General features: G+C 46.3%; 1 protein-coding gene and 1 long non-coding RNA gene across 2 annotated transcripts; one reads left to right on the top strand and one right to left on the bottom strand.

Moving 5' to 3' along the window:
* Positions 1 to 8,356: 8,356 nt before the first annotated feature.
* ATP1B3 (ATPase Na+/K+ transporting subunit beta 3) lies at positions 8,357 to 40,687 on the bottom strand. Its single transcript, XM_083178362.1, has 7 exons — positions 40,451 to 40,687; positions 22,324 to 22,452; positions 17,522 to 17,626; positions 14,815 to 15,005; positions 12,862 to 12,912; positions 9,939 to 10,022; positions 8,357 to 9,292 (listed from the first exon to the last, which is right to left on the bottom strand). Exons 1-7 carry the CDS (start codon positions 40,557 to 40,559, stop codon positions 9,122 to 9,124), a joined length of 840 nt encoding a protein of 279 aa, XP_083034488.1. The 5' UTR covers positions 40,560 to 40,687; the 3' UTR covers positions 8,357 to 9,121.
* A 190-nt stretch (positions 40,688 to 40,877) lies between these two features.
* Positions 40,878 to 87,547, top strand: LOC146064629 (uncharacterized). The gene is made up of 4 exons (XR_014471833.1): positions 40,878 to 41,100; positions 67,694 to 67,790; positions 77,975 to 78,062; positions 87,215 to 87,547. It is a non-coding gene; the product is annotated as an uncharacterized LOC146064629 (long non-coding RNA).
* The last annotated feature ends 35,494 nt before the right edge of the window (positions 87,548 to 123,041 follow it).

The following is a 123,041-nucleotide window of genomic DNA, read 5'->3' as shown; positions in this document are numbered from 1 at the left end:
TCTTAGGGTGCATACACACTGTACAATTTTTTTGACCAATTTGGTTGAAAGACATTTCCATTGAACCCAGTGTCCTGGACTAGAGATGTTGACGAAAGATATTGACGACAGACAAAAGAAGAAAGATCTAGCTACAGTTTATAGGCTCTTTTTTGAAAGATATTCAAATTGAGCTGCATGCACAGTTGACGAACAATCTTGATGAACAACTGGCGGGTATGCGCATCATCATTCATCGTTTGTTTGTTGACAATATCTTTTGTCAACATCTTTCGTCCAGGACACTGGGTTCAATGGAAATGTCTTTCAACCAAATTGGTCAAAAAAATTGTACAGTGTGTATGCACCTTTACATAACCAGACCCAAGGTACTGGAAGCAGCTTCTGATCTTTCACCGTCTCTCTTGTTAACAGCATAGATGTTGGACTGGCTTGACTCTTTTCCCACACGCTATAATCATTCAATAACAGACTCGGGGGCCTCTGTGCTAAGCCTTAGGGCAGTGGTAGCCAACTCCAGTCCTTGAGAGCTACCACCAGTTCACATTTTCCAGACAACCTAGCTGCTGCACAGGTAAACTCATTAAGGTGCGTACACACGGGGGAGATATATTGCTCAGTTTCTCATCAGAGATGGTCGCTGATGAAAGGGAACCTCTGCCGGCGGTGCCGCAGAGGTAATCAGCTGGTTGCAGGAGCAAGCTCCTGCAACCAGCGATTAGAGTGGGACTGAAAACGGGAGCGCACACCCGGCGATTTATCACCAGGGCACACTCCCATCACTGGCAACATGGTCACCAGCGACCATATTCCCAGGGATTTCAGCCTTTATCGCCCCCGTGTGTACATACCCGGTTTCCCCGATAATAAGACCTACCCCGATAATAAACCCTACCCTTATTTCTGGACAACTGGACAAAATAAGCCCTACCTCGAAAATAAGCCCTAGCTAAATCGCCATTTTGCCCAGTCCTTGTGCTAAACTTCCAGCCCCCAGCCCCCCCCCGGGAGCAGAGTGACTGAGTGGTGGAAAGGCTGAGTGGCTGAAAAACACAGAAGGAAAGGAAAGCGGCAGTTGTGCTTAAAGTATAATGTGATTGAGGGGCATGATGTGGATAAAAGCAGGGACTGAGGGGCTAAAACAAGCCCTACCCCGAAAATAAGCCCTATGGTGTTTTTTGGACTGAACAAAAAAAATAAGACAGTGTCTTATTATAGGGGAAACACGGTAGCTTTACTCGCTAACACATTTTAAAAGATCCACAGTTGGAGCTAATTATTTCACTTGTGATTCTGTGAGGAGATTTGGAAAACATTAACTGTTGGTAGCTCTCGAGGACTGTAGTTGGCTACCCCAGCCTTAGAGCAATAGAACATGGATGAGACAAACATAACCAATCAAGCAGCTCCTGTCATTTTTTTTCCCCCAAACAGTCTGTGGCATGGCAGGTAGGAGCTGATTGGCTAATACTTAATCTCCATTTATTTTTCTGTCTCCAACACTTATTGAATAGACCCCTCAAAACTTACCTATTTAAAAAGTGCTCTCGCACTGCTGAGCGCTTCTGGAAGAAATCACGCTCCCTTGCGGGTTATCTCCACTTTTAAAATTAATTCTTTCCTCCTTCAGCTCTGCCCTTGCTATGGCCAAGGAATCCTACTTTAAGTCCCTCATCCTTTCGCAATCATCCAATCCCCGCAGGCTCTTCGCCACCTTCAACTCCTTGCTCTCCCCCCCTCCTCCAGCTCTTCCGTCCTCCATCGTAGCCGCTGATTTTGCTACCTACTTTTCAACCAAAATCTCCTCTCTAAGGACTGCCATCACTGCTGCCATGACCTCACCCTCTCCCTCCTACATCTCCACTCCCCTCCTTCCAACCCCTGTCCTCATTTTACCCCACCACTGCTGCTGAAGTCCACTCTATCCTTCAATCCGCTTCTCCCTCCACCTGCCCGCTCGATCCTATCCCCTCCAATATTATCCGTCGTCTCAGTCCGTCAGTCTGCTCTCACCTGGCTCACCTCTTTAATCTTTCCCTATCCTCTGGGATCTTCCCTTCCTCCTTCAAACACGCTCTTGTCTCCCCAATTCTCAAAAAAACAAATCTGGACCCCAACTCTCCATCCAACTACAGGCCCATCTCCCTCCTCCCTTTTGCCTCCAAGCTCCTAGAACGTCTGACCTATAATCGTCTCCTAAGCCACCTTACTGCTAACTTCATTCTAGACCCCCTCCAATCCGGGTTCCGCCCTTTACATTCCACTGAAACTGCCCTGACCAAAGTCACTAACGATCTACTATCGGCTAAATCCAAAGGCCTCTTCTCTATCCTCATCCAGCTTGATCTGTCGGCTGCCTTTGACACTGTTGACCACCCTCTCCTGCTCAACACCCTCCGCTCCTTTGGCATCACTGGCACGGTCTTCTCCTGGTTAACCTCCTACCTCTCCGATCGCTCCTTCTCCGTCTCCACTCCGAGCTCCTCCTCTCCTACTACCCCGCAGCCAGTCGGTGTTCCCCAAGGGTCAGTCCTTGGCCCTCTCCTCTTCTCCCTCTACACCACCTCTCTGGGCACCCTCATCAGCTCCTATGGTTTTCATTACCACCTTTATGCTGATGATACCCTAATCTATCTCTCCTCCCCCGACTTATCCCCATCACTCCTGTCCAAGGTCTCCGAATGCCTCACGGCCATCTCAGCCTGGATGACCCAACGCTTCCTGAAACTAAACATGGCTAAAACTGAACTTCTAATCTTCCATCCCCCGAACATCCCCTCTTCTCCCACTATCTCCATCAGCATTGGTGAAACCGAGATCACCTCCACCGACCAAACGCGCTGCCTCTGTGTCATCATTGACTCCTCCCTCTCTTTCACCCCCCACATTCGTGCTCTCTCACAGTCTTGCCGCTTTCACCTACGCAACATCTCACACATCAGACCATTCCTCTCCACTGACGCGACCAAAATTCTCATTCACTCTCTTGTCATCTCCCGCCTTGACTACTGCAACATCCTTCTTTCTGGGCTACCTCTCACCCGCCTCGCACCTCTCCAATCCATTCTTAACGCTGCTGCTAGGCTCATCTTCCTCTCCCGCCGCTCTACCTCCGCCTCCCCCCTCTGTCTATCTCTTCACTGGCTCCCCATTCCTTTCCGAGTTCTTTTTAAACTCCTCACCACCACCTACAAGGCTCTCTCCTCCTCCACAGCTCCCTACCTCTCTTCACTGATCTCTATCCACACTCCCTCCCGTCCTCTTCGCTCCATCGCTGACCGCCGACTGACCTCTCACCAAATCACCTCCTCCCACTCCCGTGTCCAAGACTTCTCTCGCGCTGCCCCCCTGCACTGGAACAACCTCCCGCCACCCATCAGGCTATCTGATTCCCTTACCTCCTTCAAGCGCTCCCTCAAAACCCACTTTTTTCGACTAGCCTATCCCTCCTAACCTCTTTTGATCCTCCTATCCTGCCTCCATTCCTACTTATCCTATTGTATTTCGTTCGTCCACCCACCTATTTTTAGTATGTTAACTCTTATGAGTAGGGTCCTCCTTCCGCACATACTCACCCTACCTCATTGCCTCACCTGTGCTCCTGTCCTGTTCTTCCCTTCCTCTACTTCATCTTCAGTCTCCTCGACAATTTCCACACCTACTTCTGAACTGATGCTGATTTTAGTTCTACCAGCTATACCCCTATTTATACTGTATTTTTCAACACACCCTGTACGTTACCTTGTAATTTGTTTTTTTTTGTTTGCTATGTGTGGCGCCTTATAAATAAACGTACTACTACTACTACTGGATATTCACAATATATGTTGACTGTCACTTTATTTAACCCCTGGGAGTTTTTTTCTGTATATAAATTTATTTTATGTTTATTAAATATTATTTAAATACCTGTTCTATGTATTATTAAGCAGCATCTGGATTGTTTTACATTTTATTTAGCTTTTGTAGAGGTTGGCACCTCGAGGCTGATGATATACATCATATCATACACATCATATCCAGAAAATATCTGGAGCACCGCCCCATCTAGCACCTGCGATATTACTGAGGGTTTTCCCTCAAAATTTACGTGTTTACACACACATTTCCCCAATATCCATTCTTAAGTTGTTTTGTATACTGTGCTGTAGACGCAAACGTAAAGCACTTGGTATAGCACTCCTATTTGGAAACAAATGGTATATGAATATTACTATGGAATAAGTGAATGAAACATGGGGTCAGGAAACAGTGGTGATTTTCATCAAAATGTAAGCACTTGGAGGGAGAGGGCCTCATAGAAACATAGAATTTGATGGCAGATAAGAACCACTTGGCCCATCTAGTCTGCCTCTAGCTCCACGCTACCGTTACTGAAACAGAAGTTTGCAGAGTTTACCTCAAATCCTTTGACACATCTAGCCATTTGTCAGAAATTGGCCAATGGTGCGTTGTGTGGGCCTCGTTGATACATGGACGCATGGTTGTACAAGAAGCGTAGAAGTCCTCTTCTGTTTTCGAGGTCCCTATAAAGTGTAATACGGATACCTATCCTAGCCAGAGTGGTTATCTGCCAACAGACATAACTACTGTGGTATTGCACAGAACAAATGATCTATGATAATGATACTTTATATATGGCCATATCCTCATTGGGTCATAAGCAAACCTTGCATTTAGCTTTGGCAAAACATGGACACAGGGTTATTCTGATTCACTCGGAAAGACACAATCACTCTAATGGACAAAACCATATGTACTGCAGTTGGGGCTGATGTAACATGTGCAGAGTGAGTTAGATTTGGGGGGGGGGGGGGGGGGGGGGGGGAGAGATGTATTTACCCTGCACAGAAACAATAGAACACCAAAATCTAACGCTCTCTGCACATGTTACCTTTGTGAGTGAACCAGAATAACCCCCTTAGTCCCTGTTTACCATGTCCGGTGACAATCCCATACCAGCTCTGCCAGCACTTTGAGAAAGTTTGCCTAGTTCTCAATTTTTCTCCCAAAGCCCTGCTATATAAATCATTTAAAAATAATACATATTGCAGCAGTAACAGGTTTGTCTGATCAGAGGAATTCCCGGACTGCTTTCATACAGCCGCATCTCTATTTATATAAGAAAACTGCCCACACAATAGCACAGAGCTAGAGATGAACTAGGAGCCACGTTCATGCCAGAAGGGTGCTTTGTAAGTGACATTTTGGGGGGCTGTAGGGTTAAATTTAGAATACTGCATAAAAAAATAAATAAAAAAAAGGAACAGGAAAGAAAGTAGAGTCCAGAGCACAAAAGGAGAATTTCCTTCATCTGTAACCACTGACCTTGGTGGCAGATTACTATTGTCTGTAACAAATCCATTTCCCTGCAGTAGGAAACAAAGCCCTGGTCTGCAGGCCGCACAGCTATACAATCAGATCCAGGGTTATTTAGGGTTTGTGTCTTTAATAACCAGACACCCTCACCAATCATTGGAACCTAGTTCAAAACGCATGGCTCTACAGGACTTTCTTTCCAGGGCAGCATTTATCCACTACCACAGAGCTAGCATGCAGTCAGGAGATGGTGTCCTGAATGGGCACAGGTCGTCAGGAGATGGTGCCCTGAATGGGCACAGGTCTTCACTTTCTCAACAGCCTACCTACAGATGAAGAGGGAGCACTTATGTCTGGCTGTAGCATGTCTCCAATAGTGACCCTCAAAGTGGCTCTGGCTGGGAAATATATTATGGCCAAGCAATCCGGTGTGAGCATGCATTTCTGCTGATGAATACCTGCAGTGCCAGAGATTCGTTTTGCTGCCCCTGTGGTCTTTAAATTAAATGTGGGGAGGTAATTGGATTCTGCCAACCATGAATGTGTCAATGGCTGATGTGTTGCCAATTTCAAATCTCATATTGCCACCTAAGCTCTTGCAGGTCACAGTGAGGGGTGGCCCATCATTTAATATAGTCATTATACAGACTAGAGCAAACGCATAGTGGACAGAGTAGCATTCTGCGGCTTCCTTATTGTATGGCAGGGATGGGAAACCTTCGGCCCTCCAGCTGTTTAACTACACATGCCAGCATTCCCTGCAACTGTTGTAACATTGCCACATAGCAAACCTGTAACAAGGCACGCTGGGATGTGTAGTTCCACAACAGCTGGAGGGCCGAAGGTTCCCCATCCCTGTTGTATGGTAATAAAGCAGGGGGAGTTTATTACAAGTAGATGTATTAGTGATCCGAGTCCTAGGACACAGAATTGTATCACTTGCTCACAATCAGGTGGCTTACAGCAAACATGGAGACGTGCAAGCCGCCCATCGCAAAGGCCAGGAAATCTCTGTGCACCAACAGAGAGATCTGGTCTCTTCCCTCCCCCTAAACAGTGACACCTCAATTTTCACAGACAGTTGCTGCACCAAAACAGCATTGGACTGTCAATCACTGACAATCTGGTGTCATCCCTGCATCCTGTGTCACAGGCCCCATTCATACACGCAAAATGTATGAGATCCAATTATTAGATGCATCAAGTGTTGCCTATGAAGCAGGGATGGAGAACATTGGCACTCCAGCTGTTGAACTACACACCCCAGTATGCCCTGCTACAGTTTTGCTATTTGGCCATGCTAAAACTGTTGTATGGCATGCTGGGAAGCGTAGTTCAACAGCTGGAGGGCCAAGGGTCCCCATCCCTGCTCTAGAGCAGTAGAGCAGTCTGCTTATAGACTTTCAGTGGAGATGCACTTTAATATGAGATACTTTATACAAACTGTCAGCATTCTCATCAAATGACCGGCAAGATCCTTTTACATAAACCAACAGCTTCTGTTTATAAAGGATTCACCCTTTGCCATTTTTTCATATTTTATTTTCTTACATCATGGGATCAAAATAGAATTTGCATTGAGCAGCTCGAAAATGTCAAATTAAAATTAAAAGTACAAAACAAAATATAAATGGACAATACTGTATTGGGTTAGTACATGCCAAACCCTGTCTTCAAGGTAACCAACAGTCCGGGTTCCATGGATATCTCCGCTTGTGCACAGATGGTATAATAAAAGTGACTAAGCTATTATTTAAGTATCCTGTGCCTAAATACGGAAATCCTTACAACCTGGAACTGTTGGGTTACCCGATGACAGCATTTAGGAACCATTATGTTAAGTATTCACCTATTTTGCCAAGATACACCAAAATGCATTGTCTTAAGAGTCACAAAATGAATGGCATTCACTTGTTTGCTTTTAAAGTGTTACAACTGATAAAAAAAAAAAAATACATCTATATGTGAAATGTCCCACAAGTTTGTTAGTGCATTTCCCAATGAGCACTTCATCATACACTACTGAGAAGTCGCTTAAATTCTTATATTCCTTATATTTTGTTGCGGCCTGTTCCCATGTTAAAATATCTTAATTGACTAGAAAATGTGGCACTACATAGCGCAGTGCAGTAAACTATTTACAGATGTGTCTACATACATCTATCCACTGCGCTACAAGTCGTATAAGCGCACTGTGACTCTGTAGCGTTGTGCGTCTTGTGTGCAACTTTTTCCATTCTAATGAGTCTTATTTGCCCATATAGGAGCAAGCAGCTTCTGCTGCTTAAATATATATGCATGCCTATATTCTTTGTTTGCCTGCTGCTGTATCTGCATATGAAACGTTAAACAGGAATACACTGGAATTACTTAGTGTACTGGAATAGACTGTAAGGTAGCATTCCATAAGCAGATTCAGCCGTGGTCACACACAGAATGTAGGCATGCTGCATATCACTTTAATCAAGAAGCTGCTTTTGTGTCCTATATGCACTATTTTGTGCGAAAGAGTCACGCCACTAGAAGGGCTGTTTAACACGCATGGAAGCTACATGTTTGTGGACACATGTAGATACAGAATGTTGCATTTATAATCACATGGGCTTGAGGACAATATACTATGAAATAAATATGATCTAGACTATAAAATAGATATAAATATGGTGAGTTTGTAAAGGAAAGAGGTGTGTTCTAGCCCTGACATGGGGAGTGAGTAACTAAGGAACCCCTATAGGGCTTATGGTACTTGTGGAAGGTTGTAGGACCAACATTTACTTTGTGCCCAACAAGCCTTGAACCTAAGTATAGAAATAATCTAGTGGTCAACCAGTTACTATGCCAAGAATAGAAATTGTACCAATTGTGGGATTTAATAAAATGCCTGGATAAACAAAATGGGGGTAATAGACTATTTGTATTTCAAATCTAAACTATTCTTATAGCTTCTCTGTTACTCCAAGTATGGCTGAAAAACGTCTACATAAACCTTTACATAAAGGACGCCATTTAGCGAGTAAGAAATCTTCTACAATTCACATTTCCACTTTTAAAATCCACTTTATTTCGCTGTTTTTCATACAGGACTTAAGGCATCTGCACAAGACACACAATTCTTGCAGAGGTTATAAAATCTTTCCTTGATTTTTTTTTTGTATTTTTTCCTTTTTTTTTTTGTATTTATTTTGTTTGTACATGTTGGTCAGGTACCATTCACTTGTTTGTCATTTTTGTTCCCTAAAACTGTGTAGGCGTTTGAGATATGACAGTTAAACCAGTGTTAAATCAATTAAATATTTACATAGCACAACACATTAAGCTTGTAACACTCACAGAGGGGGCTTTGGGGAAGGAATAAAATCACATCAAAAATAGGACGAACACCACCAGTATTATGTTCGGAATCAGCTATTTACAGGTCCCCTAATATGAAATGATAATTTATTTGATTTTTTTTTTAAATTGTTTGTAAACTGGCCCCCCCATAGGGGCAGAGAGATGCGTGTAAGGGAGAATTTAACCTCTTCCAAATCGGAGAAGTCAGGAGAACCCAATCTAGCACTCTAAACACAGAAGAGGTTAAAGCATCAGATTTGGAAGCACATAGTAATGCTACCCTGAATCATGTGCCACTTATATCATCTTCCCAGATGGTTTCAGATTCTACAAAAAACTATGGCTGATTTAAAAACAAAAAACAAATAAAGAAGAAAAATATCAAAATAATAATTAAAAAAAAATATTAAAAACATAAAAAAAAAATCAAAAACAACTTATTCAACTGGACACTGTTCAGCTGCCTATTTTAATCCTTAATTTGGATTCTAAAATTCACTCGACCAAGGAACTTGTCTCGATCATCTTCGTTCTTCAAGTTGGGAGATCCGTGGATCTTGCACTCGACCAGTACTTCTGATATGCCGGTGGAATTGCCGGGTATAATTTTCACAGCAACCAAGGGCTGAACATAATTCAACTGTGGAGAGAAGGTAGTGTTAAGGGTTTTTCATTCCCACAAAGTACAACATTTCAGTACCAGTGGCACTTATTGTGCATCTAGATTTACCCACAGTGGCAGTAACCACTTGGACTGTTTTTACATCTCCGTGTTTAGTGCTGTACTTAAATAGGCCATGTCAAGCCTTGGAGAGTGATAAAGCAAAGAGACACTACCTACAAATGCCATGTTAGAGGCTGTGGGCCAGATGCACTAAGCTTCAAAAGTGATAAAATGGAGTGATAAACAGCCAACCAATCCTGATAAACCTGCCATCTCTGTGTTTGAAAAATGTCACGCAGGAACTGATTGGTTGCTTGTTTATCACTCTCCATTTTATCACTTTTGAAGATTAGTGCATCTGGCCCTGTATCTGAAAAAGGGCAATTGGCTGTTTTTTTCTCGCTCCCAGTACATCCGCCCCACAGTGTGACCGCACCTGGAATTTAACTACTCAAGGATGTTTGAATGAAAGCACTGTAATAGCAACAGTTAAGGTTCAATACATACACACACACACAACCTAAAGTCAGAAACTCTTACTTAAGGTCCATGTTAAATAAATGGGAACTCTGTAGTCAGGTCTTTTTTTTTTTTATCACTTTAGAATACGCTTGTTACTTACATGGGTCTTCTTTCCGTAGTACGGAAAATACATCAAGTCAATCTTTCCAAACTCCGGATAATACTGCAGGGTCACGTTGTCAGTCTGCAGAAATTAAGCCACATGTTTAACCTTTATTTAACTTTAAAAACGATGTATACTGCATAACAAGTACAGGTTGAGTATCCCTTATCCAATATGCTCGGGACCAGAAGCATTTTGGATAACTGATTATTCCGTACTTTGGAATATTTTTATATTTGAATGAGGTATCTTGTATATATGCGGTATAATCACATGAAATACACACAACTATATTTTATTTGTGCATAAAACAAGGTTTGTGTACGCTCAGACATGGAATTGTAATGCCAGTTACATATCCTGCCTCCAGTAGGTTTTATGCAAAAAAAAAAAAAGAAGAAAATACATTTTGGAGACTATGGTTTTCGGAATAATTTAGATAACGGATATTTAAAGGGAAACTCAGGATATTTAAAGAAGGGAAACTCAACCTGTAGTAATTTCTGCATCTCGCATATCAAATTACCCCATTTGGCATACTTAATAGTGGCAGCATAAATTGATATCAGAAAAAAATAATTCCAAAACCATCGTATGAAGGAGGCAAGAGGGCTAAAATATTGATTTTATTTATTTACCGTTTCTTATATAGCGCACACATATTCCGCAGCGCTTTACAGAAAATATTTTAACATTCACATCAGTCCCTGCCCCAGTGGAGCTTACAATCTATATTCCCTACCACATGTATACGCAGACATTCTAGGGTTAATTTGTTGGGAGCCAATTAACCTACCAGTATATTTTTGGATTGTGGGAGGAAACCGGAGTACCCGGAGGAAACCCACGCAAGCACAAGGAGAATATACAAACTCCGCACAGTTAGGGCCATGGTGGGAATTGAACCCATGACCTCAGCGCTGTGATGCAGTAATGCTAACCATTACACCATCCGTGCTGCCCATATTTTCATATAGTTCTCTTTATTTGAATGGATACGAATCATAAGATTGGCCATTGAACTGTAGGTTTGTTCTTACGGCAATGATGCTATTATCAGAGGGGATGGGAATTAGAAGGCCAGTTACCATGGATATGAAAGACGGAATAGTATTTACTAGGTTCTAAAATAGGAGATGCAAAATGTAAAGGAGTACAAGCTGGTTTTGACTATCAACAAATATAAAATGCGGCTTTAAAAAATCTTGCTTCTAAATTACTTAGATCTTGAAAATTGCCATAACTTGAATGCTAAGGCATTTGGTCCTCAGCACCGCATTTCTATAGATGTTCGGGAACGCATCTCCACAAAAGTACTGTAGTATTTTATGAACATTTGTTCCATAACTTTGAAGAGGACAGCTTGTGTATTCAGCTGCCTCAAGAAAAACAAAACACGAGAGTCAACTAGTAAGGGTGTGACTGCGACAGGGGGGGGGGGGAAGGTGCTGGCTTACAGCCTGTTACACAGAAACAGGACCCGCTGAGTTCTGTACACCCCAGCCGTGTTCTGCGGCATTGTGAGAATTCTCCACATACTCACATGAAGAAACCTTACAACAACCTCATCTGGTCACCCACCATGACAATTTCATAACAATCACTGATGGATATTTAGGCTGCCCCACTTTTTAAGTAAGCAGATAACTTTAAAAAAAAAAAATTGATAGAAGGCTATCATAAAAACATTTACAACAAGCATTGCATGAAATATCTACAGAGCATTGCCTCAACTACTGACTATTGCAATCTCCCATACGGTATTTGCATTGTGGGTCTAACTGTAAACAAAATAGGCAATAAAATGTCAGCAAAGGCAATTCACAGGAAACCAGAGCTAGATTTATAAAAATGTATATTGGTCTTTGAAAAGCGCCCCTGCCAACAAGAACAATTGCAGAAGCCTCTGCAGGGAGCAATGAAATAATGTGGTAAAAGTGGCTTTTAAAGATAAAAACATATTGTTTACAAGAGAATCACAGCTATATTTAATACTGTATTCAAGCACTGCCCACAGATGGTTTTGTCCCACCCACAGGAGGCCACTTTCCAGGTCCCAAGCACGTTGCCACCATCTGAGAGGACATAACCATGGATGGTCCTCCTGAGAGGACCACCTCCTAGGAACAGCATGACATGTTCCTAGGAGGTGGTTTTATACGATGTAGTCAATATGCCAACAGTTGGGATACCGGCGGTCAGGATGCAGACGCCAAGATCTTGACTGACATTACCACCTGCTGTAATCCCGGAGCCAGGGTCTATTCTTAATCATGGGGGTCCTCAACCCCCATAGAGGGGGAACAAAGACTTGTGGTGAGCGAACGAGCCACCATGCCCGCAAGTGGCCTTGTTACGCTCCCCCGCTGTCAACATTCCAGGGGCCGGGATCTCACGGTCAGGTTCCTGACAGCTGGGATCCTGACTGTAAGGAAATTATACTGAACCCATTATACCTGCATTGAAAGTCAGTGTGCAAACCAGTGGCGTTTTTTACCTATGGGCTGCAGCCCCCCAGGTAAAAATCCGCCACTGTCTCTAACTAAAGTGAAGCCAGATGCAATGTCAGACTGCTCTGGCTTCAATGTGACTGGCAGTGACTTCCTATTGGAAGTCTGACCTGCCAGTCACTAAAGGCAGTCCTATTGGGAGGTGTTCCCTCCCTCCGGTATGCCTCTGTGTGGCAGCCCCCAAAACGGGTTCTGTACATGCGGACCATACTGCGCATGTGCAGGACCCGGGAACCTGATCAAGCCTCCGGGGACTGACGGCCGAGGAATGCAGCGGAGGGGGGCCCGCATTGCGGCACCCCCTCCTCAAAACGGTAAGAGCCACCACTGGTGCAAACACAAGGGCCTACTAAAAGTAATAAGAAATACCTGAATACCACTGCCATTATTCCGTTATACTGGAAGCTTACCTTAGAAGTGCAGTTTATTTTAGGATTTCCTTGCGGCTTTAATCCAATAATCTAGGAGAAAAAAAAATAAAAGACAATGCAATAATGTAGAGGTATAAAACCATTAAACAAATGACACAAATATTTAATCTCCTGGGTCACAATATCATTACTAACTCTGCTATTCTGAAAGGTACATAATAAAAGCAACATAGGATTCGGGTTAATACGTCAGTAGTCTTATTTAGGAAACTGTATTTGCGAAACGTCCTAGATTTTGGAAAGCTACTAAAATGAACAACGTCTAAATGACATCATGTTGGTTACACGCAACATAATGTGAGCGGCAGAACTTCCTTAGAAATACTCGGTTCAAAATTGCGGTATTTAACTAAACCCCTGATATTCCAGACAGGGAGGCAGTCCCCTGGGGGTTGATGCATCAAGCAGTTAATAGAGTGGAGCAGTGGAGAATTTGCCCATGGCAACCAAATTAGCTTTGAGCTGGTATGTATCAAGTATATGCTATGGTTCTCCATCAGATCTCAGCAAGCACTGTCATTGCTGATAAGCTGTAGATTGTTAGCATGTAGGGCAGTGGTGGCAGAGTGCCACCACTGCCCTACATGCTAACAGAGTACCACCACTGCCCTACTTGCTAACAGAGTGAAGATAATAGAAGTAAAAAAAAAAAAAAACTGAGCATGCAGCAAAATGAGCAGGAGAGATGTGTGTAGACCTAGAGATAAATAATCAACTATGTGCCATCATCAGCCAACTTAGAGGAATCAAAAAATTATGTACATTTGATACCATTAGTGAAGGCACCAATGGCCAATACTTCTACCGGTAATTGAACGCAACAGCTATATAGTAGTTGGATTTCACCCGCACGACCACGGTTATTTGTCAATGAATTTGAAATTTTACGTACACGGTCCAACACTAAGGGGTGGTCGATGTACTAAGCTTTGGAGAGAGATCAGAAGGACAGATAATCTACCAATTAACCAACCAGCTCCTGTCCTTTTTCAAAACACAGGTTGTAACATGGCAGTTAGGAGCTACTTTATATAAGTTCACTTGATTTATAGAAGTTCACTTGATCTATCTCCAAGGCTTATCACATGGCCCTCCTACCTCTAAGCCTGTCTGCTGTTACCCAGTTTGTTTTATCACTGTTTACTATTGTAAAGCGCAATGGAATCTGCTGCACTATATAAGAAACTGTAAATAAATAATAAATATACCCCCAAGTGCTTATTACAGTGCTAAATAATTGATCCAAATTTTAAATCTTATTAAAAAAAACAAAAAACACAAGAATACTATTTCCTTTGTCTACTGGCCGAAACTGCATTATCACATACAGTATTACACGGATTTCCCTTTCCTGCAATCTCAAGCTTACAAAACACTCCGGTAACTTCCTTGTATAGGTAATCTGCAATTCTCTACTTTGCAGTAAGTTTCTCTTGTGGAGAGTGCATCGGTTTACTACTTCACAGTTTACAATCCGTTCCCACTGTGCCAATCATTTATATTGTGATAACACAAGAAAAATTCATATTAATGGTCTCAATAGTGTCACAATATTATTCTATCTAGTTAGGTAAAACATACCATCCACAGTGTAAAGAGGATGAATTTAAAGATCAATAGGTCGGATGGGTCAAAAAGGTCAACGAGAGGAAGATTTTTTTGTTATTTTCCCCCTAATCCTAACTGTAAATTATGAGAAGAACTTTGAGTTAAACCAAGTCCATGCCAACCTATTGATCCTCCATCGGGTTACAGCTATAAGAACTTCTTGTGGTGGACAACTCTACACAAATGAGCAACTACCCCAACAACTCCACCTAATGTCTCATGACTGCACAACCTCATGGTAGTCCATGTTTTCTTTATTACGAGAATGAATATAGGGGACAAAGCACTTGAGGCTGGAGCGCATGTTACTTCATAGATACATACTCTGTTCATCTTGACGATCACACATGGGTTCCCCTCGTCGAACCCAAAGTACTCATTTCCTTCAAGCCCGGAGCAAGGTCCCAGTGTGGACCTGTTGAACTGGCAAGACTTCCTCTCTTCTACACTGTCCTGGTCGTAGTAGTGTCCTGGCGTGCACTGAAGGTTTGTGGCCTGTATGGAGTCATTGTATGCTGGAGGAAAAACAAGAACAACATTTTTGTGGCGTTCCAATGTTTGTGCCCCTGTGTTGGCCCACACACAGCATGCAAGCTTTAAAAAAGTACAATAAAGTCTATCTGTACAAGCATAAACATAACGGAACAGGGTTTAATCTGCCACCACAAGATTAAATACCAGATTCTAAAGATGAAGAAACATCTTGAGATCAGTGTGAGAGTTACAATGTTAGAAACAGCAATCTTTGCAGATATTTTTCCACCTCACTTCTGCAGGACAGAAGGTCACTTTGGTCCTGCTGGGACGTGAACAAGTGACCTCCTGATCACAGCAGGTCTAATACAGGGCTATGTAACTATTTCACTGCTGGCCAGAGGGGCTGCACAGTGCTCAGAAACATCGACCTACATAACTTGTCCTTACTATCAACTAGCTGAACAGGAGTCGCATACATTTTATCCCGAGTCACATGGGCTTAATTCAGGTACTTTGCAACTTGCCTCAGTGCCCAGCTGTAATAAAGCCTTTGAGCACATGTAGAATAAATGTACCTACTTCCGTAAATAGGAATATTACAGATCCTAGGATTACTATGCCCATATAAGAAACATGAAAAGGTCAGACTAATGGGAGAAAAAAAAACTCTAGTGGTTGCGTTTAGCAACCAAATTTAAGCCACCATTTTATAAAATGTATTAAGCTGGCCATACATCAGCGACGGATTGGGGCAATTTGACTATTTTGTGATGCTTGCCCTAAACCAGGCATGTCCAAACTATGGACTTGCAATTGCATGATATATGGTGGTGATCGATAATTTGTGAGATTGAAGGTGGAGCAGAAGGTTGGTAAGTTGGCCATACATCAGCAATCCATGATTTAAAGATTTTGCACTTTCTTCCAAGACTGCACAATTTTCCAATCTGCACTCATATGGTCAATACACACAAGGATGATTTGGGCTCCAATCCCTGATTTCGACGCATTGTGTGACTGATTCTATGTAAAAAGAGTAGAATCCTACTGGTTTTAAGAACGATTCCGATCCGATGTGCGCCCCTGGCGGTCGTCTGTCAAATTGGAGATTTTATCTACTGCAGTAAAGGATTTGTCATCTACATTGGATTGGGTACCGATCGTGTACTCCAATCCATTGTGCGATTTCAAATTAAATTGTTTCACAATCAGGGTCGTCCTGGTGTGTACTCTACAATACACTACAGATATTTACCAGTGATTGGTAGGTTTTTTTTCAATCTTCACAGTGGATCATCAAATCTGAACAAAACACCCATACACCACTTTTTGCAATCTCTATAGCAGTGATTATAAGCAGTGGAAGAATTGTAGGATTGTTGCACAAATGATGCAAATGCAAGTCCAATCCATTGCAGATTGTCCAACATGTTGATCAATCTGCAATGGAAATTGCACTTATTGGTCGCAATCAATTGGGGAAGCCCATTAATCAGCAATGGTTTATGTCCATCATCACAAAAATTGTCAAATTATCCCAATCCATCACCGATGTATGGACAGTTTAACACACATAGGCAATTAATTATAAAAGGCATTAAAATATTTCATAGTAACAGTTGGTGAGGTTGAAAAGAAATTACTCCATCAAGTTTAACCTACAACTTCTCTCCTTGCGGTATAATAACCTGGATAAGATAACCGCTTATCCATTTTAAGTTCCCGATTACTCAAAATGGTTGCCCAATCTGAGTCCACTATAGTACATTAATGAATGATTATACCCCTGGATACTATTTTCTATTAAAATATGACTAACCCATATTTAAATGTATCAATTGAACCTGCCATCACAACCTTCTCTGGCAGAGTATTCCATATCTTAACTGCCCTTACTGTAAACAATCCCTTGTTTTCGAAACTTCCTCTCCTCCTTAGAAGAGGACTGCATATCCTGTGTACAGCCCTCATGGTCAACACATCACCTGATAGTTTGCTGTATTGACCCTTTATGTATTTGTAAATGTACAAATGCAAACATACCTCATCTGGCTAGCCTTTCCTCACAATCCAATGACTTAACCCTTAATCAATTTTGTTGCCCTTCTCCGAACCTTTTCAAGTTCCAATATGTCCTTTTTTATGGAATGTGTCCAGAACTGTACATTGTATTCTAGATGAGGCCGTAGCAATGATTTATACCAGGCCTGGCCAACCTGTGGCTCTCCAGATGTTGTGAAACTACAAATCCCATCATGCCTCGCCACAGTTTTGCTATAAGGTAGTGTTAAAACTGTGGCAAGTCATGCTGGGATTTGTAGTTTCACAACATCTGGAGAGCCACAGGTTAGCCAGGCCTGATTTATACAGTGGCATGATTACACCGCCTCCCCTAGCCTCTATCCCTCTTTTAACATTTATGTAACAAAGGAATAGTCACCCTCCCCACACAAACAATGCTTGGCAATAGCGTCCATTTTAGAGATACGGTCATATACAATTGTAATTATGTCCTATGCAAAGATTTAGGTCATTGCGCAGAATATTTACTTACGCCCTAGAAAGGACTGGAGTACTTTAGTGTAGGGCTCAAATGAAGTTTTATCGCTTTTGCTGAACTCCATCTCCAGCCCAGGTGACTTGGGAGAAATCATGAGGCCTGTTTAGAAGAAGAGAAGAAAGGGGAGGAGGGAAAGGTCATTAGGTCTACAAACTAATCAGTGGCATTGCTTGATTAGAGTAATTACAAGATCATTCATTAAAACCCATAACCTGTTTTCAAATCAGTGCAGTATTTTGGAAATCATAAAAAAAAAATCAAGTAAAGCAAACCAAATCCAAAAGCGACCATAATAACCAGGCACCTCTGATCAGCAAATAAAAATAAAACAGAAAATAAACCAACATGGACATGACAGGACGAGATAGGCAAGAAGACACAGGGAGACTTGTATTTCACAACAACTTCCATGTCAGACCTGGAGAAGGGTGGAGTCAAGCATTTATAAATGGGGTGTTTAATGTAAGCCGTTCCCAAGAGAGAAGGGGGGGGGCAAGGCTTACAGAGCTGCGTGTGTCAGGACGGAGGATTGACGAAGTTCTGTGGAATTTTAGTGTGAAAAGCTTTTGTGTTGTCATGGGGGAAGGTGCAGGCTGATTGGGTCTGACGCAGGGTGCACACGGAGCTGGTTGTCATGGGTTATAAAATGAACGAGGAGTGAATAAGGTAACTGGGAATGTTTAAACCCAATCACACGGCTCGGACTTCTGAGATTATAAAACACATATCAGCTCATCTGTTGTTCGAGGCAAAATCCCTGATATCATTCACGTAGGTGGAAGGTTAATGCAATTACTACAATATAAAAGGGTTAATGTATCTGGCATTGCGTGAATAGTAATGTTAAATGCAGAAAGTGTAACACATGCAGATTTATCTGCAGATCTGTCTGGTTGGAACAAAAACATGGTTATCGATGAGAGCAAACGACAGTTGACCATTTTTTTGGAAATGCTGAAAAATCCATAACCATGTTTTTGTTCCAACCAGCCAGATCTGAAGATAAATCTTACTAGTGTATGGGCACCTTAAGTCAAGCAGTTCTTAAAAGACCTTTGTTTTTTTTAGCTACCACAATCTAACATATATGCTAATTTTTGTAATGTCAGATGCACGCAAGAGAAACGGCCAGGGCAAAGGTCACTAGAGTAATGTCTCGCTTCTGCAAGAGCACCAGCTAGGGGCCACTTCAGCAACGTTTAATTGCAAGGCCGGAATGTATATACACTTAAAGCAGAAAAAAAGGCGACACATATAGTTTCCGAATTAAACCTAAATGACGAGGGCCTTCTTTTTTTCTTTAAATTGCTCAAAGTGATTGAGAATTCTAAAAAATGTATCCACATTGGTACATAACACTCCAAGCAGAGAGCTTTGGGAAGCCCCTCTCAGCCCTGACTGGATTGTGACAGCCTCCTACTCTGTCTTCCCCAGATAGGCAGAGACCAGGAACCTGTGGAAGCCCTGTTCTCAGCAAGGTACTGAAAGGGAGATACGCTTTGTAGCGGGAATAGCGAAGACTGATGACTAAATAACATGCATACGATAAAGTAAAAAAATAAAAATAAATAATAAAATCTGGGATTGCCTCCTTTGATTAGACCAAATTGTGGGAAGAATTTAATACACGAGAGGGGACATTCATCAATGCAGTCACAATTATACATCCAACTTCAGTATCTGTTGATGTGCAGCAAGCTTTTTCGGAACTGCCACAAAACTTTTCCACATCCAGTCAGTGATAACACAAAACTGATGTCCTGCGGCAATTTAATGCTTAGGTTAGTGTGAGCCAATAGAAGAGAATATGTCTAAACATGTGACCCTATGACTGCTGGCTAACTATACATCCCAGCACCCAGTTTTAGCATGCCCAAATAGCAAAATTGTGGCATAGCATGCTGGCATTGGTAGTTCTACTACAACTAGATCGCTGCATGTGGAATATCTCTGGTCTAACACACTATAGTCAAATTTACAACATTAACATTTCTGAAACTGTACTGAGTGTGTATTTGTGCTCCAACCTGCATTGATATATGTCCCACGATCAAATCAAACTTCAGATAAGATGATTATTACTATTGTACTGTCACCACACCAACACCACTATTGCACATACTAAAGTCTCTGTATCTACCACAAGGTTATTAATTTACTGAGCGACTCAAATCCATGGACTCTGCGAGTGAGTGCACAACACTGTAGAGAGAAAACAATTTACGCAACAAGATAAGTACGTTATAAGAAGTCCCTTATTAAGTCTGCAAATAGACAAAAGCTCTTTACTAAGCCCAATGAGATCGCTACAAAACAGATTCCTCTGATCATTCCGGAATAAACAGAAAAAAGGAGTTAATTGTCCAAAGGATGTACCTCCTTAATACCAGTATTTATATCGCACAGAACGGTGGGCAGTGCTGGATCTGATTGTTTCATTAGACTACACAGGGGGTTTCTGTACAGAAATGGGTCAGTGTTGTACACTTACAACAAGAGGGCTAGGGCCGGTTTAAGGAGAACCAGCGAAATATGTATCACAGCCTAACCTCAATCCAAAATCATCCTCACGGGTTTTCGGGGGCCTTCAGTGTTCAACTGGTGACTGAGGGGGTAACATATCAAGTATCCTAGAGAGAAGTGGACAACTTGGCCATAACAGCCAATCAACTTACTATTTTATAGAATGTACTTAGAAAATGCTAGCCAGATGTTGATTGGTTGATATGGGCAAACTCACCATTTGTCCACTCTTTTGGACGCTTGATATACCCAGAATCTCTAGTATTATCTAGAATACATCTAGATCAGGCATGGCCAAACTGTGGCCATCCAGTTGTTGTGAAACTACACATCCCAGCATGCCTTGCCATAGTTTTTGCATTCCTTAATAGCAAAACTGTGGCAAGGCATGATGGGACTTGTAGTTTTACAGCTGGAGGGCCATGCAGGATCTAGATAATGGGAAACTACCAGGTAAGTACCACTGACATCCATGACTGGCTACAGCAGGTGCATACAGGAGCTGGGCAAGCTCAAATATCTTTTAATTGGGTTCAAGTGGTTGTAGCCTTGCTCAGTGCACTTAATTAGTAATGCCAGCTTCGCAGAAGAATGAATAGAAGCCCCCTCTATGCAAATGAGCATACTAGGGTGGAACCGGAAAGTATTCTCACAGCACTTTACTTTTTGAACATTATATTACATGTTTTCCAAAATGGAAAAATGAATTTCCCCCCTCAAAATTACAACGTCATAAAGGTTTTTCGGTGATTTTGCTAATTTATTAAAAATAAAGTATTCACAGCCTTTGCTCAATACTTTGTTGATGCACCTTTGGCAGCAATTACAGCCTCAAGTCTTTTTAAATATGATGGCACAAGTTTGGCACACCTATCTTTGGGCAGTTTCACCCATTCCTCTTTGCAGCTCTCAAGCTCCATCAGGTTGGATGGGAAGAGTTGGTGCACAGCCATTTTCGGATCACTCCAGAGATTCTCAGATCGCCCAGACTCCAATCCGATTCAAGTCTGGGCCATGCAAAGACATTCACAGAGTTGTCCTGAAGCCACTCCTTTGATATTTTGGCAGTGTGCTTGGGGTCGTTGTTCTGCTGAAAGATGAACCATCACCCCAGTCTGAGGTCAAGAGCAGGTTTTCATCCAGGGCGTCTCTACATTGCTGCATTCATCTTTTCCTCCATCCTGACTAGTCTCCCAGTTCCTGCTGCTGAAAAACATCCCCACAGCATGATGTGGCCACCACCATGCTCCACTGTAGGGTTGGTATTGGCCTGGTGATGAGCGGTGCCTGGTTTCTTCCAAACATGACGCCTGACATTCACGTCAAAGAGCTTGATCTTTGTCTCACCAGCCCAGCGAATTTTGTTTCTCATGGTCCGAGTTCTTCAGGTGCATTTTGGCGGGCTGCCATGTGCTTTTTACTAAGGAGTGGCTTCCACTCTACCATACAGACCTGATTGGTGGATTGCCGCAGAGATACTTGTCCTGCTAGAAGGTTCTCCTCCCTCCACAGAGGAATGCTGTAACTCTGACAGAGTGACCATCGGATTCTTGGTCACCTCCCTGACTAGGGTTCTTCTCCCACCATTGCTCAGTTTAGACGGCTGGCCAGCTCTAGGAAAAGTCCTGGTGGTTCTGAACTTCTTCCATTTACAGATGGAGGCCACTGTGCTCATTGAGTCATTCAAAGCAGCAGATATTTTTCTGTACCCTTCCCCAGATTTGTGTCTCGAGACAATCCTGTCCTGGAGGTCTACAGACAATTCCTTTGACTTCATGCTTGGTTTGTGCTCGGACATGCATTGTTAAGGGAGGGACCTTATATAGACAGGTGTGTGCTTTTCCAAATCATGTCCAATCAACTGAATTTACCACAGATGGACTCCAATTAAGCTGTAGGAACATCTCAGGGATGATCAATGGAAACAGTTTGCAGCGGAGCTCAATTTTGAGCTTCATGGCAAAGGCTGTGAACTTCTGTACATGTGATTTCTTAGTTTTTTATTTTTAATAAATGTGCAAAAATCTCCCCTGTATGTACAGACCACTTGGTAACATGAATGCACAATGCAACTTGCAGTTAGGACTTCAGGATTCCCGGTCTGAAAACAAAAGTTCTGTAAATAGGTTAGGATTTTTTTTTCAATACATATATTTTTGTATCTTTTGGAAATATTCATATTTCTAGGTCTTCAAACTTTGAGATTTCATATTCTGTAAATAAAATCAGATATAAAAATGGTCTAAATAACATAAGATGAGTGAAATCAGTACCTGGAGAGGAAACTCTATCCCGATACTTAGGTACGGAGTCATCCAGTGTTTGAAGCATTACCCACATAGTCAGGGTAAAGAGTCCCGCCAGAAAGCCATAAAATACTAGGTAAAATAGCAGAATCAGAGCTGTGGAAGGAAGGAAACAGATTATTAGTTTATTACTAGAACCAAAACATATATTGCAGGTGAAGTCTAGTCTGGCTAGTAATAGACGGTTTATACATAATAAAACTGCTGAACATATGAGGTCGTATGGTAATGTTTAGTCGCCCTGTATCATCCTACTATAAATTCTCCTCACAAACACCATAATGGATTACATATCCCACAAAGGAGCTGTAATATTCTGTCTAAAACATTGTTTATTTGGTACAAATTGATAAAGCACTGCATGTCAGTTATTCTTGCTGTGATATTACTGGCCAAGCAACAAAAGTACACATTTACCATCTGCACAGAGCTTTTCACAATCATAATTTTTGTCTACATATTTATTTTATTTACTAACAGTTTCTTATATAGCGCACACATATTCCGCAGCGGTTTACAGAGAATATTTGAACACTAGGTGATTCATCGCGCCCTACGGGCGCTCTTCACACCGTCGTAAGGGGCTGCGCCCCCTTAATTTGTGAACGTTTGTATATGAAAAATATGGTTAGAATTGTATGAAAGATGCCCTGTATTGCAACTTAGGTGTCCGCGAATCGCGGGAGGGGGGGGGTCGTGGAGGGTGCCGCGAATTGCAGGAGGGGGGGTCGCGGGGGGTGCCGCGAATTGCAGGAGGGGGGGTTGTGGGGGGGTGGATGCTGCGAATCGCGGGAGGGGAGGGATTGCAGAGAATCGCGGGAGGGGGGTCGCGGGGTGGGTTGCCGCAAATCGCGGGAGGGGGGTTACGGGGGCGGGGGTTGCGGCGAATCATGGTAGGGGGGGGTCGCGGGGGGTGTGCCGTGAATCACGGGAGGGGGGGTCACGGGGTGGGGTGCCGAGAATCGCGGGGGGGGTGTGTGTGTGCCGTGAATCGCAGGAGTGGGGGTTGCGGGGGGGGGTGTGACGCGAATCGCCACAAGAAAAAAATCAACACAGAAAGGTCAACACATGTAAATGTTGACATAAGTGTGGCACTTCATTGGTGTCCATGTCGACACATGAGAATGAATATGAAAATATTCAAAAAATGACAAAAAAACTTCAAAAACTCATGTCAACCTTTTTCATTGTCGACCATAGCCATGTCAGTGTTTTCCATGTGCAATTTAATTCTGGAGCTGCCGCGAATCGCGGGGGGGTGCTGCGAATTGCGGGAGGGGGGGTCGCGGGGGTGGGTGCCGCGAATCGCGGGAGGGGGGGTTACGGCGAATCATGGGAGGGGGGGTCGCGGGGGTGTGCCGTGAATCACGGGAGGGGGGGGGTCACGGGGTGGGGTGCCGAGAATCGCGGGGGGGGTGTGTGTGTGCCGTGAATCGCAGGAGTGGGGGTTGCGGGGGGGGGTGTGACGCGAATCGCCACAAGAAAAAAATCAACACAGAAAGGTCAACACATGTAAATGTTGACATAAGTGTGGCACTTCATTGGTGTCCATGTCGACACATGAGAATGAATATGAAAATATTCAAAAAATGACAAAAAAACTTCAAAAACTCATGTCAACCTTTTTCATTGTCGACCATAGCCATGTCAGTGTTTTCCATGTGCAATTTAATTCTGGAGCTGCCGCGAATCGCGGGGGGGTGCTGCGAATTGCGGGAGGGGGGGTCGCGGGGGTGGGTGCCGCGAATCGCGGGAGGGGGGGTTACGGCGAATCATGGGAGGGGGGGTCGCGGGGGTGTGCCGTGAATCACGGGAGGGGGGGGGTCACGGGGTGGGGTGCCGAGAATCGCGGGGGAGGTGTGTGTGCCGTGAATCGCGGGAGTGGGGGTTGTGGGGGGTGGGGGGGGTGTGACGCAAATCGCCACAAGAAAAAAAATCAACACAGAAAGGTCAACACATGTAAATGTTGACATAAGTGTGGCACTTCATTGGTGTCCATGTCGACACATGAGAATGAATATGAAAATATTCAAAAAATGACAAAAAAACTTCAAAAACTCATGTCAACCTTTTTCATTGTCGACCATAGCCATGTCAGTGTTTTGCATGTGCCATTTAATCCTGGGGCTGCGGCGAATCGCGGGAGGGGGGTCGCAGGGGGGGTGCCGCCAATCGTGCAAGGGGGGGTCGCGGGGGGGTTCTTTTTGCCGCGAATCGCGGGAGGGAGGTCGCGGGGGGGGGGTTTCCGCGAATCGGGGGGGGGGGGGGGGGTGTCACGGGGGAGGGTTTGCTGCGATTCGCGGGAGGGGGGGGTCGCGGGGTGGTGGTTATGCCGCAAATTGCGGGAGGGGTCGTGGGGGGGTTCTTTTTGCAGCGAATCGCGGGAGGGGGGGTCGCGGGGTTGTTTTTGCTGCGAATCGCGGTAGGGGGGGTCGCGGGGGAGCGGGTGTTTTTGCCGCGAATCGCGGGAGGGGCGCGCGGGGGGGGAGGTTTTGCCGCAAATCGCGGGAGGGGGGCGCTCACCTGGTGGCTGTGGAGTAGCAGTGCTGGGCAACATGGGAAGGCAGTGGGTGTCTGGCACTGTCTGTGGGCTCACTGGGCTGGTTCTCTGTCACATACCTCCCAACATGACCCTCTCCAGGAGGGACACAATGCTCTGTTTCTAGACTTCCCCTTAATGTATGATTGCCATCACCTGTTTTAAACAGGTTAACTTCTCAGAAAGGTGTTCAGCACAGATGAAGGCAATCACACATTAAGAGGAAAGTCCAGGAACAAAGCGTTATAGACACAGACACCCACTTTGAGTGACAGATGTAGCCAAATATATAGGAGATTCAAAAAATGAAAAAAAAAAACTTCAAAAACTCATGTCAACCTTTTTCATTGTCGACCATAGCCATGTCAGTGTTTTCCATGTGCAATTTAATTCTGGAGCTGCCGCGAATCGCGGGGGGGTGCCGCGAATTGCGGGAGGGGGGGGTCGCGGGGGTGGGTGCCGCGAATCGCGGGAGGGGGGGTTACGGGGCGGGGGTTGCGGCGAATCATGGGAGGGGGGGTCGCGGGGGTGTGCCGTGAATCACGGGAGGGGGGGTCACGGGGTGGGGTGCCGAGAATCGCAGGGGAGGTGTGTGTGTGTGTGCCGTGAATCGCGGGAGTGGGGGTTGTGGGGGGGGGGGTGTGTGACGCAAATCGCCACAAGAAAAAAATCAACACAGAAAGGTCAACACATGTAAATGTTGACATAAGTGTGGCACTTCATTGGTGTCCATGTCGACACATGAGAATGAATATGAAAATATTCAAAAAATTAAAAAAAAAACTTCAAAAACTCATGTCAACCTTTTTCATTGTCGTCCATAGCCATGTCAGTGTTTTCCATGTGCAATTTAATTCTGGAGCTGCCGCGAATCGCGGGAGGGCGGGGTTCACAGGGGTTCTGGTGGGGGGTTGCCGCGAATTGCGGGAGGTGGGGGGTCACGGGGGGTGCCGCGAATCGCGGGAGGGGGGGTTGCGGGGGGGTGTGACGCGAATCGCCACAAGAAAAAATCAACACAGAAAGAGAAAGGTCAACACATGTAAATGTTGACATAAGTGTGCCACTTCATTGGTGTCCATGTCGACACATGACAATGAATATGAAAAAATTAAAAAAATTAAAAATAAATCTTCAAAAACTCATGTCAACCTTTTTCATTGTCGACCATAGCCATGTCAGTGTTTTGCATGTGCCATTTAATCCTGGGGCTGCTGCGAATTGCGGGGGGGTGCCGCGAATCGCGGGAGGGGGGTTGCAGGGGGGGTGCCGCCAATCGTGCAAGGGGGGGGGGGTCGCGGGGGGGTTCTTTTTGCCGCGAATCGCGGGAGGGAGGTCGCGGGGGGGGGTGTTTTTTCCGCGAATCAGGGGGGGGTCACGGGGGAGGGTTTGCCGCGATTCGCGGGAGGGGTCGTGGGGGGTTCTTTTTGCAGCGAATCGCGGGAGGGGGGGTCGCAGGGGTGTTTTTGCTGCGAATCGCGGTAGGGGGGGTCGCGGGGGAGCAGGTGTTTTTGCCGCGAATCGCGGGAGGGGGGGGGCGCGCGGGGGGGAGGTTTTGCCGCAAAACGCGGGAGGGGGGCGCTCACCTGGTGGCTGTGGAGTAGCAGTGCTGGGCAACATGGGAAGGCAGTGGGTGTCTGGCACTGTCTGTGGGCTCACTGGGCTGGTTCTCTGTCACATACCTCCCAACATGACCCTCTCCAGGAGGGACACAATGCTCTGTTTCTAGACTTCCCCTTAATGTATGATTGCCATCACCTGTTTTAAACCGGTTAATTTCTCAGAAAGGTGTTCAGCACAGATGAAGGCAATCACACATTAAGAGGAAAGTCCAGGAACAGAGCGTTATAGACACAGACACCCACTTTGAGTGACAGATGTAGCCAAATATATAGGAGATACACATCATTCATCCCCGTTGTAATCGAATAGAAAGTGATAGAAGCACCACCACCCCAACCAACATCGGTTACCTTTAAAAAGGACAGAAGCTGCAGCACGCAGGCCAGATTTAGTAAAGTAAAAATCTTCTTATTCCAGGTATAATGTTTAGGTCAGTAATACAAAACCTTGGCAATAAGGCAACAATGTTAGTGTTCCTTCTAGGAATCGGGGCGGGCAGGACGCCGCTGCACGGTGGCAGGGATGCTTGGAACTGGCCGCCGACGTCACTGTTGTGGGCGGTCCCAGGCCACCGCCGTCACAAAAAGGGGCAGGTCCTGCCCACTGAAGGCTCTGCACTGCCGGGGAAGCGCTGGGCATCGCCATCTATGACGCTGCTGGGCTTCCCTGGTCACTCCAGCGGGGTCGCACACCGGCTCTTTTAGCAGGGTGCTGCTAGAGGGGCAGGGCGCATTTTGCCCTTTAAAAAAAGTCAGGCAGGGTGCAGCTAAAACAGCCTAGTGGGAACACTAAATGTATTAACCACTTTGATTGGATGAAAGTCCTGGTCGTGCCATAACTGCAGTGCGCTCTGCACTTAGCATTGGAGATGCCCCTTAAACCAGCTAATTCTCTGCATTATCTGGGCTGCTCGCGCAAAAAACTGAATTCAATGGCCATTTTAGACTAGAGCAAATTCTCTCAAACCATCGAATCAGTCGCTGACAGCGGTACTCTGTTACCCAAGATAATCTTTTTTCAGAATTTTTTATTTTTTTGTCGATCCAATAAAGCTCAAGTTCACCCGATAACACACAGGTTCAGAGAACTCTGTTTTAGACAGTCACAGCTTAACCCTGATAAGCCACAGCATCAGTGATCAGAGGTAATAGGATACACCTGTTATAGTCTAAAAAAGCCTCCTTCAGAAAATGAGCCGCATCCAGACACCTGGACAGTCTTTTATTTTCTATTCTAGTTCTCATAAAAATCAGGCACATATGCTTGGCACACACGGGGCTGACACCGGCGGGCCGACAGAGCAGCAGATTCAGGTTAATTATACACACCTACAGTTCGGCCACCCATTTTCTCAGTCTGGCATCAGATAGGTGGGCATTTAAACTTCCCATGGGAAAAGGGTATGAACAGTCGGCATACCACCTGCACACACAATATATCTGCCATCTGCTGTGCTGCAGCCAACGCAATAAGTCTATGGATGACGGGGTTCACAGACATTTGGTGCATACACCTGCTAGGGGTATGACAGTCAATGGGTCAACCACTGTTGGTCAACAGGCCAAAGGTCGACATAAGTAAAAAGTTTGACATGAGTTTTTCCAGGTTTTTTGGCGTTCATGTCGACATGGGCACTGTATTAGTGTGCGGCTGCACTCGGCATGCTTTGGGCACGGTGCCTCACTGCGCTCAGTACACTAGTATATTTTACCTCTGTGCCCACTGGGATGGGTAAATATAACCAAGATGGTTACAAAAATAAAAAACTCATGTCAACCTTTTTCCATGTCGACCTTTTGACCCAATGACACGAACAACATTGAGATGCATACCGGTAGCAGCTGCAAACTACAGATACAATGCTGCATGGTGTTATTACTGGGCCAGTCACTTCATGTATGAAATGGGTATACTGGTTGCCTAAAGCATAGGTTACTTAGCTAGGATTGAATAGCAAAGTTAGCTACATATAATAATACAGGCTAAGTATATCCAAATTATCCCGAAAACCATGGTCTCCAAAATGTCCTTGCTAAAAACCTACTGGGGACGCGATATGCAACTGGCACTACTGGGGACGCGATATGCAACTGGCACTACTGGGGACGCGATATGCAACTGGCACTACTGGGGACGCGATATGCAACTGGCACTACTGGGGACGCGATATGCAACTGGCACTACTGGGGACGCGATATGCAACTGGCACTACTGGGGACGCGATATGCAACTGGCACTACTGGGGACGCGATATGCAACTGGCACTACTGGGGGCGCGATATGCAACTGGCACTACTGGGGGCGCGATATGCAACTGGCACTACTGGGGGCGCGATATGCAACTGGCACTACTGGGGGCGCGATATGCAACTGGCACTACTGGGGACGCGATATGCAACTGGCACTACTGGGGACGCGATATGCAACTGGCACTACTGGGGACGCGATATGCAACTGGCACTACTGGGGACGCGATATGCAACTGGCACTACTGGGGACGCGATATGCAACTGGCACTACTGGGGACGTGATATGCAACTGGCACTACTGGGGACGTGATATGTAACTGGCACTACTGGGGACGTGATATGTAACTGGCACTACTGGGGACATGATATGTAACTGGCACTACTGAGGACATGATATGTAACTGGCACTACTGGGGACATGATATGTAACTGGCACTACTGGGGACATGATATGTAACTGGCACTACTGGGGACATGATATGCAACTGGCAATAAATATGTGCAAGAAAAGGATTGCTTGGCATTCACATTCAGTGTCAGAGATAGTACACAAACTTTATTTCATGTTTTAAAACATTGTTTCACGCAGAAATAGAATATAGTTGAAACCTCTGATCGGAATGTTTCAGAGGCTGATCAGGACAGGGAGAAGAACAACGCTGAATGAGGTCATATGTGGTCACGCCGAGCATAAACCAGGCACCTTTCTGGAAGGAGTTGTATTTCTTCTGCTACACAGATATCTCCATGTACAGCAACGCAATACGTGGCACAGGAGAGGCTGTAATAGCTGGCACGCATTAAGGATCCCTAACTACCCGTATCTTACCAGTCCTGAATGACCAATAAGGATATTGTAAAGTGGGAACAATACCCCCTTTCACACAGAAAATTAAATTCCCGGGTGAAGCAGTTCCACCCGGCAATGCATGAAATACATTGGTCCTTTAGCTGTGTGAAAGCGTCATTCCGGATCTTGGGTCTCTGACCCTGCAAATGACCGCGGTTGGAGACCCGGATTTTAAGATTCGGGTTGACCCTTTCACACAGGCAAAAAACCCGTGTAAGAGAGCAAATTGCCGTGTCTAAAATTTTAGACCCGGAGATTCGCTCTCCTGTTTTAAGAGGGGTCTGACAGCCGCGGCCGAATAACCTGGCGCTTCAAATGCCGGGTTATTCGACTGCCTGTGTGAAAGTGGTATTAGCTGCTCAATGAACAGCAGAACCTCTTATAAATAAAGTAGAGATCCAACATATGGATAAACTGGGCCTGATGCAATAATCAGACCCTGTGCGAATTCACAGCCGTCAGATCAGGGTTGAATCGGGCCCACTGTTGCAAATGCACTGGCTGTAGAATCAGCCAGTGTTGGGTGTTCGCAGTGTAGCACATGATCTCTTGGCCAAATGACACAGCGCCGTTACAGAATATCCATCACTTGTGCTTGGGAGAGCTTTGCTGGGCATTGTGTAGGGTTTGCCATCTCACTCACTATTTTAGGAATTCTCATCAATCTGGATTTTTTTACCAACTACCAAGAAGCGCCTTCCCCATACACAGAAACATAAGCAGGACAATAAAAACCAGCAAGCACACAAGAGACACGCTACCCTAATAATCCACTCATCTGTCAAAGATTCCTTTTTAAACTATCCCCAGGGGCTATTTAAAGCTAAAGGTAAAAAGCTAGTCACAAACTCTAAGAGTTGCAGAACTACAAATCCCAGCATGAAGGATCAGTACATATAGTGTTGACATAGGTTGCCATGGGAACCATATTTGTATACTGATGAGCTAGAATGAACTGTAGTTGAGTCTGTAAACTCACAAAGTTCCATATGCTCTAGATCAGGCGTATTCAATATATATACGTCTCTCCAGCTGCTGTTGAACTATAAATCCCAGCATGCACTGACAGTTTTAGCATTACCTAATTGCAAAACGGTGGCAGTGCATGCTGGGATGTGTAGTTCCATAGCGGCATGTTGAATAGCCCAGTAATACTTATTGCATCCCCAGTATATTCGCACCCCATTTATTTACAGGTGCTTCCTTCAAGGGAAAAATGCAATAAACTAAAAATGTAAATGAAATTAGGATGCATTCTAGGATACACTCAGAGCAGGAATAACCTGCGCATCCTTCAGGAGTGGATTCATTTCTCACAGGTGTCCAGCAAACACAGGAGGTGCCAGTAGCATCTTGCTGCTCCAATATAGGAATAGCACAAGTTCATTCATCAGAGTATAGCTGGTTCTCTGCGGTCAGGTGACCAAACACCAGGTAGTATGTAAGGCACAATTACCTGCAGTGTCTGTATACTGTATATAGAGGGGTATTCAATGCAGCAAATGAGGGTGTTTGTACGGCGATGATGGTTTTTCCTTGCCAAAAATAAGTCATCCAAGCCATCAAACCCCCTCGCCGTATTCAATGTTTGACCACAATCCTCGATGTGGGGCCACCAAGGATCCCCTTAATTAGGGAGGTTCGCCGCAAAAGCAGGGAGTCTGACGCATTTTGTGGTGATCCTTGTCGTTTTAAATGGCCACACTAGCCGTTTCTACCTCGCCTCAGGGGAGCGAGTTGAATACACTGACGGCGAGTTAACGGCACTTCTCGCCATTGATAACTCACCGTCAGGGTATTGAATAATGCTCATAAGGACCCTCAAAGTTTTTATTTTCGGTAAACCAAGTAATTATAAGACCTCAAGCTTCTTGCTAGTACCCTTTAAATGCCTAAAAGCCAGGTTGCACCTTGGTTTTTGGACCCGTCTGCAACCTGGCTTTTGACCCCTTTTACACTGCGTCCCCACCCTGCATAATGCTGGGTGGGTGATGTCCCTGTAGGCGGGGCCTGAGCCGGCACTGGGAGTTGAGAGCATCTCCCAAAGCCAGCTTTTCCACTGCAGAGAATGGGTCATATTGACCCGGGTCTACCCATTTACACTGCACCGCGATCCAGGTTGAACCAATGTTCAACCCGGAACATTTGGCAGGTTGTAATGGCGGGTCTCACAACCCGGGTCAGACTGTTTACACCGTCTTCAAACCCAGAACAAAGGAATATATAGGTGTCCTCATGACAACTCATTCGAAATCTTATTTTCTGGATGTAAAAGGAAGCTCACTTAAATTATGTATCAGCACAGAAAACTGCTTTATCCACCAAATGTCTATAATCACAATTTTCGTACTAAGCATTGGTGAGAGAAAATGGGCAGACAACGTACCAACCAAACAGCACCTAACTGCCATGTTACAGGCTTGGTTTGAAAAGACAAATAGTAGAAGCTGATTGGCTGGTACTAGATCTCTCAGCTTTCACTCTATCCAAGGCTTAGTAAATCAACCCCTAGGTGAACCCATCATGTTTCATTTAAGTCTAGCTCCAGGTCAGAGCAAAGTCAGCTGTTCTGCAACACCATAGAGCAGTGATGGAGAACCTTGGCAGTGCAGCTGTTGAACTACACATCCCAGCATGCCCCACAACAGATTTAGCATGGCCAGATAGCAAAACTGTAGCAGGGCATGCTAGGATGTTTAGTTTAAAAGCTAGAGTTCCAAGATTCTCCCTCACTGCCATATAGCATTGCTTCCCAGACCCAGTTACCATGGAACCATTGCTAATTCACATAATGAGGGGTCATTTTTACTTTCCCATTGGTGTTTGAAAATCAAGTCGATTTAATTTTGTTTTTAAAGAAAGTCTACTAAAACAATGGTATAGATTTCCACTGTAACAGCCAGATTTCATCTAGTACATCCTGAAAAGTGGAATCTAGAAACTAATTGCGCCTGCACAAGTAGCAATTTTGTGTCATTATCTAAGTGATCTGACTTCTGTTGACTAGATAGCTTAGAACATGACCCTAAATCACTCCGTGTGTAGGGCCTATAGCGATAAGCGGCTCCACACATCGATATTGGCAGCCAGTGTAGATCATGAATACATGATAAATCTAGTCAGATCGCCAGTGTTCTAGCCAGAGAATACTGTCACTACTGACAGATCGCTCAGCAAACAGCGCTGACACATCACCGTTCAGCGCTGTGTGCTGAGCGATCTAGCATCGCTCTGCAACACCACGTCTGCAGGCCCCCTTGAGATGTCACAGTGCAAATTGGAAGTCTGATGTTTACTCCCTTTCCCCTCTATCAAATTAAGACCCCTGTCATTCAAGACCAGACTCCTCTAAATCCAAAATAACACACTCTAGTATCTTGGAGCTATATGAATAATCTGATACGAAGGTTATGACAGTGAGCAGCGTTAAACACATTTAGATGTCATAGCAGAACAAGAGGTTCATGTAGAAGCAGAATATGGCAGCTTAACGAGAATACACTTCTACACAACTGACCAGAAGAGTATAATACCACAAATACAAGTACTAAGCCAATATAACCAGAATATAAAAATGCAATTATCTTTTGGATCCCTTAAAGCGTGCATTGCTCTGCAGAGTAAATGTTGCAGCCCCTCGAGAACCAGCAGAAGCCTCCAATTCCACTTCACCTAATTAATACTGCATGAATGGAGCTGTATGCTGTGCAGGGAGGCGGGGCTAAGCAAGAGGTACCACAGCCAAGTCCCATCTACAGAACAGCGCAGTGCAGTACTAGGCTCTATACCTGCAGGCCAGCCAGGAGACTGCAGTGCATTAATGAGATGGCCCGGAATCTGCACTGCAACACACAGGCAGACCTGCAATCCCACAAGCAAGAGAGCGAACACCCTTCAAGCCAGTACCGTCTAAATGGAATGGTCACAGAGGTTTAGCCAAGACCCCGTAAACCAGGCAGCTTATATTTTAACACAGGTGACAAGATTTCCTCAGGCAGCAATGAATAGTTCCAGGAAGAGCCAGAAATGAGGAACCTGTCCATTCTAATCCCTTCTTAAGGTGTCCAGGATAGTATGGGAAATACAGAGTTCAGGACGCTAGCGTGAGGTTCTAATGCATAAAATATTAATCGCAGATACCTCCCGAGCATTAGGAACCAGCAGCCACCCTGATGTAGCTGCACTGGCTGCCCAGGATTTCCTGCCCAGAGTATGTGTGGCTGGGTAGCAGAGTTTTCTATTATCCCATACAATGGAATATAACATGAGGCCTCAATATTACCTGAAAGCAAAACCGTGTGTTGCGCTTTAGACTGAGTGATACTATTGTCAAACCTAATCGCAACTGTATTACAAGAGCACAGAAGCCATCTATATCCAGAAGAGCAGAGAAGAGGAACCTTTAGCCCTCCAGCTGTTTCTGAACTACATATCCCAGCATGCCCGGCTACAGTTGCGCTATTCGGCCATGCTAAAATTGTTGCAAGGAATGCTGGGATGCGTAGTTCAACAACAGCTGAAAGGCCAAAGGTTCCCCATTTCTGCATTAGAGGAAAGGGGCGAATTCCCCCAATAGCCATATCCTGAAGGCTCACAGCAGACTTGTGCGCTGTGCCAGGCTCTTGGCAAACAGCAGGTTAACCCAGAAGTGATGCAGAACAGCCAAGAAAAGAGCTGGCAAATTCATGCGGGTTCTGTAACCGTTACTGTGACACTCACCTATTCATTCGACCTACGCACAGAATGAATAAAAGGAGGGAGGCAGAGAAAGACAAGGAGAAAGAAAGTGCTGATTGGGTTCTGAAATCACAAGACCCGCAGCAGCCAGAGTGGAAGTTTCCCTTCCTCTCTCAGCGAGCAGCGTTACCAGGGTCTTATTTCCATTTCAATTGTAGGGAGGCGGCACATCACAAGAGCAGTCCAAAGCAGCCAGCCCCCATCTCTTAAAGCAGTAATGTGCACAAGTTATTGCCAATGGCTACTCACCCAGCAGCCCCTGAGGAGGAGAGGGGGGGTGTACATGTCACAGACTCCTCATGTAATAATGCTCACCCTATAGAGATACAACTGCCCCAAGGATCATTTGGATGCATTGCATAGCTGTAGCATTGTTGGGAGACGTGACATTCGAAAGAGTATACCACACCGCAGGCACATTTGTATCCTGTTGCACACAGACATAAAAATAAATCGACAAGCGTCTTGGATGAGGTGGAAGGGGGAGGGGGTAAGGTTATAGCAAAGAAGGCAGAGGATACAGAGCATCTACAAGCCCAGCGTCACAGCTGCTGGAGTCTATACGGTTTTAATACCAAATGGAGATAAACCATTGTAGTGAGAGAATCAATTCGAAGAGGCAGCAATCCTAAAGGTGCCCAAACCTGGTATAATGGTGCTGTGCTATGCGATGCGCGCTCCCACAGGCAGCCCATTACACAGCACATAAAGTCTGTGCAGCCCGTGCTTCCTGAACTAGGTCCCGTTCGCATCACACGCAAATCACATGTGATGTGATCTAGTTCAAAACGCACAGGGAATATTGTACCGTGTATGGGCACCTTCAGGACTAATTCAGTCAAGCAATTTGAACTGCTTGCCATATTTACCTGCTGGACAGGATGTCGTGTTCTGGCCTGAGCACATCAGTCCCCTACAATCTAGTAACACCAATGAGGCATGGATTCAAAACAAGAGAACGAGGATGCCATGTAGAACCACACCATGCCTATGCACAGTGGTGGCACCCATTGTGCTGGCACAGTGCAGACCACCACTGGAGGAGGTACAGGGCCACAAACTAAAGTCTCACAAATATTTGGTCTGTGCACAACATGGCGGCCTTGCCCCCCTTTCTGCATAGGTGCAGGAGACACAGACAATGTCCATCAGCGAGTCCGTTTAGAGCAGTCCGCACTATCACATTACCAGAGACACTGGGAAAGATGGCTTCTTTGGTAACGGTTACATGCATTGTGCCAGTGCTGAATACGGATTTACAAGGAATGTTATCAGCACCAGTAATGCTGTGATTGTATTATACTGGATCAGTCTCCATTCTGTGGGCCAAACGTGTAAGGGTGCACGGATCCGTGCCTGCGGCTTATCACTCATATTGAAACTGATGAGATTTTGGAGAGTTATATTTAAAGCTGCAATGCCAAACAGGCTGCTGCAGAATCAGGCACACGGTTACATTGGGCCCTGTATGTAACTGAGCAGTTTATCAGCTCTGTCTGCGAATCAGAGACTTTCAGCCACTTGACCACTTTATATTACTGGTGCATCATTTATAGATGTTCCATATAACGTAGAACATCTCTCATTTACACCCCTCATCTATTAATGGGGCAGATGTATTAAGCTTTAACAAGAGATAAATGCAAGGGTGATAAGGAGAGATAAACATCCAGCCAATCACCTGCTAACTGCCATGTTACAGGCTGTGTTTACAAAAAGTCAGTAAGGAGCTGATTGGCTGGACATTTATCTCTCCTTATCACCCTTGCATTTATCTCTTGTTAAGGCTTAATACATCTGCCCCAGTGTTCCATAAATCATACAAATGGGGACATTTACTAAGATGGTAGTTCTATTTCAGATGGGCGGTCGCTATGGGCAACCAATCAGGTATTGGGCCAGATGCACTAAGCTTTAAAAGTGATAAAATGGAGAGTGATAAACAGCCAGCCAATCAGCACCTACCTGTCATGTCAGACTGTTCAAAAAAAGACAATTAGGAGCTGGCTGTTTATCACTCTTCATTTTATCACTTTTGAAGCTTAGTGCATCTGTCCCACTATCTATTATCTACTAGAAGGTGCTAAATACTCCCATCTTATTAAATATCCCCCAAAGTCATTCTATAGGTGTGCCATATATCAGAACATCTTCCAATTACACCCTACAGCCCACATCTATAGGTGTTTCATGCATCACTGAACGTCTCACGACCGATCATCCGCTTTCCTGTCACACCAGGATCCGTACAAGCTTCCAATTTTTGCAAAACCTATTTGATGAGAGGTATGTCCCCTCCGTCCCAGAATGTTCCTTAACTCCGTATCTCTATATATCAAAAAAATATATAGATCAATTACAAAATCACCTTGAAATCCCCCATCACTTTATACAGGAGATGCGGTGCGATAGGACAATTGAATACAGCCCTAATTTGAGAGACTCGTCGGATCCTGATTTAGGAATAAAGTATGAAAGACCTGACAGCACCTCCCAGGCATGTGCTATGACTTTCTCCCTTCCAGCCATGCAAAAATGTAATTTACTACTTAGGCCTCTGCAGAGAAGTTATTCTCTACCACAGCTGTCAAACGAACCCGGCTAGTGGGTCTTATAACAGTGGGGGTGCCAGAAGTAACGCCGCAGCCTGGAAAAGTAAGAGAAGGTAGTATAGTATTTGCTAGAAACTTAAACTAAAATTTATGGAGTAAAACATTCACAGATGTAGTGTTCATTCTAGCAACCCGCATCTTTCAAAACCTGTGCAGTTCATCTTCACTGCCTGAGGTGTCGCTCTGCTGTGGTGCTTCTAGCACAGGTCTGGTCTACGTCTCAGTGCTGAAATACAGACCACACTGTGCTACAAGCACCACAGCAGAAAGAGACACCCCAGGCAGGGAAGAGGAACCGCACTGGTTTTGGAAGACACAGGGCCAAAATATAATAGCCTCAGCGTTCGGGAGCTGGGCAGAATGTCGGACAAACTTGGATATTTTTTAAAGAGGCAATAACCTACAAAGGCATGGTTTTGCCTTTGAGGTGATTACTCTTTTAAAAAAACCTCCAAGTTCGGCCAGCATCCCACAATGCAGCTTAACTCGAAGGCGAATTCATTTGGCCTACAGGGTGCCAGAATAAACACTACATGGTGACTGGTGCTTGCCATGCAGTTGAGCCAAAAGATCTATCCAACTATCTATCAATCTAACAGAAATCATACACATAGATTTAAGATTAACTTCATTGTGAAATAAGGCTGGATAGAAGACAATCTGTAAATTAGCTGTCAGCAAGAGAACAGATTCCAGTGACACTGATGTCATGTGATCATCCACAGCCAATGTCCTGATAGCTGGCAGTTTGATAGGTGTTGAGTTTTCTCAAGAGCACAGTGATCATGCTCCTGCCAGTAGTACATCAGACTGTTCACTCGGTGGTCATAGGTACCCTTAAATTTCATGCAAACATTTAAAAAAAGTAGATTATGAAATAAGCTTCAACACTTAATGGCTGTAGGCATGTGTAGCTATTTCATATCTGCTCAGCTCTCAAAGCCGCTTAATATGTAGCCATGTTTGAAGACTGGTCCAGTCTGAAATTGCAAATTGGCTGCAGTTACATCTTCTTCACTACAGACAACCAAAGAACCTCTGAGATCTACAGGAGTGTCCGAATGCAGTAACAATAATGAATAAAACATAAAAATCGGAGAACGCAGTGATGTAAGCTGCTGTGACATCAGTGGCCTTGTCCTGGCATATAAATACAACAGTCCACACAGCACATTACTGCTCAGTAACTCTGCAAAGCTGTCACTCAAACTCTGCCTCTTAAGAGAAGAGGAGCACCTCCCTCCAAACATGTCAGCTTACTGCAGAGGAATGGCAGGGTACATTGCTGGCTTACTAAAGCACACCATGGTTTAACTTATATTATTCTGCTCAGTAATACAGTGATCTACAATAATGCAACATTCATTTTACACTTTAATACGCTTGGAACACCTAGCAAAAGCAAGATAACAATCTATCGTGGCCCAAAATCAAAAGGAACCAGACAGAAATCTGGTTTATTCACAGAGAGCCATATCCTATAGCCTCACAGGAAAATGGGCAGCTAAGGAATAAAATATCCATACAGCTTATTGGGGAATGACGCTTGAGGGATCAATTACTTTACAAATAAACCTATCAATGCACTGCTGGAGGATTTTGATTTTTGGAAAGGAATGGGTTAAATAATCACCATTTCACGGGCTCTACCCATAGAAGTACAGTAATACGTGTGTGGTTAACATTTCACACCACAAGAAAATAATACGTTGGTGGAAGAAGAGAGGGGACATGCGTTAGGATCCGCATACAGAGAGAGTCTTCCCTGTCTACTCCATCAGGGGGACAGAGGGTTAATAGACGTGTTCTTCACAGCATAGCTGCAGTTGCGACTACGACAGACCATCCCCCACCCCCCCTCCACATCTCCTCAGAGAGAGGCTGAGAGATTCATTCAAACAAGAAGATGGGGTCTCACCTAACACATTAAGGAGCATCAAGAGCCCCCAACACTACACTAAGGGTACATGGACCTGCCTTCGCTCATCCATCTCCCCAAGGAAATGTGCAGGGGCTGCAAAATGAAAGAACAAGGGAGGTGGTGGGAGCATTTCTCTGCCAGCAAAGAATAAGATGGCAGCCCCCCTTACGGTCTCCCATCGACAATCACACAGAGAGCTATTTTTAGCATCCAATGCGGCTGACTTCAGATGCGCGCCCCCCACCCCCTCCCATCCACCATGAGCTGTGTCACACCACTGATAGAAAGACTTCCCCACCGATGGCAAATTATTTAACCCAAACCTCCAGAATGGTTACTGTGAGGTGTCCTCTCATTCAGAACACATAGGGAAATAGGATGCCAGCATCAATGCAGTCGGGTACCTGGCACAGATGGGTACATTGCAGCCAATGTTCCGCATCAGTCTCATATTGGACCCAGGATCCATACACTACTAGACCATTTTATAGGTCACTGCCATATACATTGAGCTCGGAACGGATGGGGTACAGCAGTATGGCTATAATACACACTAACCGGGCACCTGCCTTTCCTGTGTACAAGGAAATGGAAGTCATTAGCAACAGAACAAAACCAATCACTTGTAAAAATGACCAATGCCAAGTGATCACTCACTACCATACATCTGTATATAAGTGTATTAATGGCTCCCACTGCCACACCTCGACAAACCCATTCTCCCTCAGAAAAATAAATCCAAAAAAACCCAAGATACCAACACAACCAAGGGACCAAGAAGACAATTCATCTCTCTCATCTCAAGGACAGAGAACGCTCCCCCGTCACACAGTCCCCACTCATCCCATTTCTGTAATCTTCCATCACTGGGAATTCTCTCCCAGCAGATAAGACTCCATTAGCAGCAACCAATTCACGCACTTATCCACCAGGGGTCACCCGCTTATGGACTTGTTATCACTTAACGGATGGATCCCCCATCATTTTAGCACCATAACGGTCTCTGAGACAAAAATGTACGGCTATTGCAATCTATCGAGGAGATGCACAATCTAATTTTTGTTTTATATATATTACACACAGCTTAATAATAACACAGAAATACTACATTAATGATTTAGTGTGACCTAGTACAGGGGGGTGCTTTCCCCTTACAGCCCCCAATTATGCATCTGTCCCCAGCCTCCCCAATTAGGTCACCTCTGCATCCTGCTGCTGGCTCAGGGATAGTGACATCTGCAGCATTACCTGTGCAGGTGGGATGCAAAGCTCAATGTACAACCCTATAAAGGTGAGCTAAAGGGGAGAGGGCCAATGACATCACTAGAATAATAATAATAATAATAATAATAATAATAATAATAATAATAATAATAATAATAATAAAAAACAATAACAACTAATAATAAATAATATTCTAGATGACTCTACTATATCAGGATAGGTGCCGGCTACACTACCCGCAATGAGCTAGCATAACACAAGCCGCCACTGTACATTCATACACAGCCCTAGGAGATCTCCCACACCCTGCCATCCCCAATGAATGACAGCCGGTCCTCTCACCCCAGCTGCTGGCCGTGCGGCCCAGGATCTCTCCGCTGCGGGGGTTGTAGATGAATTGCTTCCAATCAGACTTGGACTGCTCCGTGCTCTTGTTCTCTTCCTTGGCCATGGTGGTGGTTACGCTGGAGATGGGCCGATGCAATGAATCCTGCTGCGTTGTACCGTGAAAAGCACAGCCTGGATCACTACTTCCCCCGCCGGCCGCTCTCTGATCTGAGGCCGCTGCGGCACCAGCACTCAATTCCCCGGCACAGCACAACCGGGGCGTGACGAAAGGCAGCCAATCGAAGGCGCCGTGCCGGGACGATGGGCGAGGCCCCTTGGCAGCGAGCGCCTATCATGAGAGGAGGTGGGCGTGACCTTCAAGTCGCGGGTAAGGCTAGTGGAGGGATGCTCTACGCAGGAGGGAGGCGCCGTACACCCGCTGCCCTATCGCGGCTAATGCTGCAGGAGCGAGAGCGCGCGTAAGGCAGCTAGCGGTGACTAGAGCGCGCATGGTGGTGTTGGATACAGGCAAGGCGCGTCTCCGCCGGTGCGCGTCAACGTGGGACTGATGATGTCCCTCCATGGCTGCTCCATCATCTGCAGCCTGGTCACGTGTGCTGCCTGTCCTGCACCTGAACTAGGGGACCTAAGTTCAACACATAAGGGTAAATTTGCTAAAGTTTATAAACTAAAAGAGGTGATGTTGCCCATAGCAACTAATCATACTGTCTATTTCAGCAAGTGTCCTATGGCATTCATTTGTTTATTGCATACTCTGTAAAAAGTGATGTCTTCTAATCTTTATACACCAAGAAGCATGTGGCTGCATATAGTGCAAAAAGTGCATTTGTTTGTATAACAAACCAAGTGCCATGTGTGATCTATGGAGGATTAGTGGCCCATTTACTATTAGATCGCATATGCAATGCGATCAGGCCAGGATCTAACACCCAGGCTTTCAAGCCAATGTATGTCTCTGCAGACGCAGCGACCGGGGCTCCGGAGCACATGCCTGCGGTCTGCTTGGCCGGGTACTGGAGGAGATGTGCATGCACGGTGAGAGCTGACCACCCGCCGACCCCGCTGACTGTGCAGGGAATGAGCTGGAATGGGTCGAAGTTGCTATTCCCAATCATAGTACACGTGGATGGTTTATGAATTTTGAAAAAACAACAACTTGTGTTGACTTTTTCTACCTGTTGTCTACTTATTCCATATTGACCTTTCGACACTGTCAGCCTGTTGCTGACTACCTCTTTTTTTTGTAGACCTATGAACCGGATACCAGCCGCCTACTGGGAGGGATTTGCAGCGTTAGGGTTTTTGGCCTGAAGAAGGCTATTACTACCTCTGGCAGTCTGCCAACATGGGGCCTGATTGAAAGTAGATCACAAATGCTAAATCTTTATCGAATGGGCAAAACCATGTTCACCGCAGATGGGGCAGATTTAACATATGCAGAGAGAGTTACATTTGGCCAGGGCCGGACTGGCACTTCTGGCAAATGCCAGAGGGGCCAATGGCCATGTGGGCAGGTTTGCTAATCCATAGAGGAAGCACCGCCTTCCGGTCGGCGCACAGTTAGAACCGCTGGAGTTGCAGATGGTCCGGCGGCTCTCTGTGGGCTGACCGGGGCCAGGAGAGAGGGGGGAATCACATACAGCTATTCCCCTCACTCCTGCATGCGCGCCTAGTTGGTCAATGGATTTGGGTGAGTTATTTTGTTTCTGTGCAGTGTATATACTGACTGCTTTATTTTTAGGTTCAAACACACCTCACCCAAATCTAACACACGCAGTACAGAACCAGTGAACTCAGCATGGGTGTCTTTATCAGTTTCATGTGACCAGTACAGCGTCAAAGTTATGGTGCCCATACACTTATGTCCCATCGCATCTGATTGCATCAAGTGGTGCCCATTGCAGCACCCAATGTCGCATGCCATCTGTGATGGACATCAAGTGCTGGAAGAGGGGCGGCGTGGCGGCTGTGTAGCGGGGACTGGATCGGTGGAGCTTTCAGGCGGCGGGACTCGGCAGCGGCAGCAAATGACTTTGAAACACTGGACGGCCCCCTGATTGACTGAGGCCGCTGAGAGAGAGCTCTCTCAGCCAATCAGGAAGCCGCTGAATGGCTGAGAGAGCTCTCTCTCTCAGCGGCCTCAGCCAATCAGAGGGCCGTCCAGTGTTTCAAAGTCATCTGCTGCCGCTGCTGAGTCCCGCTGCCTGAAAGCGCTTCTTCACAAGCTACACCTCTCCGGTCCCCAGCGCTCCGGTCTCCATCTACACAGCTGCCTCCGGTCCCACTCCGCCGCCAGCTCCGGTCCCTGGCCCTGCTCCCCAAACCAGCCGCTGATTGCATTCCAGCAATCACATATGATTAAAAACCACATGCGATTGCTCATGCAATTCGATAAATATTATGTGCAGCACATAATATCTATCGATGCGACATTCGACGGCATGCCTGCGCATCGCGTCGAATGTCCCCTTAAAAATGCATGCAATCATTCGATTTATCGGCCAGATGTGTCCGAAATCGAATGATTGCATACAATATCTCACATATGTATGGGCAGCATTACATTTCTTTTGGGCACTTTTATACTTTTAAGGAGGTGGGCTCTGTTTTTGTAGACTACCTAACCTATGGTGTGCTTTAATAAATGGTGGTGGTCCGGCATGCTGTATCTACACTGTAATCTGTTGCAGCATGATGTTCAGCATAATAAATAGGCCTAACAAGAAGGTACTTTGCTGCCATGGACTTTAACAAATGCACTTTCAAACTAGACGGAGATGGACGATCTTGTCACTTGGCCCACATATTAGAATTCCCAGTCATCTTGGCTACATACTGTACATGGTTGATTGAGTCTAGCCATTTGTCAGCGACTACTATTAATGTTCTTTCACTTCACAACACAAGTGACCTGATTGCATTATCAGACAATGGCATTATCACTTTATTTATGCAGTTACATACAGTTCACACTGATGTCTACAGGGCTTCTTCTTATACAGTACGAACGGTGTAATGGTTAGCATTACTGCCTCACAGCACTGAGGTCATGTTTTCTATTCCCAACATGGCTCCAACTCTGTGGAGTTTTTTTTATCTCTCCCCGTACTTGCGTGGGTTTCCTCCGGGTGCTCCGGTTTCCTCCCACAATCCAAACATATACTGGTAGGCTAATTGGCTCCCAACAAATTAACCCTAGAATGTCTGTGTGCGCGTGTACATGTGGTGGGGAATATAGATTGTAAGCTCCACTGGGGCAAGGACTGATAAGAATGTTCAAATATTCTCTGTAAAGCGCTGCAGCTTATCTGTGCGCTATATAAGTAACTGGTAATAAATAAATAAATAATATGGGGTCATGTAGTCGCTTTCATGCAGCTAATACCCCCTTTCAGACTGCAAATGCTGGGTCCGTCTCAGGAGGGACCCGGCATTTGCACTCTGTAAGCTCTGTCACACGGGGGTGGGGTGGAGCGGCAGCACGTCACGGGGGTGGGGGAGGAGGCAGCACTTGGAGCTGACAGCACTGCCTTCCCCATACTTTGAACCGAACCTGGGTCAGAGCCATGTTCAACCCTGGTCATCAGCTTTGAAATCCCTGGTTACCCTTTTACACTGCACCTTTACACGGGTGGGTGACATAACGATCCGGCAATAACCCGGGTTGAAAGTGCGGTCTGAAAGGTGTATAACCTGCACCCTGCAGGAACACTCAGGTCCTCTCTTCGGAGGTGCTACATTTTACATTCCCTCATGTGGGAATTTATTTGCTCAAAAGCAGGTTTCTAATGCTTGTTGTAATACAGGGTATAAATTCCTCAGTTGATAAAGAGGGTATGCAATGTCTACCTTTGTGGACATAGCATCCTCCTGCACAGAATAGGGCCACAGCTTTTTCTGCAGAAATGGCCGCTAATTTGCAAATTTAGTATCCGTTTCCACGAAAGCAGATTCGGCTTTTCAAAGAGCCGAATCTCCAGAGGCGAATCTGGACCGTTAAGAGGTTGACTTCACCGTGGTCGACATGTACAAACTATCAACGGGATACGGTCAAATGGTCGGCAGTCATTAGGTCGACATACAAGAAGGTCGACAGAGGACTAGGTTGACACATGTGTTAGTCGACATGGGTTTGGTCAGTGATGGCTAACCTTTTCAGCTTGGTGTGTCGAAAATCGTAAAATGATGCCCATTATACATATGCCACACACCGTGATACTCCATTATACATCTGCCACACACCGTGATGCCCATTATACATCTGCCACACACCGTGATGCCATTATACCTATGCCACACACCGTGATGCTCCATTATACATATGCCACACACCGTGATACCCATTATACATATGCCACACACCGTGATGCCCATTATACCTATGCCACACACCGTGATGCTCCATTATACATCTGCCACACCGGGATGCCCATTATACATATGCCACACACCGTGATGCTCCATTATACATCTGCCACACACCGTGATGCCCATTATACATCTGCCACACACCATGATGCCCATTATACATATGCCACACACCGTGATGCCCATTATACATATGCCTCACACCGTGATGCCCATTATGCATATGCCACACACCGTGATGCCCATTATACCTATGCCACACACCGTGATGCCCATTATACATATGCCACACACCGTGATGCCTATTATACATATGCCACACACCGTGATGCTCCATTATACATATGCCACACACCATGATGCCCATTATACATATGCCACACACGGTGATGCCCCATTATACATATGCCACACACCATGATGCCCATTATACATATTCCACACACCGTGATGCTCCATTATACATATACCACACCGTGATGCCCATTATACATATGCCACACACCGTGATGCCCATTATACATATGCCACACACCGTGATGCCCATTATACATATGCCACACACCATGATGCCCATTATACATATGACACACACTGTGATGCCCATTATACATATGCCACACACCGTGATGCCCATTATACATCTGCCACACACTGTGATGCCCATTATACATATGCCACACACTGTGGGGCCCATTATACATATGAAAGTCAATGTGAAATAGCAATATCTAATTTAAGAAGTCTGCACTAATACAGTGTCTGTCAAAAAGGCAGCCACCAGTGCCAATAGAAGCACTGAATACTGTGGAATTCAGGCCTGCAGAGTTTTCATAAATGACACGCGTGTCATAGGTTAGCCATCACGGGGTTAGGTCAAAAGGTTGACATGGGGTTTTTTGACTGTTTTTTGAGCCGACATGTGCTGACAGGCAGTGTTTCATGCCCTACCATCCATTGGGGCGTAGTGGAAGAATAAAATAGTGTGCCGAGCGCAGTGAGGCACCGTGCCCGAAGCATTGCTAGGGGGTGAGGTACACTTAAAATTGTGTCCATGTTGAATTCGGGTAAAAAAAAAACCATGTCAACCTTTTGACCGTCGACATAACGCATGTGTCAACCTAGACTCATGTCGAAGTAGACCCCTGTCGACCTAGACCCCTGCTGACCTTCCTGTATGTCGACCCAATGGTATCCACCTAATGACTGTCGACCATCCTGTGGTCGACCAAACAATCCCAACCCCTATCGACAGGGTGAAGACGTTGACATGGCCAAGATCGACACATGATTGATCGAAGCAACTTCTTTTTTTCTTTTTTTTTGTTGGGTCAAATCTTGTATATTTGGTCATTTGTGACCATCATCAGTAACAAGTATACTCCCCGCCTGCTCACGTCACTAGCCACACTTTGGGCCTTTATTCTAGTTCACTCTTTCTGACAAAATCCTTCTTGGATGGACAAAACCATGTGCACTGCAGGGGGGCAGATGTCACTTGTGCAGAAAGAATTAGATTTGGGTGGGGTTTTACTTCAAAGGGAGATCTATATTGCAGTGTAAAAATAAAGCGGCCAGTATTTTTCCTGCACAGAAACAAAATGACTCACCCAAATCTAATTCTCTCTGCACATTTTACATCTGCCCACCTGCAGTGCACATGGTTTTGTCCATCTAAGAAGGATTTTGTCAGAAAGAGTGAACAAGAATAAGGCCCCAGTAAAACTTATACCATTCCTTCCTATATGATGTTGCTGCGGCATTATTAGAAGCTGCTGTAAACATTCCCCTGCTGGTAGCTGACATTGTATATGTTCCCTATTACAATTACTGTCTCTGGTAATTATTTATTGAAGTGCAAGTTGTTAAATGCAAAATTAGGTTTCTTTAGGTTTTTTTTTTGAGTGGGATATGAAGCTGAGATTTTTTTTTTTTTGCTACATTTGCCAACCCAACAGCCAATTTTGCCTTTAAAAAAGCACTGCTTTACTTCTGCTGCAAAAGATCGCAGAAAATCATGGATTGTGACACACCGCACTTCAATCAGCAAACTCTATTGAATGTACTGACACTGGCAAGCAGCTGCACAGTGTTATAGTAATAATAAGGTAGCATTAAGTGTACACATGAATGCCTTCTTCTGTAGGACTATAGCTAGCCTTCCTTCAAGGTTTCCAATCACACAAATGACCCCGAGTCTAAATGGCTCGTGACTAGCGTGACCTCTGTGAAGTTAAGGTGGATGTGTGGCCTCTTCTATGCTGTGATGTGATGAAGGGAGAGAGATTGGCAGAGTCACAGCAAGAGAAGGCTGCTGGGCAAGCTATACGGATGGCAATAAGTCAGGATGTGTACCAGGTGCAGGCACATGGCACTCCAGACAAGTATACCATGTTGTGCCCAACCAAGGGTTTTATTTACTAAGCGATTGCAATTGGGTTTACATAAAAAAATGGAAAAGGTCAGTGCGGATGGTATAATCACATAATAATATAGCAGCCTGTGGTTTATTCCATCTGTCTATCTGTTCTCATAGCAAAAAGCTTAGAAACATGAATTTATAGAAATCTATTGGCATTGCCCCTGAACAACAGCTATTGGGCTATGTGTCAGGCCAGGGGTGGACTGGCCAGCAGGGGTACAGGGGAAACCCTAGGTGGGCCCATTACCTGACACCCCATCCCCTCCTCTAGGAATCAGGTTCCAGACTGTGCGCATTGGGCCCGATTCAGACTTGATCCTACAATCGCAAATTTGCCTGGCCAGCGTTCAGTAAAGCTATTGCCCCGCTACAGTAAAATCCCGCCTTGCACATTAATGTGCACGCTGTGCGTATGGGTGTGTACAGCTACAAATCCATTTGCAGCCCTGTGAATATGTCCAAAACTCACACAAGTCATCACAGGCACCGCGTAGCCCTGGATTTAAGGTGACCATACACTGCTGCGATGTCTTGCAGCAGTGTACGACCAGCTGATAACCCATGAGCCATCCGGGTCCTTCCCGGGTGGCAGGGACACATGTGATCCATCACAATTTGTTGTTATGGATCGCATGCAACCCTGCTCCCAACCCGGCCCGCCACCCAGAGGGAGTTCCGAGGTCAAGTGGTCGGACGGCCAGCACGTCCGATGCGCACGGGACCGGTCATAGGACCTGAGGGGACATCAAACTGACATAATTTGATGGCCTGACACTGACGTCACACACCCTCCTCTAAAAAGCTCGGGCACACCTGCGTTTTCCGAGACACTGCCCGCATATCTTTCTGGCACACCTGCGTTTTTCTTAGCACTCCCACTAAATGCCCGGTTTCCAACCCCAGATGCCTACTTCCTGTCAATCACCTGGAAAAGGGAATGCGTATATAATTAGTTGCAGGATTTCACGGCCTCGGCCGCCTCGCACATGCGTACTGCAAACCGCAGGCATGCTCAGTGTATTGATAATCATCTGCAGTACGATCAGGTCTGAATTAGGCCCATTATTCATATGTTACATTATACTGCCCAGGACTATGGGGGTATTTACTACAGGGCATTTCTGTTATTGATCTGGTACATAAGGGTAAACCAAGACTCTGGAGAATGGTCACAACTCTAAGCCTGTGACTGACCACTAAATTCCCTGTGGGCCCTTCGTAATCCCAGTCCAGCACTTTGTCAGCCTCTGGTTTATCCCCGAGTAGCAGGGACTTCAGGAAGCTCACATTGCTATGAGTAATATTGGACCATTGTAATGAACCTAAATCCCGTCTTGCACATGTAGTAACAGAGTAGAAATGTGATGTTTACCTGCAAATTGACTGATCCTTAATCCCTATTGAATATTAAGATGTCCAAAAAACTCTTGTAAGTAGAAATGTAATTATCAGGAAAAAATGGATCACTTTGTGCTGAAATCATGTTGTCATGTCTAATAGTAACCTGTTGGAATAACTCCATATTGTGAATAAGTAATATGTATATATACGGGAACTTTGAAGGTAAGCCTGTAATTTGCCCTGTATTAACGTTATTTGATTTTATTAGTTCTCACTCTGGAACAGATTATCATTTTGCATGGCATTTTTGAAGTTGAGGGAGGATACCCCCCCCCCCATCTTCCTAGTTCTCTGTTTATTTAAATTTGCCCCCCACCCCCTGCAGCACAACACAATTTAGTGAAATTGGAAATTACCCCTTCTTGCTGGATATAAACACCCCACCACCACTGCGGGACAGTGCTGACACAGGACCGCCCCAATGAACGGGACTGTCCTGCAAAAATTGTTTTTTGAGCCGACATGAGCCGACATGTGCCGACAGGCGGTATTTCATTCTCTACCATCCACTAGGGTGTGGTGGGAGAATAAAATAGTGTGCCGAGTGTATAGAGGCACCGTGCCCGACGCATTGTGAGAAAAGCGAGCAATGCAAGGGGATGCGGTGCACTTCAAACTGTTTCCATGTCGACAGTGTTGACATTCGGGTAAAAAAACCAGTGAAAAACACATGTCGACCTTTTGACTGTCGACCTTGCCCATGTTCACCTAATGCTTGTGTCGACCTAATGTCCTGTCGACCATGACCCATGTTGCCTGTTGACCTAGTGGTGTTGACGCAGTTGCTGTAGACCGAATGATCCCAACCCCTGAGTGAAGTCACATCCAGTTCCCCTTGAGCCGCACGGGCCCCTACTGGGCGGAAGGATCGAATGGCCGACATGGAGATCATGCATGTAGCACGTATGATCTCCTGGTCCGATCAGATGAGCACTGGACCACGCATCGGTCCTCAGACACATGCTATTTGGGTCGATTTCTCTGCCTGCGACAGAATCAGGCAGAGATAATGTTATGCAACACATTGCACGGAAATTCCAGCATAGAAATGTCCACATGATCAGCGTTATGTTTAATAGGTGGGGATTATTAAATAGACAGTGTCTAGCTACACAGTCAACATGCAATAGATCAACAGGGTCAAAAGGTTGACATGGGAAAGGTCAACAGGGTCACGATGTCATGTCGACATGAAAAATGTACACATATGAGAAGGTCAACTATTGTATTCTTCCTATATGCCAATGTGGATGGTGATGTAAGAATAAGCCAATTTAGACGGGGGCGGGGCCACGGCGGTGAGGACTTGAGGTGTGGGAGCTAGAGCTCTCCAGCGGCTGACATCCGACCGAGAGCCAGCTGAGGTGTCCTGCCGAGAAGATTAACAGCCCTGAGGGGGAAGATTTTCCCTTACCTGGCGGTGGAAGCTCCGACGGACGGAGGCTGGGAGCTGGAGTGGCGCGTCATTAGTGAGAAGTGGCGCGTCATCAGGAGCCGCGGGTGTGGACGTGTGTGGACGCTGGCATCTCTCTGGTCGTGGAGAGGAGTGGGAAGCAGTAGACGCTGCAGCGAAAAAGCCGGTGAGCGGGGCTGACTGAGGGAGCAGGTGATTCTCCCGTGTGAAACAGCCCGTGACGACCGCAGTGAGAGAAGCGGGGGAGAGACATGTGGGAGGCGAGGAGTAAGCCTCACTGGTGATACTCCCGGAATTGCGGTCTAGATACAGGCCTGACGAGCAGGAGGTTTGGCAGACTGATTGAATTAAGCCTGAATTGAAAACGAGCAAGCAAGTTCGGCCACTCGACAGACTTTGGTGCAGTATAAACTTCATTCACTTTTCCTTATACTGTTCTATCTCCTTCCACGAACTGAAGGGTTAAATAAGGGGCTGTGTCTTCAGTAGGCACGAAGTGATCCTTAGCGGGCCCTGTGCTGTGCATTTATTAAACTACGCCAGAATCCCCTGTATTTTTTGTTTAAAGAGTAACTGCGTCCACTTAATTCCTTTTACAATGGGGAAGACAAATACTGCTGCAGCGGCAAAGTTAGAAAGGTATGCACGAACCCAGGTGAACACTTCACAATCTTCTGCTGCCACTCCATGCACAACACCCTCCAAGGAAAAAACTCCCCCAGGTACTACTGAAGTAAGCTTTCAGCAAGTATTGGATGCTATTACCAATAGTGAGTTGCGCCTTACAGAAAAAATAGAGACTGTACAATCTGAAGTGATGTCAATTAAAACAGAGATTACTGCACTACACAATAGAATGGGCCAGGTGGAGACGAGGATATCAGCTTTGGAGGACTCCAATAAGCAAGGATCCTCCAGGCTGGATATGCTTGCTACTCAGGTGACTGAGATGAGATCTAAACTACAGGACATGGAAGGGAGGTTAAGGAGGAACAACCTGAGGATTGTAGGTTTTCCTGAACAAACTGAAGGTACAGATGCGCCTAAATTTGTGGAAAAATGGCTTGTGGATACATTTGGAAGAGCTGCTTTCACCGGCCAGTTTGCAATAGAAAGAGCCCACAGGGTCCCATCCAGACCGTTTCCACCAGGTGCCCATCCACGCACGTTAATAATAAAACTCTTAAACTACCAAGATAGAGATGGAATTTTGAGAATGGCCCGTAGTAAAGGACAACTGCTATATGATGGCTCGAAAATTGCTATTTTTCCTGACTTTGCCTTAGAGACCCAGAAGGAGCGAGCCAAATTTTTGGACATTAAGAAGCGTCTTAGGCAATGTAACATAAAATATTCTATGATTTTCCCTGCGAAACTTAGAGTAATATATAATGGGGAAACCTGCTTTTTCTCAAAACCAGAGGAGGCGGCAAAGTGGTTGGACAGATGGGTACCGGACACCCGTCAGATGGCATCTTGACAGGACATCCAGAGTGTATAAAACTAGGCAGATAAGCTGCTGGAGAGTTCACCTCATATTGGTGGCCCTAAGACTTTTTTTTTCTTTTTTTTGATAAGCCCCAGAAAATAGGATACCTGGACTTTTGGTTGTTTTTTTTTTTTTTTTTTTTTTTCTATTTTTCTATTTTTTCTACATTTTTTTTTTTTTTTTTTTTTCCTTTGGTTGTGTGTGTGTATAAGGGGAGGGAGGAAGAGTATGCCAACAAGGGAGAGGTATACAGGGTGGGGGGAGGGGGAGGGGATGGGGGGTGGGGCACATAGGGAAACATCGATTATGCTTGAAATGTATTATGGTATTTTTTGTAAAGGTCTGGAGGTGACCCAGGGAGGTCAAGGAGACGGGGGAGACGGTTATAAAGCCCTACATGGCCATACCAACAGATGTCGGGGTGTAGTACAGCTTGATAAAGGCCCGGACGGGCAGTGGCAAAAACATTGGAATGATTTAATATGGTTAAGGTCCTAATGTGGAATATAAGAGGGATCAATGACAAGGTCAAACGATCCCTCGTTATGGAGCAAGTAAGGAAATCTAAGGCTGGGATTGTTGCCTTGGTTGAAACACATTTAGTGGGTAACAAGGTACGTTCTTTGAATAAATCTTGGGTCAGTAAATGTTACCACGCCCCGTTTTCCTCCTCGGCACGAGGTATGTCGGTATTGATTAGGAAATCTACTCTATTTAGTTGTCATAGATACCAGATAGACCCCCTAGGCCGATATATTTTTCTTGATTGCTTAGTAAATGAGATCCCTTTGTTACTTTTATTTGTGTATATACCTCCACCGTTTAATCTTGAAGTATTAGTGAAAGCGACTGAATTTGCGGCATTAGCACTCCATGATAAAATTATATGCATGGGTGACTTCAACAATGTCCTGGACACGGCGGCGGACAGGTGGAGCTTTAAAACTGTGACACCAGCGAGGAATAACAGCAGCTTCCTCCGCTTTGTGCAGGACATTGGATGGGTGGACATATGGAGACTCCAAAATCCCACGGTTACACAGTTCTCATGCTATTCGGCTTCTCACAATGCATTTTCAAGAATAGATTTGGCATTGGTCTCTAAGAGCACTACCACATATGTGGAAGGGGTGGAATACATGGCCAGAGGGGTTTCCGACCACTCCCCTTTATCCCTTGAAATTCTTGAAAAAAGCGAGAAGGGTCAGGGTTTTTGGAGACTAAATGCCAAGTGGCTGCAGACACTTAAAAAGGACACAAGGTTGGTAGAATCGTGGGAGGAAAATTGGGCAATTAATCAGGGCACTGCGACCCCCCATATGGTTTGGGATGCATTTAAAGCATTTATAAGAGGGACCCTTAAAAAAAGTATCAGTGAGACTCAAAAGGAAAAAAAAGAGCAGACCCAGAAGTTGGAAAAAAAAACTGTAGAACTGGAAATTAAATTTTTAAGAGAAGGTGGGGAAAAAGCTAGGCTTGAATGGCTGGAGACCCAGGCAAACTGGATGGAGTTACTTAGGGAACAAAATAACCGAATAATGGCACAGCAGGTTAGAAATAACTATCAATTTTCTGACCGGTCGGGGAAATTCCTCGCTTATCTTGCCCGCTCAGAAGTACCTTGTAATAATATAGTTTGCATTAAATTGGACGATGGCACCCAACTTAAAACCTCTATCCAGATAGGACAAGCTGTTAAAGAATATTTTGGGGAATTATACACAACTCAGTTAGCTTGTACCCATTTAGAATTAGAATCATACATTTCTGGGATAGATATTCCATGTATGGGAGAGGCAGAAAGGGAAGAACTGGAGGCCCCTCTGAGCCTGGAAGAAGTAAAATTAGCAATCAAGAGCATGTCAACAGGAAAGGCACCAGGCCTAGACGGGCTTCCGGCGGAGTTTTATAAAAACTACTTGGATGAAATATCCCCACTATTGTTTGAAACCCTGAAGTCATGTTATGAGAATGGCAAATTGCCACCTTCATGGCTGGAAGCTAAAATAACCATCATTCCTAAGCAAGGAAAGGATCCCACTAGTATAGATTCTTATAGACCTATATCATTATTGGCTGTTGAAGCTAAAATTTTGTCCAAGATTCTGGCAACTAGGTTAAACAAACATATATTGAAGATAATCCATCCCGATCAATCGGGTTTTATGCCAGCAAAATCCACTAGTATTAATTTACGAAGGCTTCAGGGTCATCTCCAGCTACCACAGGATAACCACGGACACCCGGTGGTGGCCTCACTAGACGCATCGAAGGCTTTTGATGTGGTAGAGTGGCCCTTCCTGTGGGAGGTGTTGAGGGCCTTTGGGATCGGTCCCAGTTTTCTTAAGTGGTTACAACTTATATATGCAGAGCCCCGGGCTAGGGTTTTTGTAAATGGGTGGACGTCAACTCCCTTCCCTTTAACTAGAGGGACAAGGCAAGGATGTCCCCTGTCTCCGTTACTTTTTGCCTTGGCAATCGAGCCCTTGGCTTGTAAAATTAGAACACTGTTCGGAGACAGGGGTTTGCGAGTAGGGAAGGAGAAAGAAATACTCTCATTATATGCGGACGATTTACTGATTTATTTGGCCGACTATATTACGGACCTTCCCCGGATTCTTGATGTGATCAATGAGTTCGGGGACTACTCCGGGATTCGAATTAATTGGAGTAAGACAAATGTCCTATCCGTAGCGTCAGCTGGGACCCCCCTCTTAGACCTAACTCCTCCCCTACAGTGGGTGCCATCATTTAAATATTTGGGGATCCGGGTCTCTAGTAACCCTAGAGACTTTATCTATTTAAATATAAACCCGTTAATAGATTATTTGGTTAAAAAATGTAAAACCTGGAGTCGCCTACCACTGACAGTGGTGGGGCGTGTGAATTTATTGAAGATGATAATACTCCCTAAAATTCTGTACATTATTCAACACTCACCCATTTATCTCCCAAAATCAATTTTTCGTAAGATTAACAGCATAATGGTAGCATTTATTTGGAACAACACTAGGCCCAAGGTACAAATGAAAGTATTAATGATGAGTAGGGAGGAAGGAGGTATGGGGGTGCCTGACTTCAGGAAATACTATCTGGCGGCCCAGCTATCCCAGTTGAAGCCTTGGTTGGCCCAGGAATACGGAAGTGGGATGGTTGAGGCGCTAGTTAACATAGCCACACCGGGTATAAAACCGTTAGCAAGGCTGTTAATAGGCCATACATGCGCAAAAGACCCGCCAATGGTTACCCAAGTAATTAAGATCTGGAGGGAAGTGTGCGCAGAGGAAGAGCCCCTGATAAGGGACCCTGAGTACCCGCTAGTGGACAGCTGCAAATCCCCGGAGAGCCGGCAGATAGAAGTGGCTTGGGAACTGTACACAATAAGGCACCTCTGCCAGATCTATTCGGGTGGTATATTAAAGTCCTTTACACAGTTGAGAGAGGAGTTTGGGGTTCCCCAGACATACTTTTTTCGATACCTGCAGCTAAGAAGTAGGTTGCAGGCACAATACGGTTCAACCTCTCCACAGTTGCTTGAGTCTCCCATAAAAAAGGCTATAAAAAAAGGGGGAAGATGTAGTTCAACATCTAAGTTGTATAATTATATAAGTAAGGATACCAAGAACCCGTATATGGGCCAATTGAGGTCAAAGTGGGAACAGGATGTGGGACAATTGAAAGAGGAGGAATGGCGAATGGCAATAACATCAGCATTTAAAATTACCAATGCCATACGGATCCAGCAAGTGTCCTTCTATATTCTACACCGTGCCTATATGACAACAAATAGGTTGGCCAAATTCAATACTACATCTTCCCACTTTTGTCCGAAATGCAAAACAGTAGATGGCGATTTTATTCATTTGTTGTGGGAGTGTCAACCAGTAGCAGACTTTTGGGCGAAAATTATCAATGTCATATGTGAAACTGGCATAACCCGAGACATAATCACCAAGAAATGTTGTTTGATGAATGTGGTATCCGACGGCAGCATAGCCTCGTTAGACCAAGAGTATATTCTAAATTTGGTCGCTGCTGCCAAGGTGTTAATAGCTAAGTCCTGGATGGCCTCTGAAGGGCCCGATGTGAATGAATGGATTGGAAAGGTAAACTTTGTGGCAGAACAAGAAAAATACCTATACCAGAGGAGAAATGCCACTCTTAAATACTATAAGATATGGAATAGATGGCTAACAACTAGATATTGGAAAGGAAGGAAATGTTGATGTTATCTGGCTAATGACTGGGAAAGAGGGGTGTAGAAATTGTAGTAGGGGATTAAACTGGATCACTGTTATAAATGTATATGATAATTCCCCCTTTTTTTTTTTTTTTTTTTTTTTTGAAATAAGCACTGAGGGTTCTTTTGGAGGGATAATATAAGTAATAGAATGTATGACACGCTAGACCGGAAGATATGTATAAGATTAGCATTATATGTTCACTGATAAAAGAAAGAGGAAAGAAAAGAAGAAAAGGATGTAAAATTAATCTGAATGACACTAAAGAGAAAAATTATTGTGGGTTGGTTTTTTTTTTTTTTTTTTTTTTTTTTTTCCTTGCACTTATACTGTATTAGGATTAATATGTATGGATTATACTAAGTTTTCGTGTTATAAGACACTCTTATGATTATCACAATCTCGAAATATGCACTTGCACTTTATCACTTTGTATATATAGACTTAATGTTAATTAATGATACCAGCCATAACCGATGGACCAGTCCATATCTAGTTGATATAGGGGCTACCGTCTCCCGCGACTCACTGCATAGACTCACCATATAGGGTTAGCATACGGAGAGTATCATTGAGTTTGGGCTCAGTCCTATAGTAATTTGCGACCCCCGGGGTACCCTCCTCGACCTATTGTTTATTTGGATGTAATATTGTAATTTATGCTTGGATATGATGTTCCCGTAAAAGTTTTTATCTTATGCACTTTGGGTTTTTTTTTTATATTTTTTCTCTTCTGTTTCTTTTCTGTTTGTTTTTGTACTGAAGATAAATGCAAATTTAATAAAGAATATTTAAAAAAAAAAAAAAAAAAAAAAAAAAGAATAAGCCAATTTAAAAAAAAAAATTCAAAACTCTTGTAAACCTTGTGATGTGTCTACCTTTTTATGTTATCATTTTGACCCTGTCAACCTATTGCATGTCGACCTATGCAAGTAGACCTATTGACTGTCTAACACTGTAGCTCTATTAAATAGAACCAGAGTTTAATGAAGCTCATGCTGGGCATTAACAAACAACCTGCACATTCCAATCCGGAATAAATCGGAATGATGAAGATGTGTATTCTACTTCACATGTGATGTTGCTGAGGGCAACCAATCAGATCCTGTCTACTATCTTGTAGAGGGTGCTAAATAAATAAGAAGTAGATTCTGATTGGTTGCCCATAGCAACATCACATGTGAAGTAGAATACACATCTTAGTAAATTTCCCCCATTGAAATCTGCTGCTTACAAAGCTGGCCATATACCTAAAGGTTTATTGTTCAATGTGGTTGAATGGGACAAACATCTGGTAGCGAATGGGAGCAAATGACTATGGACCTGATTCAAATCCATTCGGTACTGCGTGCATGCACGCAGTACCGATATTGCGTGTCTGCGCATGCACAGGCGGGTATCTGCGCATGTGCAGGCGTATGGTGCGTGCACTCACGGCAACCTTTCTGGTCGCCGGGTGTACGCACCCATGCCGGCGTGGGAAGGGGGGGCGGAGATGGGTGGGGGGCGCTGGGCTGCCTTGCGAATTAACCTGAATACACCCCTATATTCTCCAAAATGCCAGAAATGGTCATTCAGACAAATTGGTTAAATCAACTGGATTTAATCGTTTTGCATAATTGACCATATTTGCCTGTTTTTATGAGTTTGTGAGAAAATGATTACTTGTCATTTGCACCCATGTATTACCAGATTTTTGTTTCAACCAACCAGATTGGACAATTATGCTGCTTTCACGTTGCCTAAAAGTTTGAGAACCGGTATTTTGAAACGGCATTTAAAACGGTATATTACCATTTTAAACCTCTTTCACACCGGACATAAATACCGGGTCTCAAACAGGTTTGCAGTGTAAAAGCAGGACAGACAGTATCTATGAGAGAGCAGTGCATATATAATGAGCCGCTCATTACATATGCGCAAATGTAATGAGCGCAGTGCATATGAAAGAGCCGCTCATTACATATGCACTGCGCTCTCATAGCTACTGCCTGAGTCCTATATACTGGTTCAGAGCCATTCACACTGCATAAAAAATGTCGCTGAACCGTGTAGGACTCTGCTTTTTAAACATTTGCAAATACCGGTTATTTGTAACCGGTAAATGCAGACTGGCGCTTTCACACTGCAGCTCTAACCGTTTTAAAATGCTAAAAAAATATGGCAATATACAGGTTAAGAGCTGCAGTGTGGATCTTTTATTTTTATATATATATATATATATATATATATATATATATATATATATCTTTATTTATGATTTTCACATATACATATAATAAACAAAAACACAAGTATGCATATTAGAATGTAGTATTCAATGTCAAACAAGTATAAAGAATGATAATCTATCAATATAAAAAATATTGCAAAGAAATGTACCCACTGGATACATATAATCCATAACAGATAAAGAGAGTCCAGCTGTAAAGTAAAAATAAATGATCCATGTGAAGGCCGGGATCCCGTCCCAGTCAAGGTGAATCAGAATCAGAGGTGCTAAGGACCTAAGTGAAATGTGGGGTACCTAATGGAATAGTCAAATGAAGGAAAAAATAGAAGTATATAGATTGATCAACATAGAATGAAGAAAAGGGTGAAAGAAAGAGAAAAAAATTGGCAAAATAAACAAATGAATTAAATCAGACGGTCTGGAAAACCGGATGGTATGGATCTATGGGGGGAGCAGAAGCATTGAAAAAAAACAGGCACTCTATAAGGTTAACATTTTTCGGGAAGTGTCATGAAGGTAAGCTGATATTTTCTCCATGGCCGCCACATACCAAATTTTATTCAATAGCTGCTGAAATAGTGGAGGATCCAAACATCTTGCTGCATTCAGGATATGTACAGACAGCTTGTATGAGGGGGATATGGTCATTGGGTCACCAGCATGATGGTCGACATGCATTTAGGTCGACATGGGTTAGGTCAACAGGGTCATTAGGTCGACATGGTTTTTTTTACTGCTTTTTTGAGCCGACATCTGCCGACAGGCGGTATTTCATGCCCTACTATCCACTAGGGCGTGGTGGGAGAATAAAATAGTGTGCCGAGCGCAGCAAAGCACCGTGCCCGTGCTACGTTTTAGTGTTTATGTTGACTGTGTTGACACTCTGGTAAAAAAAAAAAATCTACTTTTTCAATGTTGACCTTACCCATGTTGAAACCAGAATCAAGGCCATATTTTTTTGTCTGTGACATATTGCAGCTTTGCAAAGTGTTGTATTAATTGTTGGCCCTGTTTTAACAAACCATTTATACAACTACCCCTATTTACAGGGCTGTTTCTGTGAAAATGGTAATTTTATTCGATAGTAGTCCTTGCAGAAAAGACAACTGTACTCCAGGATAAGGGGTGTAGCAGAGTAAAAGCCAGTATGTGTTGTCCACATACTGTGGAACGCAGACACTAGTTGGTTTGAGGTAATGAGGGAAATTTACTAAGGTGTATCTTTTGTAAGATTAAACAGTTAGGGCAGAGGTTTACAAACACGGTCCTCAAGGCTCCCTAACAGTCCAGGTTTAAAAAATATCCATCACAGATGGGTAAATGAAATGGACAGAGGTACTAATTTAGTCACCAGTGATGGATGTAATAAAACCTTTACCGGTGCTCTGAGGACCGCATATGGGAACCTTTGGGCTTGGGGATCTGATCAGCTAGTCGATATTCAGAATGTCAACACTAGAAGGCTGGCAGGTTCTGGCAGTCAGGATGTGGACACAGGAGTTAGGTCAACAACCTTGTGTTGACATGAACATTGGTCGACAAGGTTAAAATAGCAACATGATCAGAATATCGAAACACCAAGTTTAGTTTCGGAGTGTTGACAGATTGATTTTTGTAAACATTTTTAGGTGTTTTTAGTCTAAGATAAGAAAAAAAAATACTGTGTGTCACAATTTTTAAATGTATCAATATTGTAGCCTTGTCAACCTAGGTGTATGTTGAGAACTAGTCACGGAACTTGGTGTATTGGATGCCAACTAGCCATGCGCCCAGGGCTGGGCAGTATCACTGATGCTTCCTGCACCTCCGGGGCTATATAATAACTCGCCGCCTGATGTTTTTTGTTTTTTTTATTGACTTGCAAACACAGGGGCCTATTTAGAACACATTCGTTTGGGTCCAAATTCGGCCCCTTACCCAATGGTCAGGGTTTACGCATGCTTGGATATGCGTGAATAGCAAACGGCTTCACACTTGCTGAGCTGTTTGCTACAAGAGGAGCAGAATAGATGCGGGCAGGGGGCATCAGTGGGGGAACGGGCAGTGTTTTATGGGCGTCTCCATTAAAAATGATGGCCGTTCCCTTGCTAACGCAGGCGTGGTGATGCCTGTTTGGGGCGGGCAGCTGACGTCTCCTGGCATCAGCGCCCACCCCAAATTTCGTAAGACAGCGGCCACCTGAAAAGTAGGTTTAGACTAATGCTGGGTACACACCGGAACGATGCAGATCATGAGCAGATCGCAAAACGATCATACGATCGGCTCACGATTTGTTGGAGCACAGAATCTGCACATGATTTGCTCACGATCTGAATCCGATCTGATCACGACCTGTACCCAGCTGAATGGTAATTTACAGATCCTACCTGCAGCGGGTAGGATCTGAGAAATGACACGCTGGCCGTGGATCTGAATCGGATGCGAACTGGCCCAAAACATGCCCAATTTACATACAATTGGTCGAGATTGTATCTAAATCGAGTGTTTTGAGGCCAAATTGTTCTGGTGTGTACCCTACATTACCTTTCAGACTGAAGCCTGGGGAACATACATGTGCTGCTACAGTTCCCTTTCCTTTTTTGTTATCATTGTAATCATGCATGGAGCTGTACTGTAGTAACAGTTGGCGACCCATAACCGAACCTAGACGGGGAACAATCAATTGCTGTGTGTGAAATGTACACGCTAATTATATAATTATAGGCCAGCACAGAAAAATGAGGTGATGAGAGACCTGTGACTCGCGTATAATGTTGCTGCTGGCACGGTACCGTGTTGATTCCCTTGACAGATACCGACTGATTCACTTCTAGCATTAGCACCTCCGCCTTGTGCAGGCTATGTAATTTCAGCCACGGTCTATCCTGCCAGCACGTCTCCTATGCTGTCTGAATCCTGAATCTCGCTCCACTCTTCTTCTAGACCCAGCATTGTGGGGTCACATTTGTGTACTGCACCTGGAACCCGGTCTCAGGCTTCCTGGTGTAAATCTGCTAAAGGGAAAAAAAAAAAAGGCCATTACGTCACAGCCACAATGATGACTACCACCGTCGATACTCAGCATTCTCCATCATACGTTGCTTAACCTTGTTGTTTTATTAATTGGTATATGCAGCTTATATAGGAGGAGTGTTCTGTAATATCACTTCGACTGTGTGCATGACAGTGAGGGGGGTGTGGATCAGTTGTTCACCAGCAAGTTGTTAGACAGTCATAAGGTCGATACCATTAGGTTGACATGCAGGAAGGTCAACATGGGTTATGTCAACAGGGTCATTAGGTCTACATGGACAATGTTGATAGGGTCATTAGGTTGACCTGGGTAAGGTTGACAGTGAAAACGTTGACATGGTTTTGTTTTTTACCCTTATGTTGGCACAGTCAACATAAACACTAAAACGTACCACCGCGTGGCAGGGCATGAAATACCACTTGTCGGCACATGTCGGCTCAAAAAAACAGTAAAAAAAACCCATGTCGACCTAATGACCCTGACAACCTAACCCATGTCGACCTAAAGTCTTGTCGACCTAAACTCACGTAGACCTATCTGCATGTCGACCTAGTGGTATCAACCTAATGCTTGTAGACCTACTTGGTGGTGACCCAATGACCAGTGAGGGATATCCTGGTTTCAAGAACAAGTAAAAATATGGGGTTTGCTACTGAGCAATGGGCCTATTTCAGCACAGATCGCTAATCAGAGGATTTGCAATGGCCTGCAAGGCGGAAGCTGCAGCTCAGACAAAAATAAAAAATGCCCCTTACAAAACTACGAGATAATTGCAGATGGATTGCTAATTGCCATCTACACACAAATCCATATGCAATTCCTGAACTATCGAAGTAGGTCTGAGGCTTCCACCAATCTGTGACTGAGACATGGTGGAAGTGGTCATTGCTGACATCACAGACCTATCCTGAAAACATATGAGCACCCCTGCATTTTTCCAAACACAGCCACAAAATGGCAGGTCTCTATCTCCAGATGATTTTTTCTGTCAGTCAAGCTCCAGCCACATTGCGTTTAAGATCCATACACAGGACCAGATTCTCTAAGCTTCAAAAGTGATAAAATGGAGAGTGATAAACAGCCAGCCAATCAGCTCCTACCTGCCATGTCACAGACTGTGTTTGAAAACTGTCAGACAGGAGCTGATTGGTTCTGGGAGGAATTAGGTGGCAGAGGGAATTGAGTTCCGTCACATCTCAGGGACCACATTAAGCCGTGACTGCTATGTTAGCTAGTGGTCTGTTATCATGGCTGGTGGACAGCGCTCTTTGCCACTGCCAGGCGGTCCCCATGTAACACAACCTGTGTAACTGCCCCACAGCTGAGCCATTACATGAGCACAACAGCAGGACAGGAGTACATTATTTTTTAGTGCCAAGCCCATTATTTTATCCTACGGGAACTGATTGCTGGACCAAAGCACTACATTGTCCTTAAAGCAGTGGCTCAGATGAAGACATGATACTGTACATGATCCATTGAAATAGTATCATGACTGGGGAGACTAATGGATGCTAATTGGTACATTGTTTGCACAACTCTTTGTACAATAAAACAATAAAGAAGACAAAGCTCTGCAACCTGACTGTACAAACAGAGGCTATTTATGTGTATGGCATCTTCAGGAGAAACCCCTGTAGTCTGTACTAACACCTTCTCATCATGAGCCCTTATCTCACCTGATAAGCATACAATGATTCCTACCCACTCAGCCACTCTCTGTTGTTTGGAATCCTAATCCCACTATGAAAAATGGCTGTCTCCTTCCCCATCAGACAGCTGACTATACATTTTCCCCTTTGCATCAGTAAACATTTTACTGCTGGGTCTCTTTGTCTTCAGAAACACTTGATGATCTTCTTTGTTTGTTGTTTGCAGACCCCCATTGTTTAGCCGCTTCCCTCATAATTATGATACCACGGACACGGCTGATACCCCAGATGTCCAAGCAGATTCTGATTTCCATACTGTCTGATAAATATGTCTGGTTCCCATATCCACCTTTGAAAAGTAAAATACCAATGTAGTAGAGCAAACTGTGTGTATACCTCCGAGCGATGGCGATGCGCGGTCTCACGCATCACTATTGCCGGACTAGATTTTACTACATGTAGTCCTATCGCTGCCCTGTGCTAAACAGAACACCAGGTAACACAGGTCACCCATACACACATCGCTACGTGTGCACGGGTGATCTAGCTTCCGGAGACCCCCCACGATACCTGTACTGTGGTGTGCGGGGGGTCTCCGTCTCCTCCCTGCTGCCTTCACGCCGGGGACAGCTAAGCAGGCTGTCCCCGGCGCCAGGGGCGAATTTAGGGGTCAGGCCGCCCTTAGGCACAACATATTTGTGCCCCCCCCCCCATTTTAATGTAATCATATATGTATATACATTGTTATTTATATATTTCATTAAAATTTAACTGTAGCCCACCTTAATATTTTTTTAAGCACTCTGGACTGCTCACTGTACGGAGTACCCGGAGGGAGGGAGGCACTTATTAGTACAGTGATTAGCACAGTGTCTCTGTCGGCGGGTGGGCAGTGGCAGGTGACGAGCGGCGCTGCCACCGACATATGATAATTCATATCTGCGCTCGACACTCGCCGCTGCCCACCCGCTCTGCCATGCTACTATTTAACAGAATGTCAGCCTGCCTGCCGCCCTTAATTGGTGCCGCCCTGAGGCCGGTGCCTCACGGGCCTAGGCCCAAATCCGGCCCTGCCCGGCGCCGCCTCCTCCTCCCCCTGCAGCCGGAAGGACGTCCGGCTGCGTTGCTAGGGGTAGGAAGGGCTTAGCTTCCGGGGTTCAGGAGGACCTGTAAGAGGGTAAGCCCAAAGGAGGGGGAGAGGGGGGGTCGGTGAGGCGGTGGAGTTGTGGGTGGGGGGGCGGCGAATACCCTGGCCGGCGAAATCGGTGCGGCCGGGTAATAGTACATAGGAAAATGCGGTAAAATGGGGGTTTTACTGCATTTTCCCCTTAGTACATCCCGCCCTAGGAGACATCGCCCGTGTGTACAGGGCTTACCCCTAACAATGCTTCAGGGGTCTAGTATTAGGGACAGTGAGGCCCCCTAAACTATCATCCCTTATCGCCACATATAACAGGAAAAGGAATGATTTTACATGAATATTTAACAATTATCCATCGAGAGGTTCAGCTAACAACATAAAAATCATGGAATATGGTCATAAGGTCGACCCTATTAAGATCGCCATGTATTGGGTCGGCATGGCTAAGTTCAACAGGGTCGGAGGTCGACACAAGCATTAGGTCTACAATTGCAATGTTGACAGTCAAAAGGTTGACATGAGTTTTTCACTTTTGTTTTGAGAGCCAACATGTGCCGACAGCCGGTATTTCATGCTCTACCATCCACTAGGGTGTGGAGAGAGAATAGAACAGTGTGCCGAGCGCAGCAAGTCACCGTGCCCCAAGCATGGAGAGGGCATTCGGTACACTTTGATGGTGTCCATGTCGACAATGTCGACACGCGGGACAAAAATATGTGAAAAAACTCAGGTCGTTCTTGCCATTGTCGACCTTCCAATCCTGTCAACCTTAGCCATGTCAACCTATTTTCAGGTGTCGACCTAAGCTCTGTCGATCTTCAGTGGTCGCCCAATGCATGTCGACCTAAATTGGGTTGACTAAATGACCCATAAACATAAATCATCCCCTATGCCACACAATGCAAACGCATCATTGGAGCAGGTATGGTGGCATATGAAAGGCCGAATGTAATAGCCTGTAAGTTCCGGCAGGTGCAGAGATTTGTCCATGTAGTTGCTAGATATAAATACCAGAAGGATTACAGCTTATCCGTCCGCTGTGATATGATGATTGTTGAGCTTCCGCACACTGGCGATCACCTCCACAATCCAGCCCTTATTTTATTATTTATTTATTAACAGTTTCTTTTATAGCGCTGCATATTCCGCTGCACTTTACAATTGGAGACCGTGCTACTGTAAAACAAATAGTATTAACAGATAGTAAGAGGTAGGAGGACCCTGCTCGCAAGCTCACAAACTACAGGGAAACCGGCATTGATACACAAGGATATGTGTTCTCTATTTCGGGCAGGTGGAGCCCCACGCTGCGCTGATGTGGTAAAGGTGTCCACACACTTGAACGAATTTTTTGGCAATTGGCCGATTTCCGACCAATCGACTGAAAAATCAATATCGATCGCATGAAAGATCAGAAGATTTAGAAAAAGATCCATAGGAGCGCACATGGGATCTTAAGAGAAATCTTTGGTAAAGATGTGCGCTTGTCTGAAATCTTTTGTCCAGGACGAACAAAAGATTTCACGGCTAATTTAGGTGCACATCTAAAGATCGCAGATCTTTATAGTGTGTGGGCACCTTAAAGGCCCCCATACACTATGCGATTTGGGAACGATTTCACCCGATTTGGATGAATCAGGCCGTGAAATCGACACAAATCGCATGTTTAGACATCCTGTCCGACCCGATGCGCAGTCCCGTGTGCATCGGATCAGAGTCGGGCAGTCGGACCGGCTGCACATAAGATTTGCTAAATTTTATGTGCAGCTCCCATGCGGGGGACACTGCAAGGGGAACAGAGAGCCGGGCAGGGGGAGAGCCAGGCAGGGTCAGCAGACAAATAGGCAACAGGTGGGGGATGCCGGAGAGAGACAAGGGCAGCGGGCGGGGGACGCCGGTGAACCGGCGAGGGAAACGGAGAGCTGGGTAGAAGGAGCAGGGAGCTGCAAGGAAGAAAAAAAAACAATACAAATGAATGGGCAGCCAGTGATTGGCTGAGAGCCTCTTTGTCCGCTGACCCTACCCGTCTCTCCCCCTGCAGCTCCCCGGGAGTTGCATATGATAAATCGCATGCAATTTATCATATGCACAACTTGGCACATCAAGTGCCTAATTGTGTGTGACCCCTCCCAGGGCGCTGCCGGGGAAATCAGGTCCGACTTGTCCCTAGAACAAGTAAGTCAGACTAATGTATGGGGGCCTTAAGGCTACCTGTTTTCATCAGATTCAGATGGATCTGACAGACCTTTCTGAAGAAAAAGGCCAAATCTGCGCCTCCTCAGATCAGATGTGCGGCTGATTCCCAGATCCATCTGATCTGAAGCTGTCAGGGGTTTATCATAGGTCAGATGTATCTGAAGTGAATAGAGTGAAAAATTAGCAAGGGTGAGATCAGATATCTGGGAGAGTTCAAGGGAAATCTGAATAGATTTGTAGCTTCAGATATGTCTGCGTAGTGGATGGGGGGTTTAGGATTTTTTTGTCAGATGGATCTGAGACTCAGCCGCACATCTGATCTGAGGGAGCGCAGATTTGGCCTTTTTTCTTCAGGTCGGTCTGTCATTTTGCCTGAGATGCAATGGTCTGCAGGGTTATTCTGTACTCAGGCTTTTGTGTCACAGCTACGCAGATACACATATCACCAGCCGTCCTGCCAGCCAAATGTGATATCCTGCAGCCGCAGTTTGTAGCAATTTAAGGCCATCTGCTTCGCTGCAAACAGATTCCACTGAACCCTCACAAGATAAATCCCCTGTCTCGATGTGACTTACTTTCCAAGAAAGCTTTTATTTCATGTATAATGCAGGTCTAAGCTCTCAGAAGCCTGCTTACTAGTGCATTGGTGTTATACAATGTGAATGGGACTATATATCCAAATCTCTGTGTCTTGCATTTTCAATTCCCAGCAGTCAACCTTTCCCTGTTTCCTTGTTGCAAATGCAACAATTCCGTTTTTTTTTTGTAATAACATGGCAACTGACATTATAATTTCCAGAGACACTTCTCTGCTGAGTCTGAGCCCCCCCATGCTGCTCACAGAACCACTACCCCACACATTTTGGCCAGACCAAAAAATGTGTTGTATTTTAAATCCTTTCCTTAAATGAAATCTAATGGAGTCAGCAGAACATTAAAGTAGGAGGGGCACTCACAGCACTCATGCAACGGAATATGGCCTGTCAGGTGCTCATTCCTAAGGCACCCAACAAACAGTTTAATACCCCCTAAGAAGTTGATCCAGGATAAAGAAAAAGAGTTCTATACGTTTATCAATTAGGGTCATTATCAGTGACAAATACTTACAGATAAAGATTGGCTACCAGGTATAACCAGATGTGAACATGTTCCTTTCATACCGATGGAGCGCCTCTTAGCCAGTGCTGGGAATAGCCAGATTGCCTTACCTGGCTATTGCCGGCGGAGAGGCGCTCCACCTGACGGGGACGCACGAGCATCTCACACTCACGTGTGTCCCCGCCAACACGGCGGCGGGGAGCGCTTTCCCTGCCCATCTCTGCTTCAGGGAGACGGACAGGGATCGAGGGGACCTGGGGGGAGGGGGGTCTGGGGAGCTGCAGAGGGCTCTGTCGGAAGGGATAGTGGCGGCTGGCCGTTGCCAATTCTATCGCCAGGAGCAGCTCCGACTGTAACTTCCAGCATGCTGGGATTTGTAGTTACACAACAAAGGGACCCAGTTCCACAACAAAGGGACCTAGAGCCCCAAATGCATTATGTAGCAATGTAATATTGATATCCTTGTGACTGTTGCACAATCACCTCAGTACTAGATGTTTTTATATTGCGCTTTGTGACCGTGTGGTGAGTTTTAATGTACCATTCCATTTTGTTTCGTCCTTATATAGGTAACTAAAGGCACAAAGCAACCAACCAGCGCATCATTAGCAACAGCGGCCTTGTGCAATCCTGTCGTGAGAACAGCGTCTGTAAATGGGATGAGGCGTAAGTAAGCTGATGTCCAGTATTGTGAGAGATGACTCACTCACAACTTAGTAACACATGACAGCACACTTCTGTGTACACTGCACTCAGACAAACCAAACAAACTGCAGTGTCTCCCGTGACGGGCACACATGTGTCCCAGTATACCGTCATCTATGACCAGGAGTCTTCATTGTAATACACAAACTGCAAGGGAAATATCTCCCTCTCTGTGGGGGCTGTATTGGCATCAGTGACTGGAGTGTGCAAGAGCTTCCTCTAAATGCAAGATGTCATAAATTAATAGTATGGAACTTCATCCATAATGAACACATGAAACTGTTTTGTTAGTCGAAGGGGACCACTGCCTTGTTCCATGTTCCTCAGTGTACTGCGTAATGATGTACATTTCACTGTGCAGAGCTTTTCTAAGTTCCTGTGCTTTTCATTCCCTGACTTATACCATCATCTCATCCCCACTGCACACAACAGCACCCATCCCAATGGTCCTACACAAAATGGATGGTTATCTCCTATTTGGTGGCAATAAGGGGAACAACTCTCTACTAGGATGAGTGGTATCCCTCAAAATGCTCTTCACTTTTGAGAGGAGCCGATTTCCATACATCTGATGGATACTTGGTAAAGCAACCCCAATTATTCTACTTGCCATCTATACCACCCTCTGAAGAGATTTACGCTCAGCGGCAGAGCAAGAGCCAAACCATACTAAAACACCATAAGTGAGAACACTTTCAATAATACAAGAATAGAACTTCACCAGAGTTCCCTTGCACATACCAGATGAACGTAGTTTCCTTAGGAAAAACATACGCTGGTGGTCCTTCTTTATGACCGTGGTTTATGCATATTCCATGAAAAGATCTTTTGACATGTTTATTGCCAGAAATTTAAAGGACTCGGCAAGGGAATTGAATAGGGCAAATCGAATTAACCCCCCAAAAATGGCCCCACAGTATCTTAAGGGTTTTAGGAAGGTCCAGGAGACAGTCTTCCAAGGAAAATAATTATTACAACACAAGGACACATGCTGTAACTGGAGGGACGGATGTTCAGGGGGAATTTGAGGGGAAGTTACTTCACAGAAAGGGTAGTGGACAAGTGGCATAGCCTCCCAGCAGAGGTGGTTGAGGATAGTACCGTACATGTTTGGGATAGGCATAAGTATATTCTTGCAAAGACTTAAGGAACAAATAGGGTTGCAGTTGCCAAAAGGATAAATGAAAATGTGCCAAGAGATTCTGCCATCACAGTCTATGTTTCTAGAGTATCGGCATTGGCACTATAATAGGACCCCAGAGGAATCAGCTGTTCAGCCTAAGTGCTAATCACCCAGATCTGTCCAACTCGTCTGAACATGTGTGGCCAATTCGATCTGTCAGCTTAGCACACTGTCATATTTAACCCTCCTTTAGATTTTTCTCAACGACAAAGACATAGAGATTTGATTAAAAGGACAATATCCACCTCTGTATGAATTTATTAAGTCATTCAGAAATAGATTTCATGTGTTTTTTGTTTTTATTCTGTCAGAAAACAAAGCTTGGCATTCGTGCGGCCAGCCTGTGAGAGTCTGAGATTGTGCGACATGAAATACTGCTCCCCCCCAAAGAGGGAATAATCAGTATTCATTGCTCACTTCCCCTGTCAGCTGTTGAGTATATTTATGACATACAGGCCTAGGGCAAGCATGAATTGGTTGTGATGGAAAAGGCTAGAGAGATCATTACAACTATATTCCGACAAAGGAGATCTGTGAGAACAGTTTCTTGAGGGTCAACCATATACCACCCCATCAGATGAGCAAGCGCCTGTCCCTTCTCTGCCTTTATACAGCATATGGCTGTGGAGTGTTTGTACTGGAGAAAGTCGCCCCACAATTACTTTTGTTCTTCCTGTATTATCCTCTTGTTATGATTTCAGGACACTGACTGCTTTTGTTTTCTCTTTACTCCTAACATCTGTGTTGTTTTTCCCCAGCTTTTGTCTGTCGATGAGAATGTCCTCTGAAGTTTATACAGCACGCTCTGAAAAAGTTTGAAAGTTAGCCGCTCCCCTACCGGGAGAGGGAGGACAGCAATGGAGAGAGAGAGGGGGCACAGGTTTTATTTTTGGCAGAAATGTCTATGCCCCGTTATAGCTTAACAAGTTCTGTACAAGGGTAGATAATTATTCACATATTATATTTACTTTGGTGCTGGTGTTAAAAGTGATGTTACCTATATCACCCAATCAGATTCTACTTAATGTTTATCTAGCTGCTTCTTGATGTACAATCTGATTGGGTGCTATGGGCAAAAAACAAACACATCTTTGTAAATATAACCCCTTAGGGGCAGATGTACTAAGTATTGGAGAGAAAGATTGCAGAGGATAACTATAAATAATAGTTTATCCAGAGCAACATAAACTTACCGGCATGGGCATGTAACAAGGAATCATAGACACTGGCATTTGGGGGTTGAGCTTTTAAGGGGAGGAACGCTGTGTGAGGGGAGTACCGATTTCATTGGTGGATGGAATATCAGGGGAGTGGTTCTATATCTAATATAGGCCTATGTCTAGAATAGAGATGGGTAAAACGGGTCACTAAAAAGAGATCGGATCGAGTGATCAATCTGTGAAAAGATCCGGATCTTTTAGACGGGGCAACGGCTCACTTTGAAGAAAGTTTGAAAATAACGAAGCATAATTTGTTTTACAATAATTTATTGCCATAAAATCAACATTTAAAATTATTATTATTTTTTTAAACTGTGAGCTGAACAAATAAGAACATAGATGACCGAGTAAAACACTGATCGATGGCTGGGTGCAGAATCGCCATTGATGGCAACCATCGATGGCAATTCCTTTGCAGCAGCAGCAGCCTTGTTATTCTTTCTTTCACTTGCAGTCGCAGCACTGTAAACTCAGTCTCCAGAGTTAGTACATCTCAGCTGCCACAGGTGGCAGTGCTGAGCTCAGGCAAATGCATTGTTATGAAAAACTAAACTAAACGTAAAAGAATGGCGGTTCAACTTTTTGGGATTGGCGGTTCACTCTTTCTTTTATGAGATCTGTCCAAAAGAGCTGCTTCGCTCGCGAACGACCCATCTCTAGTCTAGAAGGTTCTATCTCATTTCACTCAGATTCGTTGTCCACCCTCCCGCCCTAAGTGGATGGGTTTTCTATGTTTGAATCATTGTGTCAGCCTTATTGGTGGCCAGTTCAGAACGGTTATATGTTTTGTTTATATTTAAAAGTATTCGTTGAAGGACAGTTTAGTCAAATAAGTGGCTAGGCATGTATATCAGTTCACGAATATGGGCATCACCGGTTCACGGTCCACTTTGTTATTCGCTGTCGTATAATATGAATCGTCATGGACCAGTTGGCCCAATTCTTATCCCCGTAGGGGTTGGAGTGATCAGCTCTATCCTTACAAGTTGTACCTAACTACCGCATTGATACTAACTAACATATGCAAATAGTAATTAGTACAGCTCTTCTGATAAGAGCTGTCATTTGTGATGCGGCTCCGGCTCTGGACTGCGGCATGCTGGGAGGGATCCCTCACACAGCCCTGCAGAGAGAAACCCATAGGCTTATATAGGGTATAGCCAGGTTTTGCAAGCCCCGGCGGAGGGGCTTTAGTGCATACAAAAATACGGTAAAATACCCCAAAACTTTTTTTACCACATAATCACTTTAGCGCATCCCGCCCTATACATGTAATAATTATGTCATATTTTTCATGATCTTGGAATGCACATTGTATCTTCCTATTTTATTTTCTCTTTCAATGGTCCTGGTGACACAGCTCAACATTGGGATGTAGGAGGGTCCGTAGGAGGGTCCGTAGGAGCCAGGCACCTATCCTAAAGCTTTTGGAGGGTAGGCTCCTCCCTTCTGCATCCCAGACTCCTCAGTTCGTGTTAGATGCCCACTGGAGTGGGTGCTATTCTAAAGGGCTGCTGGAGCAGCCGAAGGATTAGAGTAGTTAGGAGTTTTTTTATTTTATTAACTTTTACACTAGCTAGGTAGGCACAGTGTGAGGATTCTCTCTAGTGAATCCTCACACTGACAGCGCAGCAGGAGCTGACAGAAGCGCGTCCTGTCAGCTCACTGTGCACAGGGGAGACGCTGTCTGGTCTCCCTGTGCAGCGCTTACAGCTTCTATTAAGAAGCTGCCTGGGCTCCGGAGCGCTCTGAAACCGGCTTCACGATAGGTGGGGATCATGGGGGACAGGCGCTCTGTGATGGCGGCGGCCATTTTCTGCGGAGCTTACACACTGAGCTCCTATATGAAAGGACAGCAGTGTGTTACAGGCATGTTCCAAGTGGTCCCCAGCTGAGGGGGAGACACTGGAACTTGGAGATCCTGCAGTGGGAGCAGCTGTCTGGGGGTGGTTGGCGCCCGATAAAAGGCTGCAGATGCCTAAGAGATTTTTAAGTCTATACCCCATGCCTGAGGCTCATGCAGACCTCTGGGAAAAAGTTCAGGTGGTAGATGCTCCTGTGGCACGGCTTTCTAAAGCCACGGTGCTACCTGTCCAGGGGGGGGGCAGTCTTTAAGGACCCCATAGACCAGAGCGCCCCAGGCAAGTCGGGGTGGGGGCGCCCCGGTGCCGGGGGAGGGTACCTGTCCTGCGGCGCTGTGTATTTAAAGCTGGCGGCGGTGGCAGAGAGGGGTCCCTGCAGTCAACGAGCGATATCCTCCGGGCAATGCGGAAGTGCTTCTGTTGTGAAAACACTGGCCGCACGGGGAACGCTGATTGGCTGAATCTCAGCCAATCGGCGTGCGGACAGTGTTTTCACAACAGAAGCGATTCCGCATAGCCCGGCGGATAGCGCTCGTTATTTATTGACTGCAGGGACCCCTCGCTGCCTCCGCCGCCAGCTTTAAATACACAGCGCCGCAGGACAGGTACCCCCGCGGCACGGGGGGCAAAATGCCGCCCTCCAGTGGCCGGCGCCCTAGGCAAATGTCTAGATTTGCCTAGTGGTGGCGCCGGCCCTGCCCATAGACAAGAAGCTGGAAGGTAACCTCAAGGCAATATTTGAGGGGGTAGGCTACACTTTACGCCCTCTTATAGCATCAGCCTGGGTCTCTAAGGCCATGATTGTGTGGGCCAATGACGTGTACAATTTTACATACTGATCCATGTGTGTTGCTGATTGCTGAGAAGCTTAAAGCAGCTGCGGAGTATGTGCTTGAGGCTGAGGAGGAAGCTCTCAAAATGGCTTCCAGAGTTTCCACAGTGTCCGTCAATGCCAGGAGAGTGCTTTGGCTTAAAGCCTGGGAGGCGGATAATGAATCAAAAAAGGCCTTAGAGGCATTAGCTTTTAAAGGAAAGCTGTTGTTTGGTTCAGAGCTGGAAGAAATTATTAAGCAGGCCATGGGAGTACCTTCCTGCCGGCTCCTGCAGCTAAGCAGGCCTCAAGGTTTTCTGCTTTTAGGCTGTCCTTTCGGCCCTCCCCTAGAGGGGGTGCGTCCTTTCGAGGACAGTCTTTTAGGGGAAAGTTTCAGTCCAGGGGCAAGGCCCCAAAGTCAAAGTTCGGTTCCTTTCATAAGAAACCAAGCACCAAAGGAGAGGACAAGCCCTCTGCATGACTACCTGGGGAATACCCCAGCGGTGGTCAAGGTGGGGGGGGGGCGTCTGAGATGGTTCAGGGCTGTGTGGGCATTGTTGGACCGGGATTCCTGGGTGCTAGACATTGTATCCCAGGGTTACAGAATTCCCTTCAAAGGTCTTCCTCCGAGAAGATTCATTCCTACACCACTGCCAAAGGAGTCACGGCTCCGTGTTGCCCTTTTGGCGGCGGCTCAATCTCTCTTAGAGAAAGGGGTGGTTGTCCCGGTCCCTCGAGCGGAGTGGAAGAAAGGCTTTTATTCCACTCAGTTTTTGGTGCCCAAGCCAGACGGGTCTTTCAGACCAATCTTAAATTTAAAGTCCTTGAATCTCCATCTGTGGGTAGACCATTTCAAGAGGGAATCTCTACGGTCTGTGCTGCTAAGCCTGGACCAGGGAGAATTTTTGGCGTCCATGGATGTCCAGGACGCATATCTTCATGTGCCAATCCATCCGGAACATCAGGGTCTTTTGAGGTTTGTGATAGTAGACCTGCATTTGCAATTCCAGGCGTTGCCCTTTGGTCTGGCCACAGCACCAAGGGTATTCACCAAAATAATGTCAGTAATGGCGGCGGCCCTCTGACTGAGGGGAATCACTGTGATTCCGTATTTGGACGACCTGCTGTTCAAAGCAGAGTCGGCGGAAAAGTTGCAGAGTCACTTGGCAGAAGCCATCAGGTTTTTGCAGGCTCACGGTTGGCTTTTAAATTTACAAAAGTCTCAGTTGGTGCCGTCACAGAGACTCCAGTTCCTGGGAGTTGTCCTGGATACCCATCTACATCGGATATTCCTACCAGAGACAAAGGCCAGGGACCTGGCCTCCTTGGTGCGGGAGATCCTGGCGTCTCAGAGCCCATCGGTTTGGAGGTGTCTCAAACTGTTGGGGAAAATGGTGGCGACTTTCGAGACGCTACAGTTCGCCAGGTTCCACTCTCGAGTGTTCCAGTGGAACATCCTGACATCTTGATCAGGGAATACTCAGACCATGAAGTCAGAGCACATAGTGTTGTCTCCAGAGACATGGTCTTCCCTGCATTGGTGGATGGAGGTGGATTCCCTTCAGTGGGGTCAGTCTCTGCAGTCCTGGGACTGGCTGGTAGTCACTACCGACGCCAGTCTCAGGAGCTGGGGGCAGTGGTTTTGGACCTGCGCCTCCAGGGCTTATGGACCTCGGAGGAGTCTGCCTTGCCGATCAATATCCTGGAACTGCGGGCTGTGTGGCAAGTGATATCTCTGGCAAGAGAAAGATTGCAGGGTCTTCCTTTAAGGATTCAGACCGGCAACGCCACGGCTGTGGCGTACCTGAATCATCAGGGAGGCACACGCAGCAGGCTGGCCATGTGGGAGGTTTCCCGGATATTCTTGTGGGCGGAACAGAATGTTCCAGCGTTGTCAGCGATATTCATCCCGGGGGAGGAGAATATCGAGGCCGATTTCCTGAGCAGGGAAGAGCTGCTAGAAGGGGAATGGAGCCTGAACCCACAGGTGTTTCATCAGATTACACTGAAGTGGGGAACTCCGGAGGTGGACCTGATGGCATCGAGGTTAAATCATCAGGTGCCCAGGTTCTATGCCAGGACAAGAGATCCACTGGCCGAAGCAGTGGATGCAATGACTATTCCCTGGGAGGGGAATCTGCTTTATGCCTTTCCGCCGTTTCCAATGCTGGCGAGAGTATTGAAAAGAACCCAGTCCCAAGGAATTCCTGTGATTCTAGTATCCCCGGATTGGCCAAGGAGGTCCTGGTACTCGAGGCTTCAGAGATTGTCTGTGGACTCGTGGCGTCTACCTCTGAGGTCAGATCTGTTAAACCAAGGGCCGTTCTTACACATGGATTCAGCTTGGCTAAATGTGACGGCTTGGCTATTGAAGAACAAGGGTTTCTCGGAGGCTGTGGTTAACACCATGGTAAAAGCTAGGAAGTCAGTGTCTTCAGCAAACTATTATAGGGTCTGGAAGACCTATATTAGGTGGTGTGAAAGGCAGAAGTCGCATACATCGCGGTTTCGACTTTCAAAATTGTTGGAGTTTTTGCAGGATGGTTTTTCGTCTGGGTTAAGCCTTCAATCACTCAAGGTACAGATATCGGCCTTGTCGATTTATTTCCAGAAAAGGATAGCTTTGCTACCGGAGGTGCAAACTTTCCTGCAAGGGGTTTCACGATTGAAACCTCCCTACAAGCAACCAGTGGCTCCATGGGATTTATCGCTGGTACTGGAGTGTCTTCAAAAGGCACCTTTTGAGCCGCTGAGGTCGGCTGACCTTAAGTTCCTTACATGGAAGCTTGTATTTTTGTTGGCTGTTGCGTCAGCAAAGAGAGTATCAGAGTGGGAGCGTTGTCATGCAAGTCTCCTTTTCTTATTTTTCATGATGACAGGGCTGTTCTTCGAACAGTACCCCAATTTTTGCCAAAAGTAGTCTCTGCTTTTCATCTGAATCAGGAGATAGTTCTGCCTGTGTTTCAACCCCCAGAGGGTTAAAAAAAAAGGGACAAATTGAGGAATTTGGATGTTGTGCGCGCCTTGCGCATTTATGTGGACAGGGTGAAGGGTGTCAGGAAGACTGACACTTTGCTAGTCTTGTATGATGTGCACAAGATTGGTTGGCCTGCCTCTAAGCAGACCATTGCTAGGTGGTTGCGTTCTGTCATTGCTTTTGCATATACTAAGGTTGGTAGGCCTGTGCCCGCCAGGATTAATGCGCATACCACCAGGTCGGTCGCCACCTCTTGGGCGGTTCGACATGGGGCCACAGCTGAGCAGGTTTGCAGGGCCGCCACTTGGTCATCTGTTCACACTTTTGCCAAATTCTATAGGTTCCATGAGTTCGCGTCGGAGGACGCATCATTTGGGCGAGCAGTGATGAGAGCTGCAGACCTGAGCGTACCCTCCCAAAGGACCGGCTCTGGAACGTCCCAATGTTGAGCTGTGTCACCAGGACCATTGAAAAAGAAAAAGGGATTTTTGTAAGAACTTACGGTTCGAATCCCTTTCTCTGATATGGTCCTGGTGACACAGCGATCCCTCCCTTACGCTCAGTATGTATGCCAGTGTTTATGATGTTTCATGTTATATATGGTTGAAAAGTTATTTTTGAAATTGTGCATATAATATGTGCAGGCGTTTGTACTGAGTTAATGTATTCCATTGGCTTTGAAAGATTGAACTGAGGAGTCTGGGATGCAGAAGGGAGGAGCCTACCCTCCAAAAGCTTTAGGATAGGTGCTTGGCTCCTACGGACCCTCCTACATCCCAGTGTTGAGCTGTGTTACCAGGACCATATCAGAGAAAGGGATTCGAACGGTAAGTTCTTACAAAAATCCCTTTTTTGCCTTGAAGGGTCAATGTTTTTCCTGGTACGCACCCGTGATTTCAGGATAATACACATGTGCAACATGGCAGCCTCACAACGTTGGTGTTATTCCCAAACAGGGCAGCATCTGTGTGGAATATGTATGTTCCGTGTTTTATCACACCTAATTGGAGACCCTCTTAGGGGTAAATTTACTAACATGGGATGTTGCCCATAGCAACCAATCAGAGTGCGCTTCTTATTTATTTTGCACCTTCTAAATGATAATAGATATAATCTGATTGGTTGCTATGGGCAACTTTTCATCTTCAACCGCTGCACAAATTTACCCCTTAGTGCAGTGGTTCTCAAGTACCCCCAACAGTGCACGTTTTCCAGGTCACCCGGCAGGTGCACAGGTGCACTCATTTCTTACTGACACATTTTAAAAGATCCACAGTTGGAGCTAATTATTTCACCTGTGATTCAATGTGGAGACCTGGAAAACATGCACTGTTGGGGGTACTTGAGTACCGAGGTTGAGAACCACTGCCTTAGTATGTAACGCATCCTATATAATAAAAGTCTAATGCTGCTCCTCACCCCAAACGACAATTGATGGCAGGGCCCTGGGTCGTTTTGACTGGCTGGTGACTAGTCATTTGATGAACATAGATAAAAAAAAGATCATTTCTAATACATTTAGGCTAGAAATGATAGCATGGTGGTATATAGTAGCTGCATTAATATGACTCTGCGGTACTCCAGGTGTAGGATTCTCAGTATTATACTTTTGTTACAGATGCTTCTACTCTTCTAGTCTCCTACTCTTATACAAGCAGAGTACATCGGTCACGGTGCTTTTACACACATTCTTTAAAGCAGAATTCAATTGCACTAAAACATTACACTTCTCTAAATAGAGATTTTAAAGCCAAAAAGGATTTGGAAGTAAAATGGGTTCATGTTGCTCAAAAGAAATGTTTGAGGATACACAGAGCTGTGCACAGAGCTGTGCACAGAGCTGTGCACAGAGCTATACACAGAGCTATACACTTTTACGTCATAATTATCATCAGAACGGGCTTGTGCCTGCCCTATAATAAGTGCAACAGATACTTCTAAAGAGGTCCTAAATAGCTGCTCATATCCTGGTCTGATGACCTTGTCTACGCCCCCTGTGCAAACGTGTAGATGTCATCAAAATGCTTATGACTCCATACACAAGCCTAATGAAATGATGCCAAGCCACCCTCACTGTCTTACTTTCTCCTAGTGGCAGCGGTGGCTCCAGCGGCTTCTTCTGGGTCTTGGTGGTCACGTGCAGAGCAGTTTTTGTGGCGACATCTCAACAGCAGTATTTGGTGAGTATTCGACGCCCTAGTCCTAATCCATAACCCTTCCCGGCCAGCACGGACGGTGTAATGGTTAGCATTACTGCCTCACAGCACTGAGGTTATGGGTTTGTATATTCTCCCCATGCTTGCGTGGGTTTCCTCCGGGTACTCCGGTTTCCTCCCATGATCCAAAAATATACTTGTAGGTTAAATGGCTCCCTAAAAAATTGACCGATGAGTGAATGTGTGTGTGGACATGTGGTAGGTAATATAGATTGTAAGCTCCACTGGGGCAGGGACTGATGTGAATGTCCAAATATTCTCTGTAAAGCACTGCGGAATATGGGGTCCCCCAGACGCCGCCCACCGAATGCCGGTACCCCCCCCCCCCCCCCCCCCCTTGTATGCCACGTATGTTCGCACAGGCTGCGAATGGATGTGTAACATAAAATACCATAAAGAATCAATTGAAATGGATGGGTAGTTGCACTGACTTGCCGCATACTATTTTTAGAGTGCTGTGTTTCTTACCATAACCTTTTAATAAGACTGAGCTAGTAAAACATACAGGGCCTGGTTCAGCTTTGTTAGCAAAGCCAAAAATCACGCAAATGGGCAAAACCTTTTTGCACTGCAGGTGGAGAGATTATTTAGATTTGGGTGGGGGTTTGCTCAAACTGAAATCTAAATTTCAGTGGGAAAATAAAAGAAATGTGTGGGCTACATGCAAAAGTAGGCAGTATTTACCCTGCAGGGAAACCATAGAAATGTATTTGCTCCCCTTGCATAGCAACATGGTTTGTTCCAAACACAAAATTATTGTTTCCTTTGCCTTACTGAATCTGGTCCGCAGGTGTGTCCTCATACATCTGTGCTGCAGACGCGGCAAACAGCCCTTATCGCCATGGCGTGGTCCCGTTTTATGTTCCACCGGTCGTTGGGTATGTCAAGCATTGTCATGTTAACTATTCGACCCTGTCAACCTATTGACCATGTACCGGTTGACCTAATGCATGTCGATCACATGAGATTGACCTACTGACTGTCGACCTCTTGAATGTTGACCTATCATTCTGAAGCCATCTCTCTAACCCAGGGATGGCCAATTGCGGCCCTCCAGATGTTGATGAACTACACATCCCCGGATGCTTTGCATTAGTTTTGTTATGTGGCCATGCTGAAACTGATGCAAGGCATGCTGGGATGTGTAGTTCATGAACATCTGGAGGGCCGCAATTGCCCAGCCCTGCTCTAACCTCATGTCACCCCATGACTCTCAAACCTCATACTTCCTTCATGTCTCTCCAGTATTATCATACAAATGTTGTCACACGTAGCCGCGACGGAGCGCGGCGGGTACAGTACTCACCCGTCCGCGCCCGCCGCCGGCTAGCGTGTGCAGGCTGCGGTGTGCGGGTAGCGGCAGCTCTGGGTAGGGATGGCAGCAGTAGTGGTGCCGGGAGGCCGGCGTCGCCATCTTGGTTGAGGGCAGGAGACAGATTGGCCCAGAGTGGAGGTTCCCTCCTCATCCTGTGCTGACAGCCAATGGCAGCCATCCCCTGGGGATATAGGGGATCTGCCTAGGCTGTTCAGTGTCAGTGCAATGAGTCTTTGGAGTCATTCACAACTCCTAGCTGATTCCCGGATCCTGGCTCTTTCTCTCCTGACTCTGGCGCCTTGCTCCCTGCATCTTGCTACAAGGAAGTTTTCTCCTGACACCAATGCTGCAAGTCCTACCTAGTGCTTGTTCCTGCTTGTGTCCCAGAATTACCCTGCACAGCTTCCCGCTGTCCTCCTTCATACAACTCATTCATTCCATCATCTTTCAGTCATCCGGATCCATTTCTTCTGTCATCAAATCAACCTCCTTCCGGATTCTCATCTATGTACTCTGGCTCACCAAGTATACGTTTCCAGATTTCCCTGCCCGTTATTAGTATTGTGCTGGACTCTATTTAATTTATTCCAACTGTCACTTAAAGAAGTATTTGAGTGAAGTTTATCATTTATGAAATCCGTTATTAAACCTGCACGTTTCAATCCTACTCCTCCTGGTCCGTCTCCGGTTCCTGTGCACCACACGACTCCATCCAGCCCTTTAGCCGTGACAGTTTGCACTGACCAGATGGAATCGGGTGAAGCACAGGCCTCCATGACGGATGTTCTTCAAGGCATCATGGCTCGATTGGAACAAGTAGAGACTACCCAGCGTCAAGTGGCTCAATTTCTCCAGACCTTGTCATCACCTCAGGCGGCTCCCTCAGTTTCAGCAGCACCAACCTCCGGAGCTTCGGCCCCTGCTGCTCCCCCTGGGCCAGCTGCTCCTCACCAGCTACACCTGTCAACCCCCAGTAAATATGACGGGTCCCCGAGGGGGTGTCGAGGATTCCTGAATCAATGTGACGTCCATTTTACCCTCCAGCCTTCCAATTTCCCCTCTCCCAAGACTCGGGTGGCTTACATCGTGTCCCTACTGGCGGGCCCAGCCCTGGAGTGGGTGTCCCCCCTTTGGGAGCGTGCGGATTCCATCCTCAATAACTATGAAGAATTTGTGGCCTCCTTCCGTCGCATCTTCGACGAGCCTGGCAGAGTGTCCTCCGCAGCCACGGAGATCCTAAGGATTCGTCAGGGCAGTCGCCCAGTGGGACAATATGTCGTACAATTTCAAACCCTGGCTTCCGAACTCAGATGGAACGAAGAGGCTCTCGTTTCTGCCTTCTGGAACGGCCTAGCCGGGCGCATCAAGGACGAGTTAGCAACTCGCGATTCTCCTTCCACCCTGGCTGAACTCATTTCATTATGTAACAAAGTCGATCTGCGACTCCAAGAACGCCAACTTGAGAGGAATCGCTCTGATCGCCTTCGCCCTCGATTTCCTTCCAATGTCGCACCAGCCTCCAAACCAACCCCGCCTCCTGCGGTGTCAACAGATGAGCCCATGCAAATCAACCGCTCCCGTCTCTCTCTCGAAGAGAAGTCCCGAAGACGGCGAGAGAATCTATGCATGTACTGTGGCTCCTCAGCTCACTTATTGGCCTCCTGCCCGCTGCGGCCGGGAAACGACCGCTCCTAATCTCCCCGAGGGAGGTCCGATTAGGAGTCTTGCTTCCATCTCCCTCTTCTTCTGATTCCACCATTCCGGTTACCCTTGTGTGTCCCCAAGGGAGAAAAAGAGTTCAGGCCCTATTGGACTCTGGAGCAGCGGGAAACTTCCTTTCTTCTTCTTTTGTTACCCAACATGCCCTGCCTGTGCAACCCCTGGATCACTCGCTGGTTCTCACTGCAGTGGATGGGAGTCGAATTCGTAGTGGACAAATCACCCATCAGACCACCCCGGTGACACTGCTCATAGGAGCTCTACATCAAGAGACCCTCGAATTCTTCATTCTTCCACAGTCCTCACACCAAATGGTCCTGGGCCTTCCCTGGCTCTCCAAACATAACCCACACATCGATTGGACCAATATGGAGGTCAAGGCCTGGGGAACAGATTGCCAGTCTACTTGCATTCCTCAGATCCTTCCGGTCTACCAGACCCATCCACAACGTGAGGGTAACTGTCCTTTATCCTCTTCAGCTCCACCCTTGTCGATACCCGCACCATATCGTTCATTTACAGATGTATTCAGTAAAGGTGGCGCCGACACCCTGCCTCCTCACCGTCCTTGGGACTGCCCGATAGAGCTGGTGGCCGGGAAATTCCCTCCTCGTGGCCGCATCTATCCCCTGTCGCTACCTGAGACTGAGGCCATGTCCTCGTACATTCAAGAGAACTTAAACAAAGGTTTCATTCGACCATCTACTTCTCCGGCCGGGGCCGGGTTTTTCTTTGTGAAAAAGAAAGATGGCGGTCTTCGGCCATGTATCGACTATAGGGGCCTGAACGACATCACCATTAAAAACCGCTATCCCTTACCCCTTATCGCAGAACTATTCGACAAGATCAGAGGGGCAGCAATCTTTACTAAATTGGACCTGCGAGGGGCCTACAATTTGATCCGGATCCGTCCAGGTGACGAGTGGAAGACGGCTTTTAACACGCGCGACGGCCACTATGAATACCTGGTGATGCCCTTCGGCCTTTGTAACGCCCCCGCTGTCTTCCAACAGTTTGTAAATGATATCTTTCGGGACTTGCTGTACCACTCCATCGTAGTCTATCTAGACGATATACTCATCTTCTCTCCAAATCTCCAACTTCACAGACAGACAGTGTCCGAAGTCCTACGACGTCTTCGCCAAAATCAACTGTTCTGCAAGTTGGAAAAGTGCGTTTTTGAGGTCACGTCCATTCCATTCTTGGGTCACATTCTCTCCGCCACTGGGATAGAAATGGACCCAGAGAAGGTGAGAGCCATCCAAGACTGGGCAGCCCCCACAACACTCAAAGGAATTCAGAGATTCCTAGGGTTCTCAAACTATTACCGGCGATTTATCCGGAACTTCTCTACTATCGCTGCTCCCCTCACTGCTCTCACTTGCAAGGGAGCTGATCCAAGCCGATGGTCGCCAGAAGCATCCTCTGCCTTCCAGCAGTTAAAGAGAGCATTCATGACGGCACCAATCCTCCTCCAACCAGACCTCGACAGGCCCTTCATTCTCGAGGTGGACGCATCCTCGGAAGGGATCGGGGCCATCTTGTCACAAAAAGGTGAGGATCAAGAATTACACCCTTGTGCCTTCCTCTCCAAAAAATTCCTCCCAGCAGAGAAGAATTACCCCATCGGGGAACAGGAGTTGCTTGCAGTCAAAACTGCGTTAGAGGAGTGGCGATACCTTCTGGAGGGGGCACGACATAAGATCACCGTGTATTCAGACCACAAAAATCTGTCCTTTCTTAAACAGGCTCAGTGCCTTACTGCCCGCCAAGCCCGTTGGGCCATGTTTTTTGAACGCTTTGATTTCCAAATTAAATTCCGACCTGGAACCACGAATACTAAGGCAGACGCTCTATCCCGCTCCTTTGAGACGACCTCTGACCTAGAGACACCTCCTCGTCCAATCCTCGATCCGCTGGTCTTCGCCCAAGTAACCGTACAGCCATCTCCTCCTCCAGGTAAAACGTTCGTTCCCCCCGAACTTCGCAAGAAAATATTGTCATGGGCACATTCTTCCCGCTTCGCAGGGCACGCAGGAGCACAAAAGACCTTGATGTTCCTGTCACGTTCTTATTGGTGGCCAACCATCCGCCACGACGTAACCAACTTCGTTGCCTCTTGTGTAAGATGTGCTCAGCATAAAGTGCCCAGAACAACTCCCGCTGGTCCTCTCCGCCCTCTAACCATTCCCACAGAACCATGGACCCATCTGTCAATGGACTTCATTTGCGAACTACCTCCCTCAAAAGGTCATACCGCAATCTGGGTAGTGGTCGACCGATTCTCGAAAATGGTCCATTTTTTCCCACTAAAAGGTCTCCCCTCTGCTCCAGTACTGGCTCAGCTATTCATCTCAACCATTTTTAAACTTCACGGACTGCCCAAAGAGATTGTATCCGACCGCGGAGTACAGTTCGTTGCAAAGTTCTGGAGAGCTCTCTGTGCCGCGGTACAGGTCAAACTCAAGTTTTCCACTGCCTTTCATCCCCAGACCAACGGCCAGACAGAACGGGTGAATCAAGACTTGGAGGCCTTTATCCGACTGTTTGTCTCGTCTTCCCAAGATGACTAGGTGGATCTTCTCCCGTGGGCAGAATATATGCATAACAACTCCTATCACTCTTCCTCCGGAACCACCCCCTTCTTTACAGTATTCGGCAAACATCCACGATCTCCGGATTTCTCAGAATTATCCTCTTCCGAAGTTCCTGCAGCAACCACTTCATTACAACGCTTTGCTAAAATCTGGTCGGATGTCCACACCGCTCTTCTTAAATCTTCCGCCCGATACAAGAGGATGGCAGACAGGAAAAGAAGGGCAGCGCCCAGATTGAAAGTCGGAGACCGGGTATGGCTGTCTACCCGCCATATACGCCTCCGTCTGCCCTCTATGAAGCTAGCTCCCCGGTTCATTGGGCCATACCCTATCATCCAAGTCATTAATCCTGTCGCTTATAGACTTCAACTTCCTCCTTCCCTAAGGATTTCGAATTCCTTCCATGTGTCCCTCCTCAAGCCTTTAAGGTTGAACTCTTATCAAAAGAAGATTCCCAAACCGCCCAAGATTAACTCCGAAAGTGGGGCTGAATTCGAGGTAAGACGCATTATAGACTCTCGTTGCCGCAATTCTCGTACCCAGTATCTGGTGGAATGGGTTGGGTTTGGTCCCGAAGAGAACTCTTGGGTGGATTCCATTGATTTGCACGCTCCAAAACTGGTAAAGCAATTTCTCCAGAGAAATCCGCACAAGGCCCATAGGCGCCCTGGGGTCACCCTGAAAAGGGGGGGTACTGTCACACGTAGCCGCGACGGAGCGCGGCGGGTACAGTACTCACCCGTCCGCGCCCGCCGCCGGCTAGCGTGTGCAGGCTCCGGTCTGCGGTGTGCGGGTAGCGGCAGCTCTGGGTAGGGATGGCAGCAGTAGTGGTGCCGGGAGGCCGGCGTCGCCATCTTGGTTGAGGGCAGGAGACAGATTGGCCCAGAGTGGAGGTTCCCTCCTCATCCTGTGCTGACAGCCAATGGCAGCCATCCCCTGGGGATATAGGGGATCTGCCTAGGCTGTTCAGTGTCAGTGCAATGAGTCTTTGGAGTCATTCACAACTCCTAGCTGATTCCCGGATCCTGGCTCTTTCTCTCCTGACTCTGGCGCCTTGCTCCCTGCATCTTGCTACAAGGAAGTTTTCTCCTGACACCAATGCTGCAAGTCCTACCTAGTGCTTGTTCCTGCTTGTGTCCCAGAATTACCCTGCACAGCTTCCCGCTGTCCTCCTTCATACAACTCATTCATTCCATCATCTTTCAGTCATCCGGATCCATTTCTTCTGTCATCAAATCAACCTCCTTCCGGATCCTCATCTATGTACTCTGGCTCACCAAGTATACGTTTCCAGATTTCCCTGCCCGTTATTAGTATTGTGCTGGACTCTATTTAATTTATTCCAACTGTCACTTAAAGAAGTATTTGAGTGAAGTTTATCATTTATGAAATCCGTTATTAAACCTGCACGTTTCAATCCTACTCCTCCTGGTCCGTCTCCGGTTCCTGTGCACCACACGACTCCATCCAGCCCTTTAGCCGTGACAAATGTTAATGTATCTTTATGTCCCCATGAGTCTTTCACCTCTCTCACTCTCACACTCTCATCCTCCCATCTCTCTGATCTTCCCAACATCCTCTTCTCTCTTTCTGATCTCTACCCCTCCTTTCATTGGATGCGAAAAGGACCTGTCCCGGTGAGGATAGACCTGAGATTGCTTTCTATCGCACGTTCATCTTTTGGGCAGACATAGCGCCATCCACAGATGACGTTATTTTTTTTGAGAGGAGCCTTGCTTCTCGTGTTTATATAAATATTATATGTGGACAGCCCCTTTTGAAATCTATTTGGGCTACAGGACTGTGCAAAAACAAAAGGTGAAGATATCAGTCATTTCTCTGCAACATTCTAATTCCAACAAAAATTCTAGAGAAAAGCATTTCTTATATTATTAAATCAGAGCCGGCCCTAGCCTAAATGACGCCCTAGGCAAGAATTTGGCTGGTGCCCCCTAGCACCGCCACTAGTTCCGCCTCTGACCCTGCTCCCCTTTCCCAGCACCATCAACCCTCATCATAGTAGTCATCATTTTGGTGCTCCTACCCGCAATATTTTAAATAGAAACAGTGCACACATTCAGTGCGCAGCCCAAACAGGCGTGTGTTCTTGCTGGGAAGGGCCACCCAATAGTACACCCAATTCAAATTATGCCACACAGTAGTGCAACTTTATCACAGTATATCATGCGATGGTGTCCCTTATTCATGTTACATCACACAGTAGTACCACTTTACCTTATATACATTACTCCTCACATTATTCACATTATACCCTTAGAAAAAATCCTGAGAAAATATTGTATTTTAAGCACCTCCATGGCTACACTGCAACCCAGCACAAAGCAGTGTGTGCTGGGCAGAGGAGAAGAGCTGCAGCTGCTGCTGTCACTTAAGGGGATGGGGCCCGGGGCCCCCACTGGGCCCTTCCATCAGACTTTGGCCTGGGTAATTTGTACTCCCTACCCCTTTCTCTCGGCACCCCTGATAATACCACACAGTAACGCCCCTTACACATGACACACATTATTAATGTCCTTATAACCATAATGCCCCTTACATATTATGCCAACCTTTATTAATGCCCTTCATACACATAATGACACACATAATGCCCCTTACCCATATGTTGCACATTATTAATGCCCTTATACACATGACACACATAATGCCCATTACACATATGTTGCACATTATTAATGCCCTTATACACATGACACACATAATGCCTGTTACACATATGTCACACATTATTAATGCATTTTTACATGACACACATAATGCCCCTTACACATAGTATGTTGCACATTATTAATGCCCTTATACACATGACACACATAATGCCCATTACACATATGTTGCACATTAATAATGCCCTTATACACATGACACACATAATGCCTGTTACACATATGTTGCACATTATTAATGCATTTATTCATGACACACATATGCTGAACACGATTGCACAACCAACCCACCCGCAGACAGCACTCACACAGCCGCTAATACTGTGACCTCTGCCTCTGCTTGGATACAGATGTTTCCTCATACATCTTGACTCAATAAGCCATGCAGCTCCTGGCCAGTTCTGCTAATGTTGGGTGCCTTTTTTGCTGAAAATTCCTCTTATTTGCATTGTTATGACCAGCACACACAAGGAGCTTCCGATGATTAAAATGATATGCAGCATGCCTATATTCTGTCTGCGACTGTGGCTGTACCTGCATACGGAATGCTATGTTACAGTGATTTCCATGAATACACTATTTCATATGCAGATACAGCCTCACTCACACACAGAATATAGGCATGCTGCATATCATTTTAATCAGCAGAAGCTGCTGATGCCCCTAGGCATTCCAGATGCCCTAGGCAATTGCCTAGTTTGCCTATGCCTAAGGCCGGCTCTGTATTAAATAGACCCCTAAATCTGTCCAAAGTTACGTTTTTTTCTTTTTTTTTTTTCCTTTTTCCTTTTCTCCCAGCTAAGAATAGACCATTTCTAGATATGTCCTTGAACCTGCTGTGTGAGGAGTCCTTGAGAAGTGCATTTTAGGAACCTGTGCACTTGCGGATCTATTACATTACATTCATACCCCACTGGAAAGTTGGCTTGTCCCTTGCAGAATACATCCACACGATCTTTACTTGCCAAGAGAGGAATGCCACAGGCACATCATGTAAACTGGGGAAGTCAGCTGGGCTCCAGCCGCTGATGTGGAACTAACAGGAGAACAAGATCAGGATACTGAATACATCGTGTACAGTATGGCACCTCTCAAAGACCTACAGTGTAACACGGATCTCTGACCCCCCTTGTCCCCCAGCCATATAACTTTCTGCTAGAGAAGCAAAGTTCATATGTTAAGATATTGGGCTGCCAGCTAGCAAGTTACAATTGTGATCTTATTTGAGTTGTTTGTTCAACATAGTGTTTACTTTAGGAAAGTTTTATGTGTCCATTATGTAAATGATTACACGTATTACATGACTGAATCTCAGTGACAGTGGTGCCAGCCACCCTGACAGCTTCTTCAATAAAAACTTTAAGCCAAACAGCCCTTTTTAGTGACGCATTGTAATGCTAATATTTCTGCCAGCACGTAGGGGTTGTAACTAGAAATCACCAAGTGCCAAGGAGGTCTCTTTCACGCTGACAGTAAACTTAACTGAATGGTATTCAGCAACCATGCTCTGTGAGTTCCCGTCTGAACATTCATAACTGAGATATTGATTTCCTTCCTTTAGCTGTACAATGGGGCGATACCAGGGCCGGATTAAGGGGGAGGGGGGGAGCTCAGGGGGTCAGTACCCTCAGGCCCCCCTCTATATAGGGCCCCCCTGTGGCTGGCAAAAAATTATAATTTAGCTAAAGGTTTTGTGGATGGGAGTGGGGTAGTGCTGCAGCTTCACCTATCTGCCAATGTGACAATGATTAATGGTGCTGAGCATCGGGAGCGAAGCAACACTGAGGGGGAAATTTACTAAGATGTGTATTCTACTTCACATGTGATTTTGCTATGGGAAACTAATCAGATCCTGTCTACTATCTTCCAGAGGGTGCTGAATAAATAAGAAGTAGATTCTGATTGGTTGCCCAGAGCAACATCACATGTGAAGTAGAATTCACATCTTAGTAAATTTCCCCCTGAGTGTGAATGAAGTGTGAAGTGCATTACTGGGAGTTTTCTAAGTCCCATGAGACTTTGCACAAGAGGTCAGAGGCTTGAGCTGAGCTCTGATTGATGGAGCTCATCACCTGCTTCTCAGGCCCGTGGAGGACAGCAGCAGCAGCCTCATCATGGGAGGGTTTTTAATCAGAGGCAGTGCTGAGCCTCTGAGGTCTCCTACAGAGCAGGGTACAGAGGGACAAACACAATATTGCTGTTATCTACTATTTAGGGACTCTATAGGACTCTACACACGGAGAGATTTGTGCCAGATATTCATAATGGGAGATTCAGCATGAGAGATTTAAAATCTCTCACAGAAAGTGTTTAGGCGACTAGAGGGGAATAAAAAATATTTCAATTCAAATAATGGGTTAAAATAAAGCCTGGGCGGTGGGTGCAGGGTGGATAGCTGTTTTAAAACAGTAATATTGTCCTTTACAGTAGGACTACAGGTCCCAGCAAGCCTGCCCCACATGCTGGTACTTGGGGGAACCACAGGTACCAACATGTGGGGCATTAAAGGCCCGCATGTCCCCCTGTTTAGGAAATATTAAAATAAAACCACAAACACAGGTTTTAAAATATTTAATTAAACTGCTTCTTCTTTCTTTACCCAGGGGATTCTTCGTTGTCTTCACCTGGGAGCGAAGAGCTCTTCTCTGCTCCTCCTTCGCCATCAGACTTCTAATATACCCAGCTCTAGGGGCGGGGCGATGATGTGGCAAGGTGTGATTGGCTGGCCACGGACATTTTGAATTATTTTTTCTCCGCTGCTGCTGCCCCTGGGGCCCAGAACCGCCACCGCTGCTGAAACACTCAGAAGGCCCTGCTCATCTGCACTAGATGTACAGGACCTTCTGAGTGACTGCACTGAAATGATCTGATTAATTCTAAATCCTGGGCAGATTCAGAACGGTAGGGACGCGCATTTAAGTCACTTTGTGGTCTACACACGAACACCTCCCAATGGGACAATTTTCAAGGGCAAACGCAGGTGTTAACCAGCCTGCTCGGGCCGGGCAGATGATGTCATGTGACGTCACCGTCTGCTCCCAATTTGTAGAGCAACGCACAGCCGAAAAGTAAATCCTGGGCTTCCTTTTGGCTATGAACAGAGGAAAAGTAGTTTGATGGTGAGTAACCATAGCAGCATAGAAAGGAGATTCCCCACTTTCTTTTCCTAACTACTTCTACTTCCTAGATTATACTCGGTCGCAATCAGCAAGTGATGTCACAATCAGCATGCCCGAACAGAGGTTATAAATAGGGGTGCCCAGAGTGCAGCCAGCACTTTAAACTTAAACATGGCTAGAACAACATCACCCAAAAAATCCCCCAAAAAACTTAGCAGTCTTCTGCAACATAAAAAAAAGCAGTCTTCTGTACCAAAAAAAGAAACAAAAAAAAAATTAACATTGTTCTGCTGAGGAAAAAAACAAAAGCTCAACATGCTTCTGCAAAAAATAAAAAAAACACAACCAAAAGATTCGCAGTCTAGAGCAATATATAAAAAAAAACAAGACAAAATTAGCAGTCTTTAGAAAATTTTTAAAAAAAGTCGGTACTTGTGTATTATCACGGCGCCCATCGCATTGCATACCATAAGGCATACGATGGTATGCGATATCGCACAATGTTGTACAATGGCATACAATTTTAAAATTGTATGACATTGTATATGGCATACAATGCCATACAATGCGATGGGATGCGATTAAAAATTGTATAAGCACCCTAATGGGTGCTTACAATGTTAAATGCACCCCCACGTCACCCCCCACTATAAAGGTGAACCCGAAGCGTGGCGAGCGAAGCGAGCCCGCGAGGGGCGGCGGTACGCATCCTACGACCTTTTCATACCCCCACTATCCACGTCAGCGTGGAGTTGATTTTATATAGTGTGGCGAGCCACCGAGCCCAAAGCGTGGCGAGGGGGTGCATTTTACATTGTAAGCACCCATTAGGGTGCTTGTACAATTTTTAATCGTATAGTGTCGCATCGCATGCCATTGGGTGTATGGCATGCGATGCGATAAAAACATTGCGCGACCATCATCAGGGGCGCTGTGATAATACACAAGTACCAAAAAGTCTTCAGCAAAAAAAAAACCAAACAGTGTAGTCTTTGTAGTTCTTAGCAATTAAAAAGGCAAAAAAAAAATAGTTATAAGAAAATAAAAAACATTTTTTAGCCTTTGTAGTCCTTAGCACTTTTTAGTCCTTTGCACTAGAGATAAAAAAGACAACAAAAAGTAGTCATAAGAAAAAAAAAGTAGTCTTTGTAGTTGTTAGCAATAAAAAAAAAATCCCCAAAAACATAATAGTCTAAAAAAAAAGCATTGATAGTCTTATCATAGTCTTATGGCCCCCAACTTGTCCTAAGGACAAGTCGGACCTGACTGTCCCGGCAGCTCCCCGGGTTGGATCACATACGATTAGGCACTTCATGTATCAAGTTTTGCAAGTGATAAATGAAATGCAATTAATCACATGCAACACCCTGGAGCTGCAGACGGAGAGAGCAGGTGGGCAGCGGATGCTGGCGAGGGGAGCTGGGGGACAGGAGGGGGATGCCCGCGACCAGAGAGCCGAACGTAGGGAGCAGGTGGGACGGAGGAGGGGACCGCGAGCTGGGGAGAGGATGCCGCTGCTGGGCAGTGCCAGCGGATGCACTTAAAAAAAAAATCCATTCAGTGGCTTCCCATTCATTTGTATGGGACCGCGCATCGGGTTGGACGGGATGTCTCATCTGAATCGGGTGAAATCGTGCCCAAATCACATAGGCAAGTATTCAATGCTGTTTGCGAGTGGTGACAGTGAGCAGGGCTTCCTGCTCGCTGTCACCACTCACCCTGACAGCATTCAACGCAGCCTCCGCATCCGCCAATTCCCCCTCGCTCCGTTTTTTGAGCGAGGGGAAATTGGAGGATGTGGCTCCAGAAGCAGCGAGACCCGCGGCTAAAAACTGCAAGGGTCTCGCTGTTTTGGGGAATTCTCGCCGTCCTGTGACGGCGAGGATTTCCCCAGAAGGTTGAATAGAGCGAGTGGCCGGCGCGGGGGTTAAACAGCGAGGATCGCTGGTTTTCAGCAATCCTCGCTGTTTAACCCCCTCGCCGGCCGCTCGCTGCGGCATTGAATACCTGCCATAGTGTATAGAGGCCTTTAGTTAAAACTATGCTATCCTATGACGATGGCATGTGGAGTGTAATGGGCGAGTGAATCACATGCTGATTGTGACATCACATGCTGATTGTGCTGATACAAACCACTTCATGTTTTTAATGTTATTTGTCACCAGTCAGGTATTGCAGAAGCACAATAACACAGATTGCAATTGAACTGTTCTTTGCAACCTAAAGTAAACCAGATAAAAGCTCATTAGGCTGCTGGGAAGACTATATTTGGTTCCTTTCCTTCCAGTGCTCTGCATGTCATTTTATATTATGTAAATGCCAAGATTGCTGCATCTGGGCAGAATGCAAATTGGGAATACAAAATGCTAACATAAACCACTTGGGGATAGAGAATGTAAAGGGCTGTACACACGGTGAGATATTGGCTAATGGACAATTTTGCCTCTGCAATTTTGACTAGAGGCACAAGAGATTTTAACTAAGAGTTTTTGTCTAATGCCCCTTTCAGACCGCACTTATAAGCCGGTACTTTGCCATTTTTTAACCGTATTAAACGGTAATATGTGTGGTCTGAAAGGTTCGGTGTCTAAATGGGACCCAGGCAGCAGTGAGCACTATTGGTCCTGCTCTGTGCATATCTAATGAGCGGGACCCAGCGCAGTGCATATTTAATGAGCAGGTCGGGGGACCCGCTTATTAAATATGCACTGTGCGCCTCATTAGATATGCACGGAGGCAGTGCCGGATGGAGGCATTTCCAAACCGGCCAGGTAGGGGGGGAGGGGGGGGGGGGATGATAGGATGCCTCAGTGGGGGGGGGGGTTTGGAAATGCCTGCACGGTAAGGGATGCTTTCAGACCACAAAAATGGCATTGAAACTTTTTAATACCGTTTCAGATATGCGGTGAGAAAGGGGACACGTTTTTTTGGAAACATTTAAAACCAGGTTTTGCGGTCTGAAAGCAGCATAAATAATGAGTAATGATAGTCTATGATCTAGTCAAAATTGCCTTGCCTGCACAGTCTATCTATGCTAAGCAATCTCTGCTAGACAATATAGACTAAGTAGGAGAAAAATAGGAAGATTTTGGCTAACCTTCTAGGAGATTTTGACTATCAAAATCTCCTGTTACATATATTTGAATAAAAATTTTTCACACTTCTAATTGCTGCAGAAAGAGATAAACATTGACCTCTTCATACTCCACAGGGTCAAATAAACAGATTTTCAGGATGATGGAGCTGTACATATAATGGCAGTTAGGAAAATGTGTTGATAACGGCATTAAAGCCTGTTGATAACACTGCTTACTCTATATGTGAGTGGCAGATCTTCGTCAGCAATATGTGATGGTAAGTCACATGCACAGGAAACTGAACACAGAGAAGAATAGAGTGCCTAGTAGTGTATAGTGGTCATGCATAAGACCTGTGGTGATCGTGCATAAGACCTGTGGAGATCGTGCATAAGACCTGTGGAGATCGTGCATAAGACCTTTGGTGATCAGGCATAAGACCTGTGGAGATCGTGCATAAGACCTGTGGAGATCGTGCATAAGACCTTTGGTGATCAGGCATAAGACCTGTGGAGATAGTGCATAAGACCTGTGGTGATCGTGCATTAGACCTGCGGAGATCGTGCATAAGACCTTTGGTGATCAGGCATAAGACCTGTGGAGATCGTGCATAAGACCTGTGGAGATCGTGCATAAGACCTGTGGTGATCAGGCATAAGACCTGTGGAGATAGTGCATTAAGACCTGTGGAGATCGTGCATAAGACCTTTGGTGATCAGGCATAAGACCTGTGGAGATAGTGCATAAGACCTGCGGAGATCGTGCATAAGACCTTTGGTGATCAGGCATAAGACCTGTGGAGATCGTGCATAAGACCTGTGGAGATCGTGCATAAGACCTGCGGTGATCCTGCATAAGACCTGCGGTGATCGTGCATTAGACCTGTGGAGTCATGCATAAGACCTGTGGAGATCGTGCATAAGACCTGTGGAGATCGTGCATAAGACCTGTGGAGATCGTGCATAAGACCTGTGGAGATCGTGCATAAGACCTTTAGTGATCAGGCATAAGACCTGTGGAGATAGTGCATAAGACCTGTGGTGATCGTGCATTAGACCTGCGGAGATCGTGCATAAGACCTTTGGTGATCAGGCATAAGACCTGTGGAGATCGTGCATAAGACCTGTGGAGATCGTGCATAAGACCTGTGGAGATTGTGCATAAGACCTGTGGTGATCAGGCATAAGACCTGTGGAGATAGTGCATTAAGACCTGTGGAGATCGTGCATAAGACCTTTGGTGATCAGGCATAAGACCTGTGGAGATCGTGCATAAGACCTGTGGAGATCGTGCATAAGACCTGTGGAGATAGTGCATAAGACCTTTGGTGATCAGGCATAAGACCTGTGGAGATCGTGCATAATTCCTGTGGAGATAGTGCATAAGACCTTTGGTGATCAGGCATAAGACCTGTGGAGATCGTGCATAAGACCTGTGGAGATCGTGCATAAGACCTGTGGAGATTGTGCATAAGACCTGTGGAGATCGTGCATAAGACCTGTGGAGATCGTGCATAAGACCTGTGGAGATCGTGCATTAGACCTGTGGAGTCATGCATAAGACCTGTGGAGATCGTGCATAAGACCTGTGGAGTCATGCATAAGACCTGTGGAGATCGTGCATAAGACCTGTGGAGATCGTGCATAAGACCTGTGGAGATCGTGCATAAGACCTGTGGAGATCGTGCATAAGACCTGTGGAGATCGTGCATAAGACCTGCGGTGATCCTGCATAAGACCTGCGGTGATCGTGCATTAGACCTGTGGAGTCATGCATAAGACCTGTGGAGATCGTGCATAAGACCTGTGGAGATCGTGCATAAGACCTGTGGAGATCGTGCATAAGACCTGTGGAGATCGTGCATAAGACCTGTGGAGATCGTGCATAAGACCTGTGGAGATCGTGCAATAGACCTGTGGAGATCGTGCAATAGACCTGTGGTGATCGTGCATAAGACCTGTGGAGATCGTGCATTAGACCTGTGGAGTCATGCATAAGACCTGTGGAGATCGTGCATTAGACCTGTGGTGATGGTGCATTAGACCTGTGGTGATGGTGCATAAGACCTGTGGTGACGGTGCATTAGACCTGTGGTGACGGTGCATTAGACCTGTGGTGACGGTGCATTAGACCTGTGGTGATCGTGCATAAGACCTGTGGAGATTGTGCAGAAGACCTGTGGAGATCGGGCCTAGAAATCAAGTGAAAAGTGGTCAAATCGGATGTGTTTGACATCCCAACCGATGTGCGGTCTTGTGTGCACGTCCAATCTATGACTCTGATCCCTTCCCGGCAGCGGGGAACGGAGTCACATGCGATGCATCACATGTCAAAACACTGCATGTGATACATTTCGGTCCAGGAGGCTCCCGGGTGGCTCAAGGGGTATCAGAATAGGTTGGCCAATCCCGGGATCGAGATCGGCAGGATCCAGGAATTTGGCCCCAAAACTGCCAGGATTTCAATCCCGGGATTGGAGTTTCTAATACCAGGATTTTGGCATTAGAATGTACAATTCCCGATCTCCAGTGTGGAGGTCAGAACGGCACCCCCACACCGCTTTCTGCAGCACCATTGCGCCGCCGCACACCCAAGCTGCACCCTGGCAGCTTTTGGGGTTGTTTTTTTTTTTAATTAGGAAGATTGAGCATTTTTCATTTCTGAATTCCTTGATTGAAAAAATACCCTGGGATTGTCATCCCTAGATCAGATGGCCATACACTGCTGCAGCAATGTATGGCCACCTTTTAGATCATATGACCCACTGTAATAAATCAGAATTTGGGGAATAAAAAGAAACAAAGCATAGTGTGCACTGTTGTAGTGTGCTTATCTGTCCATAGACAATTCTCAGGTAAGTATATGCATCTAGCCTTAAAAATGCGCCACATGAATCCCTTCACACTTCTGTATAAAGCATAGGCTAAGCATTACCCCTAATGTTGCAGAACAACCCCCAATAGTCCAGGCATAAATGTATCATAGTCCAGTGAAGGCCAGTTGGAGTTTGGTCCCCCCTAAAAAAAAAGAAAAAGGGCTCCAGCTAGGTCAAGGTCAAGATTCAGCCATCTGCAGCATGCAACATCATCGTTCACCAGTGGCTGCCATCTCCCAGCATGCAGCGGGTGCACCGTGATTGTGATATTGTTTGGATGATCTATGTAACGCTACAATTTCAGTCACGTCTTAGCTAAATCAGGTTATGATGTTTGCTTTTGCATTTTATCAATAACTATGAACTTGTAAAGCCTACAGAATAAGAGCAGATGTCCATAGCTGCTTCCATCATGAAGAAGTGTATTGCAGTTGGTCAGTTGTGGAAAACATGGATTTTTTTTTCCAGGGATAAAGTTTTAATTTACTGTCACTGGAAATTAGAGACAACTGACATCAATGTCTTCCTATTATAGTCTACAAGATGCTGAGAGACGGTCCTTAAACGTCACTGTGGCTGTCAGACAAATCTCAGTAACCTCACAGTTAAATGAGAACACCATATGACTCATTAACCAGACTGCACCGTGGATCTGGATGTGACACATTTTCAAGCAATTTCTCATTGTATTCTAGTATGACTTTATGACACTGTATAAAGGAAATGGGAGAGTAGCGGATTACAGTTGTCATCTGTCCTGTTTCAGTTTACCTTACAGTACAGATATTTTGACAGACGGATAAAGTCCAGGACCTGACTGAGCAGGGAACCGAATCTGGGAATACTCCATGTCACTATAGATGTGACAAGTCCTTAATATGTGTAATCCTACAAACTGGTGGATATTAATCGGGCACTAGACCTGATCACTGGGCCCAGTACCAGGTAAACGCCACCCCGCCACAAACGGCTCCCGCATGCGCACAGCATTCTAATCTGAATCGGGCCCTTTGTCCGGAATGGGACCATGATAATGGAATGTGGCGGTTTCCTGCTCTATACAAATTGATTTTAAAACAGGTTAAAATATCCAGTTATGTTAAGAATAATGAGTGTTCCAAACGAGAACACTGTCTACAGATCTGCAGTAGTTTAAACTATGGGAAACTTTTATATCTAATTATTGCCTCCAAAAATAGAAGCACTTTTATTGGTACTTGTTTCCTAGCACGGCCACAATCTTGTGGATCGTGTACCTTTAAGTTAAGGTACACGATCCACACGATGGACCCGATTTCCTTTGAAATCAGGTCCATTTTGCCGGCTAAGGCACAATATCGGGGGCATCGCGTCGGTCGGGACCTTTAACATTGGTCCCGACGCGACCGACGCGATGCCCCCGATTTTTCCATAGGCTTCAATGTTAAAAAATATTTTAACATTGAAATCGTGAGGATCGTGTCGGGAAAGGTAAAATATCGGGGGCATCGCATCGGTCGGGACCATTAACATTGGTCCCGACGCGACCGACGCGATGCCCCCGATTTTTCCATAGGCTTCAATGTTAAAATATTTTTTAACATTAAAATCGTGAGAAAATGTGAAAAATGTGAAATGGGCCAATATGACCCATTTCACATTATAGATGTCCCCGTCGTCACCCCACGATAGACGCCAACCCGAAGCGTGGCGAGCGCAGCGGTGCGCGTCCTCCGACCTTTTCATTCCCCTACTATCCACGTCGGCGTGGAGTTGAGAATAGAATAGTGTGGCGAGCGCAGCGAGCCACCAAGCCCGAAGCGTGGCGAGCGCAGCGAGCCCCGCGAGGGGACGCGTATAACTTCACAGGTATACGCGTCCCCTCGCGGAGCTCGCGGAGCTCGCCACGCTTCGGGCTCGCTGCGCTCGCCACACTATTCTATTCTCAACTCCACGCCGACGTGGATAGTAAGGGAATGAAAAGGTCGGAGGACGCGCACCGCCGCCCCTCGCGGGCTCGCTGCGCTCGCCACGCTTCGGGTTGGCGTCTATCGTGGGGTGGGGTTTACGCCGTTAAATTTGGGGGGGTTGGGAATATTTTACATTGAATCCAATGTAAAATCGGGTCCCAGGGACCCGATTTACATTTCATTCAATCAAAAAATCGGGTCGGTCGCGTCGATCGCATCGCATGCGACCAAATCGCATGCGATGCGATCGACGCGATTTTTCCGACACGACCACCCCGATGTAAATCGGTGTGGCCGTGCTAGGAAACAAGTACCCTTTTATTTAAAAGGGGAAAGGCCAATTTTAGATGTTCTCTTACTTTATAGCTGGAGAATGTGTTACTAATACAAACTCGGGTTTATATCTATTTGGACTATTTCTTAACAAGAGAATAACATTTTACTTTAGATTTAATAATGACGTTTTGCAGTCTTTTATTAAAATGTATTTTAAAATAGTTTTATCTTTACTTTTGTCGTTTAGACTTCCAGACAAAGGGCCTTATTTTGGTTCATTCTTTCTGACAAAATCCTTCTTAGATAAGCAAAACCATGTGCACTGCAGGGGGGGGCAGATGTAACATGTGCAGAGAGAATTAGATTTGGGTGAGTAATTTTGTTTCTGTGCAGGGTAAATACTGGCTGCTTTATTTTTACACTGCAATATAGATCTCACTTTGAAGTAAAACCCCACCCAAATCTAATTCTCTCTGCACAAGTTACATCTGCCCCACCTGCAGTGCACATGGTTTTGCCCATCTAAGAAGGATTTTGTCTCAAAGAATGAACCAAAATAAGGCCCAAAATGTTTGAATAAATCAAGTAGAATTTCTAGCACTCTATATAATACCTATTTTATGTGCACTGTATGGTATATCTCCTATATATTTGGCTACATCTGTCACTCAAAGTGGGTGTCTGTGTCTATAACGCTCTGTTCCTGGACTTTCCTCTTAATGTGTGATTGCCTTCATCTGTGCTGAACACCTTTCTGAGAAATTAACCTGTTTAAAACAGGTGATGGCAATCATATATTAAGGGGAAGTCTAGAAACAGAGCATTGTGTCCCTCCTGGAGAGGGTCATGTTGGGAGGTATGTGACAGAGAACCAGCCCAGTGAGCCCACAGACAGTGCCAGACACCCACTGCCTTCCCATGTTGCCCAGCACTGCTACTCCACAGCCACCAGGTGAGCGCCCCCCTCCCGCGATTTGCGGCAAAACCTCCCCCCCACGCGCCCCCTCCCGAGATTCGCGGCAAAACCACCCGCGACCCCCCCTACCGCGATTCGCAGCAAGAACCCCCCCACGACCCCTCCCGCAATTCACGGCATAACCACCACCCCGCAACCCCCCCCTCCCGCGAATCGCGGCAAACCCTCCCCCGTGACCCCCCCCCCCCCGATTCGCGGAAAAAACACCCCCACCGCGACCTCCCTCCCGCGATTCGCGGCAAAAAGAACCCCCCCGCGACCCCCCCTTGCACGATTGGTGGCACCCCCCCTGCGACCCCCCTCCCGCGATTCGCGGCACCCCCCCCCCCTAAATTCGCAGCAGCCCCAGGATTAAATGGCACATGCAAAACACTGACATGGCTATGGTCGACAATGAAAAAGGTTGACATGAGTTTTTGAAGATTTATTTTTAATTTTTTTAATTTTTTCATATTCATTGTCATGTGTCGACATGGACACCAATGAAGTGGCACACTTATGTCAACATTTACATGTGTTGACCTTTCTGTGTTGATTTTTTCTTATGGCGATTCGCGTCACACCCCCCCGCAACCCCCCCTCCCGCGATTCGCGGCACCCCCCATGACCCCCCACCTCCCGCAATTCGCGGCAACCCCCCACCGGAACCCCTGTGAACCCCGCCCTCCCGCGATTCGCGGCACCCACCCCCGCGACCCCCCCTCCCGCGACCCCCCCTCCCGCAATTCGCGGCATCCCCCCGTGATTCGCGGCAGCTCCAGAATTAAATTGCACATGGAAAACACTGACATGGCTATGGTCGACAATGAAAAAGGTTGACATGAGTTTTTGAAGTTTTTTTTTTCATTTTTTGAATGTTTTCATATTCATGTGTCGACATGGACACCAATGAAGTGCCACACTTATGTCAACATTTACATGTGTTGACCTTTCTGTGTTGATTTTTTCTTGTGGCGATTCGCGTCACACACCCCCCCCACCCACCCCCCCCCCCGCAACCCCCACTCCCGCGATTCACGGCACACACACACACCCCCGCGATTCTCGGCACCCCACCCCGTGACCCCCCCTCCCGTGATTCACGGCACACCCCCCGCGACCCCCCCTACCATGATTCGCCGCAACCCCCGCCCCCGTAACCCCCCTCCCGCGATTTGCGGCAACCCACCCCGCGACCCCCCTCCCGCGATTCTCTGCAATCCCTCCCCTCCCGCGATTCGCAGCATCCACCCCCCCACAACCCCCCCTCCTGCAATTCGCGGCACCCTCCGCGACCCCCCCTCCTGCAATTCGCGGCACCCTCCGCGACCCCCCCTCCCGCGATTCGCGGACACCTAAGTTGCAATACAGGGCATCTTTCATACAATTCTAACCATATTTCTCATATACAAACGTTCACAAATTAAGGGGGCGCAGCCCCTTACGACGGTGTGAAGAGCGCCCGTAGGGCGCGATGAATCACCTAGTCTATATAGTAAATGGCTAATGTCTTTCCCATCCAGGACCGTCTTAACAATACTGTCCGCCCTGGGCAAAGCATTGCACTGCCGTCCCTACACACCCATTCACAACAACCAATTACAAAGACAAATCATAACCTGTCTCTCTTGCAGTCCCGCCCCCTTCTCCATATGCTTCCGTACAGTGACTTGCGGTCAGCACCCTGATTCAGCATGCTGACAGCCATTCACTGTCTGGCTGCAGGCTGGCTTTGGCTCAAACACCTCTAAAATAGTGGGATCCTGGGTAGCTGGAGCAGGGATACACACCCCAACTTACCCACTGCTAGAGACACAGGACCTAGTACTGCAGAAGATGAGGGCTCCTCACTGATAACGGGGTAAGAATGGGCAGCAACTTTTGAAAATAACTGTGGCATAGAATATATGCATTTATTTCATGGTACTGAAAGCCTCGGGTGGCTTAAGAGAGGAGAGAGCTGGTGTGCAGGGTTTGTGTGGGCTCCCTCCTCTTTGCCAGAGATGTTTACCAAAGTATCCTGCGCATTGAAAGTCTCTGGGAACATGGTGCCCACTGCTTGTTCCTGAGGATTTCTTAATTGTGTATGGGCAAATCACTGAGAAACTAGCCCAGGGGCCCATGTGGACCGAACACACTGTACCCATCAGTAGCGGACCTTGTCGTTTGTAGGCACAGGTGCAAAAATGATGATTAAGACCGCTCTTACAACCCAACTCAAGTTCACAATATGCAACATGGCAGTGGCTGGCAGGGAGCGGAAGAGGGGGGCAGTGTCAGGCAGGGGGAGGCAGAGTGTGTCAGAGAGAAAAAGTGGGTGACAGGGAAAGACAGTGGGTGACAGGTACAAGCACAATGTCCTGCACAGTGTGGATAACAGGGGACATGTACCTTGGTGGTGGCATGAACACAGTGGCCCTTGTTCTGTCTGATCGACCCTCCACCCCTTGACTTCCCTCAGTTTGGCACTCGGACGGACATACTCTGACATTGCCAATTACACTGGTTGTGAGCTGCTTTCAGTTAACAGACAGAAGTGAATCAGAAAAAAATGATACAGCTGTTAATTAGAGGAATCATGTGACTGTGATCATCAGCACTCATAGGTGGCAGGACTCTTCTATCATTAAAAAACCCTAGGTCATCCCTGGCTCTCTATGATAAGGGACAGGTCCCTCAGGCAGTGGGCCCACCCTGCTCTCTGCACTGGCCCATTTATTCAGCATTGCTCAAAATGGTCTGCAGTAGGGCCAGGGTATAACTCATTGCTGATTTCGGCAGCAGTGGGACCCTTAGTACTTAGGGGCCTGGTGCAATGCACCTGCTGCACCAACCATAGATATTGGCATTGCCCTTAGACTAAAAGTTTCTTAATGAAAAATGTATCAAAGATTGTAAAAATAACTTCTGTAGTAGTGGACAAGGTTGCTCTTCTGGATATATATAAAGTTATTGTGCATTGAGATAATTACCACTCCTGTTCCAGTGTGCCAAATGTTGTGCCAAATAAATGAGGCATAGAGAGGTGGCCACACGGGTATAAGATCTCTTAATGACGGCTCTCGGCTGGTTAACACTACACCCTGCCTGATCCAGTGTCCAACTAGTGATTCCTACAGATGGTCAGAGTATAGATACTGCTACCAGATTGTGCTTACGCGTTTCTCCATCTGTAGTAATCGATGGATTCCTCAAAGAGCTGTCTTATTAATGGGACTCTCTGATGTCTATTTACTAACAAAAAAATTATCTGCATAATCTTAGAGATTTCATCATTCTTTTCATCTACATCTGACTAACCTTAGTGGCAGAAATTCTATACCAATATTATATCAATAATCTTCAAACCTAGCTCTATCTACCTAAAAGCGTTACTGGCCAATAGAATCCTTTAGAACAGGCATTGCCAAACTATGGCCCTCCAGCTGTTGTAAAACTACAAGTCCCATCATACCTTGCCACAGTTTTGCTATTAGGGAATGCTAAAGCTATGGCACGGCATGCTGGGATGTGTAGTTTCACAGCAGCTGGAGGGCCATAGTTTGGCCATGCCTGCTTTAGAATGTAAGCTCTCACGAGCAGGGTCCTCTTCCCTCATGTGCTTCTTCTACTTTTAATTGAATTATCTTCTACTTCATACTATCTTTAATGGCATTAAATCACCACGGCTTTCTGCCACCCTGATACTTATTTCATTGCTGTATGCTGATGCAGCTAAGTTTACATACCCTGTACTTGTCCTATTTTGTCTTGAACTGTATCTCCCTGTTTTAATTATTTTTTTATGTACTCTGTAGTTGGGCTGTGGATCCCTTGTGGCGCCATATACAGTGGCGTAACTATTTTTTGCTGAAATTTTGCCCCCCCCCCCCTTAAAATAAAGTCCGCCTCCAACCTTACTTACCGCTGGAACTGCCGCCGCCGCCGGACCCGCAGATCTATTTATCTCTTGTCTGCGGTCCCGGGTGGCTCTCCTCCTGTAAGGTTCTCCTCCTGGCAGGCTTAATGAAAATGACCCACAAAAAATGTCTGCCCCCTAACAGCAGACCATTTTTGAGGATGCTAGAGGAGGGTGATGCCTCCTCTAGCATCCTCAAAAATGTCTGCTGTAAGGGAGCGGCCATTTTGTGAGGGTCATTTTCATTAACAAGCCTGCCAGGAGGAGAACCGCCCGGGACCGCAGACAAGAGATGCTTGGTTAGGGCCAGTGTTCTCACAAGAGAACACTGGCCCTGACAGAATACTCAGCACACATCGCTGGCACATCGTTTAGCAAAATCTCCCATTGTGTCAGCCCCATTAGACCCAGTTGTGCCGAGAGAGGGGAGGGGTACTAATTACCTGGGCCCAGGTCTGATGGAGGGGCCTAGTCCTGTTACCTGGCAGTAGCAGCTGCAGCAACTCTTCTAAACCCAACAAATGCTGCTGCTGTATGATGAGCTGCAGTCTGGTTATAGGGGTGCTTAAAGTACTATATATTTTTTTGTATTTTATGCATAACCACGCCTCCCACAATTAGGCCACCCCCCTGAAAAGTACCTGGGCCCAGCCAGGGTCTCTGCTGCCCTGCTTAGACCTTGGGCTTCTAATGTCAGGATATATCATTTAAGTCCAGAAGACTTGGCAGTTTCTCCAAACAGTAAGCATCAAACTTCCGGTGGGCGTTTCTCCGAGGAGGACGCGTTTTTACAAAGCTCCCAGGCCGTGGCTCTGTAATCGGCCGAAAATAACACAGGGAGGCCTGTGAAACACCTCCACAGCTGGGATAGGCGTCGGCAAGAGTCCCCTGCTGGGACCGGCTACCGACAACCCCCTTCCACCGGAGTCCCGCTCCATCATCTTGGGAGCACGGAACGCGGCCGCCATCTTACCTCGCGGCCTAGTCCAGCGAGTTCCTCCCCGGCACATCCATCGACTGGGGCAGACTGCGCCCTGCTGACCGCAGGTCAGAAGACCATCGACGGAGGGAGCCGCGGCCGCAGTCGCGCCCCGCTGTACATCCACCGGCGGCTGGCGACGGGGGGGTCCGCCGCGGCCTGCCCACCTCCCCAGCTATCGGGCACCTGGGGGCCGATGTCACCCACACGCAGGACGGCGTCGAGAGAGCGGCGCGTGGGGTGGGCTCCTGCGGTACTTCCTGACCACCCTGCCTGCATCCCACCAGTGGCTGGATATCTGCTGGACCCCTGCGCTGTGGCATTACATCAAGGACCTAACTGAACCTCTCCCTTGGGCTCCGGCTCACACACAGCAGCCCGAGGGCTCACTGTGATCCTGCAATCCCTATTGAAACCTGAAGCTGACACTTGCCCTGAACTACCCCAGACATTGGGGAACCACATTGCACAACAAACAGTGAGTACTGCACCTCTCACCCCAGTGGGGGCACAGCACCCAACTACCAGCGCATAGTGCCATAGATGCCGCCCAGTGCCCATATACACCCGACCTGTCTGACGCATACTATTGGATCACCTCATCGGGCCCAGTAAATTGTGGACTGTGAGCCTACCATCCCCCCGGGCTGGTCTCGGGGAGCAGAGTAGCTTATTGCCCCGGAACCCTGCACATCCAGAGCCTAGACTACCCCAGACATTGGGGACCCATACAGTACAATTAACAGCGAGCGCTGCGCCTCTCACCCCAGTGGCGACGCAGCACCCCACTAGCCGAGCTGAGTGTCATGACCATTGCCAAGCGCCCAAACACACCCTCGACTTGTTTGATATAGCGCACACGCTGTACCATCCCATCGGGCTCAGCGGCGGGCGGACGGTGGGCCTGCCCGTGGGACCAGCCGCCTACCACTCCCCGGACTGGCCCTGGGAAGCAAAGCCACCTAAATCTCCTGGAACCTCTCCCATTCAGGGTCTAAACGCCAGGAACTTACCTCAGCTATACCCCTCCGTCTGATCACACCTCCAGGTGTTGACCAAGAGACAGGCCACAACCCACTTGGGACATACCTTCCCGTCTGTTCCACTACCATCAACAGAGCCATGGACAGCATTTAATCCCACTTGCTTTTATCTTTCACACAACTGCCTCGCCTCTGCTGCAGCCCCGGAGTCTATTGTTGACCTAAGTTGAGAGAACTCACGCCCCACCACACCGGCTACACAGACAATCCTCTCCCTGCCTATCATCCCCCTACAGGTCTGCCTACCCACTGTGACATAGGGAAAGCGGCCTGTCACATAGCGGGATCGCCGCGGTCAGCGGATGGACTGCTGTTGAGGGGACGGCCGGATCATAATTGCTTTGTTGTGTGCTTTGTATCGCAGGAGAAGAATACCTCAGCTGTTGTCCCGTTCCCCAAAGCCTAACGGAAAACAGATGGGAACATAGACTTTGAACGACAAATGTTACTTGTTTTATATATGCACTAGATAAATATCATAGCGTGTCTCTCCACGATCTGACCACCACCCACATATATTTCTGCCCTACAGGTTATGCACAGATTCTTTGAACCTTACCCCTCTTACGTCATGACGAAGGGAAAGTCACAGGGGACAAAAAACACCCCACCTAGCGCCGCCCCCCCGTAGTGTCCCCCCCGCCTCATCCTCTCCCCCTCCAATGCCATGCCTCTCCCAATTAGTCTCCCAGACACCAGTCCCATCCGCATCATTGGTCGCAACGTCGGCCGCAGACGCGGCGAAAGAAATGCTGTTAATACTTAAACCGGCAATGGACCAACAGTTTGCCGAGTTCAAAAACACATTAACCTCAGTAGTAGCCCAACTAGATTCTAATACTAAGAGAATTGTCTCCCTGGAACAGAGGGTCAGCGACAGCGACGACAGCTTGGTGTCACTACAAACCTCTGTAGAGAATCATAACACCACAATAAAATCCCTTATGGATAAAATTGACGACCTGGAGAACAGGAGCCGTCGGAGCAATCTGCGGTTCCTGGGAATTCCGGAGTCAATAACAGGCCAACCCTTGCTACACTACCTCCAGTCCGATCTGTCACACGCACTGGGGCTGGCAGACTCGGGAGCGATACTGATCGAGAGGGCACACAGACTGGGTCCAGAAAGGGCCCAGGCTGGCGACCGCCCTAGACCTGTCATTGCAAAATACCTGAATTACCGAGATAAAGAGGCGGTTCTTAGAGCCTATCGTAGGGCGGGTTCAGTCTCTGTGGCAGGCAGAAGGATCCTGATTTTCCAGGATTTTTCGGCAGCCGTGTCCCAGAGACGTAGAGAGTTCTCACCAATTTGTAAAACCCTCTTTGAGCGACGGTGCCAGTTCACCCTGTTATTTCCAGCAAAGCTCAAAGTAACTGTGAATGGGACCACCCATTTCTTTGATAATCCACAACAAGCCAGATCTTTCGTATCTTCCTTGGCTGTGTCTGAAAACTCTCCTCCTCACTCCCCGATTGGGGAGGGTTGATCGTTCTCTAAGTTCCCTATGACAAAGCGGTCTGTACAAAAATAGAGAGACCCCAAAACAATGGGGAGACACGCGGCACCAGTTAGTTATAGCACTCCTTTGAGTTACAATAGACGTTCACTGGGTTGAATATGTTTACTTCCCTAACGTTCACTGGTTTGAACAAATTTTTCCTGTCATTCCTAATTCAATGTTTTGTTCTTCAATTGAGCACAGCAACTAATCAGGACTCCTGTGTGCCTGTTGCCACAGGCGGTCTTTACATAAAGTTGGAAAAATATGAAAATGATAAGGATTGGAGCAAAATTAAATGTAAAGTTACTGTTACAAGATTACTGATCTTAACATTGTTGAATTCTTTTATCAAGGTAGGACGCGGATGGAGGGTCTGCGGGACATCACGAGTGGGAGTCCCTGGAGGCTGGGCTGGGGACCTCTGCAAACTATTCACAGAAATCCCTGCATCTCATCGTAACAAGACAGGTATTGGCTAATGCCCATGGCGCAACACACTACATCCAAACAACAAACATATGACAAACTACACATAGTCTCATGGAACGTCCACGGCTTAAATTCCCCTATAAAAAGGAAAAGAATATCGACACACCTAAAACGCCTCTCTCCTGACATCGCATTTATGCAGGAGACACATTGGGCATCATCACAGAATATGTCTCTGAGAGACAGATGGATTGGTGAATGCATTTCAGCCCCATTCACCTCTAAATCTCGAGGTGTGGCGATCCTCTTTCACAAAAGACTGAGGTACACCATTACAGACACGCTAAAAGACGAAGACGGTAGGTTTCTACTATTAGACCTTTTAATAAATGATATACCATACACACTGCTCAACATATACGCCCCAACCACCCCAAATACCGACTTCTTCCAAGCACTTTCTAACTTATTGCTGCAACGCACTATGCATCACCTGGTAGTGGGGGGCGACTTTAATATTGTAGCAGATCCCTCCTTAGACCGCTCACACCAAACCATACCATCCTCCGCTAGTGGAGACAAGGGACTTCACTTACTACAGCATCTGCACAACCTCCACGACGCATGGAGAATACTGAATCCCAATGATAAAACATACACTTTCCACTCTCACGTACACCACACATTCTCCAGAATTGACTACCTTCTATTTTCTAACTCCTTATTCTCCAAAATAGCCTCGACACACATACACGACATTCTGATCTCAGATCACGCCCCTATTTCTACACATCTCTGGTCAACGGCTCCCGCACCATCGACTAGATTCTGGAGATTCCCAACGGCACTGCATAAATCGGAACAGTTCACTCAATTCCTTCACAACAAATGGCAAGAATACACAGATGATAACATAGAACACTGGGACGACCCGGTATTATTCTGGGCTACATCCAAAGCAGTCATTAGAGGGCATATCCTCGCATACCAGTCCAGGAAACGGAAAGAGTATAGGGAAAAATATTCCTCCTTACACCATTCTGTAACTGAGACATTCAAATCTTATGTAGCACACCCCTCAGACACTACATTTCAAAACTATAAACAACAACGCCAGCTCTTGGAAAGTTTCCTTTTAGCTGAGGCAAAGAAACAAGTTGGCTTCACAAATAATAGATATTATAGATGGGGCAACAAGGCGGGCCGCTTACTGGCCAACATGACAAAAGGCTACAAAACCAAAACCTACATCAAAACCATTAGAGATCCCGCACACACTAGACACTTACACTCAACACAGGAGATATTATCCAAATTTCACTCATATTTCACTGCCCTTTATAAAGCCCCTACAACAGACGGTCACCTAGGAGACCGCTTATTAAAGGAGGCCAAACTGCCCACACTAAGCACAGACCAGCGCACATTCCTCAATAGGGACATCGAGGAGATAGAAGTCTCCACTGTGATATCCCAACTCCCTAATGGAAAGTCACCAGGCCCGGATGGCTACACAGGGGAATACTACAAAATATTAAAACCACATATAGTCCCCCTTCTCACACAACTCTTCAGGAAAATTCACAAAGACCAGGCTCCTTTTCCCAATTTCACAGAATCTCACACAATCCTCCTATCCAAACCAGACAGGGACCCAGAACTGTTGTCCTCCTACAGACCAATAACTTTACTTAACCAGGATTTAAAAATCCTCTCCAAAATCATGGCCAATCGCCTTCAACTAATACTTCCCTCTTTGCTGACCCCTAACCAACTAGGCTTTACACATGACAGATATTCCGTGAAAGGAGTGCGAACCGCCCTGGCAGCAGTAATACGGACCGCTCAATTCCCCTTAAGATCTCCGCCGATGCTTCTCGGCCTTGATGCCGAGAAAGCATTCGACACAGTTTCTTGGACGCACCTTAGAAAAATCTTCAGCATAAGAGAATTCGGGGAGGAATTTCTTAGATTTTTCGAATATCTGTATACTACCCCTAGTACTTCAATAATTATCAATGGAGAGAGAGGCTCACCTATAAAGATAGCACGGGGAACCAGACAGGGTTGTCCCCACTCCTTTTCAATCTTGCGCTAGATCCCCTCCTGCGTCTTCTCCAAGCTTGGCCTACCTTCCGAGGTATACCCATGGGACCACAGGAGACCAAGGTGATGGCTTTTGCAGATGACCTGCTCCTGTATATCTCTAACCCCGAAACCACCCTTACACCCATTCTTAAAAAAATAGAAGAATATGGTTCATTCTCTGGACTCTCCATAAACCAAGACAAATCCCAGGGACTCTATTTGGGCCCTCAAACAAGGCCGGATTGGGCGAGAGGAAGCCAAATTAAATGGGCCTCAAGGGCAATAAAATATCTGGGCATCTACATACCTAAAAACATGCAAGCCCTATATAGACTCAATATAACTAAAACAATAAAATCGGCATTAGACGAACTAGATAATTGGAAACATTTAATGTTATCCTATCTGGGCCGCATTCATCTATTAAAAATGATAACATTTCCAAAAATTCTATACCCCTTACAAATGCTACCACTATTACTATCCACCACGGATGAGAAACAAATAAATAGGGTATTCCGAGAGTTTATATGGCAGAACAAACGACCAAGGATAAGCTTGGTGAAGCTACAGCAACCTGTAACCAACGGAGGCACAAATCTTCCTAACTTCCGCATATACAACCAAGCATGCATCCTTAGGTACATCAGAGATTGGATACACAACACCTCTAACCATACAGACACGGTCATAGATCAATCCTTCTCACCTCAGTTACATCTACTATCGTTTCTACACTGCCACAAACAAGAGATACCATCCCCGATAGCCCAAAATCCCCTTTTGTTAACAACATGGAAGGTCTGGCACTTCACAAGACATAAACATAACCTAAACAGTCACCACTCCCTATTTCTACCACTGACAGCGAATCCTGAATTCCAAAACGGTCAGGCACTTCAACCCTTCCAATCATGGAAGGACAAAGGGATTACACACGTAAAAGCCCTCGTAAATGAAGCCGCTTCAGCCCCCCTAAAGGTTCACGAAATAGCAGAAAAATACACACTTCCCCGCATGCAGGCCTTAGCCTTGTATCAAGCTCAACACTACGCGAGCTCAGTTCTCAGACACCTCTCATCCACTTACAAGACCAACGCCTTAGACACGCTTTTATTTAGACCAACCTCAGGAAGAAAAGCCATTTCAACTTACTACCAACTATTACACACCCCCATTGCTCTAGACACTATACGAACAGGTATGTCTACATGGACGCAAATCTTCCCTCAATACTCAATGAAACACCTATTGAGATCGTTTCACTACTCCTGGAAGACATTACCCTCTTCCATGTATAGGGAAATGACCTACAACATATACCATAATGGATACCTCTCCCCACACAGACGTTGCGCCATGGGCATTGCAGAGACCGACACATGCCCGAAATGTGGCTGCTCGGGAGCAACATTCAAACATTGCATGTGGGATTGTCCGCTCATACACCGTTTTTGGAGACAGGTGCAGGGGTTCTCTGTAACTTATCTACTTAATAGCCTTCCCTTGACGGCAGAGTGGGCTCTACTAGGAGCGTTCCCTCCCAACACACCGATACTGCCAGACAGCAAAAAGATGATGTTGATAATCTCGGCTGTTGCCCGCAAATGTATCCTACACCAGTGGATACATGCGGACCCTCCATCCGTCCAGCTATTCAGGGCTAAACTTTTCCATGTCTTCCATATGGAATGGATAGAGACATCCCTCCAGAAGGAAGAACGTACAGAGAGCTTCTTCCAATTATGGGAGGGTTTTATTGATTCCTTATCAAATAATCTTAAAATACAAATCGACAGATGTTTTAGATCAACACAGTGGTACGAAACTCGAAATCTCTTGGGAAATGCTCCTCTGGACCTACCTACAGGCCAATAGCCACCCTGAACTCAGGGGGCCTCCAGACTGTGTCCACACACATAGCTATTGCCTGTGTAAGAAAGAACTAAATAAGGGAAAAAAAAAAAAATCGTAAAGCACAATACTATAACCTGATTTACATCATATCCTTTTCTTTGTTGTAACAAACGCAAACATGTTTACTGAATGTAATACTTTAATGCTCAATCCTGAATAAAAATATTTTGAAAAAAAAAAAACAGTAAGCATCAATCCTTCAGCATGAAGCAGCTGAAATAAGTTATTTGAAAGCTTATTCCTACTTTGCCTGCTGCATAAGAAGGATCAGCATCAGATATTCTGGCCTTAGTGGCCTATTTATGTATGTTAATTTAAATCATATTCTGCTTATTGCAGCAATAGAAAGTCACTTATAAATGCAATTAGATATAGGGCAGTATTCAATGAGCATTTTGGCGATGTGCAGCGAATCCTGTTTAGGATTCGCTGCACATTCGCCACTGCTCGCTGCGTTCCGGAGCCTCGCCGGCTCCAGTATTCAACGAGTCAGGGGCTCGCTGCCCCTGACTGGCGATACCGCAGGGAGCCCGAGGACGGCGGCAGGCAGGGAGATGGAAGTCTGCCTGCCAACCCCAGAACGTTTGTGGGGGGGAGGTGGGCTCCCCGGGTGCCAGGCAGCACAGGCTGCCCCCCGGGGGTGCCAGCAGGGGACCGGGTATATTCACTACACCCGATCATGCATATGTAATGATCGGGTGCAGTGAATATATGAATATCTAATGAGCGGCTCGGCTCCGGCCCCCTGCTGGCTGGTCTGTGTAAAAAAAAATATATATATATATTTGTTTTAAAATTAAATATATATTCATGTGCTTACAGCACATGAATAAAAATAGCATGCCCCTCCTCAGAATAAAATTCCTGATTTTTTGACACCAAATGTAAAAAACAAAACACTTTATTTTAAAAGTTCACATTCCACTTCACCATAAAAAGATAGCGATTGCTACTCGGTGAATCATGGCGAAAAAAACCTTGAAATGTATTCGCCATCTGGTCATTGAATAGAATAGAAAAACATGGCGAATAAGCCTCATTGAATACCGCCCAGTGTCTGAGCAGTTGAGCCATACTTGGCCGTAGTGCTAGCTGAGAAGATTTGCGGTGGGCTGGCGTATATTTTTTTACACTACAATTTATATTTCAGCTTGCACACACCCCACCCAAATGTAAAAGTGCCTATACACTCCTGCAATGTCTTGCAGCAGTGTACGTACACCGATACACTGCGAGCCGCCCGGGACCTTCCCGGCGGCAGGGACACATGTGATCCATCACAATTCACCACCAGGAGGAAGGTCCCAGAACAGGCAGCCGGTCCGGCCACCTGCTCGGGTCTGATGAGCACGGGACCACGCATCTGTCAGGGACAGCCGATTTGGTCCGATTTAACGGCTCAGTGTATGGGGGCCTTAACTGTCTCCGCACATGTTACATCTGCTCCACCTGCAGTGCACACGGTTTTGTCTATTAAAGAAGGAGTTTACTTTTGCAAATCGACCAGAATCACCCCCATACTTCAGACAATGTGCAACTGCAGTATTATGGCAAATTATTTGCTGAAATAAACGAAATTGAGCACAACAGTCACCTCTCCCATTGTGATGTTACTGGCTGGAAATCTGTTGTTAGTGGTACGGCTGATGAAGGGGAGAGGGAGTTGACTCTATAAGTTGTGACTTAAGTTTAGGTTTAGAACAGGTGAGGACTGCTTGTACATTACTAGTCTGAGGTTTAATCTGTCCTCATCCCACAATGTACCCCAAATTCTTGGCTTCCACCATACCAACGGCACATTTCTCAGGGTTGACAGTAGACCTGTTTGCCTGTGGAGACTTTAAAAGGGCCTCTGGTAGGTGTGATTCCCAATCAGATCTGAAAATAACAATTTTGTCAAAATCTGCAGCTGCGTATTCCCTGTGGGGCCGCAGCAAATTATTCATAGCTCTCTGGAAGGTTGCTGGGGCACCATGTAAACCAAATGGAAGCACTTTGTCAAGGGACTCTGTCAGTTACCTTTTGTTAAATCAAAAGCTAAATTTTCTACCAACTCATCAACCCGGGACAGAGGGTATGAATCAAAGCCAGAGACTTGATTTAATTTACGGAAGTCATTACTGAAACTTAAAGCATCCGAAGGATTAGGTACTAAGACATTGGGGTTATTCCACTCGCTGGTATGCCTCTGGTATGCGATGCGGTCTTTATTTAATGACCACACTGGGTGGACTCACAACATCATGTCGGATGATATGTGTCTTTCCCGGAATGGCAGAAAACACGTCTTGATATCACTTCACCAAGTTCACCACTTCCTGTTTCTGTCCAGGTCTAAATGTGACTTCAATGTGCACCTGGAATTCTGGAACCTTTTTAGCTACCAAAGAAGCCTCACTGGCACTTTCCTTCCAAGGTTTTAGCGGGTTTTCATGGTAGATTTGACCTCCCTTCTACCCTCCTGTAGAACCTAGTAATTGACCGGTCCTATTGCCTCTATGATCTCCTAAGGGCACCTTGTGTCCTGGTTTAAAGGACGAGTTGACTGCGGTGACATCATAACTCTGCTCCGAATGCTGTTGAGCCCTTTCCATATGTTTGTTCAAGAGTGGCGCAATGTGCCTTAGACAACTGTACAATTGGAACACAACCTGAACCCCATTTTCGGGGTTTTTACCACATTTTCATATGCAGAAAAGCCCCACCTCCCGGGGCTTTGCTGTGGGGGGTTACGCCAGTTCTAGTTGGCTTAACCCCATAGAAGCCTATGGGCTTCCCTTTGCGCCACCCGCATGCCCCCCACCGATCAGCGCCGCCCCCCCCCCCCCTCACCTGTGTCAGGGCAGCCTCATGCTGTGCTGCCCGGACCAGTGGCCTCCTCCTCCCTGCACCACTTCTGGGTGCAGGGAGGAGGAAATGGAGCCCTGGCAGCTGTTTAAGGGTCCAGGGAGGGAGAGAGGACCCGCTGCACATCGCCGGCCACAACGCAAAGGACAGCTCTTAACGCAAGAGCTGTCCTTTGCGTTAATAATCACATATGTTAGTGCATATGCGATTATTAACAATGCGAATGCCGGCAATGTGCGGCCGCATTTGTTATAGAATCCCGCCCATTGAGTGATCCAGCAACAGATGGACCAGTGCTCCGTGCGGTGCACACCCAGTATGCAGGGTACGGTGTGCAACAAGTAAGCGGGGTTCGGTCCACTCCACACCCAGTATGCTTCCAGTTTCGGAAGTGCATGCACTGTTTGCGAAAATCTGCAGCATATGTCCACATTTGTTCTTGCCCATGACTCAGAATCAGGGCCTATTTACTATAACACTACATTTGTGTTTGCTGACAAATCGGGAAAAGAACCTGTTCACAAGAGCTGATAAACAAGCCTTCATTATAAGTAGGGCACTGGGGACATCCCCTGTAACACAATGCTAGAACTGCAGCCTTGCAGATTTGTTTCCTCCTGGCCTGCTGTGATTTCTGCTCTGCAGCATTTGCTGACTCCTCAGTATTGTCATATATCACTCTGGATGCTCTGCAGTATCTCTGCAGTACAAGCAGGCTTCTGCTATTACCGGCCTCTCCTCTTGTCCTAGGATCCCTACAAGCATAATCGCTGCTCTAAATGTATGGGACTGTATAATTAGAGTATTAACATGTATAGACCTATGCTGATATTATCATTGTTAACCCTTCACTGTGTGCCCCAGGGGATCGCATCGCACCTCCCACAAAATCGCATGTGATCGCATGCGATTTTATAGGGTGTGCGATGCCATTACATTATCTAGACAATAATATGATTGTATGTCATACAAAAACGTTTTACGCCCCCCCCCCCCCCCCCCACACACACTATCCACGCCACCCCGAAGCATGGCGAGTGCAGCAGAACGCGTCCTCCAACTTTTTTCATACCCCCACTATCCACGTCGGCGTGGAGTTGTTTTTATATAGTGTGGCGAGCCCGAAGCGTGGCGAGTGGACGCGGAATACATGTAAAGTAATCTGCGGCCCCTCGCGGGGCTCACTGCGCTCGCCACACTATATAAATTCAACTCCACGCCAACGTGGATAGTGGGGGTATGAAAATGTCGGAGGACTTGTTCCGCCACCCCTCGCAGGGCTCGCTGCGCTCGACACGTTTCTGGTGGCGTGGATAGTGGGGGGGTGTGTAAAACATCATTGTATGTCATACAATGATATTATTGTATAGCTAATGTAATGGCATCGCACAGCCTATAAAATCGCATGCGATTTTGCAGGAGGTGGGATGCGATGCGATCCCTTGGGGCAAACAGAGCAGTGAATAATGACATGAAAAAATCGCATTGCATTGCTTCGCACGGCACTAAAATGGCCCATGCGATGCGATTTCTCTACGTTTGCGTACGTAGAAAATCTGGGCGCCGTGCTAGGAAACAAGTACCGTATATTCTTCTTCTTTCAATACTTTGTTATATGTTTTATTGAAATACAGTGGGTAAACTGGCTTTCTGGACCTGCATAAGCGTTTTTCCTTGTATGTTTTGGACCATCCTGTAACTACTGGACAATTGTACTAAGGTACTGGGTGTTTACTCACCAATCATCCTGGACTTATCCGGAAAGTTTTAGATGTATTGTGTGTGAGTTCTACAAAAACATCATTCACCCACCCTTGGATCCATTGTTTAAGTGTACTAGTGGTTCACATTTTTATCGTCTTGTGGTAATAAAAGTGTTTTTAAAGTGAAAGAAACCCAGATTTGCTTCAAAATTTTTTGCGAATTGTGAGTTACTGGTACGCTTACCTAAAAAGAAACCTTTACATGTGTCCAAACATCTAATTTTAGTGAGTGAAATGTACGTCTAATTAAATGGTTTGGACACTGTGGTGAAGCCTGGTGAAGGTCGTATTATATCACCATAAAAGATACCTTGATGAGCTTTTAGATACACAATCCCATTGTGAGTGTGGTATGTCCCTAATTTTGCTATATGTATTGTAAAGAAGATAAAGAAAATTACAGTCTTACACAGTTTATCCTTCTCTTTGTTTCACATATACGCCATCTGTGAGAACGGGAGAAGGAGAGAGTCCACATACAGACAGCACTGGAATACACCCTTATCCTTTCTTGTTAATTTATCAAACCAAGCCTGTAACTTCACAGGTAGGAGCTGATTGGCCAGTGATAAAAAACAGACATTTTATCACTTCACCAAGCTTAATAAATCTACCCCTCAGTCTCTATATATGAATTGCTGCTATACAGCGGCCATGAACTTTTACTCATTTGAAGTTTGTTTGTATGTAATATGCAGTCCCTAGTCGCATCACATTGCAAATAAGACACATTTTTGGTAAACGAAAAATGATTCCCAACATGAGCGGAGTTTTGTGGGACCTGTCAGCTCGTTTGCAGGTTCCGTAGACTGGGATCGTGCCAGGGCCTACTGTGCATTTGCATGATGCCGCCATTTTCCAGAGACAAAATTTAAACACGCCATTTTGGCAGTGATTTTGGTTGACACGCAAGTCATCTATGTGCCGCCAGCACCCACCCCCGCTCGCACGCCGAATATCCCCGCACGCATGCGGGCTCCCTGTACGGTAGGTGAGCGGGCAGCTGACACCCACTGATGTCAGCTGCCCGCCCACCACAACCGCATCACCGACGCATTTGCCTAGGAAAGCCAGCATTTTCAGGTGGACGCCCATGGACACAGCACCTCTCCGCCGCCCCACGCCCCCGCACTGCTAGGTGCGAAAGGATCAGCTAATAACCATTTAACTGCGCCCGCTCGCAACCAAGCGGCTGCACATGCGCATAAAACTTTATGCACATGCGCAGTCGTGAAACATCGATCCCCGGTGCGAATGCGCATGGGAGCAAATGGAACGAATAAGGTCCTTTGTACGGTCCATAAATAAATCTGTCTGATTGCTTAGAACAATGATGATGAACTGTAGTGATGCACTGTAGGGAATTAATAATTTCAACGTGTTTCCTTATATAGTAACTCATTCATCTAATGTATACATCATAGGGAAGACAGAAGAAAGTCATTGTGCATTATGTGGAATGTGTCCCAGTGTGTGTGGTAACAATGTACTTAGTAATAATCTAAAGACAACATGTACTAAGAAATGCTATATGGGGAGAAGAGATTGCTAGAATGTTGTATTAATACACAGCAACATAAAGGCTCACATCTACGTCTGATGTGCGATGAAGCCGCCCGCTGTCCTCATGTCACTGTGGTGCTAGCACTGCTTCCTGTAAGAGAATTTATGGCTGTTGGAGATGTATCCAGGATGTGTTCTGCATGGGAATCAAGGCGCAGACACTGCATCCCCGCTGCCTGATTTCTTCCTGCTGCTCTGCAGCACAGCTACAGTTATAAACTCTGACTACTAAAGCTCTGCACTATGTAAGCCTATGTATATTACATGCTGAAATATTATCAACAGTCATGGAATCTTACTTCTACAGCACAGGCCTTTAAGCTTCGGGGGCCTATTCATCATATACCTAAAAGATACCATTCTCTGCTTGTAAAATATTTTTAATGTTATTCAATTGTCACAAATAGTGACTATTACATAGCAAAAACTGGAAATAACAAGCAATTGATCACAGTAAATTAGTATAGAAGTAACCAAAATTGCACAGATTTTGCATTGTTTTGAGCTTGAAAAAAGAAAGCAAAAACTCTACACATGGTTAAAGCAGTGTAGACCATACTTGCCGACTTTTGCTGGCTGCCTTCCGGGAGAGGGCAGCCAGCTCTGTTATACAGGGGGGCGGGGCTATCGCCGGGAGCGAAAAGAGGGAGATTGGGGGCGGAACCACAGACGGGCTTTCCTGTTGGGGGGCGTGCCTACAGTGATCGCGTCATTTAAGCCACGCCCCCCCGCCGTGCAATGCCGGTATTTCAGGCATTGCCCGGCGGGGGGCGGGGTTAAAATGATGCGATCGCGTCATTTTACTCATGGACCCCCCTGCCGAGGGGCGGATCGCAGGGGATTTGGGGTTAATGCGGGAGGGTTGCCCCCCTTTCCGGGGGGCCGGGAGGGGGACCCGATTTCCGGGAGGGTAGGCAACCCTGGTGTAGACCCAGGTTATCTATATATATATATATATATATATATATATATATATATATATATATATATATATATATATAAAAGGATAACTATTCCTCACCTCTATGAGGTAAAGAACCGCTAGTGACCACTTGAGTCCACATGACGGGCCAAATTTCTGGTTTGTGTGCTAAAAGATGTCATAACAGAAGGGTAAAGCAATTTTTGGCGGGACATTTATCTTTTTCAAACTTGCTGGATATGTAGAGTGGGACAGAGATTGTAGGTAGGAGCAGATAGGGACCGGGGGTGGGGTGGAGACTGGAGACTAAAGACTGTCACAGCTCAAAGTGAAAGTACATTGCAGAAGCCGTCATTTTTTTGACAGGCTTTGAACTAGTTGTTATCATACTGTAACAGAAAGGGATTTATGTGATACTTGCCTACGCTCCAAGAATGGCCAGGAGGCTACTCAAAATCGAGTGGCCCTCCCAAGCCTCTGGAAAGGTGGGCAAGTCTCCCACAGTCCCCCAGGCTCTCCCTTGGCTGCCCGCTGCAAGTTGGCAGTCTGAGGAGACCCGATGTAGAATTGCGTCATCACGATAATGGAAGTGTGATTGCCACGCTCCCTATTCTGCCTCCTATAGTGAGCCACACTCTATCCCCAATGCTGCTTCAAACCCGCACACCCCGTCCCCTGCTGCGTCATGCTGGCTGCCCTCTCTGGCAACCCTGATTTATGGGATAACATTGCTGTTTGTGATCAATTGCCCGTTCTTCACTATTTTTACCATCTAGTTATATTCCCTGTTTGCGTCAATTGTCCTATATTACAAATATTTTGCCAACCTAATTTGCATGTTTTGACATTGTATTTAGTTTGTATGTTCTATTATGTCAGTCTCCCCGAGCCCATTTACTCATGCTCAATGTGTCATTTTAACATGAAATAAAAAATGTTATGTTTTAAATATACTGTACATACATTAGGATTCCGTGCCCTCCCCCAAACAGACTGTACTTTCCCCAGTGCATGATTAACTAATAGGCTGATTAGGCTGCAGTCTAGGGTGCCAGGGCTGGGGGGGGGGGGGGGGGGGGGGGGTGCCTTGCAGGTGACAGCCGAAGAATAAAATTAAGGCCTAATTTATTCCATGCTTTTTTGCTGTCTCCCGTCCATATGTACTGTGGGGGGTCAATTTCTTAAGGTGACTGCCAAATCGCTGCGCCAATGTAACTTACTGATGGAACCATTACTTTATGTACATTGTGCTACAGCACCAACTTGGCAGCCTAAAGCCTAAAGCCAAGGTCTCCTTCACAAAGCATTAGATCCTAGTGCTAGTGGTATAACCTTCTTTACATGGGCAGTATGAAAGGCGAGTCCCTGAGCAGCCATACACGTGTGTTTAGCAGCATCATGTGTATTAGCCTAGGACACCTGGAACCTTTATTCAGGCCCTGACTCTCTCTTTCGTTTTTTTCTGCAACATTGTTCTCTCTGGGGAGCACCTCCACCCCCTTACTATAGTCACCGGTATACTGCCCCATCAAAATAATACATATCGGTGATCTCACGTGTGCAGAAGTATTTTGTTGCCTTATCCCCTTCCCCTCCCTATAGGATACTTAGGGTAGGTAGCATAAACTTTGGATGACGTCCCGCCCTCTTTCACCTGCATACTAGCAAGTGTGCAGGAACACTTACCGTCGGGGACAGCTCTGCCAATAAGAGCGGTCACCAGTGATGTGAAGATTCCGGGGTTGTGACTCAGGTGTCCTATTGCACATTGATGGTCCTGGGGCCTGCACATGTGTAGACATGACATGGAATTCTGCAAACAGAAGCCGATAGCTCTCTATACGCAGTGCCTTCTGTCGGCATTGCCTATTCTGCTGAAGCTCCGGAATGTTCAGCTTTCCAGAGCTTGTTGTGTGTGGGCTGCTGTACCGAGGGTCACAGACAGGTTAGATATCTGAGAGGCCACCACACTCATTACACTGCATTGCCCCCATGCAGACAGGCTGGCCATGTTTAGGGTCGCACCGGCTGCCATAACACCCCGCCACCCTTTGACCGGACCTCACCCTGAAAATAATCAGTGGTCATCCCTAAAAGTCAGCCGTGGCTCCCATCGCGTCTGCGCAGCGCCCCATTGAGGGGGCGTGTCATGATCCATCCAGAGGACGTGTCTAGTTCCATATATGGAGAGATTGTGAAAAGAGATTGCAAACGTGGCACCTAGAAGCGTGGGTGTGTACTGCTACATCTGAGAAGAATCTTTAAACTTGCCATCGGTAATCCTTATGCCCCGCCACTTTAATAACTTATCTAAACTTAACTAACTTATACTAAAATAAAGAGACAGACACAAGTGCTGGCGTTTCAATATGAATGTCAAATTTATTATTGACAACTATTTATATATATTGATCTTATAAAAGAGGGTGGCGGCCCTAAAGAACGGTCATAGAGAAAAGAAGGGTAAGATGACATCACACCATTCACACAGCGTTGGTGTTCAACTCTCCCACGCAACCCACCCGTGCGGATGGTGCAGCCCATCCCCTGTCCAAGGGGCATGGGCTCGTGGCGTATCATTGAGGGGAGAGCGCACCCCACTATCCTCATATCAGCATTTGAACAAGGACCGTTCTTTACCGCCGCCAAGAAGGATAGAAAAATAGGGAGGGAGGGTGGGGAAATTCGGACCAGAGAGGCAGATCACCTGACCCTCTGGCTATTCCTAACTGCAGTAACTCCTCCCCTGCTCCCTAATTGGCTATTTGCTGCAGCATCATAGCCCCCTTAACAAACACAACTTAAAGTGCAGGCATCTGGGATTCCTTCAGCAGTTTATGGCACCTCTAGCTTAATCAGCCCTCGGTTCTCTTAAACTTGCCATCGGTAATCCTTATGCCCCGCCACTTTAATAACTTATCTAAACTTAACTAACTTATACTAAAATAAAGAGACAGACACAAGTGCTGGCGTTTCAATATGAATGTCAAATTTATTATTGACAACTATTTATATATATTGATCTTATAAAAGAGGGTGGCGGCCCTAAAGAACGGTCATAGAGAAAAGAAGGGTAAGATGACATCACACCATTCACACAGCGTTGGTGTTCAACTCTCCCACGCAACCCACCCGTGCGGATGGTGCAGCCCATCCCCTGTCCAAGGGGCATGGGCTCGTGGCGTATCATTGAGGGGAGAGCGCACCCCACTATCCTCATATCAGCATTTGAACAAGAACCGTTCTTTACCGCCACAAGCCAAGCCTTAGGCTGCAGCACCGCCACCCTAACGCTCAGCACTTCTACCTAACAACCATAACTTCAACTAAAAACCTCTAAACAGGTCGTCCAGGAATATCTCCATTCCTTCGGGACTTAAATGGACACCGTCCGGCCTATACAGGGAACCCCGCTTATAGACGATGGAGTCATGCCTGATGACACCACCGCTATTCGCCAACAGGTATCGCTGCACCGCAGCATTGACCTTTCTCCGTGCGCCATCCAAGCGGGGCCCTGACCTGGCTGTCCTCCAGACCCGCCTGGGGATCATGGAGGACCAGACCAGACGGCAGCAGGGGAGCGTCTGGGCTATAATATGCAGGTCCCTGATAATAATTGACCGCAACTCTAAGGCAGTGCATCGGCCTAGATCGTTTCCGCCCAGGTGCAAAATTAGCACCTCAGGGACTCCAAAGTCCCGCACTGACCGTAGCAATAAGCCCTGCAACGCTCCCCAAAGCATGCCACGCACTCCCAACCATCGAACCATTCGAGCTTTTGCACGCATACCCCCACTCAAACTTTCACACGCTTTTGATGCCCAGTGGACAAACGAGTGTCCCATCACCCACACCGTCTTGACGTCCCTGCGACCTGCAAGATGTAAACAGGTTAGGACGCATGCCATCACATCTCGCCGCTCCCAACAAATCAAACACACTGGAGAGGGAGAGAAGAGAAAGGAACCGTAGCCGACCAGACCTTGAGGCACACTGCACAGAAAACCCCCGGAGTAAACTATCCAGGACGCCATGTCAAATTGTAATTCAGCCGAATTGTGCCCCCGGGGGAAAGTGGACCACCTCAAGACTCCCGCTAAAGTGAGACGAGTACTTATGCGTCCAGTCGGCTACAGTCAGGCAGTTGGACAGATAGACCAGGCCGAATGTATCTGCGGAATGCTGCCGAACGCCATCGACCCAGAGACTGTATCTCTGCGTCGGATTGACCCCCAGCAGCGGCAGATGTGGCCGCCCCAATCCGAAAAGAGTGTTTCCAAACTCCCTCGGATCAAGGCCAAGCGAGACCAGGGCACGCCCCAAAACGTGGCAGAACTGGTATTTGGTCAATAAGGAACCATCCAAGTGCATTAGCCACGCCCCCGGGCAGTCGGGCCGCAACAGGGCGTAGGAATTTGCCATCGCCACTGGGCATATCCCTTCCACCGGGCACGGCTGCAATGACAGCCATTGACCTCTCCCAGCCTGGTCCGTCTTGGAACGCCGGACCCGGCACCAAACCAAGTCGACCTGAATCACCACGTCCTCTATCGACAGAGGCGAAGGCCGCTGCCTTGACGGGGCTACCAGCTCGCCAACCCTGAAAGCTCCGTGGAAAGCCATAGCATATGCTAGGCGAAACAGCTGGACCTCATAATCGGAATGACAGATATCCCTCACCGCTCCCAATAAAGGAGGCAGCAGGGACACGTCTATGGGCCGCCTGCTATCCGGAGCCACAGGGCAAGCGCGGCGCCAGCCCCTCAAGGCTCTAGACACCACGAAAGACCGGCCGGGGTCCGATCTCCCATACAGCGATGAGAAGAACGACACACCGGCCAACAGCCGTCTCACGGCCGACACAGTCTGCCCCCCGGAGTACAAACTCCACACAAAAGCCGTCATGGCATCACTCGGGGCCTTACCTGCTTGGGATGCGGACAGTCTGAATTGTTCCCATTCCAGCCAGCCAGCTTGGTAACAACGCAGCGTCCTGGGGGCAATAGCCCGCACGGCTAGTTCCTCCATGCCTGCCTGATGACCTGCCAAACATAAGGAGGACAGAGCTCACCATTCAATTCGGCCCCTGGCGCCAGGGACCAAAACCTAGCCCAGTCACGTCTGGACAGGGCATCGGCAATCGAGTTGTCCACCCCTGGCACGTGCCTGGCAACAAAATGCAAGTTAATCTGCAAACATTTCAAAACAAGGCGGGCCAACAAACGTACTACCGGCAGCGAAGACGAGCTCTGCTTATTGATGGCCTGCACCACCCCCAGGTTATCACACCAGAAAGTGATGCAGGCATCGAGCAAGCGGTCGCCCCAAAGTTCTAAGGCCACCACTATTGGGAACAGTTCCAGCAGCAGCATGTTCCTGGTGAGCCCTTCCTCCGCCCATTCGTCCGGCCATGTCGCAGC

Source organism: Crinia signifera, chromosome 3 (assembly GCF_055691185.1).
Source record: "Crinia signifera chromosome 3, ASM5569118v1, whole genome shotgun sequence".
Taxonomy (NCBI): domain Eukaryota; kingdom Metazoa; phylum Chordata; class Amphibia; order Anura; family Myobatrachidae; genus Crinia; species Crinia signifera.
Note: the sequence above shows the minus strand (reverse complement) of the source record. Positions and strands in the feature narration are given on the sequence as shown.

Excerpts from the sequence above, each read along its gene's own strand:
- ATP1B3 (XM_083178362.1), bottom strand. The coding sequence starts at position 40,559 with ATGGCCAAGGAAGAGAACAAGAGCACGGAGCAGTCCAAGTCTGATTGG. Across the intron at positions 22,453-40,450 it reads CCGCACGGCCAGCAGCTGGG|CTCTGATTCTGCTATTTTAC; the intron begins GTGAGAGGACCG and ends TTCCTTCCACAG. Across the intron at positions 9,293-9,938 it reads ACTACGGAAAGAAGACCCAT|TTGAATTATGTTCAGCCCTT; the intron begins GTAAGTAACAAG and ends TTCTCTCCACAG.